This window comes from Lytechinus variegatus, chromosome 11 (assembly GCF_018143015.1).
Source record: "Lytechinus variegatus isolate NC3 chromosome 11, Lvar_3.0, whole genome shotgun sequence".
In the NCBI taxonomy this organism is placed as follows: Eukaryota; Metazoa; Echinodermata; class Echinoidea; order Temnopleuroida; family Toxopneustidae; genus Lytechinus; species Lytechinus variegatus.
This window is the reverse complement of record NC_054750.1, coordinates 10,702,844-10,805,079: the sequence shown is the minus strand read 5'-3', so window position 1 is coordinate 10,805,079 and position 102,236 is coordinate 10,702,844. Positions and strand designations below refer to the sequence as shown.

The 102,236-nt window shown below is 36.8% G+C and overlaps 8 protein-coding genes across 9 annotated transcripts in view; 5 read left to right on the top strand and 3 right to left on the bottom strand.

Annotated features, from left to right (window-relative positions):
* Positions 1-6,111: 6,111 nt before the first annotated feature.
* LOC121424565 lies at positions 6,112-8,565 on the top strand. Its single transcript, XM_041620294.1, has 2 exons — positions 6,112-7,429; positions 7,787-8,565. Exons 1-2 carry the CDS (start codon positions 6,113-6,115, stop codon positions 8,333-8,335), a joined length of 1,866 nt encoding a protein of 621 aa, XP_041476228.1. The 5' UTR covers position 6,112; the 3' UTR covers positions 8,336-8,565.
* A 3,015-nt stretch (positions 8,566-11,580) lies between these two features.
* On the top strand, positions 11,581-16,974 carry LOC121423692. The gene is made up of 2 exons (XM_041619119.1): positions 11,581-13,745; positions 14,320-16,974. Exons 1-2 carry the CDS (start codon positions 12,411-12,413, stop codon positions 15,085-15,087), a joined length of 2,103 nt encoding a protein of 700 aa, XP_041475053.1. The 5' UTR covers positions 11,581-12,410; the 3' UTR covers positions 15,088-16,974.
* Positions 16,975-18,950: 1,976 nt separating this feature from the next.
* On the bottom strand, positions 18,951-38,649 carry LOC121423690 (succinyl-CoA:3-ketoacid coenzyme A transferase 1, mitochondrial-like). Its single transcript, XM_041619117.1, has 13 exons — positions 38,519-38,649; positions 35,765-35,873; positions 34,157-34,247; positions 32,700-32,835; positions 31,027-31,176; positions 29,964-30,131; positions 29,257-29,364; positions 28,126-28,243; positions 23,573-23,667; positions 22,796-22,917; positions 21,514-21,589; positions 20,706-20,876; positions 18,951-19,239 (listed from the first exon to the last, which is right to left on the bottom strand). Exons 1-13 carry the CDS (start codon positions 38,609-38,611, stop codon positions 19,102-19,104), a joined length of 1,575 nt encoding a protein of 524 aa, XP_041475051.1. The 5' UTR covers positions 38,612-38,649; the 3' UTR covers positions 18,951-19,101.
* Positions 38,650-41,307: 2,658 nt separating this feature from the next.
* Positions 41,308-42,331, top strand: LOC121424202. Its single transcript, XM_041619810.1, has 2 exons — positions 41,308-41,649; positions 42,206-42,331. Exons 1-2 carry the CDS (start codon positions 41,308-41,310, stop codon positions 42,329-42,331), a joined length of 468 nt encoding a protein of 155 aa, XP_041475744.1.
* A 2,820-nt stretch (positions 42,332-45,151) lies between these two features.
* On the top strand, positions 45,152-48,488 carry LOC121423691 (anaphase-promoting complex subunit cdc20-like). Its single transcript, XM_041619118.1, has 5 exons — positions 45,152-45,249; positions 46,096-46,321; positions 46,708-46,833; positions 47,535-47,712; positions 47,955-48,488. Exons 2-5 carry the CDS (start codon positions 46,160-46,162, stop codon positions 48,092-48,094), a joined length of 606 nt encoding a protein of 201 aa, XP_041475052.1. The 5' UTR covers positions 45,152-45,249; positions 46,096-46,159; the 3' UTR covers positions 48,095-48,488.
* Positions 48,489-52,145: 3,657 nt separating this feature from the next.
* On the bottom strand, positions 52,146-69,508 carry LOC121424067 (histone acetyltransferase KAT6B-like). Its single transcript, XM_041619651.1, has 8 exons — positions 68,664-69,508; positions 63,431-63,587; positions 62,684-62,796; positions 61,089-61,170; positions 59,531-59,590; positions 59,225-59,300; positions 55,216-55,441; positions 52,146-54,358 (listed from the first exon to the last, which is right to left on the bottom strand). The coding sequence occupies exons 1-8, from the start codon at positions 69,294-69,296 to the stop codon at positions 53,882-53,884; spliced, it is 1,824 nt and encodes a 607-aa protein (XP_041475585.1). The 5' UTR covers positions 69,297-69,508; the 3' UTR covers positions 52,146-53,881.
* A 9,976-nt stretch (positions 69,509-79,484) lies between these two features.
* Positions 79,485-89,227, bottom strand: LOC121424419 (phosphatidylinositol-glycan biosynthesis class W protein-like). Of its 2 annotated transcripts, none has more exons than XM_041620103.1 (8): positions 88,966-89,227; positions 86,619-86,812; positions 85,815-86,213; positions 85,077-85,236; positions 84,189-84,439; positions 83,192-83,333; positions 81,642-81,726; positions 79,485-80,232 (listed from the first exon to the last, which is right to left on the bottom strand). In XM_041620103.1, exons 2-8 carry the CDS (start codon positions 86,789-86,791, stop codon positions 80,003-80,005), a joined length of 1,440 nt encoding a protein of 479 aa, XP_041476037.1. In that variant the 5' UTR covers positions 86,792-86,812; positions 88,966-89,227; the 3' UTR covers positions 79,485-80,002. The 2 variants fall into 2 exon arrangements, with proteins under 2 accessions (XP_041476037.1, XP_041476038.1); XM_041620104.1 differs by having other exon boundaries at positions 79,485-80,223.
* Positions 89,228-95,945: 6,718 nt separating this feature from the next.
* LOC121424479 (required for excision 1-B domain-containing protein-like) overlaps positions 95,946-102,236 on the top strand; it is an 8,189-nt gene continuing 1,898 nt past the window's right edge. The window contains exons 1-3 of the mRNA XM_041620177.1: positions 95,946-96,052; positions 99,389-99,471; positions 101,458-101,662. Of these exons, the coding sequence (XP_041476111.1) occupies positions 96,050-96,052; positions 99,389-99,471; positions 101,458-101,662 (291 nt within the window). The 5' untranslated portion in view covers positions 95,946-96,049. The remainder of the gene's footprint in view (positions 96,053-99,388; positions 99,472-101,457; positions 101,663-102,236) is intronic.

Here is a 102,236-nt window from a genome sequence, read left to right as displayed (position 1 = left end):
TCTACAGATAATGTTATAATTAGTATGACAGTTACATAAATAATCTTGATCAATTTACTTCTTATTCAACCTGTATAGGTATAGTGTCTTTATTAGAAGACACATATATGCAATTTCTCTTTATCTCAAATGCTAGGAATTAATATGAAAAACATGAAATATGTTCAGATGGAGAAAAATATACAACTTCCAGTGCTCTAAATTGGCAACAATATGAAAATGGTGAACTCACTCATTAGAAATTCAAATTGACATTTTTTTAATGAACTATTGCATTTTTCTTTTATTTTTTTGACTTGTTTTATGTCCTTTTAATTGATGAAAAAATGAAACTAATTTTGGCAAATTTTGAAAATAATTGTTGCCATTTTGAGGAGTGAAAGCAGATTAAGACAAATTAATTAATATATCCTTAAAGGTCAAGAAAAGCAATGTTATGTTTGTGATTGCCATTTCCTATTGTTTGGTTGTTTGCTATTTTTTTTCTTAATTTTTGTATCCAAAGGTTAGCTCATTAATATTTCCTTTGTGTCTAATATCTTAAAGAGAATGTGGAATATTCATATTCGATATTTCTAAATATGAATTCTGTGTAGATAAGATTTTAAATCGATTGTGCCAAAATTTGCAGGACAAAAATGAGAAGAGCAAGAACAAAATGGATTTGGTTTGAGCTAGTTCCATGATGTAATTTCTCTACCACATCCACTCTGAAATGATATTTTGATATTATTATAATTCTAGTGATCTATATTGATTGTTCAGCAAAAATTCAATATTATTGATGTGTTTGCCTTTTGAAAACTACAACAAAATATTTGAATGATGTGTAGTGTGAGAATGATGATTATTCTCCATAATGAAATTTCACAAACGTGTTAGAATTTGAACCCTTTTGCACCCTACCCCGTCTCCTCTCTCTCTTCTGTCTGTTGCTCTCCATCGTCCCTCTCTTGCTCCCTGACTCTGTGTCACTCTGAACCTGTTCTCATAATACTTTTTGAAACTAGTTTAGTGAAAACCAGTTCAAGAAACCTGTTTGGAAGATCTCTTTGCTAGCGTTCCTGTCTGATCACCAGAAAGTGGTTTTCAGAATCACTTCTCTGTACTGCAGGAATGCTCTCAGCTGTGCACAAAATTTGAAACCACAGCATCGGCATTGTACACACATTATGTGCAAAGCTTGTTTCCTGAAGAATGGTTGTGTCCTCAGTTGCACTAAAATCTTTTTAAGGATGTAAAGCGATCTTGAAAACTATATCGTGAGGTGGTTTTACGAACTGGTTTGGAAGATTGCTTCCAGGACTGCTTCAGGCATTCTCATTACAAGTTGAACTAGTTTTTCCTTAACTAGTTTCCAGTAAACTACTTTTAGGATGGTAATGAGAACGGGGTCTCTGTTTCACTTTCTTTGTCTATCTGGATCTCTCACTCTCAAAAATGCCTTTCTGCCCTCACCCTATGCCTTTGTCCTGTACTGTTATAAGGAAATATATTGCTAGAATTTCTTGCCTATGACTGCCCATTTGATGCTCCTTGTTATCTTCGATTCCTTATTCCACATATTTCCATTAGAAACACTACATTGCAAACTTGCTATTGATGCTTCACCTAAATGGAAGTAGATCATTTGCAAAAATATATATCGCAGTATGCATTTATTTGAAAATATTACTGTTTCAATAGAGTTTAAGAAGTGTAAAGAAGTGATTATAAAGAATAAGATCATTTTTTTTTCTGTACAGTAATTCACTTTTGTAGGTAATTTTTACCCATTTTATTTGTGTACTCCATTTGACTATGGCTAAAAGGAAGCAGAGAGCCATGTCATCACCAAAATGTGAGTGATATTTAACCTAATATTACAGTGCTTGACCTTTTGACCGTGTAGATTGATATCTTCCTTTTCAAATGAAAATGTCTTTCAATTGCTTTATTTTACAAAAGTGAGGGCAGTTATGTATATATTTACCCATAATTTTTTTTACTACCTACAGAAATTTTGTAGCACTTTTCATTCTGTTATGCCAATTGTATTTTCATGATTCTGATAGAATATTATAGGCCATGTCTACCTTATTAAGATAATTGAGAACCTTGATTTTGATCTGTAACGTGATTCGTGAGTAGAAATGATTCGTCCATGAAGGCCTTAGGGTCCACAAAATAAAGTGGCAATATATATATACTGAATATTTATGAATTTGATGTTTTGATGATTAATAAATTGATTTTATTTATTACATGAATTGACAATAGTGAATTGAGTTTCTGTAAATGTAAAGGGTGGATGAAAGATGGAGTGCAGCAGCAGAGAGAGAGAGAGAAAGAGAGGGGGAGGGAGGGAGAGAGAAAGAAGGGGAGCTGGGGTAGAGTGTGAGATGTATCATGATAGACAAGTATGTTGTTTGGACAAACAGATGGGGAAGGGAGAGAAGGGGTGGGATAGGGCAGATCCAGGAGTATATCCTTTTGACAATCAAAAAGCAAACAAATGAATAAATGTATAAATAAATAAATGATAAAAATGGGATCGGCAAGGCCTGCTTGACCCTTTCAACATCGCCATGGCCTGCGGATTACCGTAACATATTCAGAATTTGATTGAGTGAAATAATTTAGCACGAGAGAAAGATGGGGAGGTGGGGCAGAGGTGGAGAGTGATTTTGAATTATGTTATAAAATTTAGGGGAAAATTGAAGAATACTGTGAGCCTTTTGTCGATAGATGGCGCTATTCGAATTTGGTAGAGGCAAAAGACTAGATTTGTTGTCCGAGGGGACTTGCGAGTTGGGTGTTCAAAACCCATACCCATATTTACGAATCCTTTTGGATAAAATCACCCAAAATTGGAGGGCAAAATGGACCCATGATTAAGGCCAGTATCTAAAAATGGGGCCATAGACCCATATTTTAGGCCAGTATCTAAAAATTGGGGCCATGTTTAGGGTACACATTATCCAGCATAAAAGCATACCCCATGTTTAGGGATTTCTTCCAAAAAAAGCGACCCATTCCAGCGGCACATCCCCATATGCCTCATTTCGTGAGTACCCCCCCCCCCCCCGGAGTCAAACACCTCTCTCCTATGCATAATGATTATTGGAGAAGGCCAAAAACAAAAATGAAAGGGGCACCTGGCTCAAGGTGTATGCCCTATTCAATACGTATCAATAACATTTTCACTTTGAGAAGGTCATGTAAATTGAAAAAAAAATACAACATGTGGATAATTTGTTCATATGTACTTGGGCTATAATTGGTTTCATCTATCAGAATGAATGTATAATTTTGACAGAATATTACAGCGGTGAGGGAGCACTGGCCATTTTTGTAGAGCTCACAGAATTCAGGTTGCGCAAACATATTCACGCTATGCCAAGGAACCAAGGCAAAAAAAACCCGAAATCACCGTGCTGCACATTTCTATTTTTTAATTGGGGCTTTTTTGTAGATTTAAATAAAATGGATACATTGTAACCCTACAATCATAATAACTTTGCGACCCGAATGAACATGTTAACCCCAGGTAAAAAAAAAAAAAAAACTTATAGGTTGTCTGAGGACATAAAATGAAACAATTCAATGTAGACAAAGTTTCATTAAGATATCCAGCATTTTGTAATGGTTTGTTTATACGTGGTTGGAGAAGTGGTTAAATTTCATACTCCATTTCATATTGGTTTCTCTACGCTTTCCCCGGGCATGACAAGAAATTAAAAACAAAATGAAGCCTCATCCGCTTCATGGGAATCACTACATGCTAAAAAAAACTAAGACGATGGTCTAGGTGTGTGGAGGAGTGGGGGGGGGGGCAGTGGCCAATCTTCTTTGCTAGGGTACATGAGCCCCATGAGCTCTTCACGGTACCGTTTACTTTTTCGGATACAACTATTTTTAAATTTCATTTTTATTTTTTCACGGATTTTTAATTAGTAAGTGGTGCTCACTAAAGCGGAAAGATTATTGGACAGTCATATCAGTCATTCGCTTGAAGTGACCTGTACGTATATGTGGCAAATGCTTCAATATATAATTTTTATAGGATTAATATTTCAAAGGTAATTTTTATTCGCTCTTAATAACAATCCTTGAAAAAAAAATATGAACAAACATTGATCGTTTCTCCTGAATTAATTAGTATTAAAAAAAGACAGAAACAGAAGACCGCAAGGGCGCCAGCATTTTGAACTATTTGTGAATTCTATTTTGTATTTAAAATGGTATGGATTACTGTCGGCTATCTTGTGAAAAGGGGAGGGGGCTTACCCCCAGCCTCCACCACCTCGATTTTCGAATTATGTACAGGAGAAGCCGCTCATGGTGAAGATAGTGGTGTAATGGACGCAGAATATCAACTAGTATAAAGATATCGATGGCGTACCTCTTCTCAAATTAAACGTGGTACCAGCAACAACCGAATAAGGAGGTCATCAACACGATCAAAGCAACATGCATCTATCGATTTTATGTCGAGCTTACTCCTAAGAAAGGACTTTATTATGGGCGTGGACCCCCCCCCCCGACAATTGTTTTTTTTTTGTGAAACAGTATTCCCCACTTCTTCCCACTCCAAAGTAAACTCAACAATAAAAGTCTTTCCTACAGCAGCAGCTCCGGAATCTAAACATTTCCGGTTAAAAGAAGAAGCCGGAATCTACTTATCTTTATAAAATAATTGCCAATATCTAGGACCCGTTGCATAAAACTTTTGCAATAAAATACTCTGGCAAACAAAATTATGCCATTCAAAATGACACATTAAAAAACTCTGGCAAAATATTTGCCAGAGTTTATTATGGAAAACGTTTTCAGCAACGGACCCCGGGTGTCCCATGAAATATTGGATCTGAATCACCTTGGTTTCCACACATTTAAATATTCTACGTTGTTGCCGAAAATAAAAGAATGGTGGGCCCCACCATTATGTTTACCCCACCTTGTGTTAGCAAATATTAATTATTTGCGAGTCCCATTTCAATGAAATTTACTTGAGAAATGATACTTAAAAGTGTTTCTTGAACAATCATAATGTAAATTACTGAAAAGGTGTTTTGAAATGGATTTTAATGCAACTCTTGTAGGATCATGACATCATTGAAATCTGAATTCATTCATTGCATTCATGCCTTACTTTGGCGCAAATAAAAATATACATCACTTCAAAGAATACCTCCTGGTGAGCGTTTCATCAATATTTTAGTCCCGACTTTAGACCGACAGGATGTCAGATCTGACAACTTTCTTTGGTTTTGATTGGCTGGAACCACTATTACTATCTGATAAAACGTCCGCCAAGTCCTTTTATGAAACGCTCCCCATATAATCCAAGCGTTAACACATACCACAAACATTAGGTATCAAATTATTTGGGAGAAGATACTTTTTCCAGTCATATACACTGCAAAACTCCAGTGTTGATTTAACACCAGCCCGGAATTTATATATGTCCAAACCAGAGAGGTGCTAAACAACACCAGGTGCGTTTTGATCTCACACCAGATAGGTGTTTATACAACACAAATTAGTATTAAAACAGCATCGGTTTGATTCAAAACTGTTGTTTCAATATATATACTTCTCTGGTGTGGACACATAGATTCCGGGCATGTGTTAAAGTTTTTGCAGTGTATATTGATTATGCGTTCATGACAAATTTTCTATAAAAGGAGATTTGTGAGGTGTCAAGTTTTTTTTTTTTTGGGGGGGGGGCGGGCTCACACGGTATATTGGTAATTTCACGGGGTGTGCCTATACACCTTCTGCCCGCCGATCCGCGCTTGTGAATGAAAAAGGTTTTGTGGACTTTGTCCCTTTAGTCATGGAGAGCTATGCTTTAGTTCAGTTAGCGTTTTGCTCTTGTAAAGGCCTAACGTTACATGGTTATTACAGCTCTAAATTAATAATAGCCATTGTTGACACGGTCGACTGTCATATTTGTTTTGGCCGACCATATCACGTGCTCCTATACCCCAGTCTTTTTAACAACCGGGTAGTATGCCTAGCCTACACTGCAGTCAGGTGAACTCTGAGAACATCATGATGACTGCATGGTGCCGAACGATCAGATTCTTACCATCTGTGGTGTAGACTTTAGTATAACATGTATAACATGGAACACCACTTTGGGTATTCGGTGATCAGAAACTTCGACTACTCTCAGCCATTCGAAGAAGGCATCGTCAACAAAGGCCAACGTGGGCATCGCAATCTGCACATTGTTAGCAAAACATATCTCGATATCTTTTTACCGATTCAAAGTCATGACCCAGCAAGGACTACCCACAAACTTTCCATAGCTCACCAAGATGAGAAACATGGCGAAGAATCTCGACAGGAGCTGATTATCGGTGATGCCAGGAATGCCGCGACGTCGAAAGTCTCCCCGGTCGATGTGGCATTATCTACACCTACTCGCCAAAAATCTTCAGCTTTTGATACAGATGCTGATTCAAACGTTGATGTTAGAGAAGAGCAAAACTGTTCCAAGGATGTCGAAACTATCCTGAAGGGTAAAAAGAGGCAACCGCCTCTGGTAGTATTCGGGTATGGTGGTGGGTGGCGAAGAGGTGACAAGGAGACATGGCGGCATTACATCTCTCGCTGGGACGTCAATTTGGCTTTGGCGGCACTCGTCGGGCGTGACCGTTATTATAGCAACATAGGGGAGAGTTTCGTGAGCCGCGGGATTCCATGTGCAGTCCTGTCTTACCCCCTCGTACCAACCCCATTCCCGATCAATCTATTCGAAATCGGGAGTTCGTTTGTTCTTTCGTTTGCAGTCATCCTTCTGCTAGCCCTCTCCTTGACTTTGATGCTAGATGTTGTGCTAATATCGCTATCATACTCGTCACTCATGCTGAGAACTTGGGACTACCTACAAAATCACTCGGAATATCCGATCCTGACAGTACTGGCAGTAGTTGCTATTTTATCACAATTACTCACCCTTGGAATCATGGTGTCTCGAGAACTTTCTCTCAAGAGTCAAAATCAATCTAAGAGCGGGATATCACTTTCAAAATTGATATCTATTCTCATTGTTTTCAGTGCAATCATCTGGGCAGTATTAACATTAGATATATATTCAAATTGTTCTTATATACATGTAACTAACAACATCCGGATGATGTTGTCAGTCTCTGGAGTGCTTGTCTTGATCGTCCAATATCTTGTCTACCACTTTCAGCAGATGACGACGTTCGGCCAGACGTCTTCAAGATCTTGTCTTGTTGCCGACCCCAAGGGTCAAGCAAAATATGTAGCTCTTGCCCTGAGGTGGCTTGTAGACTATGGACGGTCAACTGGTCACTTTGATCCAGAATCGTTGGTCCTTATGGGACACTCGGCTGGTGGTCATCTGCTATCACTTGTAGCCCTTGACCATCACTATTTGACAGACGTTGGAATCGACCATCGAATTATTAAGGTAAGATGAGGAATAGTTGGTAACATAAAGGACAAGGTATTATAGGCCTAAACGGGGACAGTTAATTCCACACCTATCGCACCTACTGACTTGTTTGGTGATTTCGACAATCCTTAAAATTAAAAGCAGATAACAGGATATGAATGCATAATGTCTTCACCAAACTTGACGAAATTGCATTAAATTTTGATTGTTATTCCCGGAAGCATTCACAACAAAACATTTACAAACAGATAATATCAAGAAAATGGTCTAGAGCTGAATTTAGAACTGATAATTGAACATTACTTGGAAGCAATAAGTAGATGGATCTACAAAATTGATTCGGTAATATTTATTTTTTTCATCTTAATACAGGGTGTCATCACTTTATCAGCTGTTCATGATCTTCGAAGTATCAGCACAGGAATACCTTACCACATCTACCTCAAACCAGCCTTTGGCAAAGATCCTTCTTACTGGACCTGCATGTCTCCGATTGAGTATATCAAACTGAATGAGAAGGTGGTCAAGACGATGGATAAATCTGATTCTCGCCAGCATTTGCCCATGCCAACTTCCCCGTCCTTGGGCAACAACCCCACCCCGACGAATTTCCGATCTCCTCTGTCTTCTGCTATTAACTCATTTACTCCACATCGCCCTCATTTTCTCATCATCAGCGCCGGCAAGGACTTCGATTTCATGATCAAGGACTCTGAGATGATGCATTCCAGTCTAGAGATCAATGGGTACCAATCCCAGAGGCAGTTCATCCAAGGGTGCAACCATTTCACCATGGTTAGGAAGTTTGGTTGTCCGTGTTATCAGTACTGGATTGGTCATATTCTTGGGATATGGCGGGGCTGGGAACCCACGGATGGAGAGCTAGTGTGCTGGGACTTTGTTCAACAGTTCTGGAACTGAATAGTCAGATGTTTTGAGTTGGTTACAGTAATCAAATAAATATTTGATTGAAATAACACTTTTTAATACCACAATTGATGCATTACTTAAGGGTATCGTTTCATGCTATTTTACCTCTGGCTGTTACCATAGTAACGGTTAGATAACTTTGCCATCACTGCGACTACCATGGAACATGGCTCAGCACCAAGGTGGTAGTTACCGCAATGACAAAGTTACCATATTCCTTTTTTTTAAAGAGTTAGTTCCTCGTTTAAAAAAGGGTCCCAGTATACTTCTCAGTCAATAAAAAACCCAAGGCTTTTTCACTGACAAGGTCATACTGTTAATTCAGTTAGCTTTTACGTGAAAAGATGCACAGGCGACCATGTTACAAATTATTCAAATAAAATTCAAACTGAGAATGAAATTTATTGCGTAGTTTTTGGATATAAAAACTGAGATCGATCGCAAGTTGTTCATATAAAAAATACATCTTTCAAATAAGAAGATAATGAGAATGATTAGTCACTGTTTAACAATAACATAAAATACGAGGAACATATTAAAAAGCAGTGGCATACAGATAGGGAGGGTTGGGGCGCTTGTCCCCCCCCCCAAAAAAAAAAAAAGAGAAAGGAAAGGAGAAGGGTGAAATATATTATTTTCTAAATATTACGTCGAAATGTTAGTTTTTTATCACTCACTCGCAACATTTTATGAATTTTGTCCCATACGCCATATCTGGCCCCCTCGAAATTTGGGGCTCTTTTCGCCACTTTTAAAAAGCATAGCTTGTAATCATGGGCCCCATTTCATCAATAAATCTTCTCATGGTATGGTCGATACGGTGCTTAGTCCCTGAAGAAATGTGTATCTTATTGTCTTGACTACTCAGCTCGTCCGCGTACAGCAGTAACAAAATTAAGTTAATAATAAATGAACCAAGATTTATCAATATTATACAAAATTACATTCGAAATATAAAATACTTGTCTTTGTTGATCCACAAGAATTAAAACTGGCGGGAATGAGTTCAACAATCAACCATGAACATTGCTTTACAAAAAACGTTGAGGGAGTATGATGATACTTCTGTATATGCCAAACTGTTGCCATAAAACAAAATAAGTGGATCAGTGGGCGCAAGCCCTATTTGCTAGTGACGTAATAAATATTCATTAACAAGGGGTGGAATCCTCTAATGATTATATGCCAATATTTGTCTTGGTATATCAACACTGGACTAATGGGCCTTCATATTTGGAGAGAGACAGAGAGAGAGAGAGCAGTGGTGTAATGAGACCAAAATTTTGAGGGGTTCGACATGATGTATCGTGTAAAATTAATAAAAAGTTATGAGCGAGCGAAGCGATCGAAGAGCATATTTCAACATTTTTATTATAAAATTCCAAGTTTGTAACAGATTTAGACATAATATTCAGAACGTAAGATAATAATCCCCCTAACCCGGTTCTTTTTTTTCTCGGTTGTATAAAAGAGAATGGGGGGGGGGAGAGAAAAAGCCCCCCCCATCTGTGATCGAAATAATGATAATAAATAGTCCATTTTTGGCTTCCATAATTGGCCCGTACCCCCTCCCCCCGCCGTTGTACATCTTATCTGAAACTTAAACCCTCTAAAATCGTTGTCTTTTATTTCGTTATTGATGATCTAACAGTTTTGAACAATTCGAATGAACAATTCTAAGAAATGGGAAATATAATATATATATATATATAATTTATTTATTATACTGAGGCGTATTTCCAGTTCTGCAAAATGTAAATGATTTATATTACGTGCAGTAAAATAAAATTTATTTCATTTTCTTGCATTACGGCTATAGCCAAAAAGATCTATTTTATTTATTACATAAAAATGATATCATAATAATAAAAAAAGGTCAACATAATGTCATATAGGACAATGTAAAAACAAAACACGAAATGTGGCTAATGGGGTGCAAGAGTCTATACTTTCCCAAGAGTGAAGTTAAACTTCATCATAAAACAAAATATGTATACGATACGAACACTTTTAGAGCGGCATTTCATGAAACAAAGTGTTTTTACTGCATAATAAGCCACTAAAACCTTTGCATCTGATTGGCTCAGAGCAAAATAAAAAAAAATGAAAACGAGGCCATGAACCACGTTTTGAATCCATGCACCCCTCTTCCCACCCCCCCCTCCCCCCCCCAAAAAAAATACAAGGTAGTTGTATGAAATGTAGCTAAATAAAGATTGACTGATTTTCAAACTCCTTGTAATTGCATTTAAATGTCAGCATGCATACATTTGCCCCTTTTTTACTTATAAAAGCTTGTCAAAGAAAACGTACCAGATTAGGCAGCTACATTGAGGAAAGATATTCACCCACAATATCATAATGGGAGAATTGCATTTCAATATGGAACACTACTAAACTTCCTGAAAAAAAGAATGTTCTTCTCTTCTTTGATCTATTCAAGTATATGTTAAAGTGTTACCTTTTCCAAAGATAGATTTAAAATTTCCTAATATTGATTCATTATATGTATGTAGTTCAAAATTCTCTCAATTCAGTCTCAGTTTTGATGTATGTAGGTTCTGAATGATTGTTTTTCCCCCTTTTCTTGCTTTCTAATTCCACCTCTTTGGAGCGCTAAGAGACTTTTAATTTGCACTTTATAAAAATTGAGTATGTAATCAGATGTGCAAAATGTCTCGTTTGCTAAATGTTTGGAACAGATTTTTCAAAATCTCCATTCTTATTATATTATAAAAAAATGCTTTGCTATTTAACTTACAAAATTTAATTTTGTAAATGTCGTAATTCATCATTCAACCAAAGTACAGAAACGTATACGATTCATAAGGGGAAGGAATATTCAACAATTAGGCCTAATCAATATCATCATCAATTTTGTCAAGTATTGTATATCTATCATAAAATCGAACGTTTTCAGTGAATATAAATACAAGTCATCCATATTTAATAATAAATGTGTATTTAAAAGATAGTATACAAGTAATTAGGAGACAATGGTATAAAGTTTGAGATCTTTTATGGCTCATTATTTCGCAGTGAAGCAATTAAGGTAGACCAAATCGGGATGGATGACAAGGCTATTTTGATGATTTATTTATTTATTTACCACTTGTGGGATGGAACATCCTATCAGCACATGCTGCTTTTCGTAGGGGTCCATAAAATAAAGTGCGTGTGTATGGAAAAAAGGCTAAAATCATAAAGGAAGTTCCTAATATTAGAAGGACGTGTAGGAATTACTATGAAGGTCGAAAGCAGACTGCAATAAAGCCAAAACGCTCGTAGATTGTGGAGCATACGAAAAAAAAGAGATAGGCATTTCCATCTGAACAGAATACTGGAAGAAATTGTGACACCACGCTTTCAGAATGTTGGGCATGAAAATGTCAGGAAAGAATTCCCATCTGAAGAAATTGTGACGTCAGTGATCGACGGAAAGTCATACCTAAATATATACTGCCGGCAGAAAGTACACTCATGAATAATGGACTTAGACACGTCAAGGAATCAATAAACAGGCAATCTACAATAAATGGTTGCCTACACGTGCTTGTCTGTGAAAAGCACGTTCCTATTCTGCCATGGGAAGTCATACAACTGTATCGAGTTTTAAAAGAACACTGTTTGCATGAACTCTTGATCGCCATAGAATATTGTTACATAATATATTGTAGTAATAAGGGACTACACATACTTGTCTGATCATTATCATTCTTGCTATGCGGTGAATACGAGGATAATACACTTATACGGAGAAGCGCTAGAGAATAATTGCACGAAAGACGGATGTATGAAGGGGACACTCATGTACTTGTCTATAACGTAAGGATCGGAGTCATATTGTACGTACATTGTGGGAAATTATGCATGCAGGAGTCCCCGGGGATGAATTACATGTGCTTGGCGATACATGATTGATATTCTTAGGAAATATACTACTAGTATTGAAGTGACTGGGATGAGGAAGTATTATACTGCATAATTTAAGGCCACGTTTCAACATCGAAAGAACGATCTTGCGGTCAAACGACAAAAAAATCCGGAAAACAAAATCCTCTTTCATATGCAGTTTCACAATACAGCCTGTATTAAAGACGAACATACAGTGAGAGACATGGACAGCCGTTTGGGATATTCAGTACTCAGGAATTTTGACTATTCCCAACCATTTGAAGAAGGTGTTTTAAACCGAGGAAGACACTGTCATAACAATGCACATATCGTCAGCAAAACGTGCCTAGATTTATTCTTGCCAACTTCTGCTGTAACGACGACGTCCGAGCACAAGGCGGTGCGTAGTGATCGTCGTGTGTGTGAAGAATCGCCAAACAAGGGATGGGAGGGTTCAACATCTTCTCTGGACAGCAAGTGCATTTCAGGCGGGAAAGAGACTTTGATAAAAGATCAAAGAAATATAAGAAGCGAGGAGGTAGAATCGACTGCCTCCTCTTGCACAAGTGGCCTTAACACCACTCCAAATGATCTAACTTCTTCCGACGAAATTGTAAAACAGCGTTATATAAATGGCGCAATCGGAGGCAAGCGACCACGCCCACCACCCCTTGTGGTGTTCGCATACGGTGGAGGATGGCGACGAGGCGACAAGCAAACCTGGCGCCACTACATATCACGATGGGAATGCAACTTTAGCCTGGCGGCCCTGGTCGGCTGTGACCGCTTATACAGCAACATCGGAGAGAGTTTTGCCAGTCAGGGATTTGCTTGTGCTGTCCTATCCTATCCGATCGCACCAACCCCGTGGTTTATTCATCTCATCGAGATGGCGATATCATTGGCGTACGCCCTCGCCTACTGGATTCTAGTAGCTATCTTCCTTCTGTTAGTCTTGGAGGTCTTGCCAATGGGTTACTTTTGGGGCATTCCTCCAAGAGTTCCAGCCATCCCTCTAATAGCAGGGGTGATTACAGTATCACAATGGATTACTCTTGCGATCATGATCTCTCGCGAGTTATACTTGGACAGGCAACATCTCTCAGACAAGAGCAAGACAATGTCACTAAAAATGCCAATTTTTATAGCACTTGCAGCAACATTCGCGATGGTGTCAAGACTAGACATTTACACATTGGCAGAAAACAATGTTCTCTCACTTTTACTCTCAGGAATACTACTTCTTGCCGTTCAATGCCTAATCTTCTATTTTAGGCAGTCAACGACCTTTGACCTTGGGCCCAAACTGGTTACCACAGCGAAGGGTCAAGTGGAGTGCATATCTCATGCTTTGAGGTGGCTTGTAGACTATGGACGGTCAACCGGGCGCTTTGATCCAGAATCATTGGTCCTCATGGGTCACTCGGCTGGTGGACATCTGGTGACCCTTATAGCCCTTGACCATCACTATCTGACTGATGTTGGAATATCTCCAGATGTTATTAAGGTACAAGAGTGGATATGATATCTTTCTCATAATTTTCATCAAATGAATATTGTAAATGATATAAACTTATATTTGTACTCTATTCATTTTCTCTAAGAGTAAATTTAGTAAAATTTAAGTATTATGGGGTATATCATCACCAAAAACAATTTAAAGGTCAAATCAAATTAAAATATTTCATATTTCATACAATAAAATACAAAAGAAATAGTGAGTGGATGATGTCATCAGTCTCCTCATTTGCATACCATCCAGAATGTGCATATGACTATTTTGTGAAATCAAGCGAAACTTTAAATGTCATAACTTTCTTATTTTACATCTGATTTTGATGAAATTTTCAGTTATGCTTATTGGATTTTTCTATTATTCAAACCAATTTTTTCTTGGGGTGGACTTGTCCTTTAAACTAATTGATATTTTTTTCCTGATAAATACCCATATCTGTATTATTTCCCCAAATGCTAATTGATGTAGTGTTCTCTGAAATAGGAATGCTTTCTTTGGATAGGGGCTCTTTTTGAAGTTCTGTTGCCTTGCTTTCAAGTTCTTACTTGGCTTGTTTCTCAAACAGGGTGTCATCACTTTGTCAGCTGTGCATGATCTTCTGAGTATAAGCAAAGGATTCTTCTATCATATCTACCTAAAGCCAGCATTTGGAACAGATCCTTCTTACTGGGCAACCATGTCACCAATTGAATACGTCAAGCAGCTTGATGAGAATAAGAATGCACCTTCTGCTGCAAGCCAGTCTTCATTATATTCATCAAGGTCATCTGTAGGGGAATCGTCGTCTGCATCATCTTCTTTGTCAACGATATTGCCATCAACAAACTCGGTCTCATCATCCCCACCATCCTCCTCCTCGTCATCACCACCATCGTCATCATCATCCCCATCATTACCATCACCATCTACACTCTCATCTGCATTTCCAACATCACAACTACCTGTAAAACCAAAATTTCCATCTCAATCACAAATCCAAACATCATCAACATCATTATCATCATCATCATTACCACCAAAAATGGCACAAACTCTATCAACCGTTCCCCGACCCCACTTCCTCATCATCAGTCCTGCTCAGGACTTTGTCTTCATGATCAAGGATGCCGACAGGATGTGCTCTGTTCTAACCCAGAATGGATACACAGCCCATAGGAACTTAATCCAGGGGTGTGGTCATTTCAACATGGTGAGGAAGTTTGGTTGCCCTTGGTATCGGTACTGGACCGGTGTCCTCCGGCAGGAAGGAGGATGGGCACCTACTGCAGGGGAATTGATGTGTTGGGAGTTTGTCAAACAGTTTTGGAACAAGGAAAATAATACTCCTCAATAATCACCACAATTCTCTGCACATCAGGACATGAACTTATATTCTCTATACCGTGTGTTCTTCAAAAGAATGGAAGATAAACTATGAATCTCTCAGTAATGACATTCAACCATGGTTGATATATGTGATAGTTGCGAACAAAGCAGAAAATTTTGTTTACTCTTGAATTTTCAAATAATTGAAATAATAATAATCTACAAAGATAATTGGATAAAATTTCATTTGTATTCTGTTCTAATATTCTTGTGTTCTTTGAAAGCAAGGAAGAACTTCCAACTACCTAGTGATTTTATAGGTGGGGAGTTTATTCTACAGAATAGGAATAAGGGGTATAGTTTAAATCCATAATATTCAACATATATCTAATCTCCTATGAAAAAAAGATACCAATGCAGACTTTTCATAATTCATAATATAACTGTCATTTAATACACACATGATACTTTCAAATCTTTCAAATGTCATAAAAATATAATTACAAATCCACCACAAGATATTGTGTATTGAAAAGTTTCTTAGGAATACAAGCATAAAGAAGAGATACACTATTCCAGAAATAAACCATCTAAAAGTGACACAGATGTAAGAAATACCAAGCAAGATTGAGCTCTTTATAATTCAGTTTTAAATCAAAGTTGTGACATTTTTCTTGATTCAGAGAGGCAAACCATTTTGCCAATAAACCATTGCTAACTGCATCATTATTGCTTTCAAATGTTAACAAAAGATGAATAAATAATGGACTTGGTCCCTTATAGAAATTTGACATATCTTGTATTCATTAATAATCCTAACTAATGGAAGCTTGTTAACAATATCGATCCACTTTCAAATTTTGTCTGTCATGACATGAGTGAATACTTCCAGGATGTCTTTCTTTGGTGTTTTACTGTATACCCCAAAGTGAAACTATTTGCTATTATTTAATATAGTCTTTCAGAATGCAGAGAAGATATTTAGAACATGTACGAAGATATCGCCTCTGAAAGTTTGTTTGCATATTAAGCAATTGGATATTTGCACTTTAATTTTTAAAAGTACTTTTGATTTTAACTTTCATGCATTCCTTCTGTGTTCTGTAGTAATGGTTTGGTTAATGTTTGATCGCATCAGTGATTAAAAAATAGACTTCACAGAAAGCCTTTTATCATCTTGCAGAAAGAGCACATGATCAACAGACTGCAAAGTGCAAATATACCACAACTCAGATTTTGTACAATATAAATGTGACATTGGTACAAAGTATAAATATAGCAAACATTTAATGCATTAAATCAGTAATACTATTAATTATATGAAAATACTTTGTTATATTCTGATTGAATTAAGCATTTAATGCTAGTTAAATAAATGTGATATATCTGTCGCATCATTTGATTTATTAATTGAAAGTATAAGAACAGATTTTGTAATGTGACCTATGTGTGACCTATTAAGGGATCTATTATTTCTTCAAAACCCTTTAAATGAGAGACAGTCAAGCACTAATCTTTGAAATGAAAACGTTAATGTATACACCAATGTTAGGCATGACCGAGAAGGTAATCCGACTTAACCCCTTTATGCTATATGTTATTCTACTGTAATTAACCTTAACTACATCAAGATATGTTTTGAGAAATCACCACCAATTAAACTTAATATAATAAAAATTGGAAATAAATATGGTATACGCCATTTGGAGCAAGTTTTGATAAATGATTAAATACTATTGTCCACATATAGAACTGTTTCTGCCTACCATTAGGCATATGGGTTGATATATGTATATTAAATTTAACAATTATTGCAAGCTTTCAACTTAATTTTGTCAAGAATTTGTTTAAATCTGTAAACTGCTGTATGGATTAAATACAGAATGGATAGAGATTTCATCTTTTTTCAGACACACATAAAAAGAGACATAACTCATTAATTTGCAGCACACGTCGCATGAGAAAATTGCTGATAAAAAATGGTACACACGGCATTAGCATCAATTGGGGAAAAGACACAAAATTGCAGTCATTTTTGTTGGCACTCATTGATTTGATTTAGTTGTCATAATTGGAATCCTCCACGGGCCACACAATAAACTAATGAATTTTTATCCAGGAATTCCTTTATCATCATACATAAATTCTGAAATTAATCACTTCATTAAGTACACAGGAGGTTTAAAAATATAAAAAATAAGAAAAATCCTACCAAAAAAATATTTGGTTCGGTGCTAACATAATTTCAAGACTATGAATGCTATGATATCGGAAGCCCTGTTGACTGGCCTCTATATCCCTCTCATTGGATGTGGAGATTTTGGTGACCTTTTTGATATTTTCGAATTTGTGATGTAATATACAAATATACAAATGTGTACTAATTTTTCAAAGTGACCATGCCCCCAAAACATTAAAATATGAGGCCCAAGGTCATTAAAAATACAAATCATAACATGGTGTCTTTGAGTAAACAAAATGATTTGTTGTAGAACTAAATGTACATCATGAAACCAAATACCAACACATAATCAAATCTGCAATTAAGTGGATTATTATGCATATCAAAATAATTGGACATTGTGATCAACATGTACATATCACAATTGTTCACTTTTTTTCACACAACTGTGAATGTATTCTGATTACAGATACAGTTCACAGATAAAAAAGGTGCCTCACAGTGAGTGAGTTTTTCTTCTTTATAGTACATGTTAATGTAATTCCATTCAACCACCAGTGTACCATTCATATCCATCAGTCACAACCAATTTCATGCAGCAATAACGTATAGATAACTTTGTCAGCTTCCTGCAAGAAGAGAGTAGACTGAAGGATAACTTTTTCAATGTTCTTTTTATTATGCCCTTTTTAATTTGCTGATATTTTGAGTTTTACTCGAAAAAAATTTGAAATAATTTTTTACATCATTGGATAGCCTAAGACGTACTCTTTCAATATTTGAAATAAAAAAATAGTTGTCCCTTCTTGCAGAAAGCCGACGACTTATTCTCTTATACCCCTTTTCCACTTGCAAGTTCAACCGGCTAAGCCCAAGTTATCTTGCAACAGAATGGGACTCAGAGATGAAATCCTGCCGAAAATTTTAAAATATTAACGAAAATCCTCTTCTTTTCATACCTTTGAACTCTCAATGGCTCCTAGTTCCCAAAAGTAAACCACGGTAAAAATCTTTTAACAGATAGTAAATACAAGCAGCAACGCACAAATTACACATGTTTCTACCATTGTCTATGAATCATTTGTGTACCATGGTTATTTTTTAAACTGCATAAGAGCACATAAACATATTTTCCCCAAAGCTTAATTGTTAATGTAAGAGGAGCTTTTCCCCCCAAGTGTTGTCCATTTGATTTCACAGATGTCCTTCCAGGTGACAAGTGTGAAAGGGGTATAAGGCCTTGTTCAGATAAGCCGAGATGAACTGTAAAAAGGCTTTTTGTGCGATAATACAATTCTGTCTACCACAAATAAAAAAGTTCAGAAGCAGACAATATGTTAATGATGACAGTCACTGAATCAGCACATACACACATGCAAGTCCAGATATGGCATGTTGATATTTTTTTTCAACTTCTTTTTTTCGGACTTGTAAATTCCTCTTAAAAGCTCAAGATATATATATATATATATATATATATATATATCTCTCTCTCTGCAGATAGCATGATGATAATAGCCTACCTCCTCTTTTTTCTTTGCTTGACACTGAAAGCCGTTCACATTTCTCAAGATTTGACCCACTGAATTTACATAAGACCCGAACAGATGCATTGTCAATATCAGTTTGGTCAGTAATGTACACTATGGTAAAAACATTAATTGTGGCAGAGAGAATTGCAATACACTGCACATTTCTATTAACCATATCACATTTTGAATACATATGAAACCTTTTCCAATGCACAGTTCACATTCAATACAAAAAACGTTCTTCACAGTTTACCCAAGCACACCTGAACGCACCCATCCAATTTCAGCAATTTCATTTCATTCAGTTCAATGAGATAAGGGGGTCACCTCAGACTTGTCCCATGGGTTTGAGGTCTTCAGCAACTTCAAAGTCAGCTTCGGTGTTCTCGATGATGTCCTCGATTGTCACGCCATCAGCGATCTCAACCAGCGTCATGCCTTCCTCAGCGTCAATGTCAAACACACCCTACACACAGAGAAAGAACAAAATGGGGGATCAAGCACATGGTGGAATGCACATGGATTTGATTCCTAATATAAAAGAGTACAATAAAATTTATCAAAAGTTGAAGATGATGATCTACAGCATTTATATTGCACCATATTTCTGTTGCACAGCTTATGTTGACTAAGTCATGGCATCACAACGCACTCATTATTTCATGGCTCACACCAACACAATGGGTGATTTTGAGTTGAGGGTTGACCTTTTGGTGTTGGTGTTAGGTAAATTTTTACACGAGTAAAACACCAAATATAAAATGAAGATGGTCCTGAAAAGTCACTCACTAGGTGCTGATCTGTCAATATTGTGACCTGGATCATTTGTGAAAACAAAGAATAGGTTTGGAGCTAGGAAATGCAATCTAAATTGTGCTCCTAACACCAACACCAGACTTGAAATCACCCAATGAAATGATTGTCATGTCAAGTTTGAAGTATATCTGCCAAGCCGTTATTTAGTCAAGGATAAAAACGGGATAGGTGGATGGAAGGAAGATCCTAAAACACTGACTCGGGCAATATCTGATTGGCCGATATATGCTGCATTTATCTAGAAGTCTTTATTTCATAAAGACAATGGCCCGTATTCTAAACTTAAAGTATGGTTTAAAGCTGTGGTTTAACTATGGATAGCCAACTGTGAAACAAATCTCTAACAGTACAAATTAAATTTACCAGTTCATTTGACACATACATTATTCATAAATGGCAGGAAATGACAATCAAAACTGTTTTGCTCTCCATTAAAACACAGGGAAAGACCAAAGCAAACGTAAGAAACAAATAACGTAAACATCCTTTTCATATTTTTGGCTTCCCATAATTTTAGCACAGAGTTAGACCATGGTTTAAGATAAACCAGACTTCAGAATACTGGCCACTAACAATATGCAATGCAATGCCCACAGCCACAATAACAGTATGGTAAGCCTCTCTCAATTTAAGTGAACTATTCAACTTATCATTGCATAATGACTTGTCAATGGAAAAAAAAAAGATTTGAAATGGGACCATCCGCATAAACTATCTAAATATCACAAATTTCATTAAAGTGATTGGTTAACATTTAAAAAATCTGAGCTAGAAGGTCACACTTGTCACCTGTGTCTGTGATATGTTACAAAAATGAAGCCCAGAAAAAATTGCACTCAAAAAAATTTATTTAGTGCTTCAAAAATTGATATATAAAGTGACCGGAAACACCATCTTAATTTCATATCGTACACTTATGTGTACTATTTAGGCGTCTATAAGACGCCTATTTACAAAATCGGGGTTTGCCTTGTAGTTTTAGCTTTTCATTCTCAATAATGGTTGTTTTCAGGGTTTATTAGTTCTAATACATGCACTTGTACACACGTTTCATCTTGGTTTGAGAATTTTTTAAATCGGCTGCTCACAAAGTTAAACAATACCTTTAATCCTTACCATTTCGGTAATGACCCTATCCACACATCTCCTTCCAGTCAGGGGTAGATTGCACTCTGTAAGCAGCTTTGGCTTGCCTCCTTTAGCAGCATGTTCCATGGTTACTACAACTTTGGTCCTGGGGGAGGAGACTAGGTCCATAGCTCCGCCCATTCCTTTCACCATCTTACCCTGCAAAATACAAAGGTCAAATTATATCAGTGACCCTGACGTCATCTGAAGGCTGAATCCATTGCCTTGCATGCATTGGTGATCTGCAGATGGCTCATATCTGACAACTCCATTTACATGCATTCCTATATCCTCTGAGGGAGGGCGCTACAATACTATGACATCATATGCATAAGGTCTGTAAAGGAATTAGATGAGCACTGGAACCTATCTAATGGAATCCCGGGCCTTGTTTCATAAAACTTGTTAATCAATAGCAAATGACAAGATTCTATGACAAATTTTCCCTCCACCAATCAAAGGGAATCATTTTAGTAATTTGTAACAGTAGCTTTAAACTCACAACTTATACCAAGTTTTATAAAACAGTTTTCTTAGTCTTGCATTGCTTAAATGCCATTTTCCTCTATTGCAAAATTGCATGTTCTTTAGTGTTCTGAACTTCATATTCTATATTAACCCATTGCCTACTCAAACAAGTCGGTCCCTTCACAAAGTGTATGGGAATCACCAAATTCAGTACCCTGGTAGCCAACAGGTAAACCCATTGCCTACTAGAACCGGGTGATCCCTGTACAAAGTATATGGGGATCACAGGATTCAGAAGACAACAGGTTAAATCCTGCAATGAACTTACCGGAATCATCCAGTTAGCAAGATCTCCATATTTCGACACCTGCATAGCACCAAGAATGGTCAGGTCAACATGTCCACTGAAATAGGAAGTACAAGAAAACAAGATAGTTTCATTTTTTCTCTTTGTGTAATTTTGAGAAAAATGCAGAGTCAAATACAGGTGACTTTGTCTATAGATAAAAAAGGTCAAATACTTGGTCAATGGAGATATTCGATATAGAATATGGATATTACAATGTTTTGCCTAATCTGGTCTTAAAATACATGACTTATGGAAGGTTGACTTATAATAGAAGTCTTACTGTACTACTGATTGATTACTGACAAACAGGCTACTTTGAAAGAATAAATGTTCTGGTAAAATTTCAAAACAAACTGACTAAAAACATAGTTTGGTTTTACATCACCCACACCATAACAATATGAAAGTGTAATATACATGAACAATGCTAGACACTTTTGTTGGATTAAAATAAAGATTCAATCAATCAAAATCTCAACATACATCCACTACAAAAAATTAATTTCATATCATCAACATCATAATAGAGATGGACACATTCATATAGTGTAAATTAAAGAGAAATGCCAGTAGTTGCAGTAATCAAAATTGATTTCATGAGAAATTCTGTAAAACCAGGCTTAATTGTCAGTATATCGAGGATCTTAATCTAGTACAGTTACATAAACTGAACTTTGTGAAATCTTTAAATCTACGCTGAAAATGTTCACACTGAAGATCACCAACACAGATAAGCGCACGTGGGACAGTGTAGTATTATTGTTTTTAAATGTCGGCCCAAAGCTTGACCCGAATCCTGTGCTTATTTGCTAATTTCTCAGCAATTACACAATTTCTTCCAGAATCCTTTGGCACATATTTTTTATTTATACAAACAGACACTTTTGTGGTCATTTCATTGGATTCTGTACGAACTCATTTTTATATTATTACCACAACTGGCCAGATGTGGAATATTTACACAAACCAAACTGTATGAAATCATGAAATCTAAGCTAAAAATTGACCACACTGAAAATAACTGACACAGATAAGCACATATGGGACAGGGTATCATTATTGCTTGAATACGCACCTGACAATCTGGTTAGAATGTCATGCTTGTTTTGTCAAATTCCCAGCAATGGGACCTTTCTAATACATTCATTTGGCACATATCTCATATACAGGGTAAAAAAACCCTGGTGGTCATTTATTTTGGTACTTTTCCAACTAATATTTAGATTTTGTAATACCACAACTGACATTCACGTATACTCACCCTCTGATCATGGCAAATGATTCATCACTAGCAAAGTAACTAGAACCTGGAAGCACTGTGACTGTTTCTTTACCAGCGTTGATCAGGTCTGGGTCCTCCTCACCTTTCCTTGGAAATGGACCCTATAGAACCAACAAAAATGAATTACAAATCAGTGGTGTAATGAGGCAAAATCTTTGAAGGGCACAACTGGGAATATGGTGAAAACTGTTTCTGATAATAAGTCACAAGCAAGAAAGCTTTCAAAATAGATTCTGATTTATTATTTAGATATCAAATTTCACCCCTTTTATGTTCGGCCCTTTCTGATGAATTTTGTGTCATCACGTTCTTACAACAATCTGAAAAGCCCTTCTAGATTTCAACTCGAAGTAACATTAATTCTGTCTTTATCTACACAACAGATTTACTCTATTTAGATTTCTATCACTTGACCCTTGCTTCAACAACACCACTCATTTTCTGCTTTTGTTTGTTGTTGTCCATTTAGCCCAATTTGTTTGTTTCTGTATTTTTATTTCAAACACAATAGCAGAAAATCAATTTATTGTCATTTCTACCAATTGCATTTGACATTTTATCAATGTTAATTCAATTTATGTTTTATCTCTCACCATTGTATAATTATACTATCTCTGTTGATTTTTGCCTGTAAATTGAACATTTTCAGCCTGCGAACTGCCTGTTTGATATTTCTTTTCAATAAACCATACCAATTCAATAGATTGGAAAAAAAGACATTTAATAAATAAAGCTTTCAGTTGTGAAGTAACTTACCAATCCTAGCACTCCATTCTCACTCTGTAGATAGACCTTCACATCTGGATCTATGTAGTTACTGGCAAGCATGGGCATTCCAATACCAAGATTAGCTGAACAATATATTATTAAGGATAAACATAGTGAATCATAGGTAACGGTTCCATTTCAGGAAAACTGAAATCAACGGAATGCTACAATTTCTAAGTGAGTTGTGGTGTAGTGGTTCTAACTCTCGCATTGTAATCAGAAGATTGTGTGTTCAAGTCATAGAGATATATACTTAATAACGCTAGAGGGCGTACTTCGTCAAATCGCTGTGATACCATGGAGATTGGCCGCCATTGCTCGATAGGTCTCTCGATCGACCTTGCGCTAGCGCTATGCTAGCTAGCGCATAGCTGCATTTCACGTTCGCGGTGCATTTCGGCGTTTGATCATGTCTGACTGAACATTCGGGACGTCGACGGACCTAAGAGACGGCAAATATGCCAGCCTTTTGTGTAGCCTACGGTTGCAGTAACCGTTCCAGAAGGGATAGCGGTATAGCCTTTCATAAGTAAGTTATCTTTTTATACTATAATAATTAGAAATATCGTTAATTATTGACAATTTCACGTTCAATTTCAGCTTCACTCAGCAGGGCCCGTCGCCGGCCGGTGGTACCAGCCGGTAGGTTGCGCGTTGGTGCTGAATTTGTGTACTATGATTATGATGATACATGTATATCATTGATAATTCTCAGTTTCTTCTTTTTTTTTTGATGCTCTGTGTATTGATGATAATAGCAATGACAACTACATGTACATTAAACTGCTTTACTATGCATTGTACATGAGTTTGACATTCAGTGTATCTGAGAGAAGTGTAGGTATTTTCATTTATTAACTATTTTCAACTTATTCTCATTGCAGGAAAACATCCAAGGGATGATAGGGATGCCACTCAACATTATCTCCGTCCTCAGGCAGTACCTTCAGTCTTTCCTGGACATCCACCTCACAAGCAGTCCACATGTAACACTCGGAAACGACCTCCGCCAAAACCTCGCGCAGCATCTCCTGATAGTGAATCTCAGCAACCTCCAAAAAAACAAAAAGGAGTTTATGATGAACATTCCTATGCCCCCCCTTTCTCTGTAACGGATAGGTTGAAAATCACAAGGGAGCAGTTAGAAGCTATTAAACGACAGCTCAGAGTTGTTAAACAAAGAGTAAAGAGAAAAGAAAAAAAAATCAGCTCCCTCTTGGCAGAGGTTAAAGAAAAAAACCTAATTAACCAAGATCAACATGATCTTCTGCAGCTTAACTTTGGAGAATCAGCATATCAGCTCTTTGAAAATGAGCTGAAAGCAGGTAAAGCAGACAAATATGGTCATCGGTATTCTGAGGAGTTGAGAAAGTTTGCGGTGACTCTCCACTTTTATAGCGCCCAAGCATGTGATTTTCTTCGTACTTCTCTTCCCCTTCCTCATCCTGCGACAATACGTCAGTGGAGTTCTGGTATAAATTGCCAGCCTGGTTTTCTAGCGGAAGTTATTGATCATCTCAAGGACATGGTTGCAACTGATCTGATGAAGGCTCATTGTGTACTGATGCTTGATGCGATGGCCATCAAGAAAAAGATTGCATTTGAGCAGAAGACTGGAAAATATGGGGGATTTGTCGACTGTGGCAATTTTCTCCCAACAGACAGTGACAAACTGGCTACAGAAGCCCTTGTCTTCATGGTAGTTGGATTGACCAACTGTTGGAAATTTCCAATCGCATACTATCTTGTTGATCATCTTCCTGGAGCTACTCAAGCAGAGATCATCAAACAATTGATTTGCACTCTAACTGAAATTGGAATGAAGCCAGGTTAAGTCAGTGGGAACCAAGTTTCAATTAATTCCTTGAATGCACTGAGCATTGGGAGGCAGCTCAGTCCAAGCCAAAGTACATGTGATGATACATCATACTCATGTAATCGGACCGGAATATTTCTGGTTAGATGGCCTTATATAAATGCATGTTACCAGTATTCTTTAAAGCCTGTCTAAAGCTTTGGTAAATGGTCAATGACAATTTGATTCCAGAATTATATGAAATTCAAATTTTACATAAGTGTTTACCAGTGGTCATTGAATGTATACAAACAATTTTTTTTCAGTCTTTTAAATTTCAGTGTAGCATTCAGCATACTCTCTTGGCAATTTGCTATTGTATACTAGGAGGCTATTGACAAAGATTATATCCTGAAATTGACATCCCATTCCTTGCTTACAAATGGGATATCAGTATTAAATATCACTTTTTCTGATTGTTATCACATATACTGCTCTCCAACCTGTGCATATCAATATTTGTTTTTGATAAAAGATAGTTGTGTAGGATATGATACAAATATGTAATTAAATTATTATTATTATTATTAATAGGTGGCTATTTCATTCCGATAAAGCTTTGTTGACAAGAGCTACTGAAAAAAAGGGAAATTTTCGTGTTTGGATTTTTAAAAATAAGTGAATGCACAGCACATGTATAATTATCGTGTGTGATTCAGTTCAAGTTTTATGTCTGCACACGACAATGATGCTGATTATTTGTCTTCCTTTTACAGTATTATGTACGGCTTTTTTTTTTTGCTCAAAATATTTAAAGATTATGTGCTCAAGCATGGATCCCCAACCCCCAAATTGAATTACCACTAATACTTAAGTAAATTTGAGGAGAGTATTTAATGGAAGAGAGTATGTTTTGCTTTTTAAAAGAGAAGACACTTGTGAAAAGTAATTCTTTACTTGGATCTCTGTAATATAGCCCTGGGGCCCATAACACAAAGATTAGCGATCAATCGTACACTTGATTTTCACGAAAATAGACCCTGATTAAATGTTATAGTTCTGAATGTAGATAAATAAGCAGAGAGAGAGTAGATAAGTGAATATTGTGCAAGGAGTGTGTTGGATCAGCATGAATTAAGTGTATGTCATAGGTTTCATAACTTATGTGTCGATTAAATGGTTGGATGTCATGTTCGAATAACGTAATTTAAAGAAAAGAAATATCAGGCCTGTGAGTGGGGTTTCAAAAAAAATAGCGGAAAAATTCCGCTGAACTGCGTTGGCTCACTCACCAATACATAGACTGAAGAGCTTGGAGGCCCGTAAGTACAGACAACGTATTTTAGCAGTAACGTTAGATCTAACAGTGGAAACCCGATTTTCCAATCGTTTTTTGTACATAAAATGTCACATTATGAAAAAGAAATCACATCCATATTTACGAAAAAATGTTTAAAATTCAGAAATATTGTACCTTAGACCGCAGTTACCGCTAATTCCTTTGAAATGATGATCGAAACATCGTCATCTTCGATCCTTTTGTTGGTCAACGTAAGTTTCCATCTTGGATGACGTCATCATCCTTACAGACGTATTTACCAGTCGCAAAATATCGCGATTTGAGCCGCTGCTTTGCGCTTGTATGCCAACAACGGCAACGGTGCACGGTGTGATCCGCACATAGAGATGTGGATCCGCAGCAGTGTCATTCGAAACTTCGCGAAGGCAAAATACAAGGCCCCGTAACGTGTATATTCACAACACCCACATTCTGCTCGCATCCATTTACCTAGACTTGTTTTCCAGTCGTTTTGAATAAAATAACAGAATTTTGACTAAGAAAAAATGGAAATGGAACACAAGAAAAAAGCGGAAATTGAAATCGGTCTTAAAAATGAAAATAGCGGATTTCCGCTAAATAGCGGAGATTTCACAGGCCTGAAATATGGACCAAATCTTTACAAGGATAAAGAGGGGGGGAATTATGAGGTTCATAATGCTGCAATAGCCCCCTCCCCGAAAAGAGGAAGAACTGCATGAGTGCTCTCTTGATCCTCAAGCAAACTGGAAAAAGAAAGGAAACAACAATCTTAAAGATCATTAACATTCCAAACATAGCACAACCATTAAATCTTTTGGGGGGTCCATCTTTGATTTTGTTCACTAAATTCATGGTACGTTGATATGAGTCTGGCCGAGATTTAGGAGAATGTACATCCTGAGAAGTCGATGTTAAATGACACAATAATAGCAGTTATCTTTCTTTCATCAAACTAAAAGTTTATCAAGATGCAAATTTTCATCTAAAATATCAATCACAGTGTTGTTGGAATTTTTCCTCAAGTAAAAGGCCGGAGAAGGCATCCCTTTTTCACAGCGTTATATCGTACGAGCTACGGGTACATCCGGGTACTTTTGCGAATCTAGACCTATCGAGCAATGGCCGACCCCGCTCCACGCAATCACAGACGTTAAGTACGCGCGCCTATGGGGACCCCGCACTCTAGATAATTAGTATACATCTCTATGGTTCAAGTACTACTGCAAGTCAACAATCCACAATTGTCGCTGGAGCAAAAGTCATGGATCCCAGTAATACTGTGAGGAAGGGTGTTGGGGTTATTAATATAGTGTACATATCACTGACACTGACATTAAAAATACTTACATAGAATTACCTGGAGAAAGGATTATACAACTGAAAATATTGGATCAACAATAAAGAAGGTTTTTATTTCAAGGATACCATACATTCCATCTTTGAATTCTAATGCAGCTCTCCTGATGATTCTTTCTCTAAGTAGAGCAGCTGGACTTTTGGCTTCTTCGCTGGCTTCAGACTTCTCCTTGGACAATGTTAGTCTCTGAGAAAATAAGAATGGTAATGATACCAAATAGTAAAAGACCAGTGCTTACCCTACGACATTCGTGTCCTTGTCTCCTAGAAGCCATGTCAAACTGTTTTTAAAGAATAACCTTACAATCGACTTAAATATGGCACAAGAACAGCGATTCACAATCGCTTTGCTTAGCAATAGCTAAATTTGAAACATGATTAATATAGATATCATCCTTAATGTTTACATTCGTTTTAAAAGCAAAATATTTTTCTTAAAAACAATTAGAGTGGAAATTTTGGAAAAGATATGATCCTTAAGTCAGGAGATAAGAAAACTTAGACTCATATTCCAACCACTTGTAATGTCATGAGTCACTATCATGACAGCTTGATGAAACTGCCCCATATACTCTAACCACATACTGATCCTTTTTGGTCTCCTACTAATTAGGATTTGACAATATGAAAGTCAATAGTAAATATAGGGCATTTGTATAGCACACACATCTACCTTGTTAGGTGCTCCAGGGCAAATTCACCTCTCTGATACACAAAATAAACTACACAAACTACCACAAGCGTTAAGGCCACCGCACACCTTACGACTGATCGCGATCCGATTTTGGAACATACTGCACTTTGCTCGTTTTCTAAAATTGTGAATGGAACATATAATTTTATTTGAGGTTAATATTAATTGAAAGAATACTAGTATAACCATTTTGAAAGATTGCAAACCTTTACTTTGAAAAGTAAAGGCCAAATTAGTTTCAAATCGTAGCCAATCGTACGACTGCTACATGTATGATGTCATTACGACTAGATATTAAATTCGCTTTTATAATAAGAAGGATGAAAGCATATTCACAGATTTGAACATAGGTATTTGTACGATGATTTTGAACATTACACCGTAAGACATTCCAAGTCTCAATATTAGCATCAAATTCTACAACATTTATTCTGAAATCGGGTCGCAGACCAATCGCAAGGTGTGCGGTCGCCTTTAAAAGAAATACTAAATGAGGTGAAACCAACCTCTATCCTCTTCTGGTAGTTCTTCCCTAAGATGACCTTCTGAACATATATACTTGGTACATGGATGTCTTCAGGTGCAAAGGAATCTACATCAACTATCTCCTCAACCTGAGGAAAATATAGAAATGAAAAAGAATAACAAATGAGTAAAGCCCCTTTCACATTTGGTGGTGCGACTGATTATAACCATTGCCATTCTGTGCAACATATATTGTGACCAAATGATTGAAAACGATTGTACGAGCAATTGTGAAAGCCCCTTATGTTGGAACATGAAGTTAGATGATCATGAATATCCTTTAAGGGCAACCTGAAATTGCATTAAATCACCAGCAGGTTCTAGGAATGAAGACAGACATTTTTCCTCAATTATGATGTGCTTTTCTTTGTACTAATCTTTTTGTTTTGCTGTTTTCTAGTGAGCATTTAATCAAAATGAAAAAGACGCTATATAAGTGTGTATTATTATTGTTATTATTCGATGGGGGGGGGTTGCACTGACACTGCAGTGAATACTGCCTGTACACGTGCCCACTACAATAAATAACATGAAGCTATGGGGAGCTGAGGCAGCAGCTGCGTGTATTTAATATTGGGTCTCCCAGATCCGGATAAATCCCTTATCCGGATTGGTGCTGGTCCCAGCGTGTCCGGATAAGAGAGATCAGACTGTAGAACTAAATCAAATGTAAATATAGTTTACTTACTTCAGCGATGGTTATCTTAGCAGCTCTAGCCATAGGTGGATTGAAGTTTCTGGCTGTTTTTCTGAAGATGAGGTTTCCTGCCCTATCAGCCTTCCATGCCTTCACAAGAGCATAGTCTCCTACAATAGCATTCTCCATGATGTAGTCAATGCCATTGAACATTCTTGACTACAAACAGAAAAAAAGTACCGGTAAGACATCAATAATATGCGTTAAACTGTATTCTTTTATATTAGAATTTCTTTGAAACTTATCACAAAACTTCAATTACATAAGACACTACTTTACTGGCTTGAGTTACTAGGTAACAAAATAGAAATATATAATGGTTGCAATCATAGGTGTCAGAAGTGTAGAAAGGCAGTCATTCCCAATCAGTCAAGTGGGGGGGGGGGTGATTTGTGCCCCAACTCCCCCAGCATCCATTAATGGAGATGTTTTAGGTTCACCTTCAGTAAGATAAACCTACATGTAGCAGACTAACCAGTGACACGTGTCCTAAAACTTGTTGTTATAACAAATTTGCAATAACAGTTACTGAAAGCTACTGAAATTCTTCTGTCAGATTGGCTAATTGTAAATTTGTTCAAGAATTATGTGACTTTAATAACGACTGGTGAGCCTTTCTTCTTTCGCGCTAAACCATCGCCAATTTATCATACCATTTACCACAAGGATCACCAGTTATTCTTAAAGTTGCTCTTAACTTACTAACAGCTTTATGAAACGGCGCCCTGGGTCAAAATTGTCCTAATCCCATTATTGAGAGTTCAACACGAAGTGACGCTTGTCCTGAGACCAGTCTATTTTTTTTTACTTCTGTGCTATACTGATGTAGAAAATATAACAAACACTAACACCAAAGGAAACACCAAAATTGAAATCAGCCAATGTTAGAGGTCCCAATCAGGAATGGATTCAAGGTCGTTAATTACGAGTCACATGGCCACTTGAGATAACATTCTCCAATAGACCTATAAAGTTCTAGTGACTCAGGCAAAGGCCAGAAAAATGTGAGCTCAAGGCCGGTCTCGATTCCATCCCTGTTCCAATCTCGTCCTACCTCCCTAGGTTCACTGGTGATAGCCACCGACCCATCATCATTGTACTTGATGGGTGATCCTCCAAGGTGTACTAGGGTGCCAAAACCGGTCGGGGTGAAGAAAGCTGGTACCCCTGCTCCTCCCGCTCGTATCCTCTCCGCTAAGGTACCCTGTCAAAAATAAAGATCAATATTTATTTAGTGTCCATGGCAACAAATAGTTTGTCTGCAAGCACAGACTGACATTTGACACTTCAACCAATGACAGGTCTAGAAAGAAGACTAGACTCCAAAGATTCTGCCTGTGTTACCAGCCACAGTACGAAGTGGATCTAGTCTCACTAATTCAGACTCTGTATTATGCACTATGTCATTTGGCAAAAACCAAGGGTCTGTGCCTGCAGACTAACAATTCGTAAACTTGGGGGTGACACAACATTTTCTCCTGCGACAATTGCTCCGGGCTTTAGGGTTAGGTTCAGGGTAAGATTTAGTGTTACATTCAGTTAGTCATTCGATTAGTGTGTGGAATTTTAGAGCGGAGCAATTGTCGACGGAGCAAATGTCATGGAAACATCTTAGATAAATTTTTTAAAGAAAATTCTATCAAAAAAAAATAATTACCGTAATTAAAAATCCAGAGAGAGAAAACAATGAAATCACAGTTTCAAAGAAAAATTACTTAAATTGGAATCACCTCCAGTGCAGTAAACGGTGCTGTTCCAGAATGCTGTCTAACTTTTAAAGCTTATCATTACACACACTACTTCACCAACACAATGAATGGAAACTATAGATATTGCAATTTACAATATGATTTGGTAACTTTTGGTCACAAATCTGCTATCATCACTCATTCTTTTTTTTCAAAGTATGAAAATGAATCGAACGTTAATGATTGTTGCCAATTTGATGAGCAAAAGGGTTAATCATGTCTTCATAAAAGGCTATGTACTGTATGAGGTAAAATCAATGGAATAATGTTATGGACAAGGATAAGTCTCTGGACTACAAACCATGAGGTCTGGGGTTCAAACCCCTCAGCAGCACTCCCATCCTTTGGCAAGGCTTTAATCTACATTTTCCACTCTCCACCATGGTATTATAAATGGGTACCCAGTTGGAAGAAATTCCTTGAGCGCCCAATCAGGGTAGCTGTGCTAAAGCCGGGGTAATAACAACATTATCAATGTAAAGCAAGGGCCGCTGAGAGAACAGTTTTTTGGGATTGAAGTGGCTACCCTAGGTAACTGAGGTCACTAATATTATCATGATAGTGATAGTCTATGCATAAGCAGTGTTTATAATGATGAACAGTGCTTAGAATCACTGGGCCGTATTCTGATAGCAGGTTTAACTTAAACTCAGGTTTAAAGTTGTGGTTGAAGTATGGGAAGCCAAATGTATCAAAATTTGTATTAAGTTGTATGTTTCTTATGTGTACTGTGCTCTTTCCTGATTCATCGATGGTGAAGACAAATTATCTATCTACCCTTCCTAGACAATTACGAATGATTTTAGAGCCAAATGGGCTGAAATATGACATATTCACTGTTAGTGATTTATGTAACAATTGGCTGTCCATACTTACACCACAACTTTAAACCTGAGTTTAAGTTAAAACCGACTTCAGAATACGGGCCATACAGTTCAAAAACTGTCCTAACAGTGCTACAGTCAAGTTGTATACCTACCTGTGGTGTGAGCTCCACTTCTAATTCTCCAGATAAATACTGCCTTTCAAACTCTGCATTCTCACCGACGTATGATGACACCATCCTCTTAATCTGTTTCGTCTTCAGGAGGAGACCAAGGCCGAAATCATCCACACTGTTAAATACCATCAGATATACAAGGTTCAGGTTTTAAAGATCAAGATTCGAGATTACTTTATTTAGATTTTTTCTCCACACACAAAAAAGCCTTTTTGAATAAAAAGTGTGATTGATTTCAAATTGATCTCAACTACAGAAGCCAGCAATGCTGTAAGATATCATCAAGCCCAAAAAATATTTTTATTTTTTTATTTTTTAGGGGGCAATTTTTTAAAACGTACTGCCTAAATCTGCAACATTGGATAAGCTTTAACATTGTGATGAATGGGGATTTCCAGGGCTCCTGTTTCTGTTTTTTTTTTAGTTTCCAAGGGCTCTTTTGACCATTTCAGGGGCTAAATTGCCCCAAGCCCCAGTGTAATTGAATCTGTAAGCATAGTGCTTTATTGCTCGGAGATGTATGCTCATGAATCGATCATCCAATGATTAATCAGAATGCAAAGGGAGTGTTCCTACAGCTTATGAAAAACATTCAATTATGGTATTACTGGCTTTCCATAGGTTTGACATTGATATAAGATTAGACTCTGATCTAGTACAAAGCTAATAATGAAAATCTAACAATACATATTTCAAAACAATTTTTCTGTATTCTGCTTTCTATGTATATGAACTTATTCCAAAGGAGTGCGCGCACAGCTCTGAAACAATGATTGTGGTAGTGCTGGCTTTCCATAGGTTTGACATTGATATAAGATTAGACTCTGATCTAGTTCAAAGCTAATAATGAAGATCTAACATTACACACTTCTAAATATTCTATTCTGTATATGAACTAATTCCAAAGGAGTGTGCACACAGCTCTAAAGCAATGATTGTGGTAGTGCTGGCTTTCCATAGGATGATCATATTTACATCTAATAACAAGCTAATTGAATTTTAAATTTTAGCAATATTTTGTGAAAACAATCGTAATGAATATTTATTAGGTGGGCTGATGATGTCACATCTCCACTTGTTCTTTTGTATTTTAGTATATGAAATTAAGTTTATTAATATTTTTTCCTCCAAGAATTAGAAAAATTGGATTGACAACTGATTTTGTGCATGAGATATTGCTGCAACTTATTTCATTATAAAGGAGACACATTATTCACACAAGTATGAAATAATGAAAAAAAATATGATTTTATGTAATAGCATAAGAAAACGGAAAGTGGAGATGTGACATCATCAGCCCACCTAATGAATATTCATGATGACTGTTTTCTCACTATCTAAAAAATACTAAAATCATCAATTTACACTGAAAATATGTGTGCAGTTGTCCTTTAAATATTTCACTGACTTGGACTGTGATAACACATAATACTTACCCAGCATTGTTGCTGACAGCTGTAATACCCTTTACCCCTGTATCTAATAGTCCTTGAATGAGATTTTCTGGGATACCACAAAGTCCAAATCCTAGAGTTGAATAAAGGGAATCATTACTGAAATCGTCATCATTATCATCATCATCATCATCATCACCACCACCATCATCAAAGTACTGTGATATGTCCCACGTCACAGGGAATAATTTTCCTGGTATCGCATCGCAATTTGCTCCTCATTTTTTAAGACTGCTATGTATAAAGTCTTTTGTGTAGCATAATTTTTACATAGGACTGTACATTACTTAGTTGAGAGCTCTTCTCTTGTGACCAAAAATGCTATTTAAATTTGTAAAGCAAAATTATTTCCTGTGTTAACAGGATGGAAGGATGGTAGGATGGTACTTGTCAATGTAACATCTGGGTGACACAACATTCTCCTGCAGCATTTGCTCCGGTGTTAAAGATAAATGCCAGTTGTGGGAACAATTTCAAAATGAGTTCGTACAGAATCCAATGAAATGACCACCAAAGTGTCTGTTTGTATAAATAAAAAAATATGTGCCAAAGGATTCTGGAAGAAATTGTGTAATTGCTGAGAAATTAGCAAATAAGCACAGGATTCGGTTCAAGCATTGGGCCGACTTTTAAAGCAATAATACTACACTGTCCCACGTGCGCTTATCTGTGTTGGTGATCTTCAGTGTGAACATTTTTCAGCGTAGATTTAAAGATTTCACAAAGTTTAGTTTATGTAACTGTACCAGATCTAGATCCTCAATGAATATGACAATTAAGCCTGGTTTTATAGACTTTCTCGTGAAATCAGTGTTTACTGCAACTACTTTCATTTATCTTTAATATCTCAGTGGGCATAGGGTAACGGTTAGAATTGCATTAGAGTTTTAGGTTCAGGATAATGTAAAGAGGATTAGGGTAGTATTAGGGGTTAGGATTTAATTTTGTCTTTAACGTGCAGATTTTCCATCAGAGAAATTATGGCCGGAGCAAATGCTATGAAAGCAGCATCTGAACGTCTGAAGAATGTTAGATACCACCAATTAGATTCCACCCATTAAATTATTTTTTTTCAGTGAAAGCAGGATTAAGCACACAAGAGTATCGAGACCCTTCAGACCCCAAAATAGGTGAATAATGCTTTGGAACTCATTGCAAATCAATCAAGAATATAAAACTTATGATATCTGACACAAAATTCACCTAAATACATGTACATGTATGCTATATTATTGCTCTCATCATCATTATTTTTGTTATCGTTCAAAACAGCTATCGTTTATATCTATGGGTGAATGTCCTTTTTGCTCCTGTCTATATTTTATGCTGGTACCATCTACATCAGAGTGTTAAGTGATGATGTACAAAACTAAGTGAGCAAAAATGAGCAATATGGTTGGAACTTCAATTCAAATATATAAAATAATTATGTACCAAATTTTTAAATGGGCAAACTTACGAGTAAATAAATTATTATTTGATGGTAGCTTTTATTCAAGATGAAAAACTGAGAATTTTAGACTAAATGATCAATACAACAAGACAAAATGGCCATTAGACAAATTCATTGGATTTTATTCACACACATACCTCCAACAAGAAGTGTTGAATTATCAGGTATATCACTAACGGCTTCTAAGGGATTCTCATAAAACTCCACATTGAGACACTGAGTAGTAGATATACATCTTGCCAAGGGCTGTAAAATAAATTGAAAGATGAATATGTAGACCAGTTAGTGATGAGTACTGGTATTACTTCTCATTTTCACAGTTGGCATTGCCAACATCTACAAAATAAAAATAAAAATACACAGAATGTCAGTAAGCATCAATGCCACTAATATCTGTCAATCCATTCGTCCATTGACACATCTGCCTGCCTTTCTATCTATCTATCTGTCCATCCATCCATCTATTATCATCATCTTCACCAGCATCACCATCCTCATCTCCATCCTCACCATCCTCATCATCACCATCTTCATTATCATCTGCATCATCATCATCATCAAATTTGTCTATTTGTAGGGCAAGGCAAGTTTTCTCTATGTACAGGGAAAATATTACAGAACACATGGAAAGGGCAGAAAAAATATTCAAAGCCAATGAGAAATGGGGGGGGGGGGGTTCACACCACTTTGATCATTATCATGGATCGCATTTCACTGGAGTGTTTACCAAATAACAATAGAAATTTTAGAATCATAAAAATTGTAGTGACTGATTTAATCATTTAAATTCATACAAATATCACAACTGAATGGATTTACATCAGTAATGTAATATGATATATGAACTTCATAATTGTTTATTTTATCAGGGAAGTGAGTGGAGAGAACAACTGTTCTTGTAACAGCTGTTGCTCTGGGTTATAAATGCAACTGCAACAGTATACACCCTTTGAATTAGTCAAGTGCTTAACATACAGAATTGAGCTAAAAGGCACCCAGAATATAAATTTGAAACCTTACAATTGAAAACAAAATAAATTTGCACTAAGACTCGTCATGACCCTTCACTCCTTAACTTATGAGGGCAGGCTTCTGCATACACTGCACTAAATATGCAATTCAAGCTATGAACCAATTGATAAGCTCATTAGGGACTGTCCTCAAATTACAGAATACTGGTACATGTAAAGCCAGATGTGAATGACCACCTGTTGCAACCTGGGTCCAGGATCACAAAACACAGTGACTGATTCTACACTTGATTTTCATGATACATTTTGTTCAATTAAATCAATCATAATTTTTTTTTTCACATATCATATTTCTTTTAAAGGTCAAGTCCACCCAAGAAAAATGTTGATTTCAATAAATAGAGGAATATCCAACAAGCATAATGCTGAAAATTTCATCAAAATCAGATGTAAAATAACAACGTTATGACAATTTAAAGTTTCGCTTAATTTTTACAAAACAGTGATATGCACAACTCGGTGACATGCAAATGGGACAGTCGATGATGTCACTCACTCACTATTTCTTTTGTTTTTTATTGTTTGAATTCTACAATATTTCATTTTTTACAGATTTGACAATAATGACCAACTTGACTGAAACATATACTATTAAACAATGCTAATTCCACATGTTCATGAGGAATTTATTGTTGTCTCACTTGACATTGAGGAGAAAATTAGAATATTTCACATTTCATATAATAAAATACAAAAGAAATAGTGAGTGGATGACATCATCAGTCTCCTCATTTGCATACCGATCAGGATGTGCATATAACTGTGAAATAAAGGGAAACTTTAAAATGTAATAACTTTGTTTTACATCCGATTTTGATGAAATTTTCAGTGCTATGCTTGTTGGATTTTTCTCTTTTTATTCAAATCAACTTTTTGTTGGGGTGGACTTGTCCTTTAAATTAATTTTGAAAGGATGTTGCAAACTTTTAAGACTATGAAATTATTTTTTAAGTTTGGTAATGTCAGTGGTCCGTAATAATCACTTACTTTTCTTAAAACTATCTCAACCCAATATGGCATGTACCAAATCTTTAAGAAAATTATCAGAAAGCCCTCGATGATAATTTTTTAACTGTTGATTAGTTCCAATATAGTCTACTCACTGCAATAATGAAAATATATTTCTGCAAAATGAAGGCAACATATTTCCTACCCTTATTATCATTTATAGAATTTGGCTGGAAAATGTCTTATATTTTTTTCTATAGTCTAATTGTCACTTACACTACAGTTAAGGGGTTTCATAATCATTATAAAAAAATACTTGTACAGGCTTTGCAGCAATGTCATCCTCATCATGGTCATTATCATCACCATCATCATCAAAAAAAAAAATCATCAACTACAACATTATCCCTGCAGTACCGGTATGCATATAAATTGATCAAATGATAAAACATCAGTAGTAAAAATTGAAAGGACATTGAAAATTCAAATCAAAATGAAAATGAAGCTCACTACTACTGGCCTGCACTGCCACTGACACAAAAAAGTGGGCAATTGAATTAATAAATTAAATGCATAAAAATAAAATTAGAGTCTGAATAAGCCTACCTGGAGGTCCACTCACTTAGATCAAATTGTTGATTAACAACCAGAATTGACAAACAAGAAATGTCGTTTTTTTTTTTTTTTAGCTTCAACGTTGTTAAAATAATCTAAGTTTGACTGATGATGATGAATATGATTATGATGATGGAAGTGAAACAACATCGCAAAGCACACAAAATTATAAAGACATGGGACTGAAGAAAAAAAAATCTAAGATGAGACAATCACAGCAAAGTCAACACAACAATCATCATTTAGATATCAATTGATATTTATAGAGAAAATAATTTTCACCCTTGCTGGACATACCTTGCTAACTTTACGAGACAAACCAGGGTGGAATTGCAAGAGAGCTCGGTTGATACTGCGTAGAAAACTCGCCATGTTGTTGACAGTCGTCATGTTTAGAAGGAATTGGACAGGCTAACAAATACTTGATTCGATCCGCGATCGACCGCGGTTCCCGGCTAGCTGGATCCGCGCGCGATGCCGCAATGTTTGGCCCAAAGGGTTGGCATTTCAGATGGGAAAGGGTTGGGTATGGTGTTGCAGGTTCTACACAATATACCACATTTCTATTCAACTCAATCCAACATCTATTTCCAAAGGAATAAGCATTAATACATATTCCTTAAAATTACAGCGGGGGGGGGGGGGGTTGGCACAGCCGGCCCGTGACCCCCTTTTGTGAGGTATTAAAATTTGTAATGTGAATGATATACCTTTTTTTACTTAAAATGTAGTGTGCCCCCCCCCCTTAATGAGGACGAAATGACCTTCAATTTTAGTCAACTTGAAAACCCGATTTTTTTTTTGCTTGTCAAATTTTCATCTGGAAAATCCCCCCCCCCCTTGGAAAACCCTGGATCCGCCCCTGAATACAATGGAAGTAGCAACTCAGTAAGCTATTAGCAAAGTTTGTGCCCGACGATCGAGTGCACCGTCACATAATAAAAACAATAAAGACATATCACTTAAAACAAAACTTTTTCTTTCTTGATAAAAATTAAGGGCATTGATTATTCTACGACACAGTCACCTATGTACTCTTCTGCTTTTTCTTCATTATTCTATGTGATCCCGGTAAGTTTTTTTCACACGACCTGCAAAAAGGGCGGTCGACCCCTAGCTGCTGACCCCATGAGACACCGCCCCAGGTAGTGCCTGTTGGGATTAAACACAATTTTCCGTAGAATGATTCTGAGGGCTATAGGCATATACCAATAAAACATATGCAAGGGCGTCGATCGGTCGGCGGGGGACAGGGATAATGCTCCCATAAAAAAATGGGGGAACATACTTGAAAAACTTTCAGTATGTAATGTAAATATATATGTTTTTAAAAACATTGGAAAGCATCAATAAAACATTACAGTTTGCATAAAAACACTATTAAACATTTTCAAACTATTAATTGTCAATTTTTTGGCACGCCTTTCGACATAACAATTTGATGGCGCCGATTTTTTAAAAAATATTTCAGCCCCCCCCCCCCGTTCGTAACGTGGATCAACGCCCCTGCCAATAATGTATTAATGGATTACAAATTGTAAAGAAAGGTTATATAAACAGATAAAAGACAGTCAGCCGTGGCGGATCCAGGACTCAATCATGAGGGTGGGCGCCAAGGTAGCACGATATTTTCGTGCGACAAAGTTGGAAATCTATCTGAGGAGAAAAAAAAGACCAAGGGAAAAAATACGAGGTCGCATCCGCATCCCCTGCAATACCCCCTTTCATCTGCAACTGGATTTAATACAAAATCAGACAATGGCAACTTCGTACAATAGAGGACGTGTCGGCGGCGTTCAGATAATGACATTTCGTTTGTTGTGCAGACACAATAGGGATTTTTCGCCATTGCGTGGGCGACGGATTCTACAATGTAGTAAATCTATTTAAAATGCCCGTCAAATCGCAACAAAAATCTTAAAGATCTTCGTCAACAACTGGGTCGTCCAAAGATTTGGCGCGAACAAACGATGGCAAATATTTTATGTCGTTTTATAATCCAGGGGAGCGTTTCATGAAAGGGACTTGTCAGACGGTTTATCCGACAAGTCCCATTTTATCCGACTGTTACCATAGTAACAGTGCTTCTTAGCCAATCAACTTCAGGGAAAGTTGTCAGATTTGCCAACTTGTCGGACGAAAAAGTTGATGAAACGCTCCAAAGGACGACACCGTTGTTTTGATTTACTTATTTTCGACAAAGGCTGCTTTGTCACAAAGGGCTTTAAACAATTAGATTCTCTGTGTTCCAGAAAGTGTCTGCGTAATATTGCGCAAGCTCCCTATTGACTTTTCGTTTGTTGTGCGGACACATTATGAGTTGCTCGTTGAGATGCCAAGCATTTTTCTTACTGTTCTGAAAATAAAAGACCCTTTGAACTTCAGTTTCTAAATCTCTTCCCTTTAGGCCAAAGTTGAAAAGTTTTCGACACTCCTATCAGCTTACTGATCATAAAGGAGCATCCGCAAGACACGTCGATTTACTCAAAGATTGGAAACCGCTCTACATGCCATAAGTCTATATAGGCCTAATTATCGACGAACAAATTATCATTCCCAAATATTGGATATTGTACTGTCAGAGAAAAACATTTCATAGATGCCTGATATCAATATCAATTGAATTTTCAACTATAAAACAAGTGGTGAGTTATCAAGTTATGTACGTGATGTTGCTTTCCAATTTTTAGTGATCTTGTTAGCTTATTCCTCTGACCTCCTCCTCCTCAGGTTCTTCTTCTTACCCTCCTCCTCCTTCTTGATCATCATCATCATCGTCGTCGTCATCATCATCATCGTCACCATTATCTTCTTCTTATTCTGCTCCGTCTCCATTTTTTTCTCCGTCTTCTCCTTCCCCGCCTCTTTCTTCTCCTTCTTTTTCTTTTTCTTCTTCTCCTCCTCCTTCTTCTTCTTCCAGTCTTTTTCTCCTTCGCCCTTGTCTTTTTTTTATCATTTCTTACTCACTCTCCTTCTTCCGCTGCCCCTTCCTTTATTTTTTTCTTCATACCGCTTTCCCTTCTTCTCTCTCTTCTACGAGAAAATAATTGTGTCATCGTTGTTTTTTTTATAGTAATATATATTGTATGGATTGCCCGAGTACAAGATGGCAATTGAAATCAAGACGGCAACGACATTTCAAGAAGACCAAGGCAAGACTTCGACCCTCTAAACCAGTTTCATCCACCCTCGACCGGTTCATTCCCCATCGCCACATCGATATCTCGGAGTTTCAACTCAATTCTAGTATGAAGAAGAAGACGGAACAAGACAAACGGCAACAACAACCATCGTCATCCTCGATGTCGCAATCATACGACACCATGGGAGAGAGTTTTACGACATCGTCCTCCGATGAAAGTTTGATGTCTGTGTCGACATCGAGCTCGCTCTCAACTTCTCTTTCCGAGGATGCCTTAGATGATACGGTATGTGTGTCAAAAATGAATTATTGTCATTTCTCAGTTTCCTTGCCAAGTACCGCTTATTCATAGTCATCATTGAAAGATTTATGTCCACTTAACAGCTATATGGCAAAATAGGTTAAACTTGATAATTTATGTACCAGAATGGGCTAATCTTTATCAATTAATGTTATATTAGCCTTTAATTTTCGGGTCTTTGCTTGATCCACCCACCCTGTGCACCCATTGAATGGGACGGCCCAAGTTCGTTCTGAAAACTAAGTCAGAAAAGAAACTTTTCGAGATGACTTCGATTACCATGGGCCATTAAAATGCATAAACATTTTAAGTTAAAATATGACTGATAAATGATAAAATTTCCCCTGATTTCCGAGGTTGCTTGGGGTGATTTAAAAAAAAATATGCCATTTTCAGGCCAAGGGTTAGACGACCCCTTCATTGATTACGTGCAAACCCATTCCACATTCACGTTTCTTTCGCTTAGGCTTTCCCCTTTAGTTAATGTTTTGTTTTCAAATTGCCATCATTTATCAGGTTTTTTTTCTCACGAACCCTTTAGACTTGTTACGGTGATCCCTTCAGCGAGGAAGTTGCTGCAATTCTTTTTGAAGGATATGACAAGAAAAGCGGAGATGTATTGAATTTCAGGTCACGAAAATACGAAGCAAGTAAGATATTGATTTGACTTAATTGCGACTTACTATTATGTATACCAGTAGTGGATCTAGCTTTTTGCTTAGAGGGAGGTGGATATATTAACAAGCAAAAAAAAAATCTTCACTTCCAAAATATAAGAGGCATTTTTGCGGCTTTGGCCCACTTTGGGTTCTGTTTTCTTTTACTCTGCTGCGACGTAATGCGTCGTAACCCCCTCCGATATCCACCCCATCCTTTCTCTTTCTCCCTTTGAGGGAGCCCGAGGAAGGGGGGGGGGTACGGGTTACCTTTTAAGATCCGCCACTGTGTAGGATTAGGTAACTCTAGACCCGGTCCAAAATACCTTAAAAAGGGTAATTATTATTTACAGTTATTTTTTTTTCATCAGCCCACTTAACATATTTTGATTTACTATTGACATGGATTCACAAAACAAGTGAAGAAATTATCAAAATAATTTATATATTAAAATATAAATTTCATATTGTACATGAAGCGTATAAAGAGAGCTATACTTTGATGATAATTATAATTTAAAAAGGAATGAATAATTCAAAAAATTATAATAAAAAATGATAACAACGATGATAATGACAATAATAGTAATTATAATAATAATGATAATAATATAGAATAACTTGATAATAACATCTTAATCTTATGTTTTTCTTGAAATTCATATGATTATCGGGCCCTTGGAATGATTTTCTGACTTGAGGTGCTGACGTATATTTGAAAAGAAGAAAAAAGATTTAACAAAAGGTTTTCAGTTCAAAATGGAGATCAAATTGGTCCAGACAAATTTGAAAAGCCCCCCCCCCAAAAAAAAAAGGGGGGTGACTATACAAAATGAAGGTCATTTTGGTTACATTTTTCTATTTCAACACATCTTCCAGAATACCTGGGGGTGCTGCCTTTGGAGAATAATACACGCAGCACCCCAATGATGTCCCCAGCACCCCGGCTTCAATTTCCAGGGCCATGTATGATTAGGTATTTAGAGGTATAATATGACATACATACATTAACGTGCTTTTGTGTGATGATCAGTTTTAGACGGACTAATATATGGTTTGAACTTAGACAACTTGCAGCAAAAATCCGCATCCGGGAAAGTAAAGTTATTTTTAAGAGGGCGTCTAAGATGGCCTTTATTCACTGAAAATCGATATAACTCACTCATAATCCACCACAGAATCATAATTCGGTTTATACTCCAAGCTTGGGATAAAGTAATTTTAATTACCTTTTTTCCAAAAGAGCGCAGAGACTCAATGTTTTCGACTTCACGTCACTGTCATGGATGTGGAAATACTGATGGGAATATGACAAGCAGACGACATGCTTATAACCACCGTCGAATGTATTTGGATAATCTCCAGCCAGAGCGAATTATTGGAATGGGACAACGTAAGTTCTGATTTTATTTGAATTTGAATACGGGTAGATGTAGATTTTAGGAAATGCATGGGATGGAACCATAGGCGGCGGAAGCGGGGGGCGCGGGGGACCTGTCCCCCCCTAAATTTGAGGTGGGGGGCGATCCCCCCTAAATTTTTTTTGATAACCTGTATTTTTTGCTGTCAACATTTTAACAATTTATGTTGGTCCCCCACCCTAATTTTTTTCGCTTCCGCCGCCAATGGATGGAACGAATCATTTTCGATCATGCGCAGGAGATGGTCAGGAGGGGGAGTTAAGGTGATGCTTTTTTTATGTTGATGTGTAAGAAGGCTAATTTCTGAAAAATGTCAAATGTAGAGATGTAAGATCTAGGTCTTATTTATACCTTCCCCCTTCCATTCCTGCAGCTCTCCGCACACCAACAATAAATTGTATTATTTTAATTCATTTTAACACTATATTTTTGTCATCATGAGATATGCTTTCCCCTCTCTCTCTCTCCCCCCTCTCCCTCTCTCTCTATCTATCTATCTGTATGTAACTATCTATCTATCTATCTATCTATCAATCTATCTCTACCTATTTACCAATCATGACTGTGCCCACCCATCCATTAGAAAAATAAAAAGGTGAATCCTCAGGAAAAATACTTCATTTTAAATCTGGTTGTGGTGCATGAAAATATTCCCCAAATTCATTATCATTTTTTGTCATCTCGAGAACAGGTTATGATATCGCCGATGTCCAAAGTGACGGCGATGTCCTTTTCATAAATGATGACGATGTCCACGTTTGGAACCCAATCTCGAACGTCAGTTGTGAACTTATTTTTAAGAAAAGTGATGACGTCGCCAAGATCAGCTGTGCTGGATGGCATGACAATGCGAAGATGTTTGCAACTGCAACAACCCTTGCACAGAACCGGGCTTTTATTGTAAGCACTAATGTTGATAGGCTTGAGGGGCAGACTTGGCTTAGGGGCAAAACTCAAAATGTATTCAACAAGCATTTGACTCATTATACTACTGCTGTGACATATCATCACAAATGTTGAATTTAAAATAGATCTTTATTTTTGTTTTTACTTTAAGATTTAAAGTGTTTTACTTTAAGATTTAAAGTGTTATTAAGTTAACTCCCGAGACATTGTGCTATGCTCCGTTCCGTTTAAAAAAAAATACCCAGAATAAGGTCCGATGTGACACTTTCCGGACCAGTTCTTACCGTTTTTCTATCAAAACGTAGCTATATGGACAATATGGTCCTTGTCTCTATGAACAGCTTTCTACCTCATATATCTAAATGGTCTATATTCTAATTTTCTAAATGAAATAAAAATAGATTACAATTAAAATCGTTCATTTATCAAAAGGTAACCACAATAATACATATACTTATCCACCTAAGAGGGACATTTTCATTCTTTCTGTCTCTCCAGACATTGACAAACCTAGAATCAAGAATATGGCGGGAGTACTATGACGAATTTGAACTTGAGTCAAGTCCTTTATGCATTCAATGGAATAGAATTGGCATTACCTGGTAAGCATTGTAAAGTAAACAAAAAGGATTTAGTGGTGACTTTATTTCAAGCTACTCATAATGAAGGTGGTGGTGATGATGGGTATTCATTAGTGTATCACTTTAAAGGTCGCCATTATTATCACCACCATCAGGAACATGACCATCATCATCATCATCACCACCACCACCACCATCATCATCATCACCACCACCACCATCACTATCGTCATGATCATGATAATCGTTATCATCGTCACCATCATCACCACCATCATGATCATCACGAACCTCATCACCGTCCTCCTCCTCCTCCTCATCATCTTCATAACAATAATAATTATACTGATAATAATGATAATACTAATAATGATAATAATGATAATATTAATCATAATTCATCATCATCATCATCATTAGCACCACCACCATCATCATTATCGTCATCACTTATATCACCACTAGCACTTAACCCCTGTGCTAATCACAAGAACGTACTATTCTTAACTTGCAATAATAGGTGAAAAAAGGTATGATCGTTTAAACCAATGACACGATAATTCTCTATATAGGCAAAAAAAATCAATCGGTTAATCATGATAATATATTGCTTGATGATGATAGTCCCATGTGGTAGTGTTGGTGATGAGGATGATAATGAAGATAATGATGATTTTTCATTTTAATACAGATACTGATCATGATGATGACGACGACGACGATGATGAGGATGATCGATGCCTCTAATTAACGGTGGTGATGGTGAACAATTCATATTGATATTGCGATAAGTTGTGTTTGAATTTCATTTTAAGTCCCAAAACGACATAAATATTTGTTTTTTCTTTCTCAAACTTTTATCAAAAGCGGCTGCGAAGACGGCGGTGTGTATCACTACGATGACCGATGCAGATCAAACAGACCTGTGCTAATGTTTGATGGACACTGCATGCCAGTCGTTTCCTGTCGATACAATAAAGCTCGAGACCTTCTTGCAACCGGCGATTTGCAAGGGGACCTGATGATCTGGGATATGAGACAACCGAAAATCCCAGCCAACAGTTTCAAAGAGGCCCATAAGGGAAGGATTTCGGTAAGTTATCGATACCGAAAAAAACCCAACGAGGGTAGGGGGAGGGGCAGAGATGTGCCCACCAAAAATTAAATGATGAAGAAAATATGACAATGAAAAGAACAGTAAAGGAAATAATTTGAAAATGAAAAGAGTGAAATATATGTTTTCTTTTATCTCAAAATCTTTATTAAAAATAGATTTTCCTTTTAAGGCGCCAAAGCAATTTTAAGCAATTTTACATGATAAGCTATCATCATGCATCTCAAATATTTGACTCATTACGCGACTAAATCTAATTCCGTTTAGTGTGATCGTTGATATAATAATCATGTCAGGGCTATGTGTCTATCCTCGGTCGTCAGCTGATGTATTGACACCCTCGTAATAACTACTACATTTTGTAGGGGATGTCTTGGTGTCCATGGCAACCGGATCTCTTGGCAACCGGAAATACCCGGCATCAGCCAACATTGAAGTTCTGGAACCTCCTCACTGGACTCAAGAGTAGAGAGCGACGCGTATCTCACGAGGTATTTTTTTTTTTCAATATGGTCAATTACGTAGGTTGCCAGCCTCTTTTAGCGGTCATATTCGTGTATGAGACACATGAAGGGTTACTTTTGACAGTAAGAGCGTAGAGAGGAACCACATTTCATTTTGGTATATGTGATTAAGTGATAATTTTCGCGAGTAAAATGTTGTGGAATAACTTAAGGACGAGATCACCACTCACCGACACAAAAAAATAATGCGACTTTATTTTGGGGACCTGATTGCTCAATGTAATACTTCTTTAAAAAATTACCAGGTCTTTAATTCAGCAGACGAAGCGAGCTAGGAAAAACATAATTATAATGACAGTAAAACTAATGGAACTTGTTGGAATTCCTTGCTGTATGCCAACATCTTAATCTGAATAGTCTTTATGGATGGAAGCGTTGGGCCCTAAAATGATTGTAAAAATAGCACTTCTCTTTCTTCTTTTTGTGGTCCCTCTCCCCTCTTCTTCTTTACCTTTTTGTACGTCTCCTCCTTCTCTCCTTCTTCTTCTTTCTCCTCCTCCTTCTTCTTTTCATTCATCTTGTTTTTGTTCGTCTCCTCCTCACCTTCTTTTTCTTTTTTCTTCTTATCATTCTTCTTCTTGTTTTAGATAGGAATACAATTTTTGTACAAACTTTTCTATTTATTTCTTGTGTGAATTGCCGATTTTCTAACTTAATTCATTTTCCAGGTTACCTCTGTTCAATGGCTCGAGAGTGAACAGGAACTTATTTCAAGTCATAAGAGTACTCCAGAAGCTATTGTTTTCTGGAACTATCCTTCGCTGGAACGCTGCGGCACCTTGACAAATGATGATGATGAAACGAATAGCACAGGACTAGTCAGCGTCAAGAAATCATATCAAATGAGTAAGTATATAAAAATGAAACTATAAAATGAACCAGATATGAAAAAAAATGTTCTAAATTTACTCAGTTTTAGGCACTTATAATTCAGGAATAAATCCTGGATGCTGCTTCTCGCACACGTCAGAAAAGTGAGACGAATCGACCCCAAAAGTAAATTAGGCCTATACAAACCTAATGGTGAGAATTTTCTTTTAAGCAGCTGTCCAATTTTGTTCTTTGTTTCCTTAATTTCTCCCTGGAAGTTGCCACATCGGAAGAAAGTGATTCAATTTACGTCTGGGATTTAGAACAGACCAGGGAATCCATGACGTCACATAGGGGACAACCTTCCACCGTTCTTTCCAGGAGACGATCGCTTATTCAACTGGGACTGATGAGATGAGACATTATGGAAACGTTGTTTTCTCATTTCAACGTATACGTCGTTCTGTCACCGAATGTAAGCATGAAGGTCCTATCCCATATACAAGCCAACAAGTGAAAAATGGGGCAAGGTATACTGGGACACAATGGGATCTAAGTAAAGGCAAATTAATTGACGAAGCTTTGATTAGCTAAATTAAGTAAATAACCCCCATCCTATACCCCCAAATATTGTTCATGTTAATTTGCATGCCCCATTTATATAATGATAAAAAAATAATATACAGCAGTTATGTAGCGTTTAAGAGAAATGTTTCTAAGCGTTGCATATACTTCCCCGGCTGCATCACCGACGACCCTGATCGGACGCTCGAGCATTCAAGGATGGTATCCCTTTACTACACCTGGGTGGAGAGTGGCAAATGTAGATAAACGCCTTGCCAAAGGACACGAAGGCTGTGGTGGGATTTGAACCACAATGCGACAAGGCATCTTGATCCCAATTAATAATATAAAATAATAACTGAAAACATTCTTTAACTACTTTAGACCATACTTTTTGAAAAAAGGATAAACTTTGCGGCAAACATTATTGTCACTGTTGTGTGACCTCGATAAATTTTCACATTTACTAGTAATGTTTATACACTTTTTAGCTGCTTCTCGGCGAACCCTGGCAAGGGTGAAAAAAAAATGAAGTAAGGAAACAGCTTATAATGAGTAGAGGTCATCTGCCTATAATAAAATATTTCTTAAAATGAAATTGAGAATATATATGATTGTGCCAGTTAATTCCATTAAGTCCATGCATAATATTATATAACTGAAATTATTTTGTTGCTTATATTAGAAAAAAGCCTAGATATTTAAAGAATGAGAACTTTTTTTGTATTTTTGAAATACTTCGAAGTCGAAGATTATTTTGTTTTGTCATTAAAAGAAAAATAAATAAAACGTCAAAATTGGTTTATTTTAGCAAATGATGAATCAAATTCATTATTTGCTCGTATGTGATGATGAATGAGAATGAAATTAATAATTGAAAAAATATAAGTAATTATATTGATTGTGGATGTGACAATTGATTCTAGCATAATATGTGACTCATCAATGTTGATTATATTCTGTATAACTATAAAATCAGAATTTTCATTTCTTCGCTCAATTATATTTTTTTTTATTATTAAATGACAAACGAGGAAGTAGTTTGATGAATGAGAAATGCTGTTTTTGAAATTTTATGTTTGAAAGACCAAGTCGAAAATCACATTTTAATTTTGCTTTGAAAGTAAGAGAAAGAATTGATAAAAAAATATGTTAATTTAGCAAATGATGAATTAAATTCATTATTTGCTCATCAATAACTAATAGGTGAAAATGACAATGTCAAATACACGTAAATGTCAATAAATACATTTAAAACGTGACGTCATACGTTATATCTGATCTGTTCATTTCGTGTTGTGTCTATGTAATTAAGAATGGTATATATATATATACTGTATAGACAGAGACAGGGGATTTTTAAGTCTGGAAAATGAGGAGTGGGTATGGTGGAGGAAATCACATGCAGACAGGCACATAGGGTGATTTCAAGTCCGGTGTTGGCCGTGGTGCTGGTGTTGAAATTTGGATTGATTCCCCTCGCTCCAAAACTTATTCAGAGTTTGTAAAACTGATCCAGATGACATTATTGACATCTCAACAACTAGTGAGTGACTTTTCAGGACCATCTTCATATTACGTTAAATCGTGTAAAAATTGAGCCTAACCAACACCAAAATGTCAACACTGAACTTGAAATCACCCACAGTTACAGATTAAGAGAGAGAGGGGGTAGCATGGGGATAGGAGAGGGTGAGAGAAGGCGAAAGACATTATGAAGGATTGTATAGACATAGGGAGGTCGAGATATATATAGGAAAAGATAGAGAAAGAAAATAATCAACAGAAAGGGAAAGATAAAAGGAGAGAGAGGAGAGAGAGAGATGGGGTAAGAGGAAGAGGGACGGGAGAGAGGTAAGGAGAATTGACAGCGGAAAAGTGCATTCAAGCACCCCCTCCAAAGAAAAAAAGGGAACATTTGATTCAAAATATAGAAAAGTATATACTGTTTATTATTTCAATTTTTTGCGTTGTAGCTCCCCGAATGATATACTAGAGTCAGTAATTTGAAATGCCAATGCCATATAGCTATGGTAGTAAGTCTGCCGCATTTGTGTTGAGGGACAGCCGCGATGGGAAGACTTGTAGTGCTGGTAGTGTGTGCAGGGCGGATCCAGGATTCCCCCCCCCAAAAAAAAAAGGGGGGCACATTTTTCTTAGGAAAATTTGACATGCAAAAAAAAAGAAAAAAAGGTTTTCCCTACAAATTGAAGGTCATTTTGTCTCATTTAAAATTTGGCAAGCAAAAAAAAAAAGAAGTCCTCACCTGCGTATGAACGAAATATTCCAATTAGTTTTTTTTTGCCGTTACTCTCAAGGGGGGGGGCACACTTTTCTATGAACGACTTATTTACACTTAAATATTGACTCTGCTCTCAAGGGGGGGGGCGCATGGACTTGATGTGCCCCTCAAGATCCGCACCTGATGGTGCGTGTGCGTGGGGGGGGGCACAAATCACAGGATTTTCCAACAAAACTCTAAAAGCAAAAAAAATGTACATGTAAATGTTACTTAAATATGAGATCATCCACATGACCATACCCATGCAGCGTTAGCATGGTTAGGGAAAGTGAAAGTTGCCATCCCCATGCCACCAAAAAGAGAAGACTGAGCACTTTTTTGCTGTAAATTTTATAGAATTTCACTCGATCGTTCAGTTGCACTACAAAAAATACAAATATGCCCTTTTCCCTCACTTTCAAGTTTCGTAGAAAAAAAAGTTTCTTCTATACCACCTTGAAAAATTCTGCACATTGCCCTAATTGCCATCGAAAAGTGGTGACAAGAGACCCTGCATACCCTATAAAAGATATGCACCCCCCCAAAAAAAAAGTTTCCCTCACTTATAGGGCAGATAGAGAGATAGATGGAGAATGGCAACTCATTCAAAATTTGCCAAAATTCTGAATATCGAACAATAATAACAAAGCGCAATTCTTGTAAAGCGGGTACACTGCCTATTCGTCGATTGCTAAATTGTCCATCACATGATCTACCTTCATTTAGTCTAATATTCTGCCCATCAAAATTTTGTCTAACAACCATATTTTGGACCAATAATCACTTCGTCTAATCACTTGGTCTAATACCATGGCTTTAGCACCACATCCTTTCTTGTGGAAGGAAATTACCCCATGGCTGGGATTCGAACCCACGACCTTCTGTTTTGAAAGTCAGAAGACTAATCCACTAGGCCACAACGCTTCACTATGTTCTATTTATATTATATTTTACAATAATCTACGAATAATCTACAATCAATAAATAGGCATCGGCAACTAATTCGTTTCAACAACTTTATTCAAAAGTGGTAACTACTTCGATGATTCAAAATGTGACTCATTATTCTCTTGAATGGATCTGAAAGTAATTCGTGAACACACACAAAAACACTTTTTTGTTCTTTTGATAATAAAGAATAGTGTCAAGCGAAACTTTACAATAATTAATCACCGGAAAGATGAATCAGGGATCCGTAACACAAAGCTGAGCAATCATCATATAACATGTTTTTAAACTTTTGATTGCAATGACTACAATGTACAATAAATCTTGACAATCAAGCGTACGATTAATCACCAACCTTTGTGTTACCGGTCCCTGATCTTTCATGCATGTAAACAACCCAAAGACAAAATAACATGCAGAAGACACACATGATAACACGCAGTACTACCGTTTATCGGGGTAATTCCATTACCTGTATCCAGCTATTTATTCATTCACTGATTGTTATTTATTTATTTATCTATTTATTTATTTAGTTTCATTTATTTATCTATTTATTCAATTATTTATGTATTAACTTATTCATTAATTTATTTATCTATTAAATTATTCATGTATTAACCTATTCATTTATTTATCTATTTATTCATTCATTTCATTTATCTATTCATTTTTATTTGTTTATTTTATTTATGATTTTTGCTTTTAACTGGAAGGGGGATTTTTTTTTTTTACTTTATAGAGCACGTTTCTTGCTTTGTTCACTAAATCGCCATCACGGAGAACACATGATTGCCTGCTACCAGCTTATTCGCCCAGTATGAGGATTTAGTCCTGTAATAAAAAAGTGTCCAAAAATGTAAGGGTAGTGAAGAGAAAAAGGTGACACGAGTATGAAAAATATATCAATTCAATCTTTGGTTTGTAATCTATCTTATGACTATTGCGTAATGATAATATACAATGCCAAGAACAAAACAAATGTTTATATTAAACGTTATGCAAGTGTTGGATATTAGTATTATTATTACCATAAATTTCTATATTGAAATCTTAGTACATTAATGACTTAACCCCGGGTTAACTTATATTATAGCACCAAATGACTTCAAATTGGCAGTGCAAAAGAAAAACCTTCAACAAGAATAGGAGTATTGTGTCGAAGTTCATTAACACACATATTTTGCAGCATATTAGTGAAAATGATCTTGAAAAAAATCACAACCACGCATCCAGCAAAACAGGCAGCACTCGATGATATTTAGCTTTTCACCAGTTATGAACAACTTTCATAACTTCATATTAATTTTTTAAAGTTAGAAAACCCGTATATGCCATAACGATAAGGCAAAATAAACAACACAACAGACAACAACAACAACGACGACGGAATGATCCAGTTGTTAACGTACGGAAAACATGAATGAAACAATGAAAACCACCTTAATAATCACATTATTTAACTTTCAGCAAACTCCCCAAGAATAATTCAGTGAAGACAAATTACATCTGAAATCAGATGTACATAATTTTGGTCTAAACCGTGTAGTAAACAATACTAGTATACTATGTAGCTTTAAGTACTGACGCCATTGTACTGTTGCATACGATAACAACCAATAATTTGAGCAGCCCTACCTACTTATAATCAGTCGTGGCTCTTAAAAAAGTGTGATACTTTTAATAACCACTGAAATAATTCAAAAGAAGTCGTCGGCAGCGTAACTTTAAATCACACTATCCTTAACCTATTTTGAATGATTTTAATGGTTGATGTAAGTTTCTTCCTCATGATCACAAATTTGATCATTTTTGCTAGAACATTTTTTTTTCATTCGTGATTATCTTTCACATGTACTGTGATGCCAGAATGAAGATAGTTGAATGGCAAACCCGTTGAATTACTACTAGTTCCGCTTTAGGAAAGACAACTCGTTTCATTTTACTTTTCCCTTCATTTTCTTATGAGCATAGCCATTGGTGATGAAAAAATTGAACAGACAAATAGAATAGAACAATATGTTAGCCATCAGACGCTTAATTCCCGGATAAAATTAATTTCTGATCAATTAACACCAATGCGTTTCCAATGACATTGGAGTTTCACAATAAAAGCAAACGTCCGTAAAACAATTTCATTTTGGATTCCACACGACTTGCGATCGAGTTTTGACTTGTACAACCTAGAATGAAATGCTTTCATTAACATATTTCATATGAAAAAGCCAATGAAATTGGTTATCTTCATAAACGTCCACATCCTAATTGTACCTGTAGCTTCTTAGAATTATACGATCTAATTATCTCGAGTTATCGTGATCTTCCAAGTCTTCGTCATTATTACGGTGTCGTTCTAGGTGAAACACCCGATTTCCTCGGTGACTTCACTTCCGGCTTTGGAGGTGGGCTAGTTTATGTAGGAGTCGACTTGTCTGACTCAGGTAGCGGACTGATGGGTGGTGGTTGATCCGTTTCTGACTGAGGCGTTGTCTTAGCGGGAGGAGACTCCATGTCAGGAGAGGTGACTTTAAGATGGTTAACAGTCGTTGGAGGCGGCTGCTTTTTGCCAGCTTCAGTCGGCTTTCTTGGCGGAGGGGACGACTTTGCTGTAGTACTTGGGCGTCCGGTGCTACTTGGAATCTTCATCGATGGGTTTGTTTTGGACGGCTTGTTCTTTATGGAAGACTGACTCGATGGCGACGGCAGCGTTTTAGGTGCTGTCGACTGCAGCGATGATTTGGTCTTTGCGTTTGGCGAAGAGTGTTTGGCATGTGATAGCTGGAGCTTGCTGATGATTTCATAGATTTTGAGGGCGGGGCCTAGTTTGAATGACAGGCCGGTCAGGACGTCTGCACGACGCAGCAGAAGCAGTGCATGGCCGTCGATTTCCTAGTGAAAGAGATCAATGTAAAAAATACCAATAAATAAAAAACTAATCAATTAAGAACAGATAGATTGCATCCAGAAACAGTTCTGGAAACAGTACGTTGCATCTATGAAATCCTTGCAATCAATCAAACAACGTTTACAAATAAAAATCAATCTTTGTTTCTTCCTTGCGAAATCTGCAGGATTTTACAGCTCGCTTCATGGGAGAATGGTCACTGACCGAAATCAGACGATGGCATCGTCTTTTAGGAGATTTGGAAATCAGAGAAGTTCCTTACTTAAATTTGGAAAGATCATTTACAATACGTGTTTTACAACGAGGGATAGAGTTCCCGAACCCTTATAATATTATAAAACGTTTTAAAGTGAGCGATGAAGTATTTTTAATATAGGAATCGACCGGCAGGTGTACTCTTTTAGATTCTGGGAAGTTAGGATTCCTTGTGCCTTGGAAGAAGATCGGAGCATTCATGAACCAAAGGCAACGACCACTTCATAATAAACTAGTCCAGGGTCCCTGCATGGGCGTTCTGGTGTGTGCCTGTAATCCAAGCTATGTGGGGGAAATGGGGAAGTTTCAAATTGATGCAGAGGTTCGAGCCCTTGTCACATCTTTCGGATGGTGACGTTCCATTTCGGTCCCAGGCGTAAGTAATCATATCTGACTGATACACGTCTGACAAGACTCAAATACACACACACACACCCGTTTCACAAAAGACTAACAATTTTGGTACATTGCCATGGTAACAGGGATCTGTAGCCAATCACAATGAAGGTTTTCATGGCCGCCGTAACCACAATGGCAGAGTTACCATCGTCGTAAATCGTCCTAAAACGGGCATCCAGAAATATACCTGATCTCGAAATGTTTCTGCTTGCTCCCTAAACCCTCTCTTCTGCATGAGCTTGACGACGTCATCCTGAGACCATTTGGCGGGGTGGTTTGGTAGATTGGTTCCAGTGGTGGCAGATAGGATGGATGAGGGATCGGCTTGGGCCGACTGGATGGGTAAGTTTGCTACCCTGGATTGGTTGGGCGTCGCCACATCCGGAGTGACTTGACCAGAAGTTTTAGAAGATCTGGAAAGGTGAATATAGATTTTAAGGATGATCGATATATACTCTTCAACGCCTTCTACATCATTATTATTATTATCGTCTTTGTCACCAATGCCATTATCTTCACCATGCCAATCATTCGCATTACCGACGTAATCACAATTATACGACGCGATTTGTGAGGGCTTATTTCGAAAGGGTGGGTGCTGTCGCGTTAGGGTGCGTCAACGCGAACGCGAAGATTCGTCCAAAGCCCCCCGGTTTGGCCGAAAGGGTGCGTTGGGAGCGCCACGTCGCGTCGCGTTCACTGGAACGCGCCCTTTCGTCCAAAGCCCCCCCGGTTTGGACGAAAGGGTGTGTTTAATAATAATGAATAAATAAATACAAATATTTATAAGAAAGCTGAACAAACAAAAAAGACGAGTGATATGTGAAATTTGCATAGGAACATAAATCATCATATGGCACAAACATTCTTTTTAAGGTAAAAAAAACAATGACGGCATGCTGCATGAGGATTTTTTCGGTGGAAATGTTTTATGGTATAATATTGATACATGTAAAAATTATGACTGATTTCAAGGTTCTTTCAAATAAATAAAAGTAACTTACCTTCAATTTTATATTTAGCAGGTGTGTATTTATTACAAAGGAAAACATTCGTATACCTGGAGATATTTGGTGTCCCCCAAATTATAAAACTTACGGCAGATGTGTCCTGGAAAGGCAAGGCCAAAATTGATGTCGGGTCAGCATTCACAACGTTTAACTCTTCAGACCCTACCTTACTATATTTTACACTTGAGACCCTGCCTCAGTATATTTTGTGAGATGTGTCTGTTGTGCATGTGTGCGTGTTGTGTGTATAATAATAATAATAATATGTGCGTGTTGTTTGTATACTAGTAATAATAATAATAATACTTATAACAATAAAAATAATAACAATAATAATAATAATACTTATACACGCCAAGTGGCTTATTGCAAGGGTGGGTATCTGATTTTATTATCATTATTATTATTATTATTATCATTATTATTCTTAGTTGAACTTTTCTTTCTTTTCCTCAAATTGTCAATGCTTTAAATGATTGAAAATCCACTATTTTACGTGCAAATTGGCAATGTTTGACAAAATACCTTATATTCAGCTTTCTTATAAATATTTGTATTTAATTATTCATTATTATTAAACACACCCTTTCGTCCAAACCGGGGGGGGGCTTTGGACGAAAGGGCGCGTTCCAGTGAACGCGACGCGACGTGGCGCTCCCAACGCACCCTTTCGGCCAAACCGGGGGGGGGGGGCTTTGGACGAATCTTCGCGTTCGCGTTGACGCACCCTAACGCGACAGCACCCACCCTTTCGACATAAGCGATTTGTGAGGGTTTTTCTTTTGTGCCTCTAAGAATGAAGAGAGACTATCACATAGGCTGTTGCACAAAATTCGAAATGAACACCCCCATGGGGCCCGTTGCATAAAACTTTTTACCTGAGAAAACGGGTTGTTTTTACCGGAGTTTTTGCCCTGTGCTAAAGTCAACGGCAGAAATCAGACTAACCATAGTTTTCAGTTTTTACCAGAGTTTTCTCAAGTAAAAAGTATTACGCAACAGGCCCATGATCGTCGTCCATGGTCACATTTAAGAGTTTCTATCCACGACGCAAGACGAATTCAAGGACATCATCAACAACAACAAAATGTCCCTAAAGGCAAAGCACAATCCGAAAGTTTTTATCGAAAACTTGAGAATCAAAACATCAGTTTTGTTCTGGACTCTGGACAAAACACATATTTTTTCATTTTTTGTCAGAAACTTGCTGTCCCGATTCATCAATTTTCGACAAAGAACTCCCAGCTAATCTTTATTATTTGACGTGCTTCACGCTGGTTTTCATCACCGTCATCATCGTGATGATCACCGTCATCATCGACATCTTCATCATAATCGTTCACGTCATATTATTTATGTCACATTAATTGATAATAAATTCAATTCAGTTGAGTAACAATCTAGATAATGTTAAAGCTCTTTATCGATGAATTGATTTTTTAATAAATATGCGAGCATACTATTCTATTTTCACTTTTCAAAGAAATCAATGCGATGAAGATGGAGGAAGCGCAATGTAAAAGACGCATCTAAAGACTGTAAGATGACAAATGCGAATCTCCGACTGTTTCAGAAAGGGATTTTGAATTCGCCTTTGTTGTCACATCATGGGCACTGACGAAGAGTGTGACATAGCCTTTCATTTCTGAGAGCTAAGCTCCTTTTAAAATCTACGATTTTATTTCTACGGCATTTTATAAACTATTTGTGATTATTTTAATCCATATGCCGAACAGACTATTTTACTCCGGTACTTTTTACAACTTCGACTGTTGGCAGTGGTGAGGCCCTTTTCAGATTTGTCTGTTTTGGAGCCGGAGATTCACTATTGTCATGCAGTCATGGCATGCACTGCATCTACGCGTCTTTTACAGTGCGCTTCCTCCATTCTCAGCGCATTGATTTCTTTGAAAGGTGAGTTTCACAATCCGTATGCCCATGAACAGACGTGTTTTTCACGACTGTTTCAGAAACGGATTTTGAATTCTTTTTTTTTGTCACATCATGGGCACTGACGAAGAGTGTGACTTTACCCTTCATTTTTGAGAGCTATGCTCCTTTTAAAATCTACGAATTTATTTCTACGGCATTTTCTAAACTATTTGTGAATATATATATCTTATATATATCTTAAGTTTCACGTATTGGCTTCATCAAGGTAACAAAATAATGCTGATGATAATGCTTTGAGTTCACTGTGTCAAATATATATATATATAAATGTGCCAGACGTTTTCTCGTGATAAACACCTATTCCCAAGATTTGTTTATCCCTGTTTAAAGACCGAGTCCCGTGGTAGTGCTGAAAGAAGCACAACAAACCCTGGAAATTTGGTTGGTATGCTATAATGTATACATCATCATCAGGCTTTGTTTAACAAAAAATTAAGATCACATAGGCCAGGATCACATACATGTATCTGTTTTTGGATGTGGTTTGACAAAATAACCTTCATTTGAGAGTGATTTTTTGTTGTTGACTTGTCAAATTTTTCTGAACAAGCCAGCACCCGTTCTAAGAAAATCGTTTCCAGGCCCCAAAATGATGAAAGTTAATTAACCCTAGATGACTTTTGACCTTGGTCATGTGATCATGTGACCGTAAACTCATGCAAGATGATCGGTGATACTTGATTATCCTTATGTCCAAGTTTCATGAAATAGGTGCAGATATTCTTTCAAGTTATGACATTTAAAAAACTTGACCTTGGTTAAGATTCCAATGTTGACGACGCCAACGTCGCCGCCGGAGTGGAAAAAGCGGCGCCTATGGTCCTGCTCTGCAATGCATCAGTACATTTTGCTCTTTATTTTTTTTTCTAAATGAGTATGATCAATGATAAGATTATAGCGGGAATAGTCGGAATACGGGTGCTTGACATCTATGAAAACCACTAACGTACCGGGGTGGGGGCAGACAGAAGATTGATAACTGTTTTCTTTCTTTTTTGCTTGTTGGAAATTTCCTGGTCGTCTAGTTTCAGACGCGGCTGTTTCCTATAGTTGCCAGAGATTTGTTGCACCTCTTGACGAGATTTTCCGGGTATGTCTTAATTCCTTGCAACTGATGAAGGCATATGAATGGTGCATCAGACCTATCATTCGAAATGTCAAGAACATCAAATTCTCAGCGAATTCTGCCATAGAACTGGTATTTGTCGAGGGATATGTCTCGAGACCACTTACCCATTTTCTCCTGAATCCGCTTTGTCTTCTATTTTAGACCCTGTACTTCCCGAGGATGAGATGACCGATCCTTCATCTACAGTGTAGAAATAAATTTTGCCAATAACCGTATATTTACGAAATAAAGATATAAATAAGAAAATGAATACCAAAAATAGACAAATAAATATATTAAGAAATAAACAGATATTGAATTTTAATCGAAATGAATTGTAATTTTGGCAAAACACTAGTACATTTAATGATATGCTCAACAGATGATGATCTATTAAAAAAAAATAGGAACGGAAAGGTTTTATTGCTCACCTGTGAAATTACTGCCGATTTCCATGTCTTCGCTTGCACATAATTCGCAAACCCATTTCCCTGTGCGTTTGATAGAGAAATAAGCAAAAAGAGTGACGAGTGAATATAAACCATTCAAAATATTGTTTATATTGTAATGATCTGCAACAAAGGTTTCCACGTTAATTACTTGGTAATGATTCCAAAACATGGACATTCTTTTTTTTCAAGTAATTAAAGGGGTACTCCAGGCTAAAAAAAATATGATTTGAACAGATAAAGAAAAGTCAGACAAACTACACAGCACTAGAAATTTCATCAAAATCGGAAATGGAATTACGAAGTTATGTGCATTATTTCCCGGCATTATTTCGGTGAAACAGTTCGATACATGTCTTCATGAATATTCAATGAGCAAGCTGATGATGCCATATCCCCACTTGTTGCTTTGTATTATATGAATATTCTTGGGGAATATTTTTTTAAACATAGAATGTTGTTATATCTTGATCATGTTGAAACATGAAACATTCCCCCACCCCTACCTAACTATTTTCATAACTTTTTTTCCTCCCACTTTCCATTAAGTTTCCCCTCCCTAGACCCCTCTCCATCTTTCTTTCCATATCCTCCCCCCGGGGGGTGGGGTGGGATGGGCTGTTGCAGAAAGAATTTGTGATCAAAAGCAACTTGACTTTCAATCAATGAAATGCGGCCCTCACACAAAGATCACCCCTCCTTTGTCAGATTCAAATTTTATTGTATTGATTTGCCTTTTTAAGAACACTCCTAGCGCCGGAGTGTTCTTATCAGGGTGTTTTACAAAGCTAAGAGTGGCTTTAAGAACGACCGGTGAACCTTTCTTACCGCTAAATAACCATCAGTCAATATTTAATGATGAGTATCGTTCACCACAAGAGAGTATTTCTTAAAGTCACTCTTAACTTACGAACAGCTTTATGAAACAGTCCCCGGAATCGTCGTCGGCGCCACCCCCCCCCCTTCTCGATCCTCAATATCTTTCATCAGAGGTCCAAGCACAGTCTATACTCAATAAAAAAAAACTGGCGTCGATTTGATGATAAAATTGTTACAGTATTTGCCCCCCCCCCCTTTACACACACACCCACACACAATCCTCCCCGACTCAAATGGATGATGTGGAGCGTTGTGGAGCGTTGTGGCCCAGTGGATTAGTCTCCGGACTTTGAAACAGAGGGTCGTGGGTTCAAATCCCAGCCATGGCGTAATTTCCTTCAGCAAGAAATTTATCCACATTGTGCTGCACTCGACCCAGGTGAGGTGAATGGGTACCCGGTAGGATTTTTCCTTGAACGCTTTAGCGCCTATTAATATGGCAGCTCAGCTGCAGCCGGGGTAATAATATGATACCAAGTATCAAAGCGCAGTTGAGTATATGCACATAGTAACTGCGCTATATAAATGGACATATTATTATTATTATTATTATGATGGTGATTGATGATGATGATGATGAATGATGATGATAAAGATGATGATGATGATTGATGATGATGATTAACAACATTTTTCGCGACATTTATCATCTTATTCTTACCAACTGGTTTCTCTTCAACTTTGGGATTGTGGCACGCCATGTGATATCCCTTATCACATGAATCGCAGAAAAGTAGCGTATCCTGCGGATATATGAAATAAAATATAAAAAGGCAACCACACATTAACAACTTTGAAACGTTCATAAATAATATCCAACAGCACGTTCCGGGAGTTCCGGAATACAAAGTAGCATCTTGGCCCTGGGAATCGGGGCTGCTGAAGCACCCCCAAGATTTTCCCAGGGGGTGCTGCGTGTATTATTTTCCATAGGCAGCACCCCCTGTAATTCCGGTACGTGTGTCAAGTAGGAGAAATGTCCAACATCTTGTGTTGATAACCTCATTTTCAGATTGTCAATTTTGTTTTGGCATCAAAACGACCTTCATTTTTCAGTGAAGCCTTTTTTTTGCTTGTCAAATTTACATAGGGGGCCCGGGCCCTCTATTGGCGGAGCAAAAACCCCAGATAAATAGGGGAAATATATTTTTTTAAAAGAGAAGAGAAAAAAAAAAAGGAAAATAAGACGAGTGAATGAAATAAGATGAGGGAAAGACTTGGAAAATAAAAAAAATCTTTCATGTCTCTATATAAAATTTGCGCTCGCATTGTCTGATCGATGATACATAAATATAATCTTGCTCAGTAGGCCGATATATACAAAAATATAAAAAATACATTTCAGCTCCGACATCAAGCTTTATTATTTGGTTTGATTTTCAAAAAGTGATCTGTAAAACATCCGTTTATAATTGTCTCAATATCACCATTTTCAGCTCGAGCTGATTATTTGATTTGTCAAGTACCTGTTCTCTTCGTATATTCCATAAATTTCTCAAATATCCCTTTCAGGTTTGATTGTCAAACCTATCAGCCGGCGCTGCGTGCTCGCATTTTGATTGGTGAGTAATATGTATACTTGTATAATTACCTCTATAATAATTAGTAATTATATAACAAACTACTTAAAATCCCCTTTTCATGACTTCGCGATTTGTGCTCGCATTAATAATTACAAAAGTGCTTAAAATGTCCAGTTTTTAGGCTTTGATATTAAAAAATTTCAAGCTGTCATTAGGCTTATTAGATTAATAAATGAAATAATATTATCATGAATTCCTAATAATTAAAATGTCCCTTTTTCAGAATGGAATATATTGCGCTTAAGAATTAGAGAAATAGGAAGATAGTCATCATTTTTACATGATGACAAGATGTCCTTAGAATGTCCAGGTCATATGTCATAAAAATGAAAATCCATTAAGGATGAGATGCACAAAAATACTCTTTATGTATCATGTATTATAATGAAATACAACCCTAGCAATGTATATTTTTACACATGCATGCACATAAGTTTCACTCATAATAATCGTAATCATTTTCATTTCATCCGACTATTTTCCCCATGACATGCTCCGGCAATAGCGCAACACCACCAAATTTTCACGCGCTGGGGTTTTGATTAACCTAACACTGGAACGGCTATGATAGGGTATGCGACCACGAAGTAATTAAATTCCCAGAGCGTATCTGATATTAACGAAATGGACATCGATAACGTTGATCAGTCAGACGACTCGCAATCCTACTCACCGCATCGCCCGCATCGTTACACACGTGACATGTCTTACAATCGATACATTGCCATGGTGATAATCGTGATCGTTCTGCGAGTTGGCGGGAATACTTCATGCAGGATGGATGCACTGTGAAAAAAAAAAGAAACGGAAAAAATGGATTGTATGGAAATATATCAGTGAATGACTGCATGATTTACCAGTGGCACATCGATCAGAAGTGAGACATAAAAAGGGGTTAATTTTTTCAAGGATGCCCCCCCCCCCCCACATAAGATAATGCCGATGGAGAAGGAATGGGGCGCCGCGGGCGTAGGGCACCCGATCAAAATTGAATTTATTGTACACTCGCAAAAATTTGTTTTACATCTTCCATGTCGATGTTTTGGGGCAAACACATCCATGTATATATATATATATATATATAAAATAATCAAAGAAGCTTGTGCACTTTGGGGGACTCAGCAGAACAAAATATAGATTTAAGTTCATAATTGTAGTGTTTGGTACTGATATACACAGTGATACAGTGCTGTCTGAACGTTGTAAATATATTGGAACCAACATCGCAAGAAGAAGAAAAAAAAATAAGAAAAAGTAGAAGAATAAAAAAAAGAAGGGGAGTAGGAAGCGAACGAGTGTGTAGGAAGAAATTTGTTGCGAAGTGTCGAAACATCCGAGGAAAAAGGAAATACAGTGAAAACAAATATCCGAGATCCGAATGGCGGGAATATGATTTCATTACAATATAAGAGATGATTACCTTTCAAAGTGCAGTCTTTACAGACAAGTAGTTGCTCTTTCTCTCCGTACTTGTTGCAGTTAGCAGGTAAGGTGCAATAATCACACTTCTGATCCCATATGGAGGTTTTAGTCAAAGGTTCATGCTCGAAGTCTGGACCGTGGGTCTTCTTGATGCGCTGTATATAAAAACGAGGGGTGAGTTTCATGACGTTATTACATGATGTTAATAGTGTAAAAGGGGTACCCCAACCTAAGAATAACATGATTTGAACAGATTAAGTGAATTGTGATCAGACTTTCAAATGTATATTTCAGGTGAAGACATGAGCATGCAGGGCCCCCAGAAAAACTATTCCATTTTGTTGGGGGACTTTTTTTTAAAGAAGATGATTCTGAAGTACAGACCTTCCCAAAGATAAGAAACTCAACGAGGGGCACAAAGCATATTGCTTTACGTCTCAACATCCAAGTAAATCCAAGTAAGTAGATTCCCGTGTTCAAGAAATTACGTCTACTCAAAGAAAGAATATTATCACAGAATAGGGGCCAAGTGCCTTCTCTAGTCTTGCATGTTTAGCAAATGACTAAAAAAAAATCGTTCAAACAATCAAGGAATTTATATGTAGACATACACTATGCGAATACCTTTTGCACTTCTCTTTCCACTATTTTACTTTGTAAATCTGACATATTTATGACAATTTCTTATGCTGATTCTAACACAAATCAAAAGATCTTTATACTGTAGGACATACAGGACCTAATCGTGAATATTATATAGAGTTAAACGACATGCTAATGTTAATAAAACTTGGAAGAAACTTAGGCGATTGCGTTTAAATTTTACCATGGATTGGTACAACAGTAATATACACTTACTTCCGGGTTACGTGGCAATAATATTTCTGTACAAGTACCTGTCAATTTAAATATTCCTTCACACACCACTTGGTAACTATAAGCATTTTAAGTTGCGATACGAGTTACAACACATAATAGTATCTAATGTCTTTTATTGTCATCATCAGGAGTTCACACTAAAAAAACCCCGTTAACTTAAGGTCGTGATAAGAGTACCCCCACCCATTAGGGGGTGATAGGGAGGGGGGGGGGGGAGTTCGTCTAATTCCAATTCGTCCAATTGTCAACTTATCTACTATCATTTTTTTGCTATCATTTGGTCTACCTGTCTACCATCAGTTCATCCACTATCCACATGGTCTAATTGCCAGTTCGTCCACTCACCATTTGGTTTAATAACCACTGGTTGGTCCAATATGCAAAATACATCTTTTCCCATATTTAAGAAACAATCTAAGAATTTTAACTCCAAAGAAAGTAGTATTAATTTTGATTTAATGTAAATATTATACTTGTGTTATTTTAGATTTAATCTAAGTTTAATATAAATACTCTGCTTGTATGTGATTTTTTATGTTTAATCTTAATTTAATGTGATTTTACTTGAGTAAATATTTGTAGTATATAGTTTTAAGTTTTTATGTGTGTAAAATGTTATTTGTATTTGGTTTTTATCGTGCAGGGCCCATAGTAGAGCAGTTTTGTAACTGAAAGGGATTCCCTGCTGAAATAAAACGGAAATAAATAAATAAATAAATGAATAAATGAATAAATAATCGCCATTTCATCCATGGTCTAATTGCACTAAGTGTAAATGTGCAAAGTGAATGAAAATGAAATGGATTTTAGGACAAACTGGTTATGAGGCGAAACGGTCATAGACAAAATGGTATTAGATTAAGTGATGATTGGACCAAATAGTTGTAAGATGTTGATGGACGGAATGGCATTAGACTAAAATAGACCATATAAGTGGACGAGTTGGCAGTATACGAATTGGCAATTTATCTTAGAGGGTGGGAAACCAATAACGGATGATCAAAATAGTCAATTCTCTATAGATGTTTTGTTTTCTCACTCAATTAAAGAATATTTTCATCATAATTATTGATAAATACATGTTTTCCTATATACATATTTTTAAAATAATGCATTTTGTTTGTTTTCGTTTTATTTCATTTTCGCTCCTTCCTCTTTCTTTTTTTTTTATCATGATTCCATTTTCCCCACTTCTCTTCTGCTTCTTCCATTTCCTTACAATTTTTTTCTTATTATTTATCTTCTTCCCCGGCCCTTCTTTCTCTTCTCCTTTTCCTCCCATCATCGTCCTCCTCTTCCTTTTGTTCTTGTTGTTCTTCTCTTTCTTCTAGTTCTTCTTCTTACTTGCTGTTGTTGTTGATCTTCTTCTCCTTCCTCCTCTTTCACCCTTTCCTTCAACTTGTTCCTTTTCTTTTCCTCCTCTTTCTCCTTCTCGATCCCCCTCTTCTTCTTGATCATCTTCTTCTTCTTCCAAATATTTTCTATTTTGAATTTTAAATATAAATTAGAAAAATTTGAAAAATCCATGGACCCCCCCCCCCAAAAAAAGAAACTCACTCCAATTCTGTGCAGTTAGAACCACGTTGAGCACAATCGCGTTACGATCCATAATATAGACATGCCAAATGATTTTATATCGATAAAAGAATAATACGAGGGATTTGCATCCCACTCCCCGTTAAAATTCTTCATAATGCGATATCATCATTAACAGAGGGAGTGTCAGAGCAGTTTGATAGGGGTTGGGCAATAGATGGCATAAAGGAGACCTTATTTTTTTTCTCATTTGAATAACAGGGGTAATGTAAAGTTACACATCCTTGGTTCTGTTGCATAAGAAATTACCATTGTGGTAACTTAGTCATGCAATGGTAACTTGCATGGAATCCTTGATTCTGACTTGATCAGAGTTGCACGGTAGTTGTCACTGCATTGCAAAGTTAGCATAATAGTAACTTTTATGCAACAAAACACGGCATGGTGCTGGACTCGTTTCGATCGTCTTCCTCGTTTCCTTTCTTTTCTCCCCCCCAGCTTAAAAAAAATCGACAGGGGCGACCCCTCCCTGTCCCCCATATATAGCACCATCCCTGTGATATGGACATTTATTCGCCGGAAAATGCAATTTTTAACGCATATTTTTCAATGGATTTTCATGGTTATTGCAGAAATCACGATGAGAGAAAAATGAGTCAATTCTTACCCCACTACAAGCTAATGTTCAATTGCTTTTTCCATTTTATTTTAGAAAACCAAGAGCACACTTTTGCGAGCGCCTTGTGTTTGAAGAATGAAATGTTAAAAACCGGGGTTGACAAAAAAAAATGTTCAGTCTACTCTTGATAATTTTCCTGTTCAATATTCACTGTACATAGGCTATGTATTCCAGAATAGATTTAATTTTATTTCAGTAAATAATTACAGTAAATAAATATTGTGTATTTGACCAAGTCCTTGATATATTCATGTTACAACTCCTTTCAAACATTAGTTTCGTTATATGCCCCCCTTTACTGTGATCAATAAAGAGTTTCTCTTATAGCTTGCATAATTAGCTTTTATAATAACTTCTTTATATTGCATCTTAATGATTTCGAAACAGATTTTGACACTAATAATTTTACCAGTAGGCCTATGCTCATAATAATCTAAATGATCGAATTTTCATTAAGGTACAGTATCCCCCCCCCCCCCTCCTTCTTACTCGGCCAATACCACACCGCGGCTGCGTCTTCGAGATTATTATCACGAATAATGATGACCAAAATACATGCTCCACAGGACGATCCTTGATTTGAATCTGAGTGCAGATCGAAGAAACTATATTTGCATGTTAAGGTTTTACTTGACGAGTTTAATCATATAGCTCCATGGTTTAATCATTAATAGAATAATGCGTACGTACGTTTCTCGATATATTCAATCGTTATTTTGCACCGATTCAAAGAATGAAAAGTATTGCTTTCTTGTATGGAAGCTTAAAAGTGCCACCCAGATGTTCATATAATCATCTCGCCATGTCTACACCTCATAGGGAAAAGGATGAGATGACAAGATCTCGGATCTACATGTAGTCATGTCTACATCTTTCAGAAGAGAAGCAAGATCTTTGATCTCGTCATGTATATCTTTCAGAAGAGATGCTCAGATAGCAAGATCTTTGATCTCGTCATGTCTAAAGAGATGATCAAATGGCAAGACCTTGGATCTCGTCATGTCTACATCCAGTGGGAGACATGGTCAGAAGACAAGACCTTGGATCTCGTCATGGCTACATCCAGTGAAAGAGATTCATATGAACAGATGATAAGATCTTGGATCCGAGATCTTGTCATCTCATCATCTCTTTTACAGGATGTAGACATGGCGAGATCCGCAAGATCCTGCCATCTGATCATATTCTCTCCCGTGGGATGTAGACATTGTCATCTCATCCTTTTCTCTAAGAGATGTAGACATGACAAAATGATTATATGAGCATCTGGGTGGCACTTATAAACTTCCATATTCTTAACCTCTTTCTCAGTTATATGCCCCATATAAGGCGAGTATGGCAGCAACCATCAGGGTCAACAAATCAGGCCTACATAATTTATAGGCTCGCAAACGTGTATAATGTTGGCATGAACTTGGCGCTCAGTGCAGAAATAAACACGCGTCATGTACGTACTACAGTATATATAACTAATTATTATGGATGCACAAATCTATTATAGGGGGGGGGGGTATGAAATGGAGCCCCCCCCCCCAAAAAAAAAAGACATCTAAAAGATAAGAAAATATAAGCAATTCAGAACAATAGTTTCTCTTAGAATAACAGTTTGTCCATTGAGCGGTCGTACGTAAAAAATAATAATTAAAATGAAAACTCAGTTGAATACTCTAATCATGCAGAGTATAATGATCCTACGTGCGTTACAACATGAACAAGTATACCAATATGAGTGCATGCATGCATGTCTGCATGTGCCGATGTCTTTTACTTCGTTCCAACGTATAGTATGTAGCCTATCGATTAAAAAAAGAAAAAACACAGAACTCTATATGAATGTCCATATTGACGGTACAGATCAAAGGCGAAAGGTATTATTACAGGTCTCAAGACCATAGGCATGATGAGCCCCTATATTTGTTTTGTTCTCGGGAGTAACAATTCGTACATGTGTCATGTGAAGCCAAGCACCTCAAATAGTTACAACTGAATTCAAGTCAAAGCACTAGGCCTATCGATATATTCATTATGAAAATGCATATCAGTAAAAGTCAATTTCAGACTTATTGTGCGATGTTGCATGACTCTGAAGTGGACAAATAACCAGAAATGAATAGCAGGCGGAATACTGAATACAAACCTTTCGTTTCGACGGTCGAGGGCCCCTTTTCAATTGGGGATTTTGGAACGATGTTTCTTCTTCGCAGGAAACGGCATATTTCGCCAACACGTATTTGTTTGTTGTATTGAAATACAGCCTTCTTGCAGTGACTTCTCTCGCCAGAGCCTCCTCCAAATAATTTTTAGTGAACTTGGTGTCCGGGTTTCCATCTGCAAAGAACTTCACAATTTGCTCCAGACTTGTGCCTTCAAGTGGGCCGTCTCTTTTTATGCGCGACTCTTCATTAGGGGTACTGCAATTATTGGCATCCTCTAAAACTCGATCCTGTTCAGGAATGGACTCTGGACATGTCAATTTCTCGATTGCTTGCAGAATAGACCTCGTAGCTTCGTGTGAATTTAATGGGTACCCACTTAAACGATTTTTGCACCAGTTAGCGGCATTTCGGTAGCTTATACTGCCCTTGTATTCTACTTTAATAACAACATCATCGTCGACCATTCGATTTAACTCCGTAATCACATCAGCCCCGGTCAATCCGTGTTTGCGTTCCACCATGTGAAAAATTCGCTCAAAATCCGGCCGAGCTTTGCGCCTTCGCAACGAGTCGATTGCATCCAGAATAACTGTTTGACGATCTATTTCAGCCATTGGTATCTTTATTTTTCTCTGAAACAGCTTCTTCGGTGGAAAAAATGGTATTTAAAATGCGTCTTCTTTTTGGCCCTAAAACCGTACACTGTTCAATAAGCGTGCTTGTCGCTGCGTTCAAGAGCCAGCTCGAGAGAGATACACATGTGTGAGTATTGAATAAATTTACGACAGCGGCGCGGCGCGGCTGTATCTGTATAGTGTATAGTTTGCGCTCGGTGAAAACATATCAAAGTAAATCGAAGAAGATTAGTTGTGCGCATGCGTCATAGACAGCAGGCAATGAACTGTACGCGTGGAGAATAACGGAGGCCAATTACAGAGTGCATGCACACAAATTGCATAGGGTTTTTATTACAAAGGGAAATGCACAACGTACAGTTTCAGTCATATATTTCAGGGAAATAGTTCATATGTCAGCCTATAAAGGCTCGAACACGAATCAACCAATCAGATTATTTCAAAGCCCGTGAAAAGCTCTAATATTTTCAACAAATGGGTGCGGGGGGGGGAGGGGTGGAGATATTTATAGGTCCTTGAAATGTGGCAGATATTCAGTCATGTACAGGTCCGAGGGCATACCGCACATGAGTGCCAGAATAGCTACGTGCCCACCCCCCGGGGGGGGGGGCACTTCCATTGACGAGTGGATACCATGCGTGACCAGCACTCTCGAAAAGATACCCTACACACGTAATTTCCATATTCTGAAAATGCACCCCTTTACAAGTATTGGCGTGTGAAACCCTACCCTTAACAAGTATTGGAAGCAAAAAGATACTCTTGGCAAGTATCCCCTGAAATGACCCCCTAAACAAGCTACATCGGTATTTTAATGCTATAGGCCTATGTTACGTTTCCGTCGGTTGTCCGGCGATTTTACCTTCATACACACTATTTGGTTTAGTACGACGCCACCTACACCTCGCGCAAACTTTTTGGACTCTAAACACGTAGTGTTGGGGCAAAAAGGACATCCTTTATATAACATTTTAATTTTGTTTTATCATCCCCGCAAATTTGACCCTAAACACGTACGTACATTTCTCACCGAAATACCTTTTTTTCATTATTTCGCGCATGGTATCCACTCGTCAATGTAAGTGCCCCCCCCCCCCGGTGCAAACCTCCATGGTACGTGGCATTATATTTCCGTTTTCAGTCACCATCAGGGGCGCGCGGAATTATAAGCGGCTGGGGGGAGGCTTTAGCCCTCCCCTGCCCTTTTTTTTTTCAAAAAAGGCCATGTACAAAACGTAAACATGACCATACGATTGTGATTTTATATATGGTCAGCCCCCGCCCCCCACACACTTTTGGCTCAGTCCTCCCCTCTGCACTTTGAAAACCGTGCATGATTTATCACGAAAGCTTAGCCCAGGTATAAGCTGAATTTATTATTACCCGAAATATAAGCGCAGCTATATCTATTTCTTGAAATATTTTCAGTCCTGTGACATATAGTACGCTGAATAAAAATCACGATTCAAACATGTGCAGAAATAATGTATGATCGGCAATGATAATGACAAAGAATAAAATATCAGATCAAGAATGTAAAATGAAATGGATGTTATAATGGAGTGCCATGGACCTCTATTCATAAGAAAAGAAACGGCAAGCACATACTGAAAGATCCAAACAGTCCCAATCGATATCTGCGCTAAAAGATTGATAATAATGAAAATGTTAACCACTTGATGATGCAAGTGCGAAGCGCACGCACTATAGGCCTATATTTTTTTTAAAGATATATTTCCTGTCTGATTTAGATCTGAAAACGGAACATTCTGAAATGTGGATAAATCACGATCGGAGCACGAGCTGAAGCTTTTCTTTGAAAGACCTGCATGATGTTAAGAACATCGGTCTTCTCACTATGGCGATCGTGCATGAAGCCAGAGTTAAACGTTTAAGTAGTGCTGGACGTGTAAGCGCGAAGCGCGAGCTGAAATGTTTGTGACCTGAAAACTGGACCTTTTCAGACTTGTAAATAATCAAGTGTCCGCAGTGCGAGCTGAATTTCTTAATAAAACCAGAAAAAATATGTTTTAAGCACTATTTGAAAATCATTCAGCGGATTTGCCATATGCGAGAGCGATGTAATCGTGAAAATGCCATTTGCTCATATAACGAAACAAAATACTGGAAAATCGAATTTGGCGCCCCTTATTTTCGAGTTTTATTTAGTACGCACCAAGTTTAAAATCAGTATGATGCCCGAAGATAAGATTGCCCCTCCTTCCTATATAGTTAAGATCCAGTTGGTGCCAATAAATTTGGGGTCAGTTTGGAAGCGGCAGCCCCTCCCTATTTATGCGGGTATTCTGGGAAGGGGGCGGGGCCCGGGCCCCCGGGTAGGCAAAATGGGGCGCCAAAGGAAGAAGAAAATAGAGGGAGAGAAAAGGGCCGGAGAAAAATGAGAGAAAGAAGAAGAGTAAGAGAAAAAATCGGGAAAAAATAAATGAAGGAAAAAAAAGGAAGGGGGTGCCGAATTGATGTTCGAGCTAGTGGGAGCGCCGAAGAAATGTCCGACCTAGGGGCGCCGAATTGATGTTGACATAGGGGGGGGGGGGGCCGAATTGAAGCACGATTTATAGGGGCGCCAAATTGTTCTACCTATATAGGGGCGCGGAATTGAATTTCGACATAGGGGCGCTAAATTGAACTTTAACCTTGGGGTCGCCGAATTGATTTTTGACATAGGGGGCGCCGAATTGATTTTCAACCTATGGGGACGTCGAATTGATGTTTGACTTAGGGGCGCCAAATTGATATCCGACATAGGGGGAGCCGAATTGATGTTTTACTTAGGGGCGCCGAATTTATGTTCAACCTAGCGGGTGCCGAATTAATGTTCGACCTACGGGCGCCGAATTGATGTTCGACATAGGGGCGCCAATTATATGTCTGTCCTGTGGCGCCAAATTCATGTTTAACCTAGGGAGGGGTGCCAAATTAATATTTGACCTTTGGGGCGCCAATTTGATATTTGACCGGGGGCTCCAAATTCATGTTTCACAGGGGGGGGGGGGGCAAACTCACTTTTGCTCGCATCAAATGCAGTTAGATGCCGACCCTGTTTATTACCAAAAGGAGTAAGGTCAGAATATAACAAATTTCATCTCGCTCTTCGCGCTCGCATCAATCGTTTAGTAAGGTGCATGACGATCTTGTTTCAGCTCGCGCTTGGCGTTCGCACGAAACGCTTTGTTAGATACTCATCCTGTTCATGATTACCAAAAATGCTTACTCGAATGTCCAAATTTTAGGTCAGAATATAATTTTTTTCAGCTCGCGCTTCGCCTTCGAATCAGTTGTTTTATTTATAATACTCCTTAATTCTGTTCATGGTCACAAAAGAGTGCTTAGAATGTCCAGTTTTGGGTCGGAAAATCAAAACTTGTCAGCTCGCGCTCGCATAAAAACTATTTGTTAGATATCCATCCTGTTCACGATTACCAATAGTGCCTAGAACATGTCCAAATTTTAGGTCAGAATATCACGTTTTTCAGCTCGCGTAGATACCTACCCTGTTCATGGTCAACAGTTAGTGCGAACCCGTAGCGCGAGCGAAGATTTGAACTGTAGGTAATGGCCTGAAAGACTTATGTTAGTGACAAAAAAATGTTGGGAGCTGAGAGTGAATGAATGAGAAAATTTTCAAAATTTAAAGAACGGAAAGGCTTTTTTTGTAATACGCTTTGAAGCTTTAGAAGGATGCTGCATGAAAGGTCAAGTCCACCTCAGAGAAATGTTGTTTTGAATCAATAAAGAGAAATCAGACAGGCGTAATGCTGAAAATTTCATCCAAATCGGATATAAAATAAGCCAGTTATGACATTTTTAAATTTCGCTTGTTTTTCACAAACTAGTTATATGCACAATTTAGTCACATGCAAATTGGAAAATCAATGATGTCCCTCACTCACTATTTTGTTTTTTATTGTTCGGATTATACAATATTTCCATTTTTACAAATTTGACAAAGGATAAGGACCAACTTGATTTAACCATAATATGTTAAACAATGGTAATTCCACATGTTCAGGGCGAAATAAAACTTTGCTTCACAGGACAATGAGGAGAAAATTATAAAACTTCATACAATAAAATACAAAAGAAATAGTGAGTGATGTCATCATTCCCCTCATTTTAGCATGGCGACCGGGATGCGCGTTTCCGTTTTACACCCTGGCGAAGGCATTTTCCGGAAAAGTAGCCAAAAAGCGACTAGTGAAGAGTCTACGTCTACGTTTGTTTACATTATCAGCTGGGCGCGCGATCCAAAGTCCGCATGCACCGAAGTTATCCGCTACTTGCAAATGCAGCTGAGCTTATACTTTCCAGCTTCAATACGAATGTTTGCCTTGATCATTTGCCTTGCCGATTTGCTGATGTCTGTCTTTCTCTCTATCTGTCTATATATCTATCTCTCAAATTCTATCTCTATCTATCTATGTAACTGCAGTATCTATCTATCTAATAATCTTCTCTGTCTCTCTCATTCTTTATCTAATATCTATCTATCTCAAATTCTCTATCTATCCATCCATCTGTCTGTCTTTCTCTCATTCTGTCTATCTATCTATTTATCTATCTATTTTTTTTAACTAGAGTATCTATCTATCTGTTAATTTGTTAATATTCTTTGTCTCTCTCCCTCTTTATCTATCTAACATCTATCTATCTATCTCTCAAATCCTCTATCTATCTGTCTGTCTTTCTCTATTTCTCTCTCTCTATATCTATCTATCTATCTATCTATGTATCTATCTATCTGTTAATTTGTTTATCTTCTCTGTCTCTCTCATTCTTTATCTTTCTATCTATCTAACATCTATCTATCTGTCTCTCAAATTCTCTATCTCTCTCCTTCTCTAGCATCTGTCTGTCTTTTTTCTCTCTCTCTCTTTGTCCGTCCATATTTCTATCTATAACATCTCTCTCTTTCTCTCTCTCCCCCTCTCCCTCTATATATCGACCTCTCTGTCTCCCCCCCCCCTCTCTCTATTTATCTATCTATCCATCCATCTCTCCCTCTTTCTCTCTCTATCTATCCACCTCTCTCTCTCTCTCTCTCTATCTATCTATCTATCTGTCTTTCTTGTCTCTATCTATTTATCAGTCTTCTATATCTATCTTTCGGCAGCTTCTAAGTGTATCAATCCATCAAACTTCAATTTGTCTTTCCATTAATATAAGTATCTGTTTATTTTGATTTTGTCTGTCATTCTATTCATTTAGTTAATAATTTATTTTTTATCATAAACAACGCGACTGCAAAAGCATGTTCGGATTTCACTCCTGACTGCCGCTCTCTCTGTACATGAAGTGCCGAGGAACTCTGTACTGTGATCAGTAACTGTGCAAATTGCATGCGGTGGTGGACTCGCCTGTGTCGCACGCTGGATGCAACCAGCGACGTGTGTAGACTCTTCACTAGTCGCTTTTTGGCTACTTTTCCGGAAAATGCCTTCGCCAGGGTGTAAAACGGAAACGCGCGGTCCCGGGATGACACGCTACATATACTATTTTGTGAAATTAATCGAAACTTAAAAATGTTATAACTTTCTTATTTTACATCCGATTTTGATGAAATTTTCAGTGATGTGTTTGTTGGATTTTCCTCTTTTATTCAAATCATTTTTTGTTAGGGTGGACTTGTCCTTTAACTATACATGTTTTAACCAAATTTCGGAGAGGGAGGGGGCAAGTGGGGTCAAATGCCCCCGCCCCCGTGCCTCTTGGTGAGGCCACTGGTCGGGGGCAGAGCCCCCGGAACCTCGTGATATTTTTTTCATCAAATCGCGGGTACATACACAACCCACATAATGACTTCAATGCAGTTGCAGATAATAAACGAAATACTTTGAGGCAGCACAACATAGTAAATGTAAAAGATTTTGTTAAAATTGCCAGTCAGCGAAGCGAGACAGAAAATTTGGCCAATTAGAATAATTTCGAAATATAAAGTTCTAATAATGTAATAGAAGATTTGGATATTTAACCCTTGGCTAAGGATTTCTCTTGGTCCTGATTGCGACCATTATTGCATAAAATTTAGCAACCTTTTGTATAACAGACGTCATCCACCTTTCTCTCCGTTCTTGATATTTTTCAATCCTCGGAAGCCCGGTCGTGTGAAGTTCTTCCTTTTTTTCTTGTCCTTTTACTTCATATTCTTATTTTCCAATTTAGCTTTTGGCTCTTCCTTTATTTCCCGTTTCTTGTTGCCTCTTTCTCCCGTGCATTTTCCCGCCATTCTTGCCCGTGCCATTCAATCATATCTTTTGATTCTATATCCCTCTCTTGCTAATCATGTTATTATCATTTCAATATATTTTTTACTTCCTCACACGTTGTTCTTTCCATCCATTTCCCACTTTCCTCCCATTTTCCCTATTTATGTTTTTTCTTTCCCTTTCTTTTCATTTTCCCCTTTCTTCTTTTCCTTTCTTTCTTTCCCTTTCTCTATTTCTCCTTTTTCTCTTTTCCCGTTTTTTTATTTTCCCGATGAAATCTTTCAGGGGACAGCTTGCCCCCATGCCCCCCCCCACCGCCTGTTACGCCACTGACATGTAGACGAGGAAATCAAACACCTATTTTTCCCCTACCCTTCTTTCGTCTTTCACTACAGCGTATTATTATTTCAACCACACTCCTCTGAACTGAATTCCATTCAATCAGATGAAACAGCAATTTATGAAAGTTACTGAACTGTGACATGGGGAGCTGCTCGCACTAATCGAAAAGAAACTCTTTTCTTCTATGCTGAACATTCATTTCTTTTTCTCGAATATATCTATTTTTATATCTATAGCATATACAGTGCGTATCAAAAAAAGTTTACACTTAGAAAAAAATCCTGTAAAATTATATTTTGTAATATCCTGAAAATTTTTCCACATTTTAACATTGGCACAGATCCATTTAAGCAATTGGCGATATAATATAATCGTCAAAAATATTTCCGCTTGAGTGAGCACCACTTACTTTTGAAAGTTAGTGAAAAATGTTTTGCGCAGAACTTCGAAATAGTTATGCGAATTAAAGTAGAACTTAAAGGGATGGTCCGGGCTGAAAGTATTTTTAGTTTAATAGAGTAGAATTCACTAAGCAAAATGATGAAAATTTAATTTAAAATCGGATAACAAATAACAAATTTATTGAATTTTATAAAGTATAGCAATATTTTGTGAAAAAAGTCGTCATGAATATTATTCATTAGGTGGGCTGATGATGTCACATCTCCACCTGTTCTTTTGTATTTTATTATGAAATTAGGTTTATTCAAATTTTTTCCTCCAAGAACTAGAAAAATTGGATTGACAACTGATTTAGCGCATTAGATATTTATTTCTGAAACTTATTTCATTATAGGGGAGACATATTATTGACACAAGTATGAAATAATGAAAAAATTATGATATTCTGTAATAACATATGAAAACGGAAAGTGGGGATGTGACATCATCAGCCCACCTAATGAATATTCATGACGACTGTTTTCACAAAATATTACTAAACTTTAAACTTCAATAACTTTATTATTTGTATCCCGGATTTGTATTCCGATTTTGATGAAATTTTCGGCATTTTGCTTAGTGAATTCTACTCTATGTATTAAGATATAAATATTTTAAGCCTGGACCATCCCTTTAATCATGGAGAACACGTGGAATTTAGCAAGCAAAATTGATTTGAAGATATCTTTTACCTTTTAAACTTGTTTCCTTGTCCAAAACACTTCGAGGAGTGCATTGCGCCCCACCCCATTCCCGACACACCGAGGCCATCGTGACGATATTTGCTTTACACTGAGCTGTGATATACATAGCATCATGGACATGGCTTGGACTTGATTTTCATTTTGTTAATTATTGTCAAGTTTGAAAAAAAGTGTGGACAAACAAGTATTAAATGAAAGATGAAATGTAAACCAACTTTAAATGATAAAAACTTTGTGAAAAAATGCTGGAGATGTCTATATAAACTTTTGTTCAGATTTAGTTATAATTATGTCCTCAGATCCAGCTGGCACAAAAAGGGTAAACTCATTTCAAGATTTCGGTTGTGGAATTGTATAAATTTGGTTTTGGGTGGCAAAATTGTTACAAAATGCTTGAATGTATCCGTTTTATTTCAATTTAATAAAAGTGCAAGGGAAATGTATGAGAAATGTTTCACAGAGTAAGTTTGATTTTGCCCTCTCCCCTTGACACAGTGCGAAAACGAGTATTTCTGCGCAGATTTCTGCGAGCTTCACAAAAATGGACAGTGCTCACTGATCAAGTGTAGTATTCTGTCAAAACTTTTCCTTTCATTGGATAGATGAGACCCAAACCCAAGATTATATGTGAAAAAATTACCCACATGTTCTATATTTTTTTTATTCTTAGGGCTTTTTCAAAGAGTAAACTTATTTTTAATACGCACTTAATATAGATCAGTGGTAAGAATGGATTACGTGCATGTTGTTTTGTTCATGTCTTTATAACTTGGGATTTTACTTTGCATTTTAAGAAATCAAACTCACGTGTTTTTTCTTTCAATTTTCATTGATCAAATAAAACATAAATACAGAAACCAAAACAATAATTACAATGTATTTACACGATTGCATAAAGCAGCATGAAAAATTTAAAATGAGAGAACAAGGGTGTTTCAATTATTGAAATCAAATCTCCGTTTTTTGAAATGTAGAGGAAGTTTGTTGTACAAACCCGTACAGCTTTGTACGTTTGGTGGGTAATCAAGCAACAAGTTTTGTGTCTCGCTTCGTCATTACATGCACCTTCAAGTCTTGAAGGTGCTCATATAAATGTATATGGTTGTGACGTTGGTCAAGTTGCAAAGTTGAACGATTTTCTTTCTTTCTCTTTTCTTCTTTCATATTTTCTTCATTCTTTCTCTTTAATTCTCTTTCTTTCTTTTTTTTCTTTCTCTCTCTCTATCTTCTTTCTTTCTTCCTTCCTTCCTTCTTTCTTCTAAAAAAAAAGGATAGGTCAAATAGAAGAGGCAAAAATGGCAAAGGCAAAATAGCCAAGGAAAAAAATAAAAGAGGTGAAATTGCACAGGAAAAACTGATAGGGGCAAAGTGGCAGAGGTAAAAAAAAAATAATTTTCTTCTGCCATTTTTACCTGTTTGCATTACTAAATTTGTATTGTATTATCATTTTTGTGTTTGTAGCTTTTTGGGTTTGTTGCCGTCTTGTTTCAAGCAAAACAAAATCTTAAACTTATTAAAGAGGAAGAAATCAAATATGGGTTTAAAGAGGTTATTACATTTATGGATACTACTGCGAAAATGTTATTACATCCTCCTCTCTCTTGCTGCACTCCCTCTCTCTCTCTCTTACTCTCTCACCCCCCACCTATCTCTCCCTCTCTGTTCCCAACATTCCAAAAGAAATTGAGAGGAGTCTAAAGATAAATTGATGATGAGACATTATTCCATTTAATTGCAAAAGTAAATCATGATATTCCAACTGGAATGTTTTGAATTTGGCAGCTGGCAATGGTAACGAAAATTTAAGAAAATGGTATTCGTCGTGGACAATACAGTCCACTGAAGATTAACATGTATATGTGTACAGCAACATGATAAGAAATGGCAACTTAAAGAATTCACCAGCATCACATCTTAAAGTTACAATATTCAATGCAGTTTATTATAGGCCTATCTCTAAAATGAAAGACATACTATTGCACCAAACCTAATGGCCGTTTCATAAAGCATTCTATAAATTTACACACAACTATTTGAATGGTCGGAATATTCGGGCTAAACGATGAGCTTCCACATTTTTCAGGTAGTTAGCAGGTATTAAGGCCACTGCATACCTTACGATTGGTCTGTGACAGAATAAGTTGGTACTTATATTGAGACATAGAATATCTTACTGTGTAATGTGCTAAATCATTGTAAGAATACTGGTTTTCAAATCTGTGATTATGATATCATCATTATTAGAATAAAAGCAAATTTAATATGTATTCGTAATGACGTCAAAACAATCGTATAACTGGCTACGATTTAAAACTAATTCGACTTTTACTAAAAACTGAAGGCTTGCAATCATCCAAATTTGTTATATTAGTATTCTTACGTTTAATTTGAATCTCAAATAAACAGCTCCTTTTCATTCACATTTTCAGAAAATAAGAAAAATGCGATTATGTTCCAAAAATTGGACCGTTGACCAGTCGTAAGGTGTGCATTGCTCTTAAGACCAAGTGAAAATGCTATTATAAAATGCCCTCCTCATCTATTTCTGTGGAATTGCCACTTGGTCACCACCCACTTGGTCTACTTTCCATCTGGTCTCATCTCACATGATGTAATCCTAGTTCTCCTACTACCAGTTCATCCACGATCCATTTGGTCTAATTAGCATTTAGCCTAAGTTCCAGTTAGGCTATATGGTCGAATTAACTCATTTTCATCAAATTTTTATTTGAAAAAAATATATATACAATTATTAGCATATTAGCATATATTGAAGTGAAAATTCGACCATTTGGTCATTAGACTAAATGAAAATTAGACTAAGTGGCTATTAAACCAAGTAAAGTGTAGACAGTGTAGACCAAATGGAAATTGGGTCAAATAGATTTAGCCCATGCAGTATTAGACTTTCTGAGTGATAGACCAACTGCTTGGAGACAAAATGAATATACACCTCTTTATAATCACTGAACATCTACCAGAATTTAGTGCTGATATTCTTTAGATGGAAAAACACTAGAACACAGTTAAGTACAAATAAATACAAAGCGACGATACCAAAAGATGTTACATCGGGCTGATGTATCGTGTCTATCGATAGATTTACAAGACCAGTCAGGACATTGGCGAGTAAGAAATACAGGAGTTGATTTTGACCGATGGCTGACACCAGTAGAGAAAGCTGCTCTGGTTTTTCTGTAAACAGTGAAAACAAAATAGAATAAACAGAGAGTTAAAATGTATACTGGTAGATGATTATTATTTTTTTACAACATATTATAGGTATATTCATCTTTGTTTTCATTATCATCTTCATCATCATCACCATCATTGTCGTTGTTATTATTGACAATGTCATATTATCATCATTATCAATATTCTTGTCATTATCACTATCACCAGTATTGTTACTATCTTTAATATCATTGCGATATAATCATTATCATTATTGGTTTATCATTGAAAATAACTGTGCTTTATTTTTTCAAAAAAAACCCACGGAGGTACATGAATAACTACATAACAATTGCTCCAATGGAAAATCTGCACGTTAAGCCCGACGTAGAACCTAACCTTCAAACCTTACTAAACCCTAACCTGTTCCTCAACATTATTCTGAGCCAAAAACTCTATTACAATCCTAAATCTAACCCTACGCCCTCTGAGATATTAAGACTGGAGCATATGTTGAGTCGCCACATTAACATTTTGCAGCCATTATTCTTCACTCAAGCCAAAATCTATTTCAAACCTATAACAAGTTCGTCTGTCCAATGAATATCACAAAATTTCCCTATTTTTGTAAAATAGGGTCATGCCAATTCAAGGCAACTCAAGAGTATAAGCAAAGGTTAAGAGCAAAAATGTCATCAATGTTCACATGACACTTTATTTATATCATATCTTGAGTGAATTTTGGTATTTTCTTGTCATTATTCCTGACTTGTAAAGTTGTACTTACTCAACCATTACTTCTAGTGTTAGGTAAATCCACAATACCCTTGTATTAAAATCTGTTCGTTAACCCATGCAATACGTGTCAGTATATGTGGTATGATACACAATCACAAAACTTGAACATTAACAAGATAAAAAAATTGAATTGAAAAAATACAATTCAGCCTTTAATTTGAGCTCCCCCATGCATGATCCAAGCGAACATATTATTCCAACATAGAATTCCAAGAGTCAACAGGTGTAAGATGACTCATACCAAGAGTACTTGCTAAAAACTATTTATTTGACAATAACACTCTGATTAACGAGTAGGAAACTTTATATGTTTACGTTTATATTCCATTCTTTATTGGGGGGGGGGGGCGTCATGGTCAAGTGGTTAAAAAGACTCTCGTCTTTCAATCTGAAGGACATGGGTTCAATTCCCAGCCATGACATGTTTTCCTTTGGCAAGATATTTACCCACATTGTGCTGCACTCAACCTAGGTGAGGTAAATGGGTACCAGCAGAAAGTAATTCCTCAAAAAAGCTGTTAGCACCGGAATCGGTAAACTAGCATAGGAGGGGTAATATAGGAGTGCCTTAAGCACCTAAGAAGATGGATACTTGCTATACAAATCCTATATCATTATTATTTTAATATTTTATCACTCACCTTTTGTTAAATAGTGATGTTTAATGATGACCATGGCGATGTCAATGAGGAGAAAACTGCACAGCACATGTATACAGTATGCAACCTGGATAGTGAAAATGGAAAAAAAAAACCCACAGATATTATATGACACCTGGTTGTTTGATATCGATCAATCATTCATCCCATTTTACAATGATGTCATCATTCGTGTGATTTCGGATCCCTTTATTGTTCAATTTGGAACCATATGATTTATGCCCATTACACCCTCAGTGAACCCCTGGCACTACACGTTTGCAGTTTGTATTTCTGTTATATGTAAGTATGCGACAAAAGTAATACCATGCTCACTCAGCTGCAAGCACTGCATGCACTTTTGGATCAAATTCATACATGTCAAATGACAAGGATCTATTTTAAAGTGTCATATAAAACAAATAATGATTTGTTTTTTTCATTCATGCAAAGGACAGCAAACTTTTTATGGTCAAAGATAAAATGACCCATTCAACTCAACTACACCTCGTTGAATGGATCATCATTTTTCACCTCATGAAAAATTTTGTCCATTGCACTCATGAACATTCATTATTTGTATACCATTCAACTGCAGGATACTTCAATCACTTCCTGGCTCTTGTAAACCTCTCAACTACTTTGAGAGACCATTACAAAAAAACTTAACAATCAAATTCTACTCTTTCTGCTAGGGGATCCTGAGCATTTAATTAAAGAGAAATGCCAGTAGTTGCAGTAAACACCAATTTCATGAGAAAGTCTGTAAAACAAGGCTTAATTGTCAGTATATCATCGAGGATCTAGATATGGTACAGTTACGTAAACTGACCCTGTGAAATCTTGAAATCTACCCTGAAAAATGTTCACACTGAAGATCACCAACACAGATAAGCGCACGTGGGACAGTGTATTATTATTGCTTTGAATGTCGGCCCAACACTTGACCCGAATCCTGTGCTTATTTGCTAATTTCTCAGCAATTACAAAATTTCTTCCAGAATCTTTGGCACATATTTTTTATTTATACAAACAGACACTTTGGTGGTTATTTCATTGGATTCTGTACGAACTCATTTTTATATCGTTACCACAACTGGCATTTACATTTAAAATGAAAAATCATAATGAAATGTTACTATGTATCCATCCTTGCTAGCTGATATTCTTATCATTATAATGCAACTAGTGGTCTCCGTAAAAAGCCTAAATGAGAATTGCAGAATTTGGTATTCAATGGGTTCAAATATTGAAACAAAAATAAACAGTACTTAAAAAGATGTGTCTGACATCTGCAACTAACATAAGTTTTACTTAAATAGTTTTCAGTGCAGGGGAGTCCCGGGGGCAATATTAATAGAAGGGGGTAAGATGATTCTCACAGAGTTATTTCCAAATGAATTATTGCATGGTTCACAACAAAGTCAACTCTTCTTAATACTTTTTCTTATTTTTAAACATTTTTTAATCATTTTTTTTTCTCTATCGCTTGCAAAATCAGTAGCCCTGCCCAATCTAAGTGTAAATAGATATATTAAAAACAAACAACTTACATTCCAGATGACGTAAGGGAGGTTAGCAAGCCTTCGACTGGTTAGTCCTATGTGTGCTTCTACTTGAGCCAGGGTAATCCACAAGACTACATCAGCTATCAAGAGGTAAACCAACACTTTCAGCCACTCGCTGACAGCTTTCCTACAGTGAACCAACAAACAAAAATAACAAACAAGATGGTGAATATATTAACCTTAACAAGCGAGATAACAAAAGTTATATTATATCTAGGTTAATTCTTTGAAATTTCAAATGAGTATCAACATTATGAGAAGCAAATAAATATTTGGGAACTACATCTACATCAATTGGGTTTACTTACATGTATAATACATTAATATTTTGAGGATTGTTCGTAACAAAACATTGCAAAGGAAAATAAAATAAAACAGCAACCATGAATAAAATCCTAGGGCCCTGTATGGCTGTTGGATAAAAGTTCATATTGTTTTAACTTTAACATCAATAGCAACCAGTGTAGGAATTTTTTTTCAGGGGCATTTTTTTTCTGTCCAAATTGGGGCAATCGCTCAATTTTAAGGGCATATTTCTTTCATTTTAATGGCTACCTTTTGGGGGACCAATCAACATCCATGATTTGATGGATGTACCATTGGACGGCAAAGTTACTGTAATAGCAACTTTTATTCAACCAGCAGCCTTTTAATATCGCCACCTTAAGTCCTAAACTACTCATATCTGGCCAGCACAATGCAGCAATCTGAACTTTGTAGTCTTAAAATATAGGCCCACTTGAATGTGAAACATTAATTCACTACTCATACCACACTTATTATTTATGTTACCAAATTGCAAAACTAGTATTTTACTCCCAAAATCGTTTCATTTTCTCTGTAGAATAAAATGATAGACTAATTCATTTTCTGTATTTCATTGATGGCTAACAGTGTAAATTTTCAAGACTAGTTATAAACACACAGTCAAAGTGCTGGAGAGCTTGTTCTCCCTTTGAAAAGAAATTTGCAGATTCCTTACCTGGGCTTTAACAGGTACTGACCAAGCCGGACACCAGCAAAGTAGATTGCTACATACCCCAGACAAGAAACAAGACCTTCTCTGTTAGCATTGAAGAACCCATTCCTGGAGTCATTCAGGTCTGTACTGTGTAGGACCAGGTCCTCTAGGCCTTGATGGGTCAGCAGGTACTGATATCCAACAGCTAAAGAAACAGAGATGACTGCACTCCAATGCACTGGGGCAAAGAGGAGTATTAGGGTGCATAAAATCTAGAAGAAACACAAAATATGAATTATACATTAAATAATATAGTAAAATAATACACCTGGGTACTATTGAGAATGTTTTAACAAAGAGTAATATTAGGTATCTTTACAGTATGCTTAACACATAAAGTAATTTACCATGTAGCAAGCACCAATATGAATGAATTATTAGTTGAAATTTGAAGCAGAAAATCGCAAACAATAAAATTCATATTTGACTGGATTCGCAGATTTCCTTTCAAAAGATCTATTTCTTTGCAAATGAAATATTCAATTCATTTCAGAAATGTCAAATTACATTAAAGATTTATCATACTGAAAGTAATTTCAATTTGCTAGTAGTTGATCACATGAAGATGTTATTTATAAATGTGAATTTATGAGAAAAAATATGTACACACGTTTCGTAATTCTACTTATTAATGTCAAATACAAGCGAACTGTAGTGCTCTTTCATCAATGCTTCTTTCGAATTTGACACTCAATTCACAACAAAAAGATACAGCAAATAGTTTTTTATTACCATTAAAATATGAGAGAATGGTCCAGTAAACACAAGAAGCATTACACGTAATTATATCTTTACATAATTTTATCCAAGGGTTGGAACATATTTCATATGTTGGGCTAATATATTCACCTTTGTAGCTGCTAGGGTGAAGAAGAAATTCCAGTAGAGGCCATACTCAGAGATATGTTCATGGTAGTCTACCCCTTTAACAGATACCAACCTACCAAAGCCAAGGACAAGGAGTGGTATAGATGATGTCAGAGATTTCATCACAGAAGTTGATCCAGACCTAGCAACAAAAACAAAAAAAAATCATAAATTAAATTGTAATCATCTTCAGAAAAGGCAACAATTCATGAAAGAAACTTATAGCAATGACTCATTTGTGAAAGTTGGAACAAAAATGGAATAATTTGATCAAGAGATATGATCCGTTATATTCATATTTTTCAAAATAAACTAATCATTTTCTAGAATGGGTATCAAAATCCTTGTAATCTCAGTGATCAGTTGTTGAGCATTTAATTTTACTGGGCACTGGGCAGACAACTGTTGCTGAAAAATCGATTCATTAAGGAAAATGGTAAAATACATGGTAGTTCTTGTCGCAAATCTCTCCTTTCTTTTAATTGTTGTTTCGTGACTTTAGAAAATAAAACTGTTAAGATATACATCACAATAAACTTTCCCTTCATTCTGAAATTGAATTAACGTTGGAAAATACATCCCTAGTAGTGGATCAGTGGAGCTTGCCACACTTTGGTTTCTAAACCCTGACTCATGGTTCAGTCCCTATAGATAATATAGATAATTGAATAAATGATCTTTAAGACTGAGCCATACACCATAGATTACAGATGAGCTAACCTCCTATACTGTCCTCTTGCTTCAGGTGACACAATAGCATTCATCAATACATATGCACCAACCCCTCCATCCATGATACCAGTGCCATATGTCTCTGTCTTGGCAAACCTTCTAGGAAACATGACAAAGTCCACGGCCAAGATGCCCACAGCAACCCCAATATTATTCAAAACTCTGAAGTTTGTGATGAAAGGGAGCCTTCCTTCCATTGGTGTCTGTCCCAGCTGGCTCAGAGACAGCGATTTACGCTTTGGGCTTTGATAATGCATTGCCATGAAGACCAAAGAAAAGGAGATGATGACTTCGGTGAGAAGAATGTAAAGGGCGCCATCGCTGAGGAGACTGACTGCAAGTAGCAAGGGTAGAGTTAACACTGCGAAGTCCAAGAGAATCTTCAGTCTGCAAGGATAAGTAAAGAAAGAATGAAGATAAATTTTTACTTTTACCTGTATCTTGACCAAAGTGATTCATCATTAACATTTAAATCAGAAATTATAAGATTTTATAATAAGAATCGAACCTCTCTTAGCATCAAACACCAAATTCCCTCCCATTCCCTGAAATGGTAAAAAGATACATTAGGCCAAGAGGTTAATTTGACAATCCTAAATCTATCAGCTCAAACCCTCACAAATTAAAGGAGATAAAAGACAGGTTGTGCTGACAAAGGGGGGGGGGGCAAATTTCTTATAGACTTAAACAGCTATTACCAATTCTAATAATATCCCATTGGAAATAACAGCATTTATCAAATGAAGACAGAAACAAATTATCTATTGACCTAACTAAAATCAAGCTACTTACATCAGACTTTCAGTGATGCCTAGTGAACACAAGATGAGTTGTATTGAAGCCCTGAGCAGGGCAGAAGCTGGGTTGATTGAGAGTATGAGAGATATTTCACCTTTTGATGTTCCATTCAGATCGCTATAGAATGTGGCCTTTGAGAGAACTGGGGTATCCATATTTCCACCCATTCTGCTGATCTAGGAATTGTACTGTGAATTTGAAAAAGGCAGAGAAAATGAAACTTTATAGGTAGTACTAGCAGTGAAGGTCATTTTTTCCTCTCTTTCTCCTCTCTTTTATCTCTATGTACGTCAAGTGATGGTTTGTGTAGGCTCCACTACACTTCACTAACGTTACACTACGCTCACACCTACCTGAACCATCAAGCCAGGTAACTCGTTCAGACAATCCGAGTGACAAAGATGTCACTTTGTGTTATGAAATCATAAAACTCATGTAACTTGACCTTACAAATGTTCTAAAACAAATCTCTTTACATTTTGCAAGGTTTCACTCATTGTCCATGCTTCTATCAGTCTCAAAATTGGTGATTTAAAGCCAGTACTTCCCCACACATATTCATTCACTGCCAATTCCAAAAAATCGCAATCGCAATTTACACATGCACAGGGATTGCAGCTCAAGATCATGAATATTCATATGTATTCCTATAGATCAAGATCTGATTAATGAATAGGCAAATAATAATAATGGTATATTTATCCAGGGTAGCTACTTCAGTTCCGAAAACTGTTTTCCCAGCAGGTCCTGCTATTATTATCACTTGGCTAAGCTAGGCTACCAAGTACCAATGCAGGTGCATACAGCTTTTAGAGGAATTATTGTCAAATAGTGAAATGATCCCACTCTATCTTATACTATTGGAATACATTCAGTCTTTGATTGACATTGCAAAACTAGTGGCGTAACCATCATCTCTTCAATTTTTCCTTGCACTTCCTATATTAAATTTCATATTTTATTTTGGGTCATTTTCCAAAGAAATCAAATTTCAAGAATTATTTTGTCAAAACACCTAACTTGAAATAATACAGATCTAGCCTAGCTGATCATGTCATGATAAGCAAGGTTGATATTGAAAAATGATACTAAATTACTATACAATTGGCTGGGAAGTAACCCAGGGAACTCCCGCCCGCGTAGCGGGCAGGAGCCCAGGACCTTACCATGTAATTGACCATACTCACCTGACTAGCGTGAAGTATGGTCAAAATAATTCTCCGAATAAATAGTTAAAACAGAAATCAAGCACTTACCACGATTATATGGATGAAGGTCTAACGAGTGGCAGTTTCCTGACATCTGGGCACAAACTGGAACCTAAAAAAAACCAAAAGTTCTCTTCTTCTACCCCAATCTTGATCAGCCATTTTGTTACGATTCATAACAAAAATGGCTGATCAAGACGGGGGTAGGAGAGAACTTTTCTTCGTGTTTTTGAGGTTCCAGTTTGTGCCAAGATGTCAGGAAACTGCCACTCGTTAGACCTTCATCCATATAATCGTGGTAAGTGCTTGATTTCTGTTTTAACTATTCATTCGGAGAATTATTTTGACCATACAATATGGTCAAAATAATTCTACTTCACGCTAGTCAGGTGAGTATGGTCAATTACACGGTAAGGTCCTGGGGCCGATTGCACGAAAGGGTCTTTGCAAGGACCGTCTTCCGTGTCGCCCATCTTTTATGATGCGCCATGTGAAACGCATTTTAAATAAATCATCTGCAAACATTTCATTCGTTCATTAGAATAAACAAAATATTTGTTTATAAAATGATGTGATATATCATGAAATTGTATAAAATCTGATTTAAAAGCAAGCTAACGAATCTTATTCTTAATCATAAATTTCAGAAACACCCCGCTTATAGCGTATCATAAAAGATGGGCGACACGAAAGACGGTCCTTGGAAAGACCATTTCGTGCAATCGGCCCCTGGGCTCCCGCCCTGGGTTAGCTGGGAAGGTGATTTTCCAATGGCTGCCGGCTGGCTGTACAAACAATGAATGATGAGGCGAAACCCCTCACTCCTTCAAATCGAGGATATGCATCTGTAAAGTTGGCAAAGATCAAAAGAAACAAGATCTAGACTTTAAGTTTAAAAAGAAAACAAGTTTTCCCCTGCTTTTTTTCACAATATTTTTCTTGTTTATTCTTGCTTAAAAATGAAATCAATATCGTATAAATGACGGAAATGAGGTTGTAACCCATTTACACATGAATTAGGGCTAGATCTTTCAGTTTTAGAAGGAAAGTAGAAATCTCGGTGCGAAAGTTTCAGTTTTTTTTCAGGTGGTCATGCGCACGCACAAACTAACGGAATCACGAAAGAGACTCACCCGAAACTTCGGGGTACTAACGTTAGCTCTTCCCGGTGGTAGGGCCGCACAATTCAGCTGAGCCTGACTCCCGGACGGACTGTAGATGATTGCGGAGTTATCACTTCGGGATCCACCACTTCCTATGATACGTGATCTACAGTGTATTTCCAAAATGTAACTTTGGACCAAAACTCTGTAGGATTTACGGCTGTATTTCAGAAATATAACAACCATAACAGGCAACAATTTGTTTCCGCTGTCGTTCCGTCGACTGCTGCAGCAGGACGTAGGACTGAAATTTTGGAGAAAAAGTTGACAGAAAACTGATATGGTATCGTGCAGTAAAAAATGTGAAGAATCGTAACAGGAAATTTTCCAGGGAATAAGGGGGAGGGGGGGGGGGGTACTCCAGGCTGAAAATAATATGGTTAGCTGATAAAGAAAATCAGTAAGAAAAAAACACTGAAAAGTTTATCAAAATCGAACAAGGAATAACGAAGTTTTTAAACGCAAGTTTGCATTATTTCGGTGAAATAGTTCTATACATGATGAATATCCAATGAGCAAATTTATCCAAGTCACACCGGGGGAGCATTTCATCAACATTTTCATCCGACAAGTTGTCAGATCTGACATCTTTTTCTGATATTGATTGGCTGAGATGTACTGTTGCTATGGTAACTGTCGGATAAAATGGGACCGTGTCGGATAAAACGTCTGACAAGTCCTTTCATGAAACGCCCCCCCCCCCCGGATGTCATATCCCAATTTCTTCCCATTTCCCCATTTCTTTTGTACTTTATTTTGTGTAATGATGTCATTTCAATTTTTGACCAAATTAAAACGATGGGGGGGGGGGGTGCTGCGTGTGTTATTCTTCATAGGTATACCCCTGGAATTCTGTAACGTGTGCCAAAAATGGAGAAATATAACAAAATAATCTCCATTTTGTTAACCCCCTTTTTTCTTGCTTGTCAAATAATTCATCATTATTAAAATGGCCTTCATTTTTGTTTTAAAGTGAAACATTTTTTTTTGTCAAATTTCCCGCGACCAAAACGACCTTTATTTTTAAAGAGAAACACTTCTCTTTTTTTCTTATCAAATTTAAATCAGCAACCCCTGTAAAAAAAATCTTCTAAGTGCCTCTGAATAACTTCCTTATTTGTTATTAGATTACAATTTCCAGCATTTTGCTCAATGAATTTTACTAACTTTATTTAGATATAATTATTTTCAGCCCGGAGTACCCTTTTAAGTTTGTGGACTGATGCTGAAATCTCCGTTATACCCGTATATAATGAATGCAAAATAAACTCCCTAAAGTATATTTCTCAGTGGGCCGAACGACCCCATTGCTTGAATTTGTTATGCTCAGCTGACAAACAGACAGAAGGGGGTGGTCGGGTGCTCATTTAAAAACCAGTTTCGATAAAATCATGGGCCCGGTTTATCAAGACTTTGCCATTAATTTTCGGATGGTGAAATTGCTGAGGCTGAGCCCTAACTGTAACAATGCTCAGTGTGGAAAAGGGGGTATATCAGGCCATTTTCAGAAAAGTCCATGGGCCAGATTGCATAATTTTTTTTCCAACCTTAGAAAATTTAGGTCGGCATATTATACCCTAATCTAGATTTTCTAAGGTTGGTAACCTTAGATTGTTAATCGTCTGCATAAAAGGTCAGGTTGCCAACCTATACCGCTGCATGTAACAACGCTTGCTAGTGGTTACATAATTATGTCAGACCTCGAAGAAAATTATAATCTTATATTTTCGGCACCAATACAAGCGGGTTTGATGCTATAGGCTGGAAAAATAATATTCAGTATTCACAGTCTCAACTAGTTTTGTTTACTCCGTTTTTTCAATGCTCTTTAAAATCTAAAACCCAAGATGAGTCGGACTCAAATCAATACAACACATGCAGAGACATACTTCTGCAGGGGTTACGCCACTTGGAGAAGATCATGGGCGGCGATCCTGGCGGGCACAGCGCCCCCACTTTTTGAAGCACTGAAAGGTGCCCTTTTTATGCAATAAAAATGCCCCCCCCCCTCACGATCGTGTATTGTCTCCTGTATTACCCCGGCTGAGCTAGTCTACCGATTGCGCACAGCTATTTGAGGAATCACTTCCTGCCGGTACCCATTTACCTCACCTGGGTCTAGTGCAGTAAAGTGTGGATAAATTTCTTGCTGAAAGAAAACACACCATATCTATATAGGATTCGAACTCAAGAACCTCTGTTTGAAAGAGTCAGAACCACTAGACCACGCACGACACCCCTTTCTCATATAAGTGTCAGTTTTTTTTATCTCTCCAAACCCTCTTACGGACGTTTTCTGTGCCCCTTTCGAGAATTAAGGACCCTTTTTTATCTGAGCAAGTGTTCCATTGCCTCTTTGTAAGTGCCCTTTCTCGAATCGGTGCCCTTTTTACCCAAGAAATGTGCCCCCACACCAACATGTCCTGTGCCCCTTTCACCCGAAACACAATCGTTTTATGCCGTTAGCAAGTGCCCCTTTACATTCTTATATGCCCTTTCTCGTATGAGTGCCCCTTTTGCCTAAGAAAAGTGTCTCCACTAACGTGTTCTTGCGTCTTTAGGACCTATTTATGTATTAACGAGTGCCCCCGCTTTGCCTTCTCATAGGTGTCTGTTCTTCATATCAGATAAGTTGTCCTGAAAAAAGCCAACACTCTTTTCGTGCCCGATGAGCGCCTTTTTTTTATTCAGCTCCATTCTGCTTCCTTCTTCAAGTACATATTGAATAAGAAAAAAAAAATGTTGAAATAATCCTACGTGTCTTAATTTTCATGAGTCGTGTGAGTGGGGGCAATCGCCCCCTCCCTCGAAATTTCGGATACCGACATTTTTTACTGCAGATTTTTCACAAAAAGTATGCACAAAATATAATTTCACGTAAGAAAATGCAAACACGCCTCAATGTTAAGCTCGGTCGCTTTGCCATCTCGCTTTTGAGTTTTTCCAATTAGTTTACGTGTACTTCCCCGCAAAAAATGGATATGGCCATGTTTAAGATACAGCCCTTTTTGAAAGAAAATATGCCCTTTTTCCTGTGCCCCCCTCTTTAAACTTTGCTCCGAGCCGTCGCCCATGTTATTAAAAATTGGGAACAGAGAGTCTCCAATATGATATTTTAAGCACCCCGTCCCCATTTGTTCGAAATAAGAAAAGAATCAGTGAGGAAGAAAAAGTCAGGGATTATAGACCTGACTATTGAGGAAAAAGGCGGACATGGACATCAGGCTTGCCGCCCCCCTAGATCAATCCAGGTACGTGGTTGCAGGGAGCTGCACAATTTTTAGCTGGCTCCGGGGGAGGGGGGGGGGGGGTATTTGAAAAGGTTAACAGAAAAAATAGGGTGCATGCGACTGTAAAGCTGACTTTGTCCTTGTGTGTTTTGTTTATGTAGGATTTTTTTTTGGTGAGGAGGGGGGGGGGGGAGGCATCAGTGCCCCTGTTGGTGAATCGAATCTGCCGTTGCCACATGACGTGTAGATGGAGGAGCCAGAACGACCCCCAAAATAAAACAATGAAAAATAAACAAATAAATACAAATCGATCACAATTAAGAAAAAAAAAGGAAAAGTGAAGGTGAAAGTTGTATAATTATTTTCTTAATATCATAAAAATGTAAGTCTTCCACAAAATTAGATTTTGTGTAATATCTAATTTTGTCAAAGACACATAGGCCTACATTAGAAAAATATCAAAGTCTTGTTCACCTGTTTCGCTCGCTCACTGCTTTTTCATTAATCTCCATATGCGATGTCTGGGCCCTTAACATTATTGGCTCATTTCACCACCGGCCGCTGCCCCCCCCCCCTCCCCAAAAAGAGACTCCTGGGGCGGTATTCTGAAAACGTTCTTATCTTAATTTTGTTCTTATCTACGTCACTTTCTTAAATTGGTATTCTGAAAACGTTCTTATCTTTTTCTTATCTTTTGTTCTTATCTTTGTTCTTATCTTGCTCTCCACCCAATGCTGAGCGCGTAAATTTACAACTCGCGCATATAATACCAAAGCGCGCTAAAAGATAAGAACAGAATGTAGATAAGTAGTATTCTGAAAACGTTCTTATCTTCTTTCTTTCTTATCTTTCACGATATTTAAGATAATATCACATCTCACGATGTCCGCGTTTTTTCTTGCTCAAAATCGATGGCCTCTAGTAGTAACAAGTACCCACAAGTATTCCTCCCACCATTTATTTCATTCACCCTTTATTTTGCCCGTCTCTTCTTTCTATCCCTTCTTTCTTTTCCATTTTTTATTCCTTTCTATCTGTCTGTCTTTCTTCCTTTCTTTCTATCTGTCTGTCTTTTGTCCTTTCTATCTGTCTGTCTTTCTTCCTTTCTATCTGTCTGTCTTTCTTCCTTTCTATCTGTCTGTCTTTCTTCCTTTCTATCTGTCTGTCTTTCTCCCTTTCTATCTGTCTGTCTTTCTTCCTTTCTATCTGTTTGTCTTTCTTCCTTTCTATCTGTCTGTCTTTCTTCCTATCTGTCTGTCTTTCTTCTTTTCTTTCATTCTTCATTTATATCTTTACTTTTGTTCTGTTTGAATCTTTTAATTTATTTTTTTTCTTTTGCTTTGTTTCATTTATACTTCATCTTTCTTCCTTTTTTATTTTCCCTTTTCGTTTTATCCCTTTCTTTTTTTTCTTTACTGAGTCTTTTTTCTGCTTTCCCCCCGTTTCTCTTCCTTTTCTTTCTTTTTCTTTTTTCTTTCTTTCTTCCTTCACTTGTTTGTAATCTTTATTTTTCTTCCTTATTTTTCTTCCATTCTTTCGTTTTTATACATGCTTTTCCTTTTTTAATCATTCATTTCATTTTCCCCCTTTTTCTTCCTTCCCTTTAATAATTCTTAATTTTTCTTATTTTTTTATTTCTGCTTTCTGACACTTTTGTGTCTTTTTTTTACTTTCTTTCTTTTTTTTCTTTATTTTGCTCATTCTTTTTTCGTTCGTTCTTTATTTACTCTTTTTCTTTACTTTCTTTCTTCTCTCTGTCTTTCTTCTATTAACTTTTTCTTTATTCTTTCCATTGATTTTTTTCGTTTTTTTCCCAACTTTTTATTTTCCCTTTCGTTTTCTTTTTCTTTCTTTCTTTCTTTCTTTCTTTCTTTCTTTCTTTCTTTCTTTATTTCTTTTTTCTATGAATTTACCTTTCTTTCTTTATCTTTTTGTAGTCTTCATATTTGCGTCAAATTTCCTTTCATTTTTTTCTCTCATCTTTATTTCTTTGTTTAATTTTCTTTTTTTCTCTCTTCCTTCACTTTTTACATTTTTATTCCCTTTTTTCTCTTTCTTTTTATTTCTTTCTAACTTTCTTTCATTCGTTTTTTTTAGACCTTTTTTCTTTTTCGGTTCCTTGTTAATTTATTTTGTCTTATATTAGTTTGACCTTTTTCTATTTTTGTGTGTATTCCTTTTAGTTAATTTTTTTTCTTCATTTTTGTTCCTTCACTTTATCATGGATAATTGTTCTATTTTTTTCTTCCTTTTCCTTCTTTTATTCATTCTATTTTCTTTCTTTTTTATTTTTGAATTCTTTTTGCTTGCTTTCTTTCGTTTACTCTTTATTTTTTCATTATTTTCTGCTTTGTCCCTTTCATCTTTTTTTTCTGCTTCATTCTGACCCTTTTCTGTCTTCTTTCTTTCATACCTACTTACTTTCTTTCTTCATATTTTGTTCTTTATTCGTACCTGCTTTATTTACTTTTCTTACTTTTTTTTTGCACGTGGACGTCTCGAAATAATAAAATCAGTCATTGCGTATAAAATGCCTATTTCGCGCAATGCGCCAGAAACGGTGAACGCGCAGCGCCCATGATATTCTCTTCACATAAGGAACGCTTCTATTGGTTAAACTGCCAATATAAAGCGCATTTTGATTGGTAAAATCTTAAAAATGGGCGTGTTGGAGATAAGAAGGGGGCAGTCCTTACAGAGATAAGAACGCGTTAAGAAGATTTTCAGAATACCGATTTGCAATGATTTTAGCGTCTTCTTATCTCAGTGAGATAAGATAAAAGATAAGAACAAAGATAAGAACGTTTTCAGAATACCACCCCTGGGGTGGTATTCTGAGGTCATTTTATCTTTAAAATATTTTATTTTATCTCTTAAAATGAAATTGGTATTCTGAGATGAGATTTTATCTCTCAGATAAAATTTTAGATTTTATCTTGCGTATAAATTTTATCTTGCGTATCTACAGATGATATGCAACAGAACAATGCCTGCGTACACCTACCCATCGCGTATCTGGCCGTTGCAACGCAGATGATGTGCTTGCGCCCATGTTACTTTGAAGAAAAAATAAAATAAACTTAAAAGAGGGTAGAGGCTATTTTATCTCTGCGACGTTTATTTCACCAATATTTCTAGGTGAATTAACACCAAATGGTGACATAAAAATGAAGAAAAATTATATATTTATTGAGAATAACACCTTAACGTTGTTCCTGTACAATCAGAGAGTATTTCATAAAACTTTTCTTGACTAATATTGTCTTTGAAATGATGCTTGAAAAGATGCGATACAGACCTCGAAAAAAGATGAGAGCATTGTCCTTTTTGTTAAAAAGAAATCTCTGTAAAGACGCGCGAGCGTATAGTGCAAGCGTATTTGAAGTCAAAAATTAACGCAATCTCACTCCTTTGCCACACCTCCTTGTGGAATGGATTTCCATTGGTTGACTGACACGAAAGAGCTATAAAAGCGCGTTTCTAATTGGATATTGATTATAAAGTAGGTGTGTCTTACAGAGATAAAATGAAGATAAAATGGTTCTCAGAATACCAATTTGGAGAGATTTTAAGGGCATTTTATCTCACTGATTTTAACGGAGATAAAATATTTTATTTTATCTGAGATAAAATGGATCTCAGAATACCACCCCTGTACGTTTGAGCTATAGCAGGAAGACTGCGCTGCCCAAGTCCGACAAAGCGAAAAAAAAGGTGATAATTTCAGTTAGTTGCGCAATGGGGAAAGTCCTTGTCAGCGGATTGCTGGAACTTCGTTAAGTTGATCAAGATCAGGACAAAGACGACTAAAATAAAGTATCAAAATGGTAATGAAACGAATTTCCAGTGATTCAACTGACGAAATTAGTACTCTTATCAATTTTGTGAAGAGATGTTGTTTGTGAGTGAATAAAATTGCAATAATCTGGCGTGACCGATGCGAGTGCTCTTTCGCATCCATCGTCCAACCAAATATAGCCTACCGTTCTGAACCTGCACCTCCCCGCAGTCGGGATAACGCCAGCTGCCTAGTCCACGTCCTGGACGATTTTTACTGATTGGGCAACACACACACGCCCGGGCCCGCACCCTCCACTGATTCACTTACCCCCAGTGATTCACCTTACCCACTGATTCACTTTCCCGTTTCATATGACTATTCAGGGTGTGTGTATGCGTGTAGTGTTATGGGGTTGTAGTGTGCTGGGTGTTTGGTAGTCGTGTCGTACAAAATAACAACAGTCCAGGAGGTGGACTACCAGCTGCCCCGCGTGCGGGCTGGGCTGTATAACCATTATTTTTTTCTACGGGCTTTATGATGAGAAAGTGCACTCGCGCCATAGAGATATATATCTATCACTAGCGCCGTCTAGCCTTGTATGCTTGGCACCCGCTTACGCTTGATTTTGTCAGTAAATTAGCTAAACTTAACCTTTCTATTCTACATGTTCTAGTTACACACATTTACATTATCTAGTATTACTAGTTCTAGTATATTTTAGTTATAATAACCTTGTTCATTGAATGAGTGGTATCCTACCCTGTTGTGTGTCCGGACAGCTTGTGCGTCCGGATGATTAATTTTACTTTTAGAAAGTCATTTGGAAAAAATTACAAGTGAAGTTTCATCAATTTTTAGTACAAAATGTTTGGAAATATTATAAAGAACCAAATAGAAGAGGATTACAAGCTTGATCTTGAGTCTTGACAAGTATTGAATTCATATTTTTAGTGTAATCCAAAAGACAAAAAAGAAGGCTTTAAAAAGAGAAACTGTCCGGACACCTGACCCACCCCCCCCCCCATCCAGGGTGACCAGACGTCCCGTATTTCCCGGGATTGTCCCATATTTTGCTCCTTTGTCTCGGCGTCCTCATAAACCCTTCCCGGGACGCCTATTTGTCCCGTATTTAAGAATATTGAACAAAATGTAGTTAATATATGTATTTAAAAGTGATGAATTTTCATCAAATAACTGACAGATGACGAAGCAGAGATAACAATGAAACTAATTTGGAGATGTAATCGGTGTAACAAATAATATATTATTGAGTTTTCATAACTAGATCTTGTTGTTTCAGCTTTCGTTTTGAGTCTTGTTGTGTATGATATGTTTCATCTAATTTTTAAGTTTGACAATGTTTTACTTTGAAATTTTATTGTCTAAAACATTTTAGTTTTTCAAAATTCTAAAAATGTATCAAGCACCAAATATCATCATGATTTTTGTTAGATGACTGGATTTTTTGTTTGCTTGAATTTTTAACTTTTTTCCTCTTTCTTTTGTATCATTCTTTGTTCATCTTTATATCCTTCCTGCTTGCCCTTTTTTGTTCCATCTATCTTTATTTCCGATCTTTTTTTCCCTGAAGCTTTCTCTCTCTGTTCATTTGTCTTTCTTTCCTTCTTTCTGATTTCCTTTATTAAATTTCATTTTCTATTTCCTGAATTCATCTTTCTTTCCTTAAACTTTTCTTTGCTTCCTTCTCCCTTTCTCTCTTTTTTGTTCTTTCTCTCCTTCCATTATTTTCTCTTTCTTTCATTCTCTCTTCCCTTCATTCTTTCCTCCTTTCATTATTTATTATATATTTCCTTCTAATTCTTTTCCCTTATCATTTCTTTCCCTTCCTTCCTCCCTTCCTGTTTTCTTCTTTCTTTGTTTGTTTCTTTCTTCCAAAGAATGAGGGAAACATTTTTCATTCCTTCATTCTTTCTTTTCACCCCTTTTTTCTTTTTTCCCTTTTCTCCTTTATTTTGTCTTTCACACATTTATTCATCTTTCCTTCCTTTCTTTCTTTCTTTCTTTCTTTCTTTCTATATTCATTTCAAAGAATGACGGAAACCTTTTCTCTCTCTTATTCTTTATTTCATCCTTTTATTCTAACTTTCTTTAATTTTTTCTCTACATTTTCCCCTTCAGTTCGTTTTTTCTTTCTTTTCACAAGTCTTACACTTTGTATTTTGTTGATCCTTTTTGTCGATTGTCCCGTATTTCATTTTGTGAAATCTGGTCACCCTGCCCCCATCTATTACCATTTGGTCTCATTTGTACTATTAGCCTACTCATTTTTTTTGTATTTTGATTTTGCCTAAATTATACTTGGCCAGACCTAATAAACTTACTAACATCACCGTGGGGGAGGAGGGGGGCGGGGGGCTTCCACTTTTTCCAAAACTGTGTACAAAAACATAAAAATGACCATAGGATTGTGATTTTTTGCATAGTCAGCCCCTCCCCCCCTTTGAAAACCATTCCGCAGCCCCTGCATCAAATATTTATTTATATTTTTTGAAAGTTTTGAAAAGATTTAATTCTAGTGACCAATTTGGGTATAACAGTACCAAGATCTATCAATATCATATGTCTGCATGGGTTCTCCATCTGAACAACAAAATTGTCAGGAATATCTTAGTTCATTACAGAGCAATTGTTTTTACTTTGAAAAAACTTCCGTAATTCAGTTATTATTCCAAAAATAGTTAAGGTATGATTGATCTGAGAAACACAAATGAGCTGATAAAGTACTGAAGTGTGATTTCAAAAATTTTCTATTTTAGCATTTCACCATTTTTACTATTGTATTTCCTTATGTTAGAGTATGCCGTTCAAAAATACCTCCGCAACCAGATCCCAAATTTGGTCGGAATCTGGCAGAGCCAGAGGGATCCAAGAGTTTGACCTAATGTGAATGTGAATACAAAATTAGCCCCATTGAAATCAATTTATTATTGACCTGGTTCTAATCTTAATGTTGTGAACCAGGCAAATAATACATTGACTGTATTTTATATGAGTCTAATGATATGTATTTATTCTATTATTTTATCATAACAATGTTCATTGAATAACTGGTATTTATTAGGCCATATCTTGAGCCCCCATGAATTGATTTTTAAAAAATTCTGCTGTTTTTCATCATGACCTGCGAAGCTATGGTATTAAAACATTGAAATGTGAAATAGTTTTTATTTAGTGATGTCATCACTTTGGTGCTCTATTGAGCCTAGAGGTTTATGTCACATAATGGGCTATCCATAGTTAAATCACAATTTTACACCAGACTTTGAATTAAGCCCATGTTCAGAAAACAGCTAGGCCAATGTCTATGGACAGCCCAATATAAAAATAAATCATTGCCTACTACTATTTTTATTCATTACAGAAAGTGGAAGGACAGAAGACCATGCTTCACGAGTTCTATTCGCTGCAGGAGGAGCGAGTCAGGGTCTACCATCTATTAGATGAGTAAGTTAATAAGAAGACAATGTCATTAATCCTGAGAGCTTTTTTTTATTAGGTTTAATTAGGTTTCCATATTTTTTCTTTCCTTTGCTGCAGCATAAACATCTTTTTATGATGGATACCAGCCACTGGCGGATCCAGGGGGGAGGGGGGGGGGGGGCACAGCTGGCCCTTGCACTCTTCCTTTTGAGAAGCAAAATGAAAATTTGTAATGTAAAAATGTCATCAAAACAGAAGTGTGCCCCCCCCCCCTTATGAAAGTGAAGACCTTTTGTTTTTGCTTGTCACATTTTTTTTTTGATGAAATATCAATTTTGGGTGAAAAATCTTTTTTTTTGCTTGTCAAATTTTTTCTTAATTTCTTGTTACCCTAGAAAGTAGCCCTTAAAATCAAAGAAATAGCCCCCAAATTCCACTATTGCCCCAATGTGGAAAAAAAGATAGCCCCTAAAAATGATTATTTTCTATCCTGGATCAAACAATAATAGTTTGATCAAGGCGGTTTTAGCCATGATGGTGTTTAGACGATCTGAGAATTAGACCATCTGTTCTTAGGCCATGCAGTTTTGCAACTATCATAATTAAAGGACAAGTCCACCCCAACAAAAAGTTGATTTGAATAAAAAGACAAAAATCCAATAAGCATAACACTGAAAATTTCATCAAAATCAGATGTAAAATAAGAAAGTTATGACATTTTAAATTTTCGCTTAATTTCACAAGACAGTTAAATGCACATCCTGGCTGGTATGCAAATGAGGAGACTATGACTTCATCCACTCACTATTTATTTTGTATTTTATTATATGAAATATGAAATTTTCTGATTTTCTCCTCATTGTCAGTGATACCACAATTCCTCCCTGAACATGTGGAATTAGCATCATTTAATACTATATGGTTCAGTCAAGTTGGTCCTTATTGTAAAATCTAAAAAATGAAATATTGTATAATTCAAACAATAAAAAAAACAAAAGAAATAGTGGGTGATGGACATCATCGACTGACTCACATAGTTGTGCATATCACTGTTTTGGTGAAAAATAAGCAAAACTCTAAAATGTCATAACTTTCTTATTTTACATCCGATTTTGATGAAATTTTTAGCACTATGCTGGTTTGATTTTTCTCAATTTATTGATGTCGGCATTTTCCTGGGGTGGACTTGACCTTTTATTTATGCTCTAGTTGAACACTTCATTGAGAACAATGTAGCTCATTAGACATCTTATTCTAGGCTAACATACATTGTACACTCATGTAATTTCTTTGTATTTGTTATTCTGATACCTGTTGTATTTATGCATGTGAATCTGTGTTGCATTGATTTCCTTTGATTTAAATTTAGTATTTTGCTATCAACATTTCAGCAAATATCATAGCTTTTATTATGGAATAGATAAAAATTGACTAGCTAATGACATTGTAAATAATCTTGTAGTATCAACATGCCTGTAAGCCAGTCGCATAGAGAAAATAAGAAAAAAAGAAGACATACAGTATTGTACTGTATGAAATTTTTGGCTTGTGCCATCACGTTGGGTTACGCGTTTGCCCGATCAGCGTGATAATCTTGTAGTATCAACATGCCTGTAAGCCAGTCGCATAGAGAAAATAAGAAAAAAAGAAGACATACAGTATTGTACTGTATGAAATTTTTGGCTTGTGCCATCACGCTGGGTTATCACGTTGATCGGGCAAACGCGTAACCCGACCATGTTAGGAAAGGACCCTCTATATTCCCGAAACGTCAGGTCCAGTTTACCCGACTATTCGAGAAATGGGCACCCTAAATTCCCAAAGGTTTGGGTCCAGTTTACCTGATATTTTTTCGAAAATTACAGCAAAATTATTGAATGGTCAGGTTAACTCGATCAGGTGTTTCGGGAATTAAAGGGGGTCCTTTTCTCAAATGGTCAGATAAATGTGACTGCCCGACCCAACGAAACAACCCAAAGTTTTTGTATCTTTTCCACACATTCTATACAGAGGGCATAAAGCATACCTAGGGACATCCCCGGACTATGACTTTGTTGCGTATCGTCAGATTGTACACGACAGGACCGAAGATTTCAAGCGTATCTCACAGAGGATTATCGGCATAGAGGCGGCGTTTCGGGAGCAGTACCAGAACATTGCCATCGCAGATTGCTTGAAGAAGATACAGGAAGCCGAGCAGGACAAACTTGAAAAGGTTTGAAGAAAATTCAATTCAGTTTGAAGTTTGCTGCAGATTTAGGAATTTGAAGAGGGTTAACTTGAAAAGATTTTGGAAAATAATTGTGTGTTTAACTATGGGCCGCCCAGCATTTTGCGTTGTCTCATAAAGAAAGCATTATCAACTCTCCTTTGCTTTGTTACAATACCCTGTTGCAGTAATTTTTCAGCAACTTAAAAAATGCTACCAGCTGCAGGATGAATTCTCCATTGTTTCTTGATAATTTCTTTCACAGGAGATCATGTGCATTGGCTACATTGGCAATGTCTTCTTCTTTAGAAGAAGACATTATTTTTGGGTGTTATTTTTTTTTTACAAAGTTTGTTCCAAATTCTTCAGATATGGAACTACCCACGATTTATAAATTCACAATTTTTAATGAACACATGTTTATAGAAGGGGAAATAGATAATAGTTGTGTTCCTCTAAGATTTTAATGCATTTTCAAACATGAAATTGCAATCTTGTTTCCAAGATTGGCATCCCTGCTTTGAGCTATGGACTGTTTTCATTCCGATGATTATTTTTAACTGCAATCTTTTCATACTAC

Coding starts and splice junctions, on each gene's coding strand:
- LOC121424565 (XM_041620294.1), top strand. CDS start 6,113: ATGGAACACCACTTTGGGTATTCGGTGATCAGAAACTTCGACTACTCT. Junction 7,430..7,786: donor TCGACCATCGAATTATTAAG/GTAAGATGAGGA, acceptor ATCTTAATACAG/GGTGTCATCACTTTATCAGC.
- LOC121423692 (XM_041619119.1), top strand. CDS start 12,411: ATGCAGTTTCACAATACAGCCTGTATTAAAGACGAACATACAGTGAGA. Junction 13,746..14,319: donor TATCTCCAGATGTTATTAAG/GTACAAGAGTGG, acceptor TTTCTCAAACAG/GGTGTCATCACTTTGTCAGC.
- LOC121423690 (XM_041619117.1), bottom strand. CDS start 38,611: ATGACGACTGTCAACAACATGGCGAGTTTTCTACGCAGTATCAACCGA. Junction 35,874..38,518: donor TGTCTCGTAAAGTTAGCAAG/GTATGTCCAGCA, acceptor TTTATTTTACAG/CCCTTGGCAAGATGTATATC. Junction 29,365..29,963: donor CTAAGATAACCATCGCTGAA/GTAAGTAAACTA, acceptor TATTTTCCTCAG/GTTGAGGAGATAGTTGATGT.
- LOC121424202 (XM_041619810.1), top strand. CDS start 41,308: ATGGATTGCCCGAGTACAAGATGGCAATTGAAATCAAGACGGCAACGA. Junction 41,650..42,205: donor AGGATGCCTTAGATGATACG/GTATGTGTGTCA, acceptor CGAACCCTTTAG/ACTTGTTACGGTGATCCCTT.
- LOC121423691 (XM_041619118.1), top strand. CDS start 46,160: ATGTTTGATGGACACTGCATGCCAGTCGTTTCCTGTCGATACAATAAA. Junction 46,322..46,707: donor CCCATAAGGGAAGGATTTCG/GTAAGTTATCGA, acceptor TACATTTTGTAG/GGGATGTCTTGGTGTCCATG. Junction 46,834..47,534: donor AGCGACGCGTATCTCACGAG/GTATTTTTTTTT, acceptor TTCATTTTCCAG/GTTACCTCTGTTCAATGGCT.
- LOC121424067 (XM_041619651.1), bottom strand. CDS start 69,296: ATGGCTGAAATAGATCGTCAAACAGTTATTCTGGATGCAATCGACTCG. Junction 61,171..62,683: donor GTAACGATGCGGGCGATGCG/GTGAGTAGGATT, acceptor ATATATCCGCAG/GATACGCTACTTTTCTGCGA. Junction 59,591..61,088: donor AGTTGAAGAGAAACCAGTTG/GTAAGAATAAGA, acceptor TCAAACGCACAG/GGAAATGGGTTTGCGAATTA.
- LOC121424419 (XM_041620103.1), bottom strand. CDS start 86,791: ATGGGTGGAAATATGGATACCCCAGTTCTCTCAAAGGCCACATTCTAT. Junction 85,237..85,814: donor GCAAGAGGACAGTATAGGAG/GTTAGCTCATCT, acceptor TTTTGTTGCTAG/GTCTGGATCAACTTCTGTGA. Junction 81,727..83,191: donor TCCCTTACGTCATCTGGAAT/GTAAGTTGTTTG, acceptor TTCACTATCCAG/GTTGCATACTGTATACATGT.